General features: G+C 37.4%; 7 protein-coding genes and 1 long non-coding RNA gene across 10 annotated transcripts; 5 read left to right on the top strand and 3 right to left on the bottom strand.

Moving 5' to 3' along the window:
• Nucleotides 1-10,901: 10,901 nt before the first annotated feature.
• On the top strand, nucleotides 10,902-71,382 carry LOC143374580 (globin-1). The gene is made up of 4 exons (XM_076822829.1): nucleotides 10,902-11,351; nucleotides 20,281-21,191; nucleotides 63,389-63,620; nucleotides 70,006-71,382. The coding sequence occupies exons 2-4, from the start codon at nucleotides 21,031-21,033 to the stop codon at nucleotides 70,174-70,176; spliced, it is 564 nt and encodes a 187-aa protein (XP_076678944.1). The 5' UTR covers nucleotides 10,902-11,351; nucleotides 20,281-21,030; the 3' UTR covers nucleotides 70,177-71,382.
• A 16,519-nt stretch (nucleotides 71,383-87,901) lies between these two features.
• On the top strand, nucleotides 87,902-90,496 carry LOC143374573 (uncharacterized). The gene is made up of 5 exons (XM_076822820.1): nucleotides 87,902-88,283; nucleotides 88,350-88,621; nucleotides 89,785-89,924; nucleotides 89,990-90,111; nucleotides 90,200-90,496. The coding sequence occupies exons 1-5, from the start codon at nucleotides 88,194-88,196 to the stop codon at nucleotides 90,479-90,481; spliced, it is 906 nt and encodes a 301-aa protein (XP_076678935.1). The 5' UTR covers nucleotides 87,902-88,193; the 3' UTR covers nucleotides 90,482-90,496.
• A 1,721-nt stretch (nucleotides 90,497-92,217) lies between these two features.
• On the top strand, nucleotides 92,218-92,692 carry LOC143374588 (uncharacterized). The gene is made up of 2 exons (XR_013086692.1): nucleotides 92,218-92,375; nucleotides 92,447-92,692. It is a non-coding gene; the product is annotated as an uncharacterized LOC143374588 (long non-coding RNA).
• A 1,375-nt stretch (nucleotides 92,693-94,067) lies between these two features.
• LOC143374668 (breast cancer metastasis-suppressor 1-like protein) lies at nucleotides 94,068-96,002 on the top strand. The gene is made up of 3 exons (XM_076822960.1): nucleotides 94,068-94,199; nucleotides 94,592-94,809; nucleotides 94,887-96,002. The coding sequence occupies exons 2-3, from the start codon at nucleotides 94,592-94,594 to the stop codon at nucleotides 95,359-95,361; spliced, it is 693 nt and encodes a 230-aa protein (XP_076679075.1). The 5' UTR covers nucleotides 94,068-94,199; the 3' UTR covers nucleotides 95,362-96,002.
• Nucleotides 96,003-98,091: 2,089 nt separating this feature from the next.
• Nucleotides 98,092-100,319, top strand: LOC143374572 (targeting protein for Xklp2 homolog). Its single transcript, XM_076822819.1, has 6 exons — nucleotides 98,092-98,957; nucleotides 99,031-99,121; nucleotides 99,218-99,344; nucleotides 99,590-99,796; nucleotides 99,862-100,020; nucleotides 100,096-100,319. Exons 1-6 carry the CDS (start codon nucleotides 98,768-98,770, stop codon nucleotides 100,267-100,269), a joined length of 948 nt encoding a protein of 315 aa, XP_076678934.1. The 5' UTR covers nucleotides 98,092-98,767; the 3' UTR covers nucleotides 100,270-100,319.
• Nucleotides 100,320-101,680: 1,361 nt separating this feature from the next.
• Nucleotides 101,681-106,720, bottom strand: LOC143374534 (uncharacterized). The gene is made up of 6 exons (XM_076822713.1): nucleotides 106,430-106,720; nucleotides 105,627-105,993; nucleotides 105,259-105,552; nucleotides 104,547-104,897; nucleotides 102,037-102,249; nucleotides 101,681-101,950 (listed from the first exon to the last, which is right to left on the bottom strand). Exons 2-6 carry the CDS (start codon nucleotides 105,939-105,941, stop codon nucleotides 101,828-101,830), a joined length of 1,296 nt encoding a protein of 431 aa, XP_076678828.1. The 5' UTR covers nucleotides 105,942-105,993; nucleotides 106,430-106,720; the 3' UTR covers nucleotides 101,681-101,827.
• Nucleotides 106,721-112,204: 5,484 nt separating this feature from the next.
• On the bottom strand, nucleotides 112,205-114,372 carry LOC143374475 (uncharacterized). The gene is made up of 2 exons (XM_076822628.1): nucleotides 112,421-114,372; nucleotides 112,205-112,334 (listed from the first exon to the last, which is right to left on the bottom strand). Exon 1 carries the CDS (start codon nucleotides 113,750-113,752, stop codon nucleotides 112,601-112,603), a length of 1,152 nt encoding a protein of 383 aa, XP_076678743.1. The 5' UTR covers nucleotides 113,753-114,372; the 3' UTR covers nucleotides 112,205-112,334; nucleotides 112,421-112,600.
• An 883-nt stretch (nucleotides 114,373-115,255) lies between these two features.
• On the bottom strand, nucleotides 115,256-121,327 carry LOC143374533 (uncharacterized). 3 transcript variants are annotated; one of them, XM_076822710.1, is made up of 6 exons: nucleotides 121,170-121,327; nucleotides 120,372-120,738; nucleotides 120,004-120,297; nucleotides 119,334-119,684; nucleotides 115,826-116,038; nucleotides 115,256-115,739 (listed from the first exon to the last, which is right to left on the bottom strand). In XM_076822710.1, the coding sequence occupies exons 2-6, from the start codon at nucleotides 120,684-120,686 to the stop codon at nucleotides 115,611-115,613; spliced, it is 1,302 nt and encodes a 433-aa protein (XP_076678825.1). In that variant the 5' UTR covers nucleotides 120,687-120,738; nucleotides 121,170-121,327; the 3' UTR covers nucleotides 115,256-115,610. The 3 variants fall into 3 exon arrangements, with proteins under 3 accessions (XP_076678825.1, XP_076678827.1, XP_076678826.1); XM_076822712.1 differs by lacking the exon at nucleotides 121,170-121,327 and adding an exon at nucleotides 120,758-120,800 and having other exon boundaries at nucleotides 120,372-120,687; XM_076822711.1 differs by lacking the exon at nucleotides 121,170-121,327 and having other exon boundaries at nucleotides 120,372-120,867.
• Nucleotides 121,328-121,896: the final 569 nt, after the last annotated feature.

The raw sequence follows: 121,896 nt of genomic DNA on the forward strand, positions 1-121,896 counted from the left end.
AGTGACTGGAAGGTAGGGCCGAAAAGGAAAGAGGAGGAACGAAGTCTGGAAGTGTGCGTTTCGTGCTGGGCCTGCTATAGTCTGATTTTCGAGAGTTGAGGCCTGAGGCGGGTTCCTCGGACGGAGCGGGGTTAAGGAGGAACCAATGGTAAGCTACGCCGCACGCAATCCGTAGCGTACCATTGGTTCCTCCTTAACCACGCTCCGGCCGAGGGACCCGCCTCAGGCTTCAACTCTCGAAAATCAGACTATAGTGGACTCATCAGCAAGGGTTCCCTAGCAGACCCTACCTTAGACGCGGGTGTGTTAGAAGGTAATTCGAAACAGGTATGTATGTAGAGGTCTAGGAATTGGTAGTTGAGGGAGAATTTGCGAGAGAGCGGTATCGGTTGAGATCATAGATATATATAGACAGAGCGTAAGCTGAGGGGGGTGTGAGATTCGCGGTAAGGGGAGCGATACAGGCAAATCGGGTAACGCAGTGGTTATGCATGCCGAATGCTTCCGAAGCTAACCCGACGTGCCTGTATCTGACCTCTTGCCTTTTCCCCTCCAAGCCTATCGTTCCCCTCGCCGATAGTCCCAGCTTCTGCTCCGTCTATATAAGTCTATGGTTGAGATGCCCTCTTGTGGCGAGCACGGAGGTATCGCTACGATGTTTATGGGGTGAAAAGGGCCCTCAAACTTGGGGTTGGAAAATGTGTTCAGCTAAATTTCCTGGATACTAGTGGAGATGGAAGGAAATGTTGAATGTAACAAAATTATTTTTTACGAGTGATAATGTAGCCTGAACAAAATATTCACAGTCATAGGTGGCGCCACTGTAGCCTGTGACATCACTGTTTCATGAATATATCTTATAAAGGTGCGAATCCACGACGAGACTTTACATGAGACAAAAATCTCATTAACAAAATGTAAATAATGGAAATAGTGGCGAGAAAGGAGATTTTTGAAAATATATCCTGAAACTTGTCTTATGAGAGTCTAGTTTCATAAAACTAATGACGAAATATTTAAAAAATAACTTAATGAAATAATTGTCTCATCGTGGATTTGCAGCTTAACAATAATACATACCTACTTTTTTTCGCTCAAACTGGACCAATGTATGCAAGCAGACCATGTATAGAGTTATGTATGAATTTTTACGAACTAATTTGCGTTGCAATGTACCTCTTCATTAAAAATTTCGAGCTCAAGATTTGAGATGCCGCTCGTAAGTTTTGTTGCAATGACGCTTCCTCAATCAAAATTGCTATTTTGGTAACCCTGGTATCGTCGTTTTACACTTCTTAACCCCTCAACAACCGACCCATGAAACGAAAAGTTGATCGTAAGGCCCGGGCCCACGGAACGAAAACCTCCACTGTTTCCCGGTCGGTATATTAAATACGGCCTTAAGGGGTTACCTACCGTCAGGAGGTAGAAAAAGGAGAGATTCTTTGGGAATTTATTTCAGAAAGTACATACATATTTTTATGCAATGGTTTTTGTATTCAGATGAGGGACACTTTAACAGATTATTATATTATGTTTTGGTATAAAAATGTTTAGTTATTGCAAAATTACAGCTGATTTCCCGGAAGCTGTTTTTAGATCGGTGACCACGATTTCTTCAAAACCGCTTCACCAATCTTCCTGAAACTTTGTAGGTTTCTGTTAGATATTCAAATCTAGTCTTAACTCGAAGAATTTGTTTCTCCAATGCATAGTTTTTATTTTATGGGTGAAAAATAAGTGTTTTTTTCTACGAAAGTAACAAATCTGTCATTTTGTCCCAGATTAATATTTAATAAAACGGAACGATGAAAGACTAGATAAACTATTTTACTAACTAAATCTTCTTGGTTTTTTTATTTCAGATAACCCAGTTCCGAATAATGTTGGTCACCGGAAAGCATGTTTCTAAAAACCGCTTCCGGGAAATCAGTTGTAATTGTGCAATAACTGAATATTTTTATACCAAAACATAATATAATAACCTGTTAAAGCGTCCCTCATCTGAATACAAAACCCATTGCATAAAAATATGCACGTAGCTTCTGAAATAAATTCCCAAATAATCGATTCTTTTTCTACCTCCTGACGGTAGGTAATAACCCCATAAGGTCTGTACGAGATACGAAGGCGGGCGACCAGTGGAAAACGGAGGGTCCGTACGAGATACGGGGGTGGTCGTTGAGGGGTTAAGGGGTTATACCTACACTCCATGCTATATAAGAGCAGACCTACGCCGCTACCGATTTGCGACTGATCTGCGCAGCTCCCACGAATCTGACACACGCGATTGGTCGTAGCACTTTCCCTGCCGGTTTCTTTCCAATCAACAGTATATCCCTGCGCGGAACGAGTCCACTGTAAAGTGGAATGCAGTTTATGTAGTCAGGAGGCCGAAAAGAGGCGAATGTTTGTTAATTTTTTTTAAAAATGCGGAAGCATATATTTGTACAGAACTTAGTGCACTTAAAAGAGCAACAGTTACAAAATATTTGGTAATTTTCTTGTAGAAAAATATTTAGGATTATAATAAAAATACAACCGACATCCACGAAACCTTTTTAAAAAGTTGTTTTCGGGTAAACGCTGGCATTCGCAACCAGGTTATCTAAAATAAAAAAACAAAAGAGATTCAGTTAGTATATTAATGTATTCTCTGATAAGATATCTTTTTGTCCTCAAAATAATTATGTTTCGGTTTTTAATACGTAATTTATACAATTTTTAAAGTAGTGTTTTAGAAATAACCTTTTCATGTAAGAATCAATTTTCAATACATAAAATAGTTATCAATCCCATAATATCCTGCAATGATTTTCGTTCCTATTTTACGTTCGACTATTTTCATTCTATAAATGCAATTATTAATTGCTAATAGCTTCTAAGCTTGTAATTATATGCATTTTTTTTAAAACACGATCCAGTGTGTCTTGTCTAACATACGACATAGCTGTGACCGAAACTGGTTCACATATTTTACATTACAAACCTTTTTACTCTTTTTTAAACGATTTTATTCAGCTTCGATCCTCTGTTTGATTGTTTGTATTATGTATATTTGTTTGTCGTCAGACGCGATAACCCTTCCGCTATGCCCTGCTGCACTATAGCAAAGGCATGATCTAAAAAAAAAATTGTATAAATGCAAATAATAAAAAAATCTTTATCGTTCGTAATTTTCGTAAGTGCTGTTTTTCGGATAATTTACTTTCTCATATATTAGAACACAAAAGTGACGAATTTTATACACTAAAAATAAGTTTTCAAGTTTTGACCACGAAAATGGATATAGTTCTTCAATTGACATTTGTAGAATTCAAAATTTTCATTTCTGTAGTTTCGGCCATAAAATCGCAAAATTTCCGCACTGTGCGACGCGGCGGTATCCTTTACGCGTGAAACAAAAGCATCGCTAAGCTTTGGAATATTCCAAATTACCTTCACCTTGAAACCTAAAATTTCATGCCACGCTTTGTATTCTCGAAATTATCGCAAAACTGACACGGAACCATAGAAGGGGCATGCAAATGAGTAGATAAAGCGTTCCGCTCTAAAGTTTCGACATATTTTAACCACGATTGAAGCGATTGAATATTTGCTGAAAAAGTTTTGCAGATTCACGTTTTCTTATTCTGCAGATTCAGTCGAAAATGTAAAAATGGCGGTTCATCCATAAATGACATTAGTTAACAGGTCATTAACCCCTCTCATCTGCGGTGTTACAAATTAGATAACGTTGGTAGTTTATTAGATACTTCGGTATTCCAAATTACCAACACTATTCCAAACATGCTGCAATTCCTCTAATATATTCAGTGCATTGATTTGCGACAAAACTTCTCCAGTGCTGTATGCATTTCAAGGATACCCCAATTTAGTGACAGGACGCAGATTCTGTATAATTGGATTTGATGTCCATATAAGAACTCACGAGAATAAGATGGTATAGAAAAAGGTCCAGTGATGAATGTAGAAAGGTTTCTTCTTATCTAATAACCACAGCGTAGAGGGATTCAATTTGCGCCTTCTGTGAGCCGTTCCTATGGGCTTTGGCCTATTTACCGGCTAATTAGTTAAGTGGATTACAGCGCAAAATTATAAGAGTCGTGATGTAGCATTTAGCGGAAAATTTGTAAAAAAAAACTGCCTGCCTGAAGAGTAATGAATGTAGAAAGGTCTTCCAGGAAACCTTATTAAAAATTTATACATTAATAAAAGAAAAGAAGAAAAAGTAGTGACGCTGTATGCAACCTACAGAAATATGATAAATATTAATTACTTATTTCATAAATAAGAACGCACAAAATTCTGCAATTATGCATTTGCAGTTAGGTCTGAACTCGCATATTTCAGAGAAACGTTAGAAACGCAATAAGTACAACAAAGTTCAATACTTTTTTCAAATTTGTACGATAATCGCCTGTGGATTTGGCTTTCACAGAGGACTCTCAATTTTGCAACGAATCACAACGCACCAGGAATTAAAAAAAATACTCAGCGTTCGTGCTTGTAGAAGAGACATACGTCATTTACGCCGAGCCAGGTTAAACCTTTTATTTCGTCTGCATCGGTAAAGATAATGGTTCGTAAAATAATAAATATAATAGTACCAGCAATACTGGATAAATATAAACCCTGGCAAATTAAACATTTAATTTCCGCCAAAATAATTGATTTATTATTATTATCGACATCGATGCTCTGTTCACTGGAAATTTCCATTCCCCGTTAGGAAAATTAGTTCTGGGACATATGTTCAAATAATGATAAAAACCAAATGATATTAGTCTTTATAGATCACTGAAATAAAACGCGCAACTGAAGTTTTATATTAATTTGTTTGAGAACTTGTTCTGTATACAACGTAAACCAATTCATTCTCTAGTTTTCTAACATAAGCTGTACGGTCGAGTTTTGCGAAATTGGAGCATCTTGATTAAAGGAATAAATTGCAAACAGAAATCCCACTGTGTAACTAAAAAGTTGGCAAGATACCTTGCAGAACATGGCGCCGTAACTCTTTCCGAATATTCGATAAAAAGTTTGATAACTAAACGAAAGAGTAGCAAGTAAAATAAGTTCCAATGTTAAGCTATATAACTGCGCTCACAAATACAATCTGTGCGTTTGTAACATACGTGTGCGTGGGTGTGACCGAGCGGTAAGAACTTTGTGGAATTCGTCCCCAGACGCACGGATAACATGCCAATATCAAGAAATAACTGTACATGCGCCTTATCAGAAGGATAAGGGGTAGTTATTGGGATCATTAACACTCTACTCTCAAACAGGTACGGGACGGAGGCTAATGATTAATTATTTAGTTAAAACTAAATTATGAAATTGATATTAGGTATATGTTAAGGGGTTATACCTAGTCGGGAGGCCGAAAACAGGCGAATGTTTGTGAATTTTTTTTGTAAAAGCGGAAGCATATATTCGTACAGAACTTCTTGCATTTAAAAGAGCAACATTTAAAGAACATTTGGTAATTTTTTTGTGGAAAAATATTTACAGTTATAATAATATTACAAGCGACATCCAAGAAGCCTTTTTAAAAAGTTGCTTTGGTGTGAGCACTGCCATTAGGAAACAGTTTATCTAAAATCAAAAAACAAAAATGATTTCGTTAGTATTTTAATGTATCCTGTGATTCGCGGGGGGAGTTTCCGAAATATACATTTAAAACATAATGACGGCTATTTAAAGTTGAAGTCCTGATTTTGGTGCGAAAAAAAATTGGATTTAAAACTCAGGGCTTCAAATTTAAGTAGCCGCCATTTTGTTTTAAATTAATATTTCGGAAATTCCCTCCGCGAATCAGAGGATACATTAAAATACTAACGAAATCTTTTTTGTTTTTTGATTTTAGATAATCTGGTTCCGAATGACTACCATGGTGAGCACTACGCTCACCCCAAAGTAACTTTTTAAAAAGGCTTCTTGGATGTCGCTTGTGATTTTATTATAAACGTAAATATTTTTCTACAAAAAAAATACTAAACGTTCTTTAAACTTTGTCTTTTAAGTGCAAAAATTTCTGTGAATATATATGCTTCCGCGTTTTCAAAAAAAATTCACAAACATTCGCTTCTTTTCGGCCTCCTGACTAGGTATAGCCCATTGAACGAGTTTGTGAAAACAAGCCGAAGGATATTTAAAATGTATGTATCAATCAAGTGATCAATTATTACAATGCAATTACCTATGATGAAAATCAGTTTTTGTACGATATACAGATAACATTGTTTACAAGATTTATATATCTGAAATTATTTTCACTTAGAAACTAAAACACATTAAGAGGGTCTGGGTTAGGAATAACACTGACCGACCTAATTGTTCTCTCCCCCCCCCTCTCTCTCTCTCTCCTCCCTCTCTTTGGCGATTCTGCATGCTAAATCAAGACGAAAATCAAGAATGACGAAATTCCTTGTCAGGCTTCGTTTCCGAGTTATTAATTATGTATTGAGAATCACGCGTAAAAAGTGCCTGACTCGAAGGATAAGTCCTAAGCACTACTGCCGGCGCGTGTTAGCCAGGTCAGGCATGGCGAGTGCAGTGTCGTAGCCTCCTACAAAGACCAATTCATTTCATACATGAAGTGATGATATAAGACACAAACGTCGCGTGGTCTTTTTGTGTGAGTGTCAGTAACTGACACGATCAAGTCTGAACTGCTCAATTCCAAAACAGAGAAATGATATTTTTTAACACTGACACTGGTGGCACCGAACCGTCACCGAGCAGATATGTGTGCATCCACCTTTACGCTGCACGTTGTAGCGCTCGCTACAAAATCTAGATTTTATTGCGAGGGGCACTGGCAGTGGGGCTTCTTTTTACTATGATTATGTGTTTATGTCCTTGCCTACTTATCTAGTCTTCCCCACTCTGGGCCGCATACATATTCATCATCCAGGATTTTGATATTTTATAATAATTAGAGTTTCAATATAGCAGCCGTGCATGTATATGTATGTACGTACACATATACCAAAGATACACGCAAGAGGTTACAATGAACATACAGATTTATACAATTTTGAAATTCTACAGCTACAAATAACACACTTCGACAAAATTTGACTTTTTTCGGACTTGTAACATCCAATAGCCGTTTCTTATAGGTTTTCGTGCCCTGACAACGAATCCGCAAACCGTTTGTCGCCATCACCCTCAGTTTTTGAGAAATTCGATTTTAAAAAAAAAAACTGCAAATTTTCAAGTTTGAACGTCTTTTGTGTCAAAGCGGTAATACTTATTCGGTTGCTCGTTGCGTCAAATTATTCTATGAATCCTCCCAAATACAACGATATAAGCTATTATTGGATTATGAACATTTAAATATGTTTAAGCAACGATTAAAGGAAATGGACACCCGAAATGCACCCATTTTCGAAGATATCTTTCAATTTATTTGCAAAACTAAGGGTCTAGGTGAAAATCTGACTACTCCACGCGATACAACAGACATTTTTCCTTCGGAAAGCATCAACAGAAGTGGTAAGTCACACTTTGTTCTCTATACAGAAGCGAAATAGTTTGGCAAAACGTGCGCTGTCGACAGTGGTAGTCACGCGCGTTACGCGATTCTGTAACGCTGAGCGGCAGTGGCTCGCGCGCCGCCGTTAACTACTACTGTCGACGCCGCACGTTTTGCCAAACTATTTCGTTTCTGTATTGAAAACGAAGCGTGACTTACCACTTCTGTTGATGCTTTCCGATGGAAAAATATCTGCTGCATCATGTGGAATAGTCAGATTTTCTCCTAGACCCTTAGTTTTGGAAATAAATTGAAAGATATCTTCAAAAATGGGTGCATTTCGAGTGTCTTTTTCCCTTTGATCGAAGTTTAAACATATTTAAATGTTCATAATGCAATAATAACTTATATCGTTGTATTCGGGAGGGTTCATAGAATAATTTGACGCAACGAGCAACCGAATAAAAACTGAGGGTGATGGCGACAAACGGTTTGTGGGTTCGTTTTCAGGGCACGAAAACCTATAAGAAACGGGTATTGGATGTTGCAAGTCCATGTCGAATTGTGTAATTTAGTGGTACGAGTAGGTTCGAATAGTTATGCATTATGGATCAATTAAATTAGTAATTTATATGTAACTAGCTGAAATGCTCGGTATTAACCGGGTTAAGTTTCAAAGTAAAAGCGACAGTATTATAGACGGCTCGATTTAGCCTCACCCTTTTAGCATTTGAGTTGGTACGCCCTACACTCCCTACAGAACGACGCATTTTAGGAAGCATTGTGGAAACATAGAGTCCAAATATTGGCAAAAGTATCCAAACATAGACAAGAGTACCAAAATATGAGCAAAGGTACCCAAATATCGGCAAACGTACCAAAATATCAAATCTGTGTGAGTGTAAGAATTTGTGTAAACAAATTTCAGAAAAAAAAAATACAAACATATGCTGTGAACCAAAACTGCACTGAAATCCCGACCAGTTCCGATCAGAAAAATGCACACAGCTCGGCTTACAATGGTAGCAGCAACTAAAAGTTCGACTTGTTTGATCGGTTATAACACACAGATTTTAAAAAGTCTGCTTTTGTTTATATCGAGTAAGTCGGGGCGAACAAAATTAAAAAAGCACAACCCTTACATTACAGAGTGTAGAAGTGAGTATGGTTAACGAAACCTACACAGTGACCTCCGCTCGGATATGTAGCACATATGTGCCAAATTTGAACGAAATCCGTGCAGTGGTGCAAATTTGTGTCACCGTTAGGTCAAACCCATCACTCCTTCCTCAGTAGGTACTCTATCATCGTTCCATTATATCGCTTCTTCCCACAACCCTTACGACTCTTTCTGCTACACAACGATAAGCCAAATTCCTTGCACACGGCACGACCCCTCCACCAGCGAAGTCGCGTTGTTCCCGATCCTCATAACACCTCACAGTCAGTCGCTCGGTAGCTCTCAATCAAACAGTCAGTCAATCAGTCAGTCAGCCTATCCGTTCAAATATATCGTAACGCACATATTTTCTACTTAACTGTTGTGTTCACCCCTGGAACGCTGGCCTGGAACAAATACAAAACGTTTCTTTCGAGTGAATAACGAATTGTTCATTTTCCTTACGCTGCGACGTAAGATTACGAACAAACAAACAGGTAGAAAATGAATTTTGTATGTACAGATTTAGTCTTAAACATCTTTCGAGTAACCTTTCCAAGAATAGAGGTTAATCTGATGGAAGCTCCCTTTTTGAAATTAAAGCTGTTATATATGTTCGATTGCTTGTTGATTCTATGAACCCTCCCGAATACAACGATATAAGTTATTGGTGCGTTATGAACATTGAAATATGTTTAAACAACGATCAAAGGGAAAAGGACACCCGAAATGCACCCATTTTTGAAGATATCTTTCAATTTATTTCCAAAACTAAGGGTCTAGGAGAAAATCTGACTATTCCACGCGATGCAGCAGACATTTTTCCTTCGGAAAGCATTAACAGAAGTGGTAAGTCACGTTTTGTTTTCAATACAGAAGCGAAATAGTTTGGCAAAACGTGCGGCGCGGACAGTGGTAGTCACGCGCGTTAAACGATTGTGTTACGCTGAGCGGCAGCGGATCGCGCGCCGCCGTTGACTACCACTGTCGACGCCGCACGTTTTGCCAAACAATTTCGCTTCTGTATCGAAAACAAAACGTGACTTACCACTTCTCTTGATGATTTCCGAAGGAAAAATGTCCGTTGCATCGCGTGGAGTAGTCAGATTTTCTCCCAGACCCTTAGTTTTGAAAATATACAGCAAAATATCTACAAAAGTAGGGTACATTTCAGGTGTTCCTTTCCCTTTGATCGTTGTTTAAACATATTTAAATGTTCATAATGCAATAATAACTTATATCGTTGTATTCGGGAGGGTTCATAGAATAATTTCACGGAAGGAGCAACCGAATAACTATTACCGCTTTGACACAAAAGACGTTCAAACTTGAAAATTTGCAGTTTTTTTTCAAAATCGAATTTCTCAAAAACTGAGGGTGATGGCGACAAACGGTTTGCGGATTCGTTATCAGGGCGCGAAAACCTGTAAGAAACGGCTATTGAATGTTACAAGTCCAAAAAAAAGCCAAATTTTGTCGAACTGTGTTATAGCCTTTTTGTATACTGAATTCCACTTAATAGTAGACTCGTTCCGCGCAAAGATGACTCTGAGGAGGCTGCTGATTGGTAGGAAACCGGCAGATAAAACGCTACCACCAATCGCGTGCGCAGTCAGTAGTTGGAGCTGCGCAGATCGGTTGCAAATCGGTGGGGGCGTAGGTCTACTCTTATATGGAATGGTATATACAGTGTCTAGAGACCTCCAGCCTTAATGTAATGGAAGCATTCGACAACAAAAAGTATTAAACTATTAAATATGGTATGTCAATATATATATATATGCAAGTATTACAGAAAGGTTCAGCCTAATTGAGGTAAAAAAAAATTATCGGACAAAAAGGCGGAGTTTTGAAAAGAACCCAGCTATTTTACAAAACGACTGATGTTACATTACCTAACATTCACCGATCCAACGATACCCTCCACGATCCTTTGGTTTCCTGTTACCTCCACATCGAACCCTATCCAGGTGAAAAACCAAAGACACCCCGAACTGCACCCTTATTTGTCCCCGCCCCCAGTGGAAGCTAATGGGAAACAGTGGCGGACAGGAAAAGCTCGCTCGATCGGCGAAGGAAGATGCAAAATGCTGTATTAATTGGTCGCAGGTTGTATCGAGGAACGATCGACGGCGTGGAGGAGGGGGTTTCGTAGGGGAAGCCGAAAAGACAAGGGGGTGAGCGTGGCTGCGCATGTGCGAGCTCCTGAGCACTTGTTACTGGTGGCTCAGTCTCGGCTCGTCTGGGCTGAAAGCAACACACCCGCGTAAACCATCCCCCAGCGAGCGACTTGGAGCCCCGGGGAATGTTCTAAAGATAGAAAAGGGGAAGCGTGCCATCGGATCGCCGCCGAAAATCCCTACTGTCGACTCGCGGGGACCGGTTGCTGCCGCGGATGAACCGTTTCCGCGTCGGGAATCGCGCGCAACCGCGACCAACGGACGCAGAAGCACGCGGAAGGACGACGTCCAGCGAGACGGATGCGTCGTTGAGAATACGTGCGCGCCAACGGGTGTCTCTCGTCTCTACTCTCTCATCCTGCGGCCCGTGATGAAGAATACCGACCACCGTGCATCAGCGTTCCGCCGCGGCACAGGCCCGTGAACGAGGGGTGAAGCGTGGGCACAGCTCGTAAATCGAGCGAATCGATTCGACGGGCGATTCGAGCACGCGACGGCTCGAGGGTAGCCGCGATTCATGCACCAGGTGATTTCTCGGACGGTCTCGTGTTCTCTCACTGAACGGGGGATGGATGGAACGGTGGACAACTTCCCTGAAACTGCTCCCTTGCTTTCTGGTATTGTTATTGGAAGGCTGGTTTATCATTGGTCCTCCTCGATTCTCGGCGTGGGGTGATCGAGCTTTATGGGGTGGTGATTGATAATTTTGTACCAGTGTTTGTCACTGCGACGGGGTGCTGGGTTGGGTGTTGATTGTTTGTGTGATTCATTTTACTAATTCTGTTCGGTTACGTTTTTCGCTCTATTGTTTACTTGGCGCTTTTTTCCCCTCGGTCGAATATTGGATGGATGGAAATGGTGTTTTGTTTTTATTTCTCAATTTTTCACGTATGTCGTGTCGCTTTCGTGCTTTCATTCGCTCGTGCCATTTTTCTGATTGCCCTAGTCAAATCATTCTGTGAACGTCGAAGAACTGGAAACCGGACTTGATTCGACGAGACTTATATTTTTAAAGGCTGGTTTTTAAAAGTTTTTAGGTACCTATAACGCGAAAAATTTAGTTTCGCTATTTATTCAGATTTTTAGAATTTTTCCTGTCTTTTATCTATGCAAATTGGCATTTTTTTTTTAAAGTTACTTTCGTGTTTACTTTCATCATTTTCGCTGTTGTTAAGGTGTAAATCTTTTCTTTAACGCTGCGCAGGAAAAAAAGTTTTGCTCGACTACCTCAGCTGTTCTCTACAGTGTTTCTTTTCAATTAAGTGCTTCCCCATGGTTCAACTTCGAATCTCTTTAAAAACCTTGCATGCAAGCTATCGAGCAAATTATTGCAAACTTTCTAGGGCAAAGAAAAAATAATTTATTGCTGTCTTACATTTTGATGCGTTTTTATTGCTCTGTTTTTTAAAATATGTATTTCCGAATGTGTAGGTTGAAAAATTCAATGTTTCCAAAATACTAATAGTACACATCCTAAAATTACTGTTACTTATGCCATCAAAACCATAAATATAATCATACAAAACGGACTAATTGAAAAATTAATTAAATCAACAAATACTTCTTTGCAATCACAAAAGTAATTTTATACATATATTATTCTAAGCAAACTAACATATACTAAATAATTAATAAGAGACAGTTTCAAGGACCTCAGTAATTAACAAAGATTAAAAACACAATATTTCATTTGAGTTAATGTTATAATTCTCACTACTTATAATACACTAACAAATTTAGAAATCTAATACCTTTCACTTCAAAGCTATTATGTTACATAACACTAAAAACACGTTCCTCCCTTTTCGAATTAGAGGCGTGAAATGCCATTCTCATAAATTTTAGCACATTATAAACGACGAACTGTTACATAAAGCAGTAATTAAAAAGTTCCTCCATTAGGATTTAATAGGCTGTTACATCGCCTAGAAACGACGTAGCACTTTTTAAAAATATTCCTATTAGACAGATCAGTAGTCAAAAAATGGATCTTCGATCCAAGTACCCTACTCATCATATATTCGTCTCCATATCGTTTAACCTACTTAATTCTTCTCCAGTCAGTTTAAACATCGATTCGTTATTTCTGACTGTCGGTATATTTATGCCCTTTTTATTTCTGCTGTTACATCTAGTTTACTAAACTTTCTTGCGTGTTGTTCAACTCGCGACATCGAATATCAAGATTCACGTGCTATTTGCTGTCACGAAGTGCATGTAAATGGATGTTCTAACGCCAGGCGAGACTATCCGCTGGAATCATGGATAGCTTTTTTTTTTATTAATTAATTTGAACCTGTAGAAAAAGCATCTGATCGAATCAGAATTTTTAGAATATTTAAATGTTAGCAAATATGATAATGTCAAGTTTAGTAACAGCATACATTTAATAATAATAATTAAAATAATAATTAGTAAAATGACTGAATCAGAATAAAAAAGGACATTGTTCATTATAGCGTGTAGGGTGTTAAAAAAAAGATGACGTTTAGTACAAGTTAGTCGAATTCAAAAATGCTTAGTCAACAGAGACTCCAAAATAAACCGTGTTTGAGGTTTGAGGTGATTTTAGATTTTAATATTTAACTCGTTTTCTTCTCTCGTTATACTCTTTCCTTGCTGTCTCCAATAAATATTCTGAGTGTCCTCTTTCTGTTCTCGTATAAGCTTTATGTCCTCGTACCACAGTTATATACTGCTCTAACAATTCCTGCCTTGAACGTTCTACTTGCTGAAGCAAAGTAGTATTACGTTATAACAGAGTATTAATTATTAATTGCAACATTAACCGCGTATAATTGTTAATTACATTTATACATTTTATAATACACTAATATGGCCGTATATTGGAGAAATTATATTATGTTACTAATCGAAAGCTGCCGCTTAGTATAAAAAAAGTTAATTTTTTCAACCGACTTCTGTTACAAATTTTTTACACATCTCAGTAAATATTCTGAGAATTTTGTTCGACACTTTGTTTTTTATTTAACACGTACCTCTATGTAGAAATAAAGTGTACAAAGTACGTGCACTTTTTTAACATTCTCTTTCATTACACGTTGTTATAAAACTTTAATCCCGCACACTTTATGCTCCCTAAGCCTTTAAGTAGTCTTCTTGCGCTAATCTCCTTCTCCGCTTTTAATATCTTCACTTCGCTAGCATTCTGAAAAACTTTAATCTCGATGTTCCTCCAAGAAGCAAAGCATTATACATTCGCACGCGAATGTCCTTCCTTACTAAGCAGACGCAAACCTTGGAGTTAAAGAAAAACAGATTATTCATTCCTTGAACTTATTTATTTCCATCAGGAGACGAGCAATCTGTGTGAAATAGGCGAAAGAATTGTACCCAACTTGACAGTAGCGTACTCAATATTTAATCCTGGGCGGAGCCGAGTTGAACGTAGAAAAATATTTTTACTGCAAATTCACTGAAATTCATCAGGCGATTATTCAAATTTATTTCAAGAATAAAATGCATTTTTTTTTCTCTTTACAAAGCTCTTGAATTACTTCAGTCGCGGTTACATTAATCTCCTTTTTCTTTGGGGGACGCCAGGGCCCTTTGGCCCCCACTCTGAGTGCGTCACTGCAACTTGTATACCTTCGTTATGAGCGCACTACTTTCCCTCGGTATATGCGCGCCGGCCATCCTCGCCACGTGCACCTTTTCCTCCTCATGACAGAGTTTAGATATTTTGAACATTGCGGTGCACATATTTCATACCACTTTAACAGACTCACTTGTTATTAGAGGATAACTTCAATAATTTACAATAAGAATTTAACAGAACAGGATCTATTCTTCACTGTATTCGATTATAATTATGGATCGGACTTCCTTCATCGCATTATTCTCTTCAAATACTACCTACTTCAATTTCTTCAATTACTTTCATTATGAAGGGTGTTATACAAAATGGATCAAAATTTATAGGGAGGATAGCAAGCCCTAGGCTGACTAAATATGTAATACTTAATGAATATAGGTGAAAAATTAATCCTATCAGAATTGAAAAAAATCTTTGATGTCGGTGCTGTACTGTAACTGATTTGATTCTTTCTGTTTACCACAAGTGAGTTGCAAAAGAGCAATTATATTGCCGCATTTTTGCATTGGCGTTCACAAATGTTTATGCGCCTATCTTTCAATTCTATACACAGTTCACAACAGAGGGCTATGATTTTCCCATTTTTCTTCGATATACAAATCAATTAACTATGTATCCGTTTTTACTTTAGGGGTTTAGGCAGTCAGAAACTCATTTTTTTGTATTTTTCGAAAGTACCATCCTTCCCGAGTAAAATGCCGTTTGGTTTATGTTAAAATTCGCAAAATTGAGGATTTTACAGCCGAAAAGTTCGAGCGCGTCATAAACCGTTTCTGCGCGCACGCAGGTAGGCTAATTCCTCTTTCGAGACTATAAACGCGTTTTTCTCGGAATCATATTTCCTCTTCGTTTTGCAGTGATTGCGAAAAAACGGAGGTACAAGTCGATTTGAAAAAAATTCAGCATACGTGAAACATGTCTAGTTACGACCTGGACCTACGCGTAAGTCTGTGAAAACTTTTGTTTTGACAAAAAAAAAATAAAATTGCTCTTTTCCCTGGCGTAAAATCAAGTTTCTTTAAAAATTGCCGTTTTACAGTCGCCATTTTTATGATTTTTTTTTCTTTTTCAATAGGTTCAGGGCAGAATGGGGGTCAGGGCAAAGTATCAATTTCAGAGGATACTTCACAATTCAATTTCTTACGGCCAGAATCACTGCAAAATTACAGCGGCTCCAGAAAAAACACCTATATATCACGCAACTGTAGCGCTGTCATGCATATGTATATATTATTCGAATAATTATTTTTTTACTGTTTATAGTATGAACAAACATTACCCAAAAGTACTAGTCGCAATTTGTATTCATCTCCTTGTAATTAATTCGCAAAGAATACTTGATATTCTAGCGATCTGACTGCCTAGTCCCCTTAAGCCTTTTATTTCGCATTTGTTTCGGTTTTCACATCCGTTGCAGACATCAAAGAAAAAAATGTGTCAAGGGGAAGCACTTGTATCGAAAATCGCTTCTGACTCTGAAAAGATCGATTTTTCTGCCTATATTCACTAAGCCCTTTTTAATCGGCTCAGTAAACACTATCATGTAAGCCCTGAACCCTTTTTTGAAACACTAAATAGAACTGGCAGACTTAAAAAATTGTATCAGAATTAAATTTTTGTGCGAAAGGTGCACATATGACGAAGTAGGTACTGTTAGTTTTTTTTATGAAAAATATTGTTGTGCTAAATATACTCGTGTGTTACCTCATTGTCAGTGCCAGTAGCTGGGTATCTTATAGTAGCTTCGAGAGTTTCTTTATCAACGTGGAAAAACTAATTTTAATTCTTGCAAAACCAACTTGCACATTTGAGAAATATTAACAAGTAGATAATAAAGTACGTACTAATTTTTTAGGGTGTACGTGCCATTATTGTTACAGTCCCATTCAGGATATTAGTAACAATTACACACTGCATTCTTTAAAATTTTGAATTATTTATGGGGAAAATATAAAAAATACATTTCCTTCAATTTTCCCATTATTTACATACATTCGATATTACCTGAAGACATGCACATTTCGTTGGCTTGTTGGTAAAATTGCCAAAGTCAACTATTCGACCCTAAAATACTTGAGGATTAAGGGGACCTTCCGGTCTGAAAGTCGATTTTCTTTTTTATTCCATTTTTCGAATGTTCAACCTTTTAGGAATACGTGTTTAAAGGGATCTGTTGAAATTCGTAAAATTCCCGAAGTTATGGGCATTTGAGTAGCGGAAAATGCATGGGCAACAACCGGTCACTCGGCGCCCACGTAAAACTTTAAACGCGTTTTTCTCGAAACAGTGTTCCCAGTACGGTGGGACCTGTATTTCCAAAAGTTATTATTCGATTCGACTGAAACTTTTTTTAGTTTGAAGAATATACTTCTGGCTGGGGGGGAATACCAGAAAAAATACAAAATATTGATAATTTATGATTTTCAAAGGCGTTGAAACGATACAAAATATAAGGAAAAAGTATTTTCTAAAAAAAGGTTATTTTTGTATATTTTTTTCTGGTTTCCTCCTAGCCAGAAGTATATTCTTCAAAATAAAAGAAGTTTCAGTCGAATCAGATAATAACTTTTGGAGATACAGGTCCCACCGATTTGGATCAATTTTTTGACGTCGTGACTTTAACGACTCGCCAGTGCCGTCTGCAATGATTAATTATAAAACAAAAAATATATTTCTGTAGCTTAAGACATCCTTAATACAATGCAAAAAGTTCCATTAAATTATATAGAGTAGTTTTCCTTTAATTAATTCCTAAAAATCACCCATTTTTTGGGGCTCTAGACTGAAAGGTCCCCTTAATGCAAGCAATTATTTTTTAGGTTTCTTACAACAATAAATTAATAGAAGTACATATGGGGAAAGACTTGCATATTTAATTTGTAATAGCTTTCAATTATTACTTGATCTATTGTCATAGATTGAGAAACTTTAAATTTGCATTGAGAAATATGGACTTGATAGTTTAATACTGATCAGTATTTGGTAAAACTGTTTACCAACAACGCAATAAAAATATAAATATTGCAATTGTGTTACAGGCTTACAGATAATCAAGAACAAGATCAAATTAACGATAACGATTAAAGATATGACATATATAAATATTAAATTGAAAGTAAATACACAGAACGATAGATAATAAATAAATAGTAAAAAACCGTTGCTATTTAATTCTGATTTGTCCTTCGTTTTGAAACAAGTATATACTTACTACTTATTGTTCAAATAACAATTCATTTAACTTTATATTTTGTAATGCTGATAAGTACAACAAATTTCTCTGTACGTTCAACGTCATACCTTAATAATTATTTACACTGCATCTGACAAAATACGTCACTTCTCTTGTACTCAGTTTAATTAAACGACACTATAGTAATTACGGTAAACAAAGGAACCCCTTTATAACATGAAACACTTTTTAAAGAATAGCAATACCATTTATTCAATGCAACGAAAATAACGTGGCCTCTGCTTTTGTTTTGTTTAACTCGAGTTCCATTTGACGCTCCCATTTAATTGCCTCGTGATAAAATTTCTCTCTCTTTTATAGCTGGGACAGAGATAATGCATAAAGTATTATTAAATTGCCTTTCTATGCTTCTATTTTAGTTACATCTCAGAATCAAACAATTTCTTCATTACTCTCACAGTGAGTCTCATCGTCAGCAATAAAGATATTTTATTTATATTCGTTTGATTTTTTCTGTATTCTTTCTGGCTTCTCTGGTGATTTATGCAATAATTTAATTATCTAGATTTTATGTATAGCTATGATTAAGAAAGAGTAAGGTACCTAGCATTTTGTGATAAATTATACAGGTTGTTTAAGAGCGTGGGGTAACTTCTTCTGAAAAATAAATTGAAAATGTGAAATGAAATTTCAGAAATCGATTTTTAAAACTTGTTTGGTACACGTGCAATTGACCACGAATTGGCAGAATATAGGAGCAAAAATGGTACAGCTGTAAATAAAATCAACTATTTTGTAAAAAGAATTCGAAATTGTGGAATAACTTTGTTTCGAGAAAATTAATTTAAAAAATCCGTGAACTGTGCAATTTATTTTTCATCCACCATATTCCCTGGATTCGGCATCAACAGTTTTTCACCTTTTTCGATCACTATAAAACAGTTTATTTTTAAATGGGAAACACTTCATTAATTTCGAAGCCAAAAAAGTGTAATAACTTCTGTTTTCAATGCCGATGATTTTTATAAAAGAGGCATAACACAACTTCCACATAGGTGGGAAGCTGTCATAGATAATGATGGAAAATACATTGTTTGAAGTAAGTATAGGTAAACTGTTTTCAAAAAACAAATTTGTAGAACACGTACTCTAGCGGACAGAACTTATGCAGTAACCTAATCTGTTAAAATCTTCTATTTAAATAACAAGTGTGCCAATACTTCTTTGACTATTAAATTTTCGTGTTTCTTTCATAGCTGGTTGAGAGTTCTGAAAGAATACACTATTTCTGTATAATTAATGACACCCTCAGGCCCTTAAAGATATTTAAAAAAAAAAGATAAATGTGCCAATAATTTTTTGATGCTCTGTATATAAAATCCAAATACCACTGATCCTATGATCATGAAATTTGGTGGGTAGGTTCCTCTTAGTAGGTTCAAAAACTTCCTCCCCTTCACCGAATAAAGATAAAACCCGGGCAACGCCGGGAACTTTAAGGGGGAACCCCACCCAGAAACCACTAAAAAGTTTGAAATTTTTTGTTCGTATAAATAAAAATATTGGGCCTGGATTTTTTACATAGTTTTAAAGCAATCTTTATTTTGCTAGGAAAAATTTTTTTTTATGGAAATTTGTACAAAATGGCGGCGAACGAAATGTCTTCCCGGAGCACTGCAAAAGAATTGATCCACACTCCTGGGAATGACTGGATCATCTGAGAAGGAAATACAAAAGAGATATATAAACTGGAATATATTCTCTCCAATGTAGCATAGGATTATATTGATATTTCAATTATTCGACTTTTTACAAGCATTTCAGTGCAAATTTTTACGAAAAAAATTAAAGTCAATTCTTCAAACTGCTACAATTTCCAAAATAATTCGAATTTTGAGAAAATCCTACGCTACATGGAAGATAATATATTCCAGTTTATATATCTCTTTTGTATTTCCTTCTCAGATGATCCAGTCATTCCCAGAAGTGTGGGTCAATTATTTTGCAGTGCTCCGGGAAGACATTTTGTTCGCCGCCATTTTGTACAATTTTCCATAAAAAAAATTTTTTCTAGCAAAATAAAGATTGCTTTAAAACTATGTAAAAAATCCAGGCCCAATATCTTTATTTATACGAACAAAAAAATCCCAAACTTTTTAGTGGTTTCTGGGTCCCCCCAATATTTGCTACTGACTATTTAACATATGTTGTAATAAACTATCCATAAAATACAATATAAAACGCTGCACAGTGTTTGATGTTCCATAACCAGGGTATAATTCTTCCAATTCATTCACTATGTGGTACAAGTTTTCTCTCAAAAAACCTTAAAATTAGTTTGAACACCTACCACGTCGAGTGACACACTTTCGCCTAGGAAGGACATAAATAACGCCAGACGCGGGTGGATGAAGGAGGGTAACAAAATACCGTGGAAGAAGTCCCTCGTTTCTTGCGAACACGTTCGTCTACGTTGATAAAGCGCTTCTTCGAGTGCTTCCTTTCTTCCCCCTTCACTCAATCAGCGAACTCAAATCCTTCGATAACTCAAACCGTCCGCCGGCGTTGTCCACCGTTTCTGCGCCCTCCGAAGGACACGTTGTCACAGATATTGTTCTAACCAGGGTTCTTTTACGCTCGTTCCAGCGGAAAATTTCAACGGAACTTCATTCACGGATGGAGCAACGAGGATCTCCAAGGAGGTCACCAGCCGAGGGCTCAATGGATCACGGGAGCGAATCGATCTCATTGCGGGGGGCGTGGATGAGCATGGACTCAGTGAATTTATAAGTGAAGTAATAAACAAAGCATTTACAAGTGAACAGTGAACCTGCAAGGGAACCGAAGGTCGTCATCGAATCCTAACTAAGTCGCTGGCGCTGGCGATGAAGACACAAAGGATGACTGGATGCAAACCAGTCCACTAAACGTGCAAGTGCCAATGAGAACCTCCAGTGGAGTATCGGCGATCGAACTGACCATCGATCCTGTGTAATGTTCGTACAGTGGTAAAACCGTGAATACAACTGACCCAGTGTTTCCCGACAGCGTTGTTGTGTTCATTTGATGGGACACATTCGTGACGAGAGGCCATTTCTGCAAAGACATAGAGTGAAACGGTTTAATGGGAGTGCATTGATGACCTGGCCGGGAACAGTGATCTGGTAGCTGCTTAATTAAAGTTGTTCGCGCATTTTCGACCTGATTGGTTCCCCCAGGTGTCGGCGATTCTTCGTCGACGCGAGGCAGAGATTAACGAGGCTCAATTGGGGCGGCCCGGGTCTGAATTAGGTCCTGGGGGTACGTGGTTAATTGTTCGATCCCAACGTGCAATCGGGGCGGGTGTGTTGGTGCTTCTTTATTCCCGCGGAGACGAGGAAACGGATTGCCTGCGACATGGGCTGCGAACTTAGCAAATTGGCGACTGTGAAGTCGCAAAATCAAACTGCCACGGATCCACGGCTCCCGCTGACCGCCAGACAGAAATTTACGGTTATGGCCAGCTGGAAAGCTGTCTCCAGGGCGCTGGAGCCAACCGGTGTCTACATGCTTATAAGGTCTGTAACGTCGATAACATTCGCAACGCGCCGAAGGGAGGGTGCCAGGAAATGGCCGAATTTATGGTCCCCCGACAAGTGCAGTTTTATTAACAGGCGGTTATGGACCCCTACACATTTCCAGGAATTATAAAACTTTGTCTATACGAGACGCGGCGGGAGAGGTGTATGAAGGATAAATTGAATCGGTCATTTCGGAAACGGGACACAGTCCTCGGGAACTAATTTTACAGGAAATCAAACAGATGGTTAATGTTGAAGCAATCAAACTCTTGCGTAATGATTTTACAAACTGTTGAGGTGGTCAAATTTCATTTATTCTCGTTCGGACATATCCCCGCTTCGAAATAAATGATACCGGACAGAGAATTTGAGGAATTATTTATGAGCATAAAGTGTAGGGATGATGATGCAAAACATTTTATTTTAATTGGAACTGGAAAATCAATGCGATAGAACTCGATACAAACATACTCGAACTAATTATACTTACAAGGAGTGTATACCAGGTCTCCACCTCTGATTGCTTTGGTTTTTGGATATGTTTTAGAGGACAGAAAAATAAGAAGCAGGTGTATTTTTATTTTAGCCCGTTTGCATGTTTAGGGGGTGAGACCACCCCTCAAATTTCATGAGAATTGGTGGTGCCGCCTCCGATCGCTTTGGTTTTAGGTCAAAGCGATCGGAGACGAACAGCTGAAAATGTTATAACTTTAAGGGGTGGTTTCACCCCCCACCCCAACATGTAAACAGGCCAAAATGAAAAGATATTTGTTTCTTATCTTTCGGTCCTCTAAAACGTATCCGAAAACAAAGCAATCGGAGACGAACAGCTGAAAATCTTATAACTTTAAGGGGTGGTTTCACCCCCCCCCCTGTAAACAGGCCAAAATGAAAAGATATTTGTTCCTTATTTTTCGGTCCTCTAAAACGTATCCGAAAACAAAGCAATCGGTGACGAACAGCTGAAAACCTTATAACTTTAAGGGGTGATTTCACCCCCCAAACATGCAAACAGGCCAAAATAAAGACACCTGTTTCTTATTTTTCGGTCCTCTAAAACGTATCCAACAACCAAAGAAATCGGAGATGAACACCTGAAAATCTTATAACTTTGAGGGGTGGTTTCACCCCCTAAATATGAAAACGGTGCGCTATAAAAAACACGTATATCTTATTTTTCGATCGTCTAAAACATATCCAAAAACGAAAGCAATCGGAGATGAACACCTGAAAATCTTATAACTTTGAGGGGTGGTTTCACCCCCTAAATATGAAAACGAGCCGCTATATAGACAAACACGTATATCTTATTTCTCGGTCTTCTAAAACATATCCAAAAATCAAAGCAATCGGAGGCGGGCACATGGGATACCCTCCTTGTTAGTTTTCAAAAAAGTTAGATAAGAACTTGAATAAAATGAAAGATATAATCAGGGTCAGAAGTTCTATTCTAGACATTTTTCACGCTCTGTTGTAGACCAACCTGATAGAGCGTCATAAAGAATTGGAATCCATATATACCTACAAAATTCAAATACCATTGACTGACTGACTCACTCGCTAAGAAATCTTTTCAAAAACTCCCTCCCCTTCACCGGAAAAAGATATATAACCCGGGCAACGCCGGGTACTTTAAGCGAATAGGAAATACAATTTTAGTATATGCTTTGTATTTAATGAAATTTGAATGAAAATATGACAAATTGAATTTTTAATTAAAATATTGAAATTACCATAAAAAGTACTTATTCGTTAAAAATGTTAAAATTCAAAATTCGTTAAATTTTGTACTAATTATTCAACCAAGTCTCGGAGAACATGTATCAATCATATTTTATTGTAAATATTTATTCAGTGTCCTTTTCAGCGATAACTTAATTATTACAAACGACTTCTATAATTTTCCCACCATTTTGATGCTTCTACATTTTTAAATCCTGACTTTCTGATTCCAATTTCTTTCTCCATCCTTAATCCCGCGAAATCTTGCGAAAATTCTTCGTTCAATCGTCTGGCATCGTTATCTGACCCAATTTCTCCAGTGTCTCCTTATGCGTATCAAAAACAGCAGACCGTGGTCGACGTAATGTCTTGCTCCACTACGAGGATCGGGAATGCTATATATTTCTGGGGGTCAGACATATTGCGTTATCCCGCGTCACACGCCATTACGCGATTAGACGAGCGTTTAGGCTCTTCAAGGGCGCCATCAACGTCAGACGCGACTTTGGAAGGGATGATATTCGCCAGTGCTTATCCCGCTTTTCTCTTTCCCCGCCGTTCGAACATCATCCTTTTTATCTTCGCTTACAAGGGTGGTTTATGATCCTATTTGGATCGTCACGCTCCTGTTTGCCCCGGCTAAAATATGTGCCCCATGCTTCGACGAACGAAAAGAGGGACAAAACTACCCCCGGTGGTATAGATTTTAGATAAACCCATTTTTAACCTATTTTCGTGATCTAGTACGAATTCTCTACGTGCATAATTGAAATGAAAAATAATTTTTAATCTACTTTAGAGTTGCACTACAAATCCACTAGCAAGGAAAGTATCCCAGGTGTCCGCCTTCGGTTGCTTTGATTTTTGGATATGTGTTAGAGGACCAAAAAATAAGATATACGTGGTTCTCTATAGCGGCTCGTTTTCATATTTAGGGGGTGAAATCACCCCTCAAAGTTATAAGATTTTCAGGTGTTCGTCTCCGATTGCTTTGGTTTTTGGATATGTTTTAGAGGACCGAAAAATAAGAAAAGGTGTCTTTTTATTTTGGCCCGTTTGCATGTTTACGGGATGAAACCACCCCTCAAATTTTAAAGATTTTCAGGTGTTCGCCTCCGATTGCTTTGGTTTTTGGATATGTTTTAAAGGACCGAAAAATAAGAAACAGGTGTCCTTTTATTTTGGTCTGTTTGCATATTTAGGGGATAAAACTACCCCTCAAATTTAAAAGATTTTCAGGTGTTCGTCTCCGATTGCTTTGGTTTTTGGATATGTTTTAGAGGATCGAAAAATAAGAAACAGGTGTCCTCTTATTTTGGCCTGTCTGCATGTTCAGGGGGTAAAACCACCCCTCAAATTTAAAAGATTTTCAGGTGTTCGTCTCCGATTGCTTTGGTTTTTGGAAATGTTTTAGCGGACCGAAAAATAAGAAACAGGTGTCCTCTTATTTTGGCCTGTTTGCATGTCCAGGGGGTAAAACGACCCCTCAAATTTCATAAGAATAGGTGGTGCCCGCCTCCGATTTGGCCAAAAACCAAAGCAATTGGAGACAAACACCTGAAAATCATATAACTTTGAGGGGTGGTTTCACCCCCTAAACATGGAAGCAGGTCAAAATAAAAAGCCACCTGTTTCTTATTTTGCGGTCCTCTAAAACATTCAAAAACCAAAGCAATCGCAGACGAACACCTAAAAATCTTCTAACTTTGATGGGTGGTTTCACCCCCTAAATATGAAAACGGGCCGCTATAAAAAAAACCCGCATATCTTATTTTTCGGTCTCCTAAAACATATCCAATAATCAAAGCAATCGAAGACAGATAATTGTTAATTTATTTTAGAGTTCCCTCCGTATTTTGGTCTTTCGTGACTTAAAATGCAATACAGAAGAAACACGAAGGGGGTGCAAATTTGAGAAATACATATCTCAATGAATCCATTCGAGGAATTATTTATCTACTTTCTAGAAAGTTGCATTTATTATATACGTAACATATTAGTTCACTGAGAGACTAGATCTTTCCTTATGCAGCGCACGTAGCCACGCATTACATGTCAATTCTCCACTTCTCGTTGTCAGACACACGTTTCGCACTTAACTCACTTTTCTCAAATGTCACTTACCATTCACGCCTAACAGTCAATGCGCGTTTCTGCAAATATGGGTAGGCGTTGTTAAGATAATCAAGCTCAAAAAACATTCAGAGGCGTGGAATTTCTGCATAATCAGAAAAACTGTAATCTAGTGTGTTGACGAAAAAATCGCAGTGAAGTCCAGCCGCGTGAAGTTAGCGCATTCTTCGATGTGCGTTTGCAATACAAAGAAGAGAATCGAATGAATCGGCTATAGTATCAGTAACGAACCACCCTGTATATTGGATGACCTATTTTAGTCTATAAATGGGTATATATTGGAAAGTACGTTCAATCAAAAGGAATAAACGCATGGTTGAACGAATTCGAGGGGATCATTAGAATTTTACACAGAACGATTGTGAAGTGGAGGCTTCGAGAGCATTTCAAGATCACTTAGGTTCTTTTTAAGGGGAATCTACGCATTGTATAATGCTAACAGAAGGAATATAATGAGAAATGATTAATTATACCATAAAGTGGTAGTACACAAAAGAAGTTGAAAAAAATGTACTCTTATATATGTGTATAAATTACTGTAGTACTAGACTTTACTGGTCATATTTCTATTACTGACTCATTCTGGAAAGTTTTTTTCATCGCATGCAATATATGATGAAATTAAAAAATTAAATTTTGGTATTTTCGTTATCATCCATATTTTTAACTTTTTGCCCATCACATTGTCTCATATGAGTTTCTTAAGAAATATCAGTTGCAAGATATTTATCAATTTGTCTGATGAACTCGTGATTCTTAAATGGAATCATGGCAAATATCAAATCCATTTGATTATAGTTTTTCTATTAATAAAACCTGGAGGTTGGTATTTGTGGTTCAATAGAAATCATCGGGAGCTTCTATATCTATACCATTTAAAAAAAAAATTGGCAATATTGAAGAGGTTTTAATGCCTCCTTCCAATAATTTTTATTTGTCAAAATTGGTTTCATTCTAAATTCACAACTGGTCAAATATAATACTGGCGTTTTTGACGATTTCAAGTATTCAAATATTCGAATCATACTGATAATTCGAGTATTCAAATATTCGAATCATATTTGATAATTGGTGTATTATACTATATGAATAATATTTGATAATTCAAGAATCCAAATATTCCAATACAGCCCTAATTCGAATTCAATATTTATGTTTATTTGATACATATTTGAATATTCACTCTGCTTGAAGATTCAAGTATGGAAAAATGCGACAAATAATCCCAGCCCTACACGATATTACAAGTTTCGTCGGAGCAAGTAGAGAATGCCTGTCATAGGCAGACCAGGAATTCTTGAAAAGGAAGAAATTCTGTCGTACGACAATGTTGAAGCGCATACAAATATGAAATCAAAGACTTGGAACATCCTCTTTAAATATCAAAGTAAAATTATGGTAATGTAATACATTCTTAACTAACATCGAAAATTGTTTCTAACTCCAACACAGCTAAGTCTTCGAACTATGTTCATTAAGCAGTTTATGCTCAGTCTAGTGACTATTGGTTACCTTACAAATCCTGAAACCTTTTTTGAAAACACTACTTACGTCTACTTTTCAAACTAGAACTATTTGTATTCACGATAGAAATTAGAAAGAAAGAAAAATTTAATTATTAGGCACCAATAGGATTTAGTTATAACAGTAATAAAACGCAAAGTATTTAAGACTGACGCAGACGAGTAAAACTGTTAACAGTTGCCAATACTTCGACTTAATATTCTCATTGAATTCATTGTATTCATACTCGTACTCATTGATCTCGTCAAACTGTTTCTCAGGTATTATCCCATAAATAGATAAAACAGTAGATGTAACACAGCAATAAAATAATTGCTATTTAAATATAATATTCTTTGCAGGAGACATATTTTCATATAACCAATCATAATTTATTTTATGCAATGTAAGTGCCATGTAACAAATACTGACATACTCTTATGATTTACAGTAGAACCTTCAAATAATATAATTTCAATTTCAATTTTCGACCGTAAAAATTGTTCTAATTAGAAGATATGACTTCGGCGCACTGGTTCGGTCTGTTAAATCATATTTTCTAAGTAGAACCTTGAGTATCGAAATTAATAAGGAGACATAATCGTTCGGATAAGGGAATTTTCGGATAGTGGAACAGTCACGTTCCTTATGGTGATCGTTCCATATTTCAAAAAGAATAATACAAGAAACAATATCAAAAATGGAAAATAATATAAATGTACTATTTTCTTAACAGTGTATAAAGTACATATTTATTTTATTGCTAAATCGCTAATAGTAGAACCTTCAGATAATAGGTGTTCGTATACTGGAGGCTTTACTGTATTATGTTGAATATGATTTTTTTTGTTTATAACACAAAAATTAGACTTACACTCTATAACTTGCAAATCCCATTCGCAGACTGTCCCGACTAAGATTAAATATAGGTCCTTTTCATTATAAAAGCTGAATGAGATTTAAAACGCCAACAGCCATCAAACTTCCTAATTAAATCCTTCCATAAAAGCACCCGATATCATAGTTTCCCTCGTTTCCCCTTATCAGGTACCAAATGGCCAATTCCGTAGCATATGCATAATTCTGTCTTTTGCTATCTCATATAATCCTATCATGTTCTCGTTTCCACTTTTTGTTGGATAACAGATTCTGTGTAGTAGAACTATTTCAGCAGAAAGTATGTTCGCACATATTGAATGGATGGAATGAACCCCGGCGTTATGGAATTAATCTTCCAACGCTTTTTATGTAGGTTAATAAAAAGTGACTGTGGAAAGTTTGTGCTAGTAGAGGAATATTAAAACTAAAAGCGGTGCACGGTTATAACTTATAAATGTCAACGTACAAATTTCCCGAATAAAACGAAAAATGCATCAAAATTTGAAGAAGCTTCTGAAACTGGGTAAAAAAGTATTGTCTTCTACAATATTACATTACAATGATATCTATAGTAAGTAATAAGACTCTATGATTTATTGTGCTTTTTTTAATAATTTCAATTGTTACGTACAAAGTTGATTGTTTTATGTTAATGTTAAAAAAAAGTGTATCTATTACAGATTACTTCACAGAAAACAAAAATTTTCAAATCAAATTGCACCTTCTAAAATTTGTAAAAATTCGTTATATTTTTACATGTATATTTGAACGATATTATGTGTCCATTTTTCATAATATTATTAGTAATAAAGGGGTATATATTACCCTTTCGTTTATAATGGTGAGTATAACAATGCTGATTGCATATAATATCGAAACGTAATTAAAAATTGAACAATATATGCGAACGCAGAACAACCCTTAATTATCCAATCTGCATATGCATTTTACGTTATTAAGGGGTGCTTTAATCAATAAAATGCATAAATTCATTCACTCCCTTTACTCATAGTGTAAATCAATTTAATCCTGCTGTTTTCGTTGAATCTACTTACCTCTTGTACTGATTTTTATTTAATTATATTGTGGTTACAAAAGAAATGAAAAAAGCTTCTAACATCTCCTGGCTTGATCTTCTTATTAAATTTTCATTTTCAAAAATGCGTTTACACGAGTTATGATTTGTATTTACATGTATACAGGGCGAGTCACCTAACTCCGAATAATTTCTAAAGTATGCGTTCTACAAAAAAGTGTTTTATATAGAAATGGCACGGTATCGAAAGGAGCATATAATGCTGAAACGCTTTTCGAAAATAATCTATTCTTTTACGAGATGTCAAGGTGACCTTGAATTTTTTAAATAGAATGTGTAGCTTTGTTAATCAAAGTTTAAAAGTGCAGTGAATTTTCAATAAGAAAGTATTAAGCTTTATTTTTCCTAAACCTGATAATTAGGGAGATATTTGCAAAAACGTTGTTGATGATCTCACTACTCACCTTACAATTAGTTACACTAGGTTTAGAACAAATAAAGCTGAATTCTTTCTTATAGAAAATTCGTTGCCCCTTTAAATTGCACACTTTAGAACATTTTCGGGTTGGACAAGTTTTGACTCGCCCTGTATATAATTTTAGGCAAAAGAAAAACATAAAAAACACAAATCACACGAGTCGATATATGTGCTTTGATAGAAGCAAGGTTAAATTGTCGAGAGGGCTGGTTTCTGAACGTCATAAATTACGGAAATAGCGATATTAAATGAATCCTATGTAATTGGGTGTGTAAGCCCTGGTTTAATGGAGACAGGCATCAGCTTGTAATTACATATCGATCGAATATTTGACCTTTCCAGTATTCGATTTTGAAATTCGAGCAAGGGCTGTGGGGGGTATAATTCTGTCACGCGTTTGTCAGAGGGTTGACCATAATACGGGAGAAATAATTGTTTCATTTTCGGTTAAAATTGTTGCGATACAATAGTACATTCATAAAGCCAACGGGTGCAACTAATTCAGGTTTGAAGAATTACAACTTTCATTCATAATCCTATGCTAAGATGACGCCTGATTTTCACAACACTTTTCCACGTCCTCTATAATGTATTCGACAATTGACAGTTGAGCTGGCATCAAAGTATTATTATTTGATGGCAGCTAGGAATCTCTAATAGGCTCCTTCAACCCCTCCCCCTCCCAACAAACATCACTATTGCTTGGGAATACGTCCAATTATTTATTTAAGGGGGGACGATCACCTCAGACTTGCCAAACTAAATGGGAGAAACCGAGGTAAAGTGAAACACTGAAGTTTTAATAACACACAAAACGCACAAAAATAAAGGAAACAAGCATAGGTAACTTTTTACCATATTGTACTACACACGTTTGTTTTCCAAAAACCATAATACAAACGCTCTGCCGCTTTAGAATTTAATAAAATATTTGGCAAAAAAATCTTGAACAATTTTTTACTTTACCCCGGGAATGGGGTGAACATAAATTCTAAATACACTCGAGGCAACCCTAGCAGAGAAATAATTTAATTAACAGATTAAAAATATAATTGAATAAAATGCAATTATTAGCATTTTATAGGAATCAATTTTCTTCTCGGAAAAATGTAGGGAAAAGATTTCATATCCAGTAATTAATACAATTATCGATCAATTTCAAGGACTGACCCCTCTGATAATAATTAAATCGACCATCCATCCCGTTTTTTTTGCTCGACGACAGATACTAGATTCTAGCCCCAATTTTTTCTCTGTCAAATGCACGGCATTCCTCTTTATCTGCCGGATTCCCTCTGTTCATAGAGGAACAATAGGTTTGTAGATATCGGCGTATAATAACTGACCGTAATTGGCTTACGTAAGTCCCATGCAAGGTCCTTAGAAATAATGATTCTTTGAAGGCATCGGGGTTATTTGAAAACTAGAGTGGAAGATGCGCCACAAAGTGTCGTCGTAAAAATATTGGCAACCGTTTAATTTCTACGTAAATTTCGCAATTAACTAACCACGATTCCATGTTCGCGTCGTATTAGTAGCGTTATTTTAAAGCTACTTTAATCTTCGTTGCACAAAAATTGATGGAATTCTATGCACTTACTTTATTTTCCCGAAATTTATAATTATTCAGCGAAAGAATGTGGCATAATAACAGTTCCTGAATAGATTACTTTGTATATTAATTAAGCTTCTAAGGTTAAGCTTCTATATCAGATATTGATCCTGTTGGAATCTAAAATGCCTATTTTTTTTTAGAAAGTTATACTAATAACTTATTAATATTAAGTGAGATATGTAGATTAATATTAAGTGAGATGTGTAGAGAGATTGATATACAGTATGGGTCAAAATGGACCCTGTAGTCGACAGATGGAGAATGTGACTTCTAACCTAATGAATTGTTTTCCATTTTAATGAATTTAGTTAAGGGGTCATTCTGGTAATCACGCCGTAAAATTCGGGAACATTCAAGTTTTTTTTTCTCAGTCAATACAATGAATAACAACGTCAAACTTTTTTTCATTTATTAAGCTACTTGTAATGTATACGGAACAATTTTTTAAATACATTTTTAATTGTATTTTTTCAATGTTATCTAGAGTTCAAAATCGCGCCTTTGAAAAGAAATACCACTCTGGCGGGAGTGATTTCTGCTCACAGACTCACGTGAAACAAAAAAACCAAACTGATTCTTAATCAGTATGAGTACCGCAATCGCAGATGCCAGAATTAGCCACGTAAGTCAAAATTTAACAAAATTGCGCGCATTCAAACTTTAAATAACGATGGAAAATTTCGAAACTTGAAGTTTGAATGCGCGCAATTTTGTTAAATTTTGACTGACGTGGCTAATTCTGGCAACTGCGAAAGCGGTAGTCATAATGATTAAGAATCAGCTTGGTTTTTTTGTTTCAGATGAGGCTGTGAGCTTAAATCACTCCCGACAGGGAGGTACTTCTTTTCAAAGGCGCGATTTTGAACTCCAGATAACATTGAAAAAACACTATTAAAAGTGTATTTAAAAAATTGTTCCGTATACATTACAAGTAGCTTAATAACTGAAAACAAAATTTAAACATTGTTATTCATTTTATTCACTGAGAAAAAAGCCTAAATGTTGCCGAATTTTGCGGCGTGATTACCAGAATGACCCCTTAAATTAAATGTTTAGTTGTTCTTCACAACAGAGTGTAATTATTTAATATGCCTCATTTAACAACATATGATTGTACAATCATCGATATTCAGGGAAAGAGACCAAAGGTATAGATACCCCCGAAAATCAGAACAAATAATTTCTTCACGCCCTGTACGTATCGCACATAAAAGTCAGTCTTACATGCTAACCCATGATCAGTCTTTTAGAAACAGCAGTGCTATGTGATTGGCCACGAGATATAAAAGCTTAGGAACCTCCCCATACAGCACACTTCATGCCGGCAACGTTGCAGGATGGTTGCAGTAACCTTGCAGTGTTGCATGGTTGCAGCGCAATGTGGATATAACGTTGCAGCGACGTTGCGCGTGCAACAACGTTCCTGTAATATTTCTGCAACGTTACGGCAACGTTCCTGTAATATTTCTGCAACGTTACGGCAACGTTCCTGTAATATTTCTGCAACGTTACGGCAACGTTCCTGTAATATTTCTGCAACGTTACGGCAACGTTCCTGTAATATTTCTGCAACGTTACGGCAACGTTTCCACAATGTTGCTGCAACGTTGTCGCAACGTTGCTGCAACTACCATTTAAACTTAAAATATTTCCGTTGTATGTAATGATACGAGAAAATGTCTAAGGAAAAAAATGTTTGCTTCATAGAGACAATTATTCTGACGGAGACGATTTTTTTTTCGATTTCTCGAAATTTCAAGATCATCGATGGTTTTTTTTAATGCGATGACGTATTTTCATTACTGTAACATTATAACCAATAAAAAATACAAATCCAACCATGTATAATATGTTGTCCTTTTTGTCTAGCAATCAATTTTTTCCTGAGACATTTTCTCGTATCATTACAAACAACAGATATATTTTAAGTTTAAATGTTAGGTGACTCACCCTGTATATTTTAACGTGTAGAATGACACAGGGTGGAAGTTGTAGTACGTACCTACATAGCGTTACAAAACCCTAATGGAGTTTGTCAAAATAAGCCTTCGTTTTTGAATAATTTGAGTTTAAAGTTTTGCATGGTGGAGTATAAGTTCGAATACGTTAGCACTCTTATCAATCAATGGTTGTAGCTGCGGCGGTAAAGAGTTCGCCTACGACGCTACGGGTCGCCGGTTCGAATACCCTTGGGGGAAAAGAATTTTCTTTGGGAAAAAGAAACGCGCGGGCCTTTATACTTCTATAATTCTGCACACATATATATAATAATATACTGTTATTTATTATATTTTTCGCCCTACTGCCCGAAACTTTGCAGGAGGCGGACATAGAATTATTGCTGCACGCTTGCGACAACGTTGCGTGCAACATTACAATCCTGCACTGCAACCATTCTGCAACTTTGCTGCAACGAGAGTGTGCTGTATGGGTCGGTGTTGCAGAAAATAAAGGAACGACATGAATGAAAGAAAACTTATACCTGGATCTAAAAAGAACCCCCGACGGCCGTGCGAGTGCTAAATGCGTCTTTGTTTTTTGACGACGACTGTACGTGGCCCTACTGACCTACGTAACACAAACCACTGCTCACCGAGTTGCCATGTTTCAGGCGCTTCTGACCCGAATTTTGAAACATTAATAAGCAAAAAGCGAACTCTCCACTCTAATTTCGTTACTCTTGGTCTGTGCTCTATTCTGTCACGTAGAATCAGCCGTTACATTTTCTACCCCGTGTTCCCGAACACCCTGTATTTATTTTAAATATTCAGAGTATTGTTGCATACATTATAAGAGATTTCTTGCAATCTTGCACAGTTTTAATCCTATACTCGTCTGCAAGTGTAAAATCGATAACACGAGGGAAGGTTAGACCCCAAATCTCCATACCACGTCATCTAATATTAGATTTTACCTACAGTCGCTTAACCAATTTGACGCTTAAGATGAAATTTACGAACATTATTAAAACGATGATTAAGGCTGGCACATTTTGTACAGAGTATTATTTGATATTTCCTTATTTAAATGCATTCCTTGATTTTTATACATATGTATATTCTTGAAAGTTCATGATTTATAAGAAAACCAAATTCTGAACGGTTGAATAGTGAGGGACACGAAAAGATGATCCACATATTATTTCTTAAATGATTACAAAAGTAGAATAATTTAAAAAAAAATAATATTGCTTTGTATCTAGTGTTTACAGAATTTTAACACTTGTTATCATAATTTATTCGATTATTTTAATATTTCTTTAAATTGCCCACGTCCTAATTTTTTCAGGAGACTTGGAGAAATAATAATAGAAAGTCACAAAAAATAATTTATCCAAATCCTAACTGTAATATCTAAAAAAATTTAGATATTCTACCCAATGTGCAGCCTTAATTGAAAATTATTATTATGTCAGACTTTAAATACTAATTCCAAAAATTATAATAAATAAAAGTGTTTTAGAGAAAATACAAGGCGTAAAAGAAAACTATTACAAGCTAATAAGATATTTCGATCGTACCAAGGTCGTTCTGTTTCTTTACATGACAATATACGTTTTTAAATACACCAGTTTATAGTTTATTTCGTGATGAATAAAATAGTCACACAACTAATAAAAAAAGACAGAGAAAATACAGAGATGGAAAAAGATTCTTTTATCCGTTTGCAAACTGCTCCCCCGCTATATACGACGGGCAAGTAGAAACGTCCAGTACGCCATCAGACATTACATAGGTCAATAGTTCACCCCGTGGCGCGTTTAACGTTACACGTTAAACTGGGTTACAAATATACCACAAATAGATAGACTATTTCAATGTTGAACGTAACAATGATAATATTTGGACATTAATTGTCCAATTTTGTATCATAACTCTGGACATTGACAAAAGTCCAAGTGATGATGGCCCCTTCCTATGTTACTCAAAGAACGTGAATACGTACACGTCAGACTTGAGTGAAAATTATTTGCAATAAAAAATATAAAAAAATATTTGAAATAATAAATTATTTGAATTACTGTGTTACTTCTGTTGTAAAAATAATTTAGACAAAGTAACCTTGTTTTGTGCCAAAATCAAATAAATCATTTCAAAATGATTTTCTATTTTAGATAGCTGTTTTATACAAAATAATAGATGATCTTAACAACGTTCGATCTCAGGATTATTTTGGTTTCGAACACCTCGCCTGAAAGACAGTCGCATCAGAAATTATTTGCTGGATTATTTCAGGAGGTACTTATATTTCCATATCAAATGAAATGAAAGATCATTTAATTAGTAACCAAATGTTGATATAGTTCAGAGGAAAAGCATTTCCTTGTTTAAATAAACTAACCTACGAGTGTTTGAAAATAACTTTTAGTCGAATAAGATATACTTATCTGAATATATTATCTGAATAATTATTTCTAACACGTTTTATTCAAATAATTCCCAAACCTGGTATATATTATAACACAACTGATTTTTCATTTGGAAAAATTCGATAAGAATGATATTAAAAATTATACATCTCTCGTTATATTAGTTAAGTATTTGAGAGAATAATTACTCACAAATTTGGTTGTGTTTCTTTGGCACTATAAGTGAAGCACATCATGGATTTAGTGTGGAAACATTTGTATCTTCAATTTTTTCGTTGTTTTATATAATATCTCTGCATGAAGGACACTATGTACGGTTTAAGAAGACACGTGATACCGAAAATCATAACATACTTGTGACGAGAAATAAGTATCGACAATGTACATTAGAATTTTAAAGTGAATAGGTAAATGCACACTAACTCTTGCCATAATACTATGCTATGTATTGCTCGTTAGCATCACTACTTTCAGAAAATAGTTTTTGATAAAGTGTTCAAAATTTATTACAATACAGATTTATAAAACTCTATAGAAAAAATACACACACATACCCGACCAATTTTCAATACTATTTCACTCGATAAAGGAAAATTAGGTAAAAATTTAATTCTACTTTTTTGTTTAACAACACTTTTCAATTTACTTTTCATTCACTTATTATATTTTTCTTTGTGTTCAAAATATTCCAAGTGTTCTTCTTACTAACAGATATTCTCTAATAATTTAAGAGAAGAACACAAAAACTGACAGACATACTTCGATAATTGAAAAAAAAACATTTTTATTTGTTTTATAAGTTCCTACTTTTTTATCGAACTTTACATGTAGTGTAATAAAATCGCGTGCCAATAATTGTGGCACTGCTGAAACTATTTTTCTTTTAGAATTTGCGAAATTCATGCCATTTTTCAAATTTTAAAATATATTATGTTTTACCTCTGCAGTCAAGACGGTATGTTTTCTTCTCCATGACATTATTATATATAAATACTTATAATTAGTTACTTTGAAGTGAAATTCTCATTTGCCTAAATAATTTCTCTGCCTGGTACTAAGTAGTATAATTGTATTTTTCTGGAATAGACGCGCAATAAACATATCGCGAGAAGATGCCATGAATCGCAGACAGCCATTGTATATTCCTATTAGCCAGTGTGAGCTTATACTTTTGAGCGTATTCAGATTCATTTTTCATTTATGCATTCAGTCCATTGAGTCTCTACCCCTTGGACAATGAAACTATTTTTCGTCTTCGTGGAATAGAGGGCAATATAGCACCGTAAACCTTTAATCTGTGGAAACCATTCACAGTGAAACTATTAAAAAGAATATTTCATCAGACGCAATACAATGCTTTATTATTACTTTTTTAAAGTAAAAATCGATTTTACTAAGTAGTTTTTACTCGTATTCAGCAAAGTAACCCAAATACATAAAATACATAAAATATTAATACTGACTGTGCAAAATTCACCTTCTCCTTAAATATTTAAAAATATAGCACAACTGGAATTTTCTTCCATAAGAAGCAAAATTTATTTGTTGTAAAGTAGGGGGTAGATATATTTAATCCTTCCTTGAAAAAGTCTTCCTGCTCCAGAAATTTCATAACACAATGGAATAAATAGCCAACCAAAAGTTAGTCCCATGTCAAATCTTATACGACACTGAGTGGTCGACGAAATGAAATCTTTGTAAACGATGTCTGATGATAACCTTTGTATGGTACCCATTCATTATACTGTCATGGGTTCCACAGTTTGGGCATTCCATAGCAACCCAAAGACGGTCACACATACTTGCCAATCACTGTGCTTACATAAGCATCTTGATCGCGTAGGGATGCGCTTCAAGGCTTGTGAAAATGATTGAAGAATGATTGAATACGTTTAAGGATTTATCGGACGTACAATACTAGACAAAAGTATATAAAACTTGAAATACTTGAATATCTACGTCTTACGCATAGTAAATCTAGGTGTAAGGAACTCGAACGACAGTTGGAGTCTTATTTTTACTCCTAGGAAGGTATTTTTCACTTTACAAAAGCTTTCTCAAGCATTATTTACTAAACTTTTGCCAGTGAAAATGCCCTGAATGCACAATTTTCTCAAGTTATAATTTATTTCTTTAAAACGGTGCTGTGAAAACAATTGAAACTTGGCAGATATTTTCATCTATCCATATACTACATGTACAAAAAAATTGAAAACACGAGTCTGTTTTGGGAGCGCCAGTCGGCCACCCAACAAAGAACGTGAAGCCCAAGCCGAGCCACGCGAGCCCGAGCTGATCATTTCCACGGCGCAAAACTCAACGAGCCACGCGGCGTGGGAATTCACCCTAAGTCGCTCGCGTCAAACGCTTTTTACGTGTATTTTCAGCAATTAATAACTCGGAAACCAAGCCTCAAAAGCAATTTCGTCATTCTTGATTTTTTTCTTATTTTTTCCTGTAGAATCACCCCCTAAAAGGATGCTCACCTGTAGTCGAACACATTGTATAGCTACGTGTATTATGTGTATTCACGTTTCGAGAATTAAATAGAATTTTAATTTGTAGTCTGAAGGCTTTTCATTAGATACTTATTGTTAGCATTCTAAAATTTATCTAATATTTCTTACGTGTTTTTTGGGTCCACATAGTTTACCAGTAAATAGAAAACCTTTGCTTGATTAAATTATAATTATGTTCAAATGAATTTGACCACATATTAGGCCTCATTAGTGCACAGTCGTATGTTCATATTTGCAAACATCTTCATTTAAAATCTTGAACGAGTAAACTGCACGTCAATCAAGCCATTTCCACAGCTGTTTACATTGCATTTGAACCACTTGGTGACAAGCTTAACATCAAACCGAACGACTAAACAAACCAATTGCATTTCTCCTCTCAATCAAATTAGTTGCATATCACACACGGAGCTATTTGCATACTTGTATTATTATTATACGAGAAGTGTCTCATTCAGATTATATTTGATTATTCGAATTCCATTATCCATTATTCGCTGGCTCGCCGTGTGCATACTCCCTTTAGTCAGCACGAGCTAACGTCTTTCTCCCTTTACTTTCTATCTTTATCTATCTACTTGTTGCTAAATTGTGGGATTCCTGATATTGATACACTCTGAGCGTAACTAGAGCGTAGGGGATAAGCCTACAAAGGGCTACCCTGAAATAATTTATCGTGGACAGGAACCCGGTGGGATTCATCCCCTTCTCAGTATAATGATCGACCGCAGGGAGAAGTTGAAACGTTTAAAACAAACGTTAAGCAAAGATTACATTTTCATTCTGACATAGTCTGTTCCAAAGGAACTGTTTACACACACGATATTCGCGTGAAACGTGTGTAAAAATAAGTAAACTCGACAATTTGTAAAACCTGAACACTTCTTGCGAAACTGCTCATCCGAATTGGACTGAATTTATAACAGTTTACCAATTTTAGTTTGTCATTATTATCGTTTTATGAGTATACCGTACCAAATATGCATTTAAATTTGTATCAGTAACTTCATGTTCCTTTCCCTATTCAAATCACAGACATCTTATTTTTGCAAAACATTGAAAATTGTATATGCTTTATAAAATTCTGTTTCCATGTCTATACCACTCTTTTGAATTTTCGTAGCCCTCGCCTGCTGGATGCAGCGTCCATTTTGACCCATTTTAGACACCGAGTTATTTATTACGTATTACTCCCATTTCTCTAAGAAAATAAGAAGTTTTAAATCACATCAAAATCCAACTCTGGTGTACGAATGAAATTACACAGGTCAAAATTGTCCCCATATTCACCTGATATCCGCGGTAATATGAAAACTAAGGGTGTCTCCACCCTTACGACCGCTTCATTGCTGACATAAAAAATAGTTAAATTATTAGCATCCCTTGAACTACATTCGTGTAAAGTTTCAACTCGTTTTGAATTTTCGAATTGCCGAACACCCGTTGTCAGTACATATACACAAAATTTGACCCAAATCGATGACCCTTCTTAAGTGTTAAATTCTTATTGTAATGTCACATCTTTTTTTAACGAATTCATGATTTTAATGCTACTTTCCTTCTATATTTTTGTCAGACGTAATCTCGTGTCAACGTGAACATCTCTACCCCAATGAAAATTATCGAATATTTTATGGGGAATGTTCCATAGAGGCGAGACGAACGTTATGCAACTGATACTGGAAACTGCAACTCGTTTATCGATGCCAGTAATTAAATTCTTAGTTACCGGGGAATTTTCTATTCCCTGGTTATCGATGTTGCGATTATAGCTTTATCATAGTTTCAAACGCAGCATTCCTGAACCGCGGACATTTAATACCTAAACGGTTGCCCAGTCATTTCATTTTCATGAACAAACGTCCGAGATTCAAAAGTTCCTAAGTGAAACTCACGCGGTCGTTATTTTTCCGCTTCTCTCCGCCTGTTGACGGGCAATGGATTTCCTCGTATTGACATTTCCAGACTATTCACGTGACCAAGCACAAGAATAGGCGTACTCATGCTTGTTTCTGCACGAAACGACGCGAGTCTATCCCCTTTCTTCCCTTTCTGCCTGCTATTCCGCCCTCTCACTTTCAACCCATCACGACACTCTTTTAATTCTGTTTGGTCGTTTTTCTATTTTCTATTCTTTCTACTGTTTCATTTGCTATCCTTTGCTAATGAATTTTCTTACATTTCTATTAACAGGTCTCTGTTTCCCTTTTTCCTCTGCTTACCTACCTTTCTTCTCCATCTTCACTTCAACCTACACTGCAACCTCCTGTTGCTGCTGTTCTTTCACATTTTTTATATGTATTTAATAATACACAAATGCAAGTTTACTTATATAAGTAAAATAATCAATTTTAGTGATGAACTAAAAACCACTCTCATTCGAATCTCCGTTACTCTATTCAACTATTGAATAGCAGGGACATTATTTGATCTGTAAGAAAAGCCAGCAGATACATTTTTTAGTTCAAGTTTCTACCGCCGCGCCCGTGGCGTTCTCGTGGATCTATGGCGCACCAATGCACATTGGCATTATTAATGGGCAGGAGGAAAATTTTAAATCCTCATAGCTGTAACCATGGGCGTTCGCCGCGGGGAGGCAAGGGGGAGGGCAGTTTCTCCTCCGTGGCTTGAGAAAAAATCTATTTTTTTAACTGATGTTAATTACTGAAAAAGGTTATACTAAACAAGGAAACTGTATTTTAAATTTTCAATTTTATATTTTTAATTAAATTGGGGCTATAAAATGGGTTCAAACCATTGAGCTATAAAAATACCTGGAGAGTGGACAGAGCAATGGTGGCCGGTCCGAGAAAGAGGGAAGTAACGGGTGAACCCATAGACATATATAGACAGAGCGTAAGCTGAGGGGGGTGTAAGATTCGCGGTAAGGGGAGCGATACAGGCAAATCGGGTAACGCAGTGGTTATGCATGCCGAATGCTTCCGAAGCTAACCCGACGTGCCTGTATCTGACCTCTGCCTTTTCCCCTCCAAGCCTACCGTTCCCCTCGCCGATAGTCCCAGCTTCTGCTCCGTCTATATAAGTCTATGGTTGAGATGCCCTCTTGTGGCGAGCACGGAGGTATCACTACGATGTTTATGGGGTGAAAAGGGCCCTCCAACTTGGGGTTGGAAAATGTGTTCAGCTAAATTTCCTGGATACTAGTGGAGATGGAAGGAAATGTTGAATGTAACAAAATTATTTTTTACGAGTGATAATGTAGCCTGAACAAAATATTCACAGTCATAAGTGGCGCCACTGTAGCCTGTGACATTACTGTTTCATGAATATATCTTATAAAGGTGCGAATCCACGATGAGACTTTACATGAGACAAAAATCTCATTAACAAAATGTAAATAATGGAAATAGTGGCGAGAAAGGAGATTTTTGAAAATATATCACGAAACTTGTCTTATGAGAGTCTAGTTTCATAAAACTAATGACAAAATATTTAAAAAAATAACATAATGAAATAATTGTCTCATCGTGGATTTGCAGCTTAACAGTAACACATACCTACTTTTTTTCGCTCAAACTGGACCAATGTATGCAAGCAGACCATGTATAGTGTTATGTATGAATTTTTACGAACTAATTTGCGTTACCGACGCCCCTACCGATTTGCGACCGATCTGCGCAGTTCCCAGTATTACCCACGGCGTGAACCGCACGCGATTGGTCGTGGTGGTTTCCAGGGAATAAGTGGTATACCCCAAACGCGGGACCTGTCCGGTGTCAACGTAAACAACGTCCCGCACGAAAACAGAGAGAGAGTAGAGGGCCGTGCGACGGAGAGAAACATAGGCGGTTAAGTGGAGAGTTGGGCGTAGCAAAGCTTCCCGAGGGTCGTGCCTGCGCGAAACGAGTATGCTCTAATGTGGAATGCAGTGTAGTGCATGTGAGCGAAGTTATCTGCGCACACAAAATACATACATAACACAGATAGTACAGAGTGAGAGGGATAATAGGAAGAAGAAGGATAGGTTCACGCGTGATCTTCTATTTCCCACGGACCGCTGTGTCGCCTCTACTTCTTCCCACTGCTGTTCACTCTCCAGGTATTTTTATAGCTCAATGGTTCAAACAAGCAACTAATCGTCGCCTGCCAACTTGACTGTTTCTCAAAGTTACCTCCCCCCACCTTGGAAAAAAGTCTGATGATGCCCGTGGCTGTAAGTAGCTTTTTAGAGTCTCCTTACTGCAAATAATAAAGTCCCTACATAAAAGCTATATATAAAATTTGCATTTCAAAAATAACAAAGATGTAATACCTATCTGTATTAGGGTGGCCCTTATTCTCAACCTGGGATTTCTTTTGCTCTCACACCCTAATATGGTTCCATTTTATAAAAAATAGTCTCTGAAACAGATTATTTCAATCGGACAACAGGAAAGGGTGCCGACCAGGCCTTAAAGTTTAGCATTCATCAATGGTTTTATTTTGAAGAATTTTTCAAGAATGGTAAGCCCTATCGAAATTTTCTTCAAATAATACTGAAAGAGCATTCAATTTTCTACAATTATTGTATATACAATTTTTTCGTGCTTCCAACCATTTTTTAGATAATAGCGTTTGAATATAAAGAGATCGGCACTATGCGCATATATATAGTCACGGCGTACAGATTGGACGCGCGAGGTGCAGACCTCTCTATATTCAAACGCTATTATCTGAAAAACGGTCGGAAGCACGAAAAAATTATATATACAGTAATTGTAGAAAATTGAATGCTCTTTTAATATTATTTCAACAAAATTTCGATAGGGCTTACCATTTTTGAGAAATTCTTTAAATCCAAACTATTGATGAATTTTGAACTTTGCAACCTGGTCGGCACCCTTTCCTGTTGTCCGATTGCAATAAACTTTTTCAGGCACTGTTGTAGGAGTGAATGTTTCGGACAAGAGTTTAAAAGCCGCGCGCTCAGGCTGGCAACCGGCTCGTACGCCAAACCGACGCAAACCGACGCAAGCCGATGCGAACCGGTGCGAACCGTGGCAGGTCAGCGAGAACAACCGTTAACGACAGTCGCTGAGAATCGTTGTGAAAATCGGACGTAGTGCGTGAAGAGTGAATCAGATCGAGCGTGGCTTCTTTATATCAAACCATAATTCCTTATATCAATACATTTTTTGGCATTTATTATTTTAATAAATATCTTTATTAAATTCCTACACTATTTTTTTATCAAATGGCGCCGTTCTAGGGGGGCAGAGCAAAGAAATACAGAAAGAAAATTTCGACACGTATAAATAAGGGCCGCCCTAGTATTACGTCCTCAGTCCATCTATAAACTATCCTTATCCTTGACACTGGTATTACACCTATGTATAATAGTAGCCACCGCTTGTTTTACTTGATAGGGGACAATCCACACGAAATGATACAGCATAGTTTTTAGTATCGACTTGCAATGAATGTGCAGTTTTGGGTAATTAACGAATACATTGTGCCAATCAATACATGTGTAGCACGTTTGATATCGAAAGATTAAACATGGTTTATATCGAAAATGAATTGAGCAAGTACTTTGATATACAGGCTGTGGCCGAAATGATGATGGTACAAGGAGACAAGTAAGTCAAAAGTGCAGAATAAAGATTTCTCAGCAAGGCTTGGTTTGCGAGAAAATCGATTTTTTGAAATCACTAAGTACCCACGCATTTGAGTAGAAACAAGCAGAATTTATCAGTAAATACGAGACAACTACAAAGCAAATGAATCCTCGTGTATAAATAACTTTCTTTGAATAGCTGGAATCGATTTTTAGTCAAGTTGTAGTAGGCAACCCCGGCATTTAGGCAACGACCTATGGTGTGCGATGAGGCCCATAGGTGGCGTCCATTTATGAGGAGTTCGGAAGACAGGGACCGTGGAGAGTCAGCTAGCCGTGGTGGCAAACGCGACTGATCAGCACGCGGACGGCTCGGGTTCGATTCCCGGCGCCGTGGCTCTCTTTTTCCGACTCCTACAATTTCAGAAGTGGGATCCTGACCCCTTAGGCGTGCCTCTCCGACTCCTACAAAGTGTACGCTTGTGTACTCGATGGATCTTCAAACCTGATTTTCTAAAAAATAAAGCCTTGTCGGAAAAATGTTATTCCACGATTTTGAGTTATTTCTGCTCAAGGATTCATTTCGTCAGCAGTTGTACCATGTTTACTGTCGCATTCTGCTAATTCTTATTGCACTAGTGCCAACAAATGTTCAAAACCGATTTTCTCGAATTCCCCATACGAAGAAATATTATTCTTTACTTTTGACTTGCTTTAGCACAAGGAATCACCTCATTCCCGATTATACCACTCTTTCGGCCGCCACCTCTGCATACAATGCTGGAAATATGCGTTGATACCGGAGGAATGAACACCTTGTATAACAAAGTTCCGCCGCCTATGGACGAGATTACCCCTTACTGATAGTTTTAGAAGTTCATATAGATTTACGCTTTGAAATGTAAAGTGGCCACATGAATAATACACGTGCATTGTTAGCAAGTAATTGCTACAGAATAACTTCCAGAGGCAACTAATCTGTTGAACACTGTTGACCTCTAACCAACAAAAGGCAGGCCATCCAATAATAGTGTTGCTTCTAAAACCTAGTTGAACCGCTTCCTCTTGCGTTTTTTTTTTATATAGTACTCAACATTTACGAGAAAAGCACTGGCTAGTAATAACGTGAGCACACTGTACAGTGTTATAGCACTATCGAAGGTTTCCTATGAACACTTGTCCTCCCCTCCTTCACGTCTTAAGTAGGGAACACCATCCCGCGATCCCGGCTGTTTTTTGGATTCCAAAAATCCCAGGATTTGATATAACTAAGGTCGGTATCAGGTATATTAGCCGGTGAGTTTCGTGAGGGGTATTCTCCCACCACACAGTTTTCCTGCCTCGGTGCTCCTTTTCTGACTCGCTCTCGCCTTCGCAGAACAAGAGTGAGCCAGAAGTGGTGGGGATAGTGCCAAGCTTCTAGCGTGTAGGCCAAGCCGAGCTGTCAGCGTAGAAATACACACATCAGAATAGGTGTGCGCCAGCTCCGAAAAAATTCAGGAGCTTATTGGTCAGAACATTGATTCTTTCCCGATAGCTTTATCTCGTGTTGGTCTACGCATAACTTCGTAACGCACACATCTATTACGCTCTTAGACCATATATAGGGGAAAGGTGGAATAGTTGATCAGCGGGGATACTTGATCACGTCAGCTTTTTAATTAATATATTGGTAATTTGTGCCTGCTGTCACGTTATCGTGGTAATGTTTGCATTATCGCAACACTTCACGTTGCAGTTTTCTTTTGGGAGCATAGAATAATGTTGTTAGAAGCTTCGGTCTGATTTGCAGCCGAAAAGTGAATATTTCGGTCTGCTTGTTCTTCCTCCTTTTCGAGTAAATGTGGCATTTTCAACGATTTGAAATATATTAAGTAAAAGCAGCAATTTCTGGTCTATTGGTGCTATTTATTGATTAATTTAAATATTTAAGGTAAGTTTAATTTTTCAACTTTTTCAAATCGATTGCATTAAGGGATACTTGATGAGTGTGTGAGGTGGGATACTTGAACAGCTGAAAATGCCCCAAAAATTACCATAGAACGGCTAATGAAACAGAAAGATACGGCAAAGAAAGTGAGAAGGAAAATCTTTTCTTCATCATCATCTTAATCAGATGATATTTAAGTGAAATGTCTTAAGAATGCATTTATGTTGTTTTATATGTCATAGAGTTTAATTCTTCGGTTTTATTTGTTCAGTAATTCTTTCAAGTTTGTTATAGTTTACTTTCTTTCTATGACATTCCATTTATTTCGTGTTATTGACGAAGATAATAAATATTTTTTTAGAATTTTAATGCGGTATTACTCTTAAAGTTCACTGATCAAGTCTCCCTATCCTTTTGATCAAGTCTACCCTTCAGTGGGGGATATTTGTGCATAACATCACTGCCAGAAAATGTTGAAGTTCAGTCATTAAAATTGGTTATCAGCTCTCAAATATGTACAAGTATATTGAGAATACTCTAAGAATCACAACTTACATAATTAAATACAAACAAAGCAAACCATTATCATTATTTTAATAAAAAAGTAAAACTGTGATCAACTATCCCACCTTTCCCCTACCTATAGACACGGCCTGCTCTATATGAAGCCACGAGTCACAGTGAAGCAAAGATAACGGGCAAAAGTGACGTCACTTGTGGGCAAAAGATAATTCAAAATGGTGGATAGTACCTCATACCATATATACAAGTGAGGTTATATCTTTTTCTGTGAATAATTTTTGAATAATTATTAATAAAGGTGCAAACATGTTGTATAAAGAATTGCAAAGACAATGATTAAATCGCATTTTCGGAAATATTTATACATCGCTGTAACTTCCATCGTTACTTTGCCCACATGTGACGTCACGTAGATGATTTAATCTTTGCGTCAAGGCAGTTATCTGAAGCCGTGTCTATAAGTATATATGGTCTAAGATTACGCTAATATTAAATAACAGCCAAAAGGCTAGGTTCAGGTGGAGCCGAGCAGTGTTCCCGTTACTCCACCATAACCTGCGTGGGCCGTGCAACTCCAACTGACAAATCCACGATCGTCAGATGGTGGTAGCTGGTTTCTCCTCGATCGCTGTTCCCGGAAACGAATTCACCGGCCAATATACCTGATACCGACCTTAATCCCGAGAATTTCGGGATTTTTTAAAAAATGTGGATTACTTTATGAACAACTCAAAAATATATACATAAACAGAATAAATAAACATAATCATTTCATAATAATAAAGACAGTAGTAATAATAATAATGATTTATTTAAATAGTAATATTAAGTCGCATGTAATTAACTAAACTATTATGTATTGACAATCATAAATAAGAGATGAGTCTCTTTGAGGATGCTGGAATCCGTGGACGTCATGTAGAACTAGCATATCAGTGTTTGCAGTCTACTGCTCCCACAAGCGTTGAAGCAGGGTGAGCTTTTTAGCGGCCGGATATATCTTTTAATATATAAAGCAGAAAGCTTCTATACCTATGTTGGCGTGTTTGTCTGTCGCCTAAAAACTTTCGAACAATAAACTCTGGGATCACGAAATGTGCCTCAGCGCATTATGCCTGACTAAACCAGATGAATGTGACCATTTTCACAAAAAAAAACCAAAAAACTTATTTTTTTTTATAAAAGCAGAATCTAAATTTCGGGCGCAACCGAGTAGTAAAGCTGGTTGAAAATAAAATAAGTCAGCTAGGAGATGATACTTTAGCTAGAGGCTTTGCTATTTCTTCGTTCACATTTCCAAAAATCTTTATAAAGGTTTAATAATATTACCTACTTATTTCGACTTTATTATTCTCCATTGTTCTACTGTTTTTATTGTTGAAAATGATTTTAATTTATTTTTTAGACTAATGGTAGAAAATAAGTTTGTTTATATTAAACACAGATTTAGAACTTTGACATGTAATAAATCATTTGAATTATTGAAATTTTCTATCACCCGGGGGCAGTCCCGGAATCCCGAGATGTACTTTAAAAAATCCCGCAATCCCGGGGTAGTAAATAATGACCAGGACTGTATTCCCCAGTCTTAACCTATTTTACAAATCTCACTATTGTTCGGTGTACACATAATCCTTCGATACAATCGTTTTAATCTGTGAAATTGAAAATTACGTCACGAATGCTAGTGCATACTGAAATATACAGTTACTCATAAAAGTATCCGCCCACCTTATATGTAACATATTTTAAATATTAAAGCGACTTTAAAGTAAGCATTCGCAAATCTAATTCACATTAAAATAAACCTTGATTAATATAGGTTTTAGTTTGGGTGCATTCAATTGAAAAATTGTACCACAGTATTCTATAAAAAAAGTATTATTGTTCGTGGGGTGCGAAAGATAGTGCAAAAAATATTCGCCCATATTCAATATTTAATTCTTACAAACCTAATTATAATAAGTTAACCCTTCGTTGGCAATCTGGGTATGAGCCACCCATGAGCTGATGTTGACGCTCTGTACCTTCTATATGCAAAATGAATCCCTTTTCTCCAAAGCCAACTTATAAATTATTTTTTTAACAACAACTCTGTAGATTTTTAGCTTCTAATATTCAAATTTGTAAAAGTTACCATTTTTTGAAGATTTTCTTCGTTTTTTCTCGACATATGGTAATCTAGAATTTTTCCACAAAAACTGTGATCAAATTTCAATAAAAAAAACTATTGGAATACCATTCAGAGACCTTGAAAATGACCCATGATTTTTTTCATAACGATTGAATTCTTTACATGAGAATGGCAGTCGTTCAAAAATTACTCTGGGTGTATCAACGAAGGAATTAATATTCTTCTAATATTCCTGCGATGTTATTATAACAAGTTTTTTTAACTAATTTTCTGTGAAATTCGAGCTCTATCTTGTTCCACTCTTCTAGCAAAATTTATTTAAGCATTTCTTTGGTAGATGGTACTCACTAAAAATATATTAATCCAGGTTTATACTAATATAAATTATAACGGGTAATTCTGAATTTAATATTACTTAAATAAGTGAAATACGTTATACATATGGGGTGGGCGGATAGTTTAGCAACTGTAAATTGATCAAACAGATTAAATAATGAACTTTTAATATAAAATTCCAACTGATTGTGAGTTACCATGAACATTAACATACTTACAGTATGTATATTTTACGAAATACAGTTTTGTACTCGATGCATATTTCTGAACGCTGACAGGTTTTCATACAATGGCGATCCTTTCCCCTTTTCACTTTCATCCTCCTCAAAATGCACAGCCCCGATTTCACTCTATAAAACAAAAGCTGACAAATTCAATTTCAAACGATATTTCATAGCTGCCTCCACCGACGCACGCGTAACTAACAATATTTCGAACGCCCTCCCAAAAAACTTTTTGGAAAGTCAGAATCTATCTATACCATTATATAAAACTGTTCGTGCCATGTATGTACATATGCTTCAAAGCACAAAACTCAGAAACTACTGAACCGATTTCAATGAACCATGTACCAAGAGAATCTTTGTTTTAATGAGTCAGCCGGGCAGTTTTTAATAGGGGAAAAATTAGTAGAAAATTAATGATTGCAGAGTTTTACTCAGACAAGTTTAAAAATTAACATAGATTTTCAACAGAATTAACCAGAGTTGGGCATTAACTAAATCAAAAATTATTTAAATAACAGATCATTTGAAAAGTTACTTCAACTGTGATTATTTGACGAATACAGTTATGTTCTTTATTGAAATAAATAAAGTTAACCCGGGGCAATTTTATTCGACACATGACGAATAATTTTTTGCCCATCTCTGGACTTAACTTGACAAACACATTGTCGTATAGTAGAAGCTGGACAAAAATATTTTCGTAGATGCATCTAACCATATAATAATTATTTTAGACTAATATACAGATATTAATGATAGCACCTATAAATCATTCACGTGCCAGCAAAATTTCCGTACGTGCCACCTCTGGCACGCGTGCCATAGTTTCGCCAGACCTGGTACAGTCTCTCGAATAGTTCCAGAATCCACGCGCAGAGGAGGCTACACTTACTTTTAAAATTAAATGTTAAATTAAATGAGAACGGAAAATCTAATTTATAGCGTAGCGAAGCACGGGTATTTTGCTAGTACTTCATAATTTCACATTTCTTTATAAGAATTGATCGGTTATAACACAAGAGAGAGCGTCTGTATGGCACATTGCAGAAAAATCCCTGTAGGATGCAAGACGAATTAAAATATAACTCTCTAAATTCTTCTCCTCTCGTTACTTCTTTTGATCTAACCCAGGCCTTCCCAAGTAGGGGAAATGCACTCCTAAAACAGATGTTTCGGTTCTCCCTCCACCGGTGCGCCTTCAGCTAAGGTGGGACGACTCCTACAACCCTCTCTCCGAGGAGACAGTAACGTCGCTGGGAAGCATGTTGGGCGCTTTAGGGCGAAAGTACCAAATGTGTCAAATTTTTATAGAAAATTTCATAATGACTTAAAAATAGTAAGAAAAATTAAAATTTAAACTAGCTTAAATTTTAATTTTTCCTACTATTTTTAAGTCATTATGATATTTCCTATAAAAATTTAAACTAGCCTAAATTTTAATTTTCCTACTATTTTTAAGTCATTATGATATTTCCTATAAAAATCTAAACTAGCTTAAATTTTAATTTTTCCTACTATCTTTAAGTCATTATGAAATTTCCTATAAAAATTTAAACTAGCTTAAATTTTAATTTTTCCTACTATTTTTAAGTCATTATAAAATTTCCTATAAAAATTTAAATTAGCTTAAATTTTAATTTTTCCTACTATTTTTAAGTCATTATGAAATTTCCTATAAAAATTTAAACTAGCTTAAATTTTAATTTTTCCTACTATTTTTAAGTCATTATGAAATTTCCTATAAAAATTTAAACTAGCTTAAATTTTAATTTTTCCTACTATTTTTAAGTCATTATGAAATTTTCTATAAAAATTTAAACTAGCTTAAATTTTATTTTTTCCTACTATTTTTAAGTCATTATAAAATTTCCTATAAAAATTTAAATTAGCTTAAATTTTAATTTTTCCTACTATTTTTAAGTCATTATGAAATTTCCTATAAAAATTTAAACTAGCTTAAATTTTATTTTTTCCTACTATTTTTAAGTCATTATGAAATTTCCTATAAAAATTTAAACTAGCTTAAATTTTAATTTTTCCTACTATTTTTAAGTCATTATGAAATTTTCTATAAAAATTTAAACTAGCTTAAATTTTATTTTTTCCTACTATTTTTAAGTCATTATGAAATTTCCTATAAAAATTTAAACTAGCTTAAATTTTAATTTTTCCTAGTATTTTTAAGTCATTATGAAATTTCCTATAAAAATTTAAACTAGCTTAAATTTTAATTTTTCCTACTATCTTTAAGTCATTATGAAATTTCCTATAAAAATTTAAACTAGCTTAAATTTTAATTTTTCCTACTATTTTTAAGTCATTATAAAATTTCCTATAAAAATTTAAATTAGCTTAAATTTTAATTTTTCCTACTATTTTTAAGTCATTATGAAATTTCCTATAAAAATTTAAACTAGCTTAAATTTTAATTTTTCCTACTATTTTTAAGTCATTATGAAATTTCCTATAAAAATTTAAACTAGCTTAAATTTTAATTTTTCCTACTATTTTTAAGTCATTATGAAGTTTCCTATAAAAATTTAAACTAGCTTAAATTTTAATTTTTCCTACTATTTTTAAGTCATTATGAAATTTCCTATAAAAATTTAAACTAGCTTAAATTTTAATTTTTCCTACTATTTTTAAGTCATTATGAAATTTCCTATAAAAATTTAAACTAGCTTAAATTTTAATTTTTCCTACTATTTTTAAGTGATTATAAAATTTCCTATAAAAATTTGACATATTTGGTATTTTCGCCCTAAAGCGCCCAACATGCTTCCCAGCGACGTTACTGTCTCCTCGGAGAGAGGGTTGTAGGAGTCGTCCCACCTTAGCTGAAGGCGCACCGGTGGAGGGAGAACCGAAACATCTGTTTTAGTTGTGCATTTCCCCTACTTGGGAAGGCCTGATCTAATCGAAGCATTATTAATAATAAAAAATAAATACACACAAGACAAAAGCAAGTATTCAGCTCCCAACACATTGCCAGCATCATAGATATAAACCTCTACCTTTTAAGGGGAAAATTAATGTGCTCCAACAATGGCTGTCTCGAATAAAAGAGGAAATAGGGGGTGTTAAAAAGAAATGGGAGAACAGAGACGCATCGAGTATCCGTAACATTTCAATTAATTTCGTTTTGTAGGCAGATGATACCTGGGCGAGAAATGAGGCAATTTCACGAAATGATGGTGAATTGAGTCAGGATTGAAAATTAATTACGTTTACTCTGAGAAAACGCTTTCTGCAATTAAGGGTGTAATCTTCGCGTCGCTCCACTGGAAATTTGTTTATTCTCACCAAACGATCCTCCATTTCACGTAGTTCATTTCCATTATTCATAACTACTTAAGCATTTGTTTATAATGATTCGATGTAAGTATTTCGTTTCTGAGGGGGCGATTCGGTAAACATTTCATTTAGAGACATCAGTATTTTAATTCGTCAATATATATTTGTAGTATCTCTTAAGTATAATAATTTTGCATAAATTAATACAGTTTATTTCGTTGGTTATTTCGCCTTTTCGGATTTGCGTTGCCGAACGATAAATATTGAAAGCAACAATCGATGATAATGTATTTAAATGCAGGCAGACCGCGGACAACCGCTATAAGGCAGGTTAATCAAGCTTGATCTGGCTATACCTGACATCGTCGTCCGAGATGAGAGTGGATCAAAGGCGTTTGGTCCAGCCAGAGACTCTGGAATCAATAAACGGTCGTACGCGCGTGTTTGTTATGTTCGGGATATTGGTCACTTCCATCCTGCCGGCATTTTCGTTACTCAAAGTTTTTTTCACCCGTTACGTGTAACTTTTTCGCGCATACTTCAAATGAATTCGTAAAATCGGCTGGCTATTATTGTTGAAAGAAAATGGAACGGCATCGGTGCAATGCGGTAGAATACAGTCAACTGAAACATTAATTAACCAAAACGTCGATTATTTATAGATACAAATGCCTATCATTGGAGAAACTGCATTAACCCTTCTGGTAGGGTTTAATTCCACATTGCATATCGATGGCTTAGTGCACAAATATTGTATGTCCATTCCACTGTTGTCAATTCGTCATGGCTAAACAAGGCAGACCATAAATTATACGAACCTAATCCTCCAACATTTTTCTCCATACTCTTATTGGATAATTGTGTAGAAACAGGTTCTTGTATCGCTAAGTTGTCTATACTGGGCTAGCCAGCGGCAGTGGCCGCGATGGAAACACCGGTTCTCGTTCGATCACCGAAGTTAAGCATCGTGGGGCGCGTATCGGGAAAAGATGGGTGACCGTTTTTCTTCTGGTGCGTTGCTTGCTGCTGGCAACCTTACGGGGTAGGTTTGTTTCCCCGGTTGCGAACGTTTATAATTCGTGACCGTTATAGCCTACCCAATAGCAGAAATTCCTTACGGTGATCCCATCGAGTTAAGACGTGGTCTTTCGGAACCCACTATGCTTTCCGTTCCGCCCACCCTGTGGCCTGCACGGTGGTTTCCTAGGGAGGAATGATGCTCACTACACCTTGCCTGGTTTATATGCTGCTATAGAGGCGACTCTGAGGCGCGGCGCGTCAGTTGGACCTTTCTAAAACCGACACTAATCTGTCTCTATACTGGGCTCTATGCCTATGTTCTACAGGTAATTGAAATAATCGGTGTGTGGTAAGACCTTCAATGTTAAAAGCTGCGATTCCAGTAGGACCAGTTACTGCTGTGTCTTTTTCGATAACCTGCTTGATCCAGTGTCTGACAGTTTTTATTAAAAAACTTTTCCCAGTGCCACCTTCTCCACTCACATAAAGTCTGAGAATGTTATCGTTAGACGTCAGGGACTTAGTAACTTTAGGAAATATCCGCTTGTGGTGGTTCAATTCCGAAATCATTTCAGCAAAATCACCACAGTCAAATTTGTTTCCCGCGTCTTTAAAATCTTTCATGGCACCAACAGTTTCAACGGGGACACACTCTACTAGGTGATCGCCTTGATCATTTTCTTCTTCTTCTACAGTATTGAACACGTTCTTTTCAATTTCTTCCTTTATATGATCACGGGCTTCTTGAATAGCCGTTATTCGTTCGTGATATTGAACTGCATCTGTCAATTCTCATTGTATTTGAGTTGGGCAAAGAAAAGAGCAATAATGAACTAAATAAAGCTCTGTACAAATTGTTACTGTGAATCAGAAGCCTCGGTATTCCAATCTCAAGCTGTTTACTCGAGGAAACAGCGATACATTTTTATGGACAATTCTTAATAATCATTAAGAGCATATTTTTCTTACCTGATAAATTGTTATTGTTCAAAGTAACTGTCGTCACTATTCTTGTGTGACAGATCTTCTATTTTGGTCTTCTGGTTTGGAAATGTTTTGTCTCACAAGCATTTCGATTAATCGACGTTCCACTGCATAGATAAAATAGAAACTGTGGGTATAGTGCCTATCCGAGATATAGTGACTTACGTGTGAAGTCCCTCAGCGGGGCTTACCCGACACCCTGCTGGGTACTGGCCGCTAAACGTGCCCCCCTACTACCTCTTGCAGGACTGTATCTAGAGAAGACCAGGACAAAACCGGGGCCCTAACAGAAAATAAAACAGAAATTGAAGATGCGGTTTATTTTTTACTAAAATACATCAATTAAGCTTTGCTACTGGCTATTAAAAATTGTCTCTTATTAAATACAAATACATTTTAGTAAGGTATATGTACTGCATTAGAACAGTAGTGGAGAATTTATGAATAAATATAATAATTAATCAAAGCTTAATCCAGAACAGTCTACACGTTTATTTTGAGCTTGTTACATTTTCATTTCATTTCATCATTTATAAGTTGTACAAATAAATATATTAACAGTTAAATTACAAGAACATAGTTTTTCCTTTATAATTGAACTGAATTGCTACTACGAAGACGCAATTCCGAGCAAAGCGGTTTCTGCGCTTCACGGGCATCAACCCAGCTCCTAGGACCATCACCGGACCGCAGGACCACGCAACAAAACTATTGATGTTTTTTAATAAAGATAAACCGTATCTTCAATTTCTGTTTTATTTTCTGTTAGGGCCCCGGTTTTGTCCTGGTCTGATCTAAACACAGTCCTGCAAGAGGTAGTAGGGGGGCACGTTTAGCGGCCAGTACCCAGCAGAGTGTCGCGTAAGCCCCGCTGAGGGACTTCACACCTAAGGCACTATATCTCGGATAGGAACTATACTCGTATGTCAGTCACTTAAAAGTGGAACGTTTTCCAACAAATTGAGTCGAATACACCATACAAATTGGAGCAGATTGAAAAATGAAGAAGTTATTATAATTATTCAGTGCCAATAGTACTTGTAAAGTTTACTGGTTTCTGTTAAGGGGAGGTTCTGGTCTAGAGCCCCAAAAAATAGGTGATATTTAGGAATTAATTAAAGGAAAACTACTATATATAATTTAATGGGACTTGTTGCATTGTATTAAGGATGTCTTATGTTATAGAAATATATTTTTTGTTTTATAATTAATCAGTGCAAACAGCCCTGGGGAGTCGTTAAAGTTAAGGCGTCAAAAAATTGATCCAAATCGGTGGGACCTGTATCTCTAAAAGTTATTATCCGATTCGACTGAAACCTTTTTTATTTTGAAGATTAATCTTTTTTCTAGGGGGGGGGGGGAACTAAAAAAAAATTACAAAAATTACATTTTTTTTAGAAAATAACGACACTTCACGTTTGAAATCACTTTTCCCTGTATTTTTCGTCCTTTCAACGCCTTTAAAAATCATAAATTTTCAACTTTTTGTAATTTTTTTAGTCCCCCCCCCCTAGCCAAAAGAATAATCTTCAAAATAAAACAAGTTTCAGTCGAATCGGATAATAACTTTTGAAGATACAGGTCCCACCGTTTTGAGAACACTGTTTCGAGAAAAACGCATTTGAAGTTTTATGTGAGCGCCGAGTAGCCGGTTGTGACCCATGTATTTGCCGCGACTCAAATACCTACAACTTGGGGAATTTTACGAATTTCAACAAATCCTTTTAAACCCGTATTCCTAAAAGATTGAACATTCGAAAAATGATATAAAAAAAAATCGACATTTAGACCAGAACCTCCCCTTAAAGTTTTACGTGAGCGCCGAGTAGCCGGTTGTGACCCATGTATTTGCCGCGACTCAAATGCTTATAACTTCGGGAATTTTACGAATTTCAACAAATCCTTTCAAACCCGTTTTCCTAAAAGGTTGAACATTCGAAAAATGAAATAAAAGAAAAATCGACATTTAGACCAGAACCTCCCCTTAAGCGAAACAAAATAAGCTACATATACATTTATTTCAATGAGAAGGGAACCCTAATTACAAAACTGCTTTTCTGAGTTCAGCAGCAACACAGTGAGGTGTTCTTCGCGTTCATAACAAAGTATTAAAATCATGTAATGAATCCATATTCTACTGACAATAAAAAAAATCGTAAATTTTCCCAAGTCCCATTCTTAGTTTAAAAAATTCTAATAACAAAGTACCTGAAGAATTGCATAACGAATTCTATTAATTTTGAGCTAGGTTCTATACCTAATTTAAAAAAGCATACTGTAAAAAGTGTAAAACAAAGTCAAATGATTGTAGAATATCCGATTTCTTCAATTTGATAAAATACTACAAGTGTATAAAATTTTATTTTCATAAATGTATCATATTTTTTAGTGCACTAATTGACACAGTTTCAAGCCTGAGATTAAATATCGCAAATATTATCAAACGCGTTAACAATGGCTCACAAGAATTTACGAGCGACAGTGGATGTGTTTAGGACCCTACATTAAACGTTATTTTCATAAAACCACCGCCGCAGAACATTGTAATATCTATGGTATATCACCAGCTGTCGCCATAAAACTACCACTATATAACGCACAGCATGAATTCTTATAACGATAGATATAATATATACGTAGCGGGTACTCGCGCCTTCTTTAAGGGAGATGGTGGAGGAAGTGAATCGAAATGGAAGAGTTGTAAAAATATTTTTGAACATGTTACATGTTTAAAATTGCTGCTATATTAAACTGATCGCGTATCGAAGGACGCGCTGCAGTATTTTATAATTTGTCGCAGTTAAAATTTCCGTTAAGTGTCATCGTAACTGTATGACGGCTGGTACGTTATATTGACCCGTTATCGACAATTATCAGGAAATGCGATCACATTGCAGGCGTATGCCATATAATAGGCAATCCTGTCATCAATCACCTGTGACTGTGTCCAATCAGCTATCGCGTCCTGCTATCATTCATATTCCTCTTCTTCCCACACACTGGCATACTCCACTGCTTGCGATTAAACACGCGAGGAAGAAATGAATGCACGTGACCCAATACGGTTTTATCAAACGCAAAAGTGAAGAATGTTTTGCTGCAGACAAATAACCAGACTACTTGTTTGATCTTTTGAACCAAAAATTCGCTTAAAGCTGTGCACATGGTGTTTCTAAATTATGGGTAACTACTGAAGCAGTTAATAAAACTCATAAGAAGAAAAAAATATCGTACTAAAAGACAGGTTGACAGACTAATTTTCTTCAACGTGTATAATTTTTCACGTTGTTCGTAGTTTTGTGAAATTTGCAATTTCAGGTTGATGGTAGAAAGTAATCTTATTATTTATATCGTCACTTCAAAGCTTTCGCTATAGGTTTCTGGTAAAAATTCATTTTAATTGTTATGAAAGCGCTGGCGATTTGTTAAACTTAACAAAGGGATATTTATCGTTTATGTTAGCTAATCTTAGAATGAAGTAATAATGGTCATTTAAAAATAGTCTTTTATTCCGATCAGGATCAATATACTCATACATGCATGCGCTTTTCGCTAACAGAATGTCAGAAGAGAAGCTATTTTGGTGAATATAATAATTACTATAAAATATAAATGACGTAAAATCATGCGCAGGACATAGTTGTTTTGCTTTCGCGTGCCAGTACAGAGCTACAAAGAGGAGAAAGGGTAACTAATAATAGGAAAATTATTAAAATAACTATATAAAGTGCAAGCAGAGCATAGTGGTATATCTAAATTATTGCATATCAGAATGATTTTATAATAGAAATACACATGATCACAGCAACGAAGACAATACAAAGTACTAAAATTTAATATACTAATACTTTAATATTAAACTTTTATACCGGATCGATCACTAATAACAATAACTCTGTCCATCTGCAATATGTCTACTTTTCTAAACATTAGGAAAACGTTGAAGACACAAAGTTTCATGACATCGAGGGAAACAGACTTCGATAGTAATATTTTTATTGTGGGTAGAGGAATGAAGCAGATTTAAAACATAAACTTTATTTTTTTTATAATAACCTTCCATAGACTGGAATTTAAAAAAAAAAGGATTAGGGTATAAGTAACCCAAATCCAGTAGTTTCCGAAATATTCCAATTATATACACTTTTCTATTATCGATATTAAAAAACAAATAGTTGGTACATATGTATACATTTTCAAGAGCGAAACCAGCAACATTTATCTTGTTCCTTCATTTCAAACTCGTCCATTTTTACCACATAAATTAGCCTCTGCAGCACTAAGTGGATAACGCATAGTTTTAGCAAAAAACGAAGTAAGGCTTTGTAACTAGTAAAAAATATAAAAAGTAATAAATACCCATAATTTTTTTCACGAGGGTCGCTATAATTGAATTTTGTCTTGTAAAGCGTTGGCAGAGCAGGTCACGTGGAAAAGATAAATTCATTTAAGATGAAAGGAACATAATACAATAGTTATATACCACCGACTCGGTACCTATATGAGATGTAAGGAAAAGAAGTATCAGGCGCTTGGTCCCTTTCTCGTTTTATACAGAAAGATAAAATACGTGTACTTCTCCGTTGAAAATCCCTTAAATCCCATATTTACCTTCTCCTTTATTCCATTTATTCTCCTGCCGCAAACATATGAGTTTCGAAAAGACATCGTAAATACTGCTGTACTACAGCAACGAAAAGCATTGCTGCTTTAAACGATGCAAAATTATAGCAAATTATGCGATAAACTAATTAGCACCGAAAGATTCTACGAATGAAACTATGTAAAATAATTCTGACACATTGGTAAAATACATTATACATTGATTATACATATAATGTATTATAATAAAATTACCGCACCAAACCTGGCGATGCGGGACCTGGCGCCTCCGCACGTGGTTGAAGACTGCCCTAAGAATATACTTTGCGGGAAGGTGAATAGGCGCGGGAAATAGGCACCCGGCGACCCTGCAGGTGGTAAGGGACTCTCACGAGCCCCTGGATTGTGGCGAAGACCGGTGTGATCTAACCTACCGCTTCCAACCCAAATTCGACGCTCACTTCCCAAGCAGGAAGGACTGGGAGAGGAACGCGAGGGAACTGCCCTCTCCCGGAGGCTCATCTGGTACACTGATGGCTCCAGGATCAAAACCAAAACCAGAGCTGGAATATGGGAAGAGAGGCCCAGGGTGGAAAGATCCAGCGCCCTGGGCTCACACATATTGGTCTTTCAGACGGAGATGCAGACCATCCAGACCTGTGCCAAATTGAATCTGGATAGGCGCTACGAGGGCAAGCACATCTGTATCTACAGCGACAGTCGGGCTGCACTGAGATCCCTACGTCTGCTGCTAGACTGTGTATACGCACTGACGGAACTGGCAACAAACAACCGCGTCAGACTACTATGGATTACGCGGCACGCCGGAGTCCAAGGTAATGAAGGCGCGAACGACAGAGCTCGAGGAGCTACGTAGACCAGATCGGGACCCGCTTTGCACCGTAGGCGTCTCTGTGGGTACTGTGAAGGAGTGGACGAGGCACTGGATAAGACAGCAACTCGATCAGATGTGAGAACAAACCCAACACACGAGACACGCGAAGGCCCTGGTAAAGAAACCTTCCAGGAAGCTAGGGGCTACTTTGAGCCGTTCCGATAAATCGCAGTTCCGATTGGTCTGGGGATGGTCACAGAACACTGGCACGGAAGCACCTGCTGCGCCTTGAAGATCGTGCAGGGACCAAGGTGCCTGAAATGTGGAGAGGATAACGAAACTCCTCTCCGCTTAATGACGCAGTGCGAGGGCATTGCGAACCAGAAACAACTATTACTGGGGGTTGCCTCCCTTCGCACGATGAATCTGGAGGACGTAACCGTGGACATGCTCCTCGAGTTTAGACGAGAGGCCGGTCTAACGGGGTGCCCTTCCAATTAGGACTACTCGTACAGGCTCGGGCACCAATGGTCCAGCAGGACTCAGTGCCCGAGCATCGTCAAGTAATAATAAAATTACAAAATTTATTCAATACTAAGTATACATTGTACTTTTTATTTTTCTATAGAATTTGTTCTTTTTTTAATTATTCTTTCCATTACGAACTAAAAACTCCCATGTTATGTCGTGGTAAGATTAGGAAATATTAGTTAATTAATGAATACGTATTTCAACGTAGACATCATTTGTATTAAAAAGGAAAAAGTTTCAAAGAAAAGAATTACATTGATCATTACTCCGACATTACTGTTATTTTTACGCTTTATCTTAAAAATGTAACTTATACCTACTGTAATTTTTCAAAGTTTATATTGTAAGGATTCAGACAAAATACAAACAACACCATGTGGTTTTGTGAACTTTTTACTATAGGTTAATAATATATAATGTGTGCGCGTGTGTGTGTAATGTATAATTTATAATATACTAGCTTAAAGCACCCGGTGTTGCCCGGGTAAAACTTTGATTGTCACAAAGCGTCAAAGGGGTGAAATAACGGGGAAGGGGTGGGATGCGCAGATTTCATGGTAGTCGATATTTTCCGCAGGGTTCTAGAAAATAATTATGCAAAATTTGGTCCAGATTGGTTAAAAAAAAAAGGGATAAAATGTATCGTATACGTTATTCCTGGTCCTAGATCTCCTGTATATAAAATTTCAGTAAGATCCGTGGCGTAGTTGCGACGCGAATGAGTAACAAACATCCAAACACACTTTCATATTTATTATATTAGTAGGATATAGCAAAAAGTGCAAAAGCATACAGGGTCATCCGTTAAAACTGCAACCTACGCGCGCGCGAACAGACAAAAATGGCAACACCGCCTCACGGACGCATTCCACTACAACTATTGACTGGCTCGGCCCGGCGTTGGAGGGTTGCCAGCGAACGCTGGACAGCAGTGATGCCACAGTTTCGAAAATTTTAGGATGGTCTCTTTCAAATTAACGTCGCAAAGAGCTATTTGAAATTTCCTGGCCCGGGTTGAAGAATTTCGGGTCTTTTACGTATAACTTTTGAAATATAAAGGGTATCGCAATGCAATTTGCGCCGAAAGATGAGGAAAAATTATTCCCTCTTAATGATGGATAATTTAAAATATTTTACGTTTACTTAATTTTTCTTTTATCAATTTTTTAACCTATAATTGTTGTAAAAGCTTTTTCAAACTGTTTATTTAATACTGTATTTAATGCTCTTTTTAAAATTCATGGTGTTGATAAAAAATAGGCTAGTTGTTTCTGTATAATTACTTTCATAACTTGAGAAATTAAATTTTTATTCAATTATGTGTTAGTTCTGCAGTCCTCAGAATCTATTGTTCTGGTTTTCTTTTTTATAATTTTATCCTTAATGCAGTGCATGCATACATCGGACGTAACGGGTACCTAATAGGACGTGTCTTTGATTCTAGCGGTATTTGAATTTTTTTTCTAAAATTTTTGTGTCTGAATGTTTTAATCTTTTAGCTACTCAACGCCACGCCTCTACCGGCTTCCGTTAATGTCATTTTTTGGAACGATGCGCCATTATTGTGGCTTTATTGTGGCGTATAGCGCCGCGGTCTACCCTGTCGTAGCTAAAATTTTTTAAATTAAGACGAGTACGAAACCAGTCGACATTGTTTTCAAACCTCATTACAGTGATCTAGGGTGCGAGTGGTAAACCGATCATAAAAGCAGAGGGCGCGCCTCGATTACCTGAGTCGGGAAATTCGCAATAGCTCTTTGCGACGTTAATTTGAAAGAGACCATCCTAAAATTTTCGAAGCTCGGGCCTCACTGCTGTGCAGCGGTCGCTGGCAACCCTCCGAACACCGGGCCGGTGAATGGTTGTAGTGGAAAGCGTCCGTGAGGCGGTGTTGCCGTTTCGTCTGTTCGCGCGCGCTTAGGTTGCAGTTTTAACGGATGACCCTGTATAGATGTACAGGGCTATCCACTTAACTCAGAACGCGGGCGCGAGAACAGATGACTTGCGTGGCCTTTTTCAGACAATCGTCTCGACATTTGTCCTCAGGCCGAGGGGAAAACGACGCAACACCCCTAAGCAAGGCGTTGGTACGTCTAAAATCCAATTTATTCTTTAGGACAGGGACTAACTGCTTGGTCAATTCATTTATTCTCACGCGCGCGTTCTGAGTTAAGTGGATAATCCTACATATATATATAGACCTAACCCAGACCAATTTTAGGTGGATACAGAATTTAGAAGAAACAATTTCGTTAAATTATTAAATAATATTGTTATTTGTATCACTATAAATCAATCTGTTTCAAAGTTGGTTTTTGACTTCTGTATTTTTTTATGAGAAGTTAACTGATTAACTGATTAATTTGTCAGACCAATTTTATGTGGATACAGAATTTAGAAGAAACAATTTGTCAGTGAAGAATGTAATAAATTTCATGTGTATATATATATAAATGTTTCTTCTAAATTCTGTATCCACATAAAATTGGTCTGACAAATTAATCAGTTAATCAGTTAATAACTCATAAAAAATACAGAAGTAAAAAACCAACTTTGAAACAGATTGATTTATAGTGATACAAATAACAATATTTCCATCAGCGATATACAGAAATTTTCTTTAAAATAAGGACCAAAGCACAAACGTATATTTTTCTTCCACTGACTTTCAAGGAAATGATATAATTCAGTGAAATTGGATAGTGCCAAACCAACCTTCAAATTGGACCAATTTCAAACTCCCACTTTTGTCAATACATTGAAACATAGGTAAGAACGCCGTTACATGATGGCGAACGTAGAAAATATTCTCAAAAACATTGGTATGTGCTGGAAACAGCAATGCGACGATTCTCGCGTAACAAGTTTCGCAAAGATTTCAAAAGAGAGTAGGATAACCGTAAAAGCTTCAATCCCCTGAAGGCCAAGTTCAAGATTTACGACGCCCGAAGAATTCGAGGGGGATAAAGTTCCTTCCCTTGTTACTCGCAGAAAGTTGCATAAATGTCTTATTTTTGCATGACGTACAAAAAAATGTACCAAGCTCTGAAAGAACATTTTTGTACCTTTTGTAATAAAAAAAAAGGTGTCCTTACGAAGTTGAGTTTCAAATGAGATCACATTTTTTTTTTATTCTTAAAAGAACAAGGCTTAAACGTGAAAGAGATGATGCTAAACGCGGTAGAAGTAATTCCAGAAATGAGTTTATTTTACAGACAAAGAATTAATATTGGGAACAGTAAAACGGAATTATTAAGAAATATTTCTGTTAAAATATATGTACTGTATTTGAATTACTGCTTTATTAGAAAATATAACTACTCACTTACTATTTCTCCTTAAACCAAATTATCAAGAACAAAACAATTTAAAGCCCCACAAACAACAGAAATAATTACGGTGTACACGTTATATGGTTCACTCTGTATAATGTTATACTAGAGTTGAATTTGAATGAATTTTCAAATTCATTACAGAGAACAAAGGGACAGTTGTTTTTTTTTCAAATGCACGAATAAAATGATAAGTTCTTCATATAATCGTGGTCAAATGAAAACTTCAGATTATATATTATATATGCATATATTATTAAACGTTTTCATGTATTACAAATAGCTTCGAATACTATGGGCGAATTCCACTTACCCCCAAATCGCCCGTAACTTTCATTAAGCTGGGTTTTCCTGTACGCGACTAGACGCAACGTCAAGAATTTCAAAGTCGATTTTCTCGAAAATGAAGCGCGATATGAAAAAAAGTTACTCTTTCTTTTCGACTTATAACAGGTAAATAAGTCGATAAAAAGGAATAAAATTTTTTGATATTGCGCTTCATTTTCGAGAAAATCGACTTTGAAATTCTTGACGATGCGTCCAGTCGCGTATAAGTGGAATTCGCCCTATATATAGTAATACAATTCTATTTTGTTTTTTAAATATAAATCTGAATTCATTTTCATGTGTTCGTAGGTTGTTCGAGGAAAATGAAGAATTGTTAAATATGTTTACGCAATTTCGCGAGTTGAAGACGAAAGAGCAACAGTCCAATAGCATGGAATTAGCGAATCACGCAGAAAAGGTTATGTGCGCCCTCGACGAAGGCATTAAGGGACTCGACGACATGGACGTCTTCTTGACCTGCCTTCATCAAGTCGGCGCCACGCACACAAAGATTCCTGGCTTCAATCCACAATATTTTTGGGTAAGCTTTTTAAAACTTAACCCCAGTATCACTCACCTTAATTCCAGCATGGCTCTACTTAATATAAAATTCACAAAACAGCCTGCAACTCCCATAAACAAATCTAACGTAGAATTCTTTCGAATGTTGCATAACAAAACGTAAAATATACAATTTTTCAATAACAGAATACACGTTTTGGTGTAATATGATTAAATTAGGATACATCATTAATCATAACATAATCATTTATAAATTGTTTATCATCTATGATCATTATCATTTAACAGTTATGAACATATTTAGTTGATTAATGGTGCACTTATTATTTAACGTTATTATATCTTTAAAGTTACTCAGAAATTTGTAACTCCTTTAAGGGGGGAGCCTGGTGTAACTAAATGAAAATCGAGGCATTTTTCGGGAATTTTTTTTAAAGAAAGTATTTGATAGATCTTTCTGAAACTTTCAGGATATTGTATTAACAGGTTAAGGTATATAACAAAAAAAAATTATTAAAAAAGAGCGGCAAATAACAAAGTTATGCCCAGTCTGTTGGCGACGCAATTATTGCACTGCGGGCAACGTAGTGTCTTTTGGTTTCATCTGAAACCAAAAATCGAACAATTTTCTTTTAGTTTATGAGTGTACGCACAGAATGAAGAAATTTGAAACTTAAAAGATGCAAAATGAACAAATGGCGGCCTCTTGAATAAAAAGTTCACTGTTTCCAACGAAATTTTGCCTTAAATGTCTAAAAAAAGTTATTTATTTAAACAATATCATTATACTAATAACTTAGTACTGTGAAGCATATGTTCACAAATATCCGTGCACAAGGCCAAGTCGATTGGTTGAATATTTTTTGAGTTACATTGCCCGCAAAGTGTAAAACTGTCGTTTCAAGAAAAACGCATTTAAAGTTTTGTGATAGCCTGGCGCTCCGTAGCAAAACCGGCTATATCCGCTTTAATTTTTCGAATTTCGTTTTGCTGCTTTGGGAGCATATTATCGTGATGTTTAACTATTGATTTATGCAAAAAAAAAATCGATTTCTTCGATCCGCTACACCAGGCTCCCCCCTTAAGGTTTGTTTATCACAGACGTTTCCTTTTAAGTATGCCAGTATCACTCGCCCGTGACCCTTATAGCAATGGACGTGTTAATCTGTTAATTTCTCCCCAAAATAATAATTCAATGAAAGATATTCAAGATGCGCAAGATTGTCTTAAATTCCTTAAACACATAATTCAATAGTTACAGCCTTAAAATAAAACTGACGGCTATAATACCATGTTATTTATAATTATACCTTATTATATACAATCCTTATGGAAATAAATTACTAAAGGATCAATAAATTCACCTACTTTTATGTTAACAATAAGTAAAAATAAAATACTTGGATTTATCGTATGAACAAACTACCCTCCTGAAAACATTCTCCCGCAGTCAAACGTTCAGTATAAAATTCTCCTGTCAGTCTATCACTCCTGTTTAACGATTCTGTGTCGGCAATAGCACAAAAGATTCTTTGATTTTTCTGTCGGCTCGCCTACACCTCAAATGTCCGTTTCCATAGTTCTGCTGAACCCCACCCTCGCAATATCGCTCTAGACGATTTCGGGGATTGCCAGCGGCGGGGTGGGAACACATTCCTCTGTTATCCGGAGCAAGGGATGCCTATCCCTCGCAGCGACAAAACCGGAAAGATGCATAGTATGCAAGTTCCTGGTACGTTCACACTGAAAACGCCAGCGCCCAGACAATGAAGCATGCGAGTGTATACAGTCGCCAGGGATTTAACCCGACAGAGATTTTACTATCTTGAATTAGATCCGAGAAGTCTTACTGAACTACCAAAATGTGAAATGAAGGATTTTTTATTAAATACCGTGTCAAAGTCAAGGTGAACCTATAGGTATATCGCTTTAAGAGGAGAAGATAGAAGACAAAGAAGTGCACGAACGGTCTTTAACTGCTAGCCTCCTAACGCATAAATTGTAAGGCATAAAAAAACATTAAATTTTCAATTTAATCATTTTTAACCGATTTCAAAAAGGAGGAGGTTATAGATTCGACCCGTCTGTATTTTTTTTTATAGTATTATTTTTTTTTTTTAATGCTTGTCTTTGCATAACTCCTCAGCATATGGACCGATTTTGATAATCGTCTTTTTTTATTCGAAAGACACTGTATCAATATTGGCCCAATATTTTGCCAGTTCTGATTAATAATAAAGACTATTGTCATCTAATTATTATTATTTTATGTACGTACACGCATATCTGTTCATCATGCTGTGTCAATATATATAAAACTAAAAAGTAAAAAAAATAAAAAATTAAAACCGGCTTCAAAAAAATAAAAATGCACTGAAAAGTAAAAAAATTAAAAATTAAAAATTAAAACCGTCTTCAAAAAAATAAAAATGCAATAAATAGTAAAAAATAACTAAAAATTAAAAAATTAAAAACGTCTTCAAAAATATAAAAATGCACTAAAAAGTAAAAAATAAAAAAAATTAAAAAAATAAAACCGTCTTCAAAAAAATAAAAATGTACTAAAAAGTAGAAAATAATTTTTTCCCTCATTTAATCTACAACCCCTATACTTTTTAAGTCGGCGCCTTATCATTTGCACTGTGTAAATCTGGCGCCGATTTAAAAAATATGAGAGTCGTAGATTAAATAAGGGAAAAAATTATTTTTTACTTTTTAGTGCATATTTATTTTAAAATAGAAAAGCACGCATTAACCTTTATGGGGTGTTTTCGTACCAAAAAGTAGCAGAAAATACAAATTGTCTGATTCTTCTACTGCGAAAATCGGAATTTTAGGGACACCGAGGTTCCCTTGTGAGCTGGCAACTTTCAAAATTATACGATACGTCTACTAAGCAACTCAGTCATGTTTAATAACCTCTAGTTTACAAGAATATCGACTACATAAATAATACTCCTGGTCAATCAGTGTGTCATAACAAATCGTAACTTATACATAATTGGCAGCAAAAAGTAGAATGAATTACCCACATTTTCGCGAGAATCGATTTGCAGACCTATTTGACTAGACACTTTTTATCCATTTTTGTAAGTACTACATTTAATTCTTTTACCCCTTTTTGACCACTCGGGTGGACAGGCGGACCTGGCAACTACCAAAGCAAAAGGAAAAAGAAGAATAATCTAACGGCAACTAAAGTAATTTGAGAGCTTTGTAAAAAGAAAATAAATCTGGCTTTTATTCTTTAAATAAATTTTTATAATCACCTAATGAATTTTATTGAATTTGCATTAAAAATATTTTTATCCATCCAACTGGGCTCCCCCAACTGGGCTCCCCCATTAAATCCTGAGTGCGCCACTAGACCACTCTACATATCAAACAATTACAAACAGCAAATAGGTGATCCAACATTTAGCAAAATCGTGTGGAATGCATAATTCCAATAATGAGTGACTGATCCTGAAACTTTGCTTTAATATAATCGATCGAGTGCTCGAGAGTTTGATTCAATTAAGATTTTAAGAATCCAATTATAATATCCAAGTATCCAGATCGATTATACAGATTAAAAGATGCTTCTAACAAGTGTTGTAAGTCAAGGCGAATATTACTTGTCGCCAAACGAATTCTGAAAGTTGCCAGAAGCCGAAGAGTGTCTGAGCGTCTGGAGAGAGTTGTCTGAAGTCTGAAGTTGCTTCAAGAGTCCAGCCGTTGGAAGCACGAGTGCCTCCTGACTGATCACTGATTGGTTCTTCGCATACGTAATTGTTGACTGAGCAATCAGTTTGTTCAAAAGAAACGCTTTCTTCCTTTCATTAACACATACAATGAAATTTGCACTTGTTACGGAGCATAAGACAAGTCAGATTCTTTGCAACGAAGTTAAAACTTAATATAATATATTATGTCAAGCCGGTTTTTAAAAAGCAAAATTGGTTTTCATTGGATATTACACATCCCCCGCAGCATGCTCGCCGAACTTACTCGGGTGAAGCTCGTCGACATGCTCGCGATTGTCCACACACGATACGAACAAATTCAACGAGCCTCAGTTATGCTGACAAGGGAACATCCCGAACCCGGAATTCAAAAAATTCTGAAACTTTGTGAATATGTAGGGAATTTCCTCCTGATTACAACGCAATTTTTGTTTGCTGCCCAAATTCACTTTAAGGGGGTGTAATTGACCCCTGGAAATCCGTTAATTTTCCGAATTTGAATTATAACTCCTGAACTGTAAAATAACTTTTTTTACCAAATGATAGATCTAATTAACAGAAGTAATTTTTGTTTTGAAACTTTTTTTCTATCTCTTACAATTCGCGAGTTATGACACAAAATCGGAAAATAGCCGATTTTTCAGGGGTTTATTTCATCCCTTTCGTGTGAATTTGAGCAGTAAACAAAAATTGCGGTGTATCAGGAGGAAATCCCTTACATATTCACAAAGTTTCAGAATTTTTTGATTTTTCGGGTTCGGGATCTTCCCTTATACGCCACGGCTGCACAAGGTTTTCAACGCCTAGCTGTGAACAACCAGCCGACCGTCGAGCTGTTCCCTGCTCTGCACTGGGGCGCCACAAGGAACCCAGCCATATATACAGTACGCACTCGTTATAAGCACGTTTCTACCATACGTTGTACGCCCGGCGACTATCCCCACCATTTCTTGGAATCCTTCGGGCAAGAGTGAGAGAACCCAAGAACGAGCGAGAGGCTCTTTCGTTTCTTCTCGCTCGCTCTTGGGTTTTCTCACTCGCGGCATTGGCCGCGCGGAATAGTGTCCACAACGCGCCGTACGCCCGCCGCCAGTCCCGTTTGTCGGGCTTATAACGAGTGCGTACTGTACTTACGCTACGCGCCTACTCACTAACCCAGACCCCTAGCAACGGGACAGCTCGACGCTCGGCTGGTTGCTCGCAGCTAGGCGCTGAAAACGGCTCCTTGTGCAACACTGTGCTAAGCAATTTCCAGCGAGCAGAGCATCTCACGAGGCGAGCTATTCGCTCAAAAGTGTGTGAAAAATGAGCAGTTTTTAGGAATTTTTTCCTCCCAAAAAAAACATTCTACATAGTTCTGGCTTTGTACATTCGTTTACTAATACTTTACTAACACTTTCACGCTGTTACACTAAAAAGTGACAAATACAGTATTGTCTCGTTACGGGCTCGGGTTGGTGTACACGATACGGACTTTTCGCTATCCCCACCACTTCTGTCTCACTCTTGTCCGGCAAAGGCGAGAGCGAGCGAGAGGCAGTGAAAGCGGGCGAGGACGGTACGAGACAGACGACGCGTTGATATTTTGTCTCGCTCCGTCTTTCGGACGCCTGACACTCCGTCCTTTGCGTGCGCGACAGGCGTGCGCGATGGTCACAAGCGCTTACCGTGGGCACGAAAACCGCTTCGTAAAATCTTGACGCAGGCCCGGCTCACGGTAACTGTGATGCCAGATCGAGGACGGGTTCCCTCGAGAATTTCCCCCACCTCGCGCACACTACGCCGGAGCAGCGTGTTCGTGAGCTCTGCGCTTCGGAGTCTGACTCACGGACATGCAGCTCCGGCGTAGTGTGCGCGAGGTGGGGGAAATTCTCGAGGGAACGCGTTCCCGATCTGGCATCACAGCACGGTAAGCGCTTGCGACCATCGCACACGCTCGCCGCGCACGCAGTGTTCCACCCCCTCCCCCCTTCGGCCAGAAAGAGGCCCGTTTCACTCATTCACGGCACGGCACGGCACGGCACCGTTTATACGGTAAAAGGAACGAAGATCATATAGAGACCTTTCACACGTGCCGTCGCCACATAGAAAGTCTCTATATGATCTTCGTTCCTTTTCACACGTCACGACGGCCGTTCGCCGTCTATGCTGCGACGGCACGTGTGAAAGGTCTCTATATGATCTTCGTTCCTTTTACCGTATAAACGGTGCCATGCCGTGAATGTGTGAAACAGGCCTAAACGAGAAACGAACACTCGGAATTGGGGCTCCGTTCACGATATGGGCTCAACGCCGGTCCCGACCAGCGAGCCGATAACGAGACAATACTGTAGTTACTATGTTAGAGGTGTTCATGTGCGATCGCTTTAAAAAATTCCTCCTTCACGGTTACCATGATTGCGCCTGTTGTATTCATCTGAAATATAAAAATAAAAACTACTTTCATTCTATTCAGTAAACTTGCCTTTATCGTCCCTACTAGAATCATAAAAGTATCAGCAATATTTCCATGCTTTATAACAGATCAAAGTAAAAAATTTGGTTAAATATAACATTTTCTCCTTCAATGGGTGTCATTTATTTATTCTCGATTTTAATGAATACCTGAGATATTCCATTAAACTGACTAAAATGATTGAATGCTTTAAACTGTCACTAATTTCCTAAATTTCTTTTCAGAAAATCGAAAAGCCATTCCTAGAAGCCGTGGAGCGGACCTTGGAAGATCGGTATTCGGAGAACGTGGAGAACATCTACAAGCTGACGATCAAGTTCATCATTGAGACCCTGATCGACGGCTTCAATAAGGCCCAACATGACAAAGCACAAAGCGACACTGCTAAATCCTAGTCGTCTCGGTCATAAGGAGCCAAAAGGGTGTTCGGTGTTCGATCGAAAGTGTTCCTGATCGCTCAGTCCTTCAGGGCCCGATTTCCGAGTGGGAAGCGATCGATGCCCGTAGCACGTGCGGGCCCGCTAGGTCGCGCGATCGTTCGTTTATTCCGAAATATCTCCGTTTCTTCATGATCTGCGATGTAATCACGATGATCGAGCGTTCAGCAAAACGAGACAGAGAAAAAACTCTGCAACGCATTAACGTCGACTAACGTTCTTTTTTACAGGAGTGCAAATGATACTTCGTGGTTGGTTAGGTTTGAGATGCTTTCCCTTCGAGCAGGTCTCGGTTAAGGAGAATGATTCGTGAAAGATCGTTACGATTATTGTATTTCACACTACCCCGTTTCGTCTAGCAACAAACGACGAAACGAAACGTGGACACCTTTGACGGTCAAAGAATAGAACTGGCGCGATGTCGTATCGAGTTTATTACATTCTTGTCTACGAGCTCGCTTTCCTTACACAATTACGTTCACCGACAACAATCACAGAACCTCTCTTCGTAATAATTCACTGGAGACATCATAGGATTATTCATGACGTGGCGTAAAGTGGCAGGTTTATTGAAGCGGTATTAGGTTCGCTGTTCGCTTCAGGGCAATATCGAATATCAAACGATGCAAACGTAATACTTAGGTATCGCGGATCATGACTACTGCCAGCAATTATCGACGCATAAAAGCTTACGCAAACCCTTATGGAAGACACCGGGGAAATGTGTTTAAGATAGCCTGCCAGAATTGACAATTAAAGGTGGGTTCACACCAGCCGCCTAGCCAGCGACAGGCTACCGTCCGGCGGAACATTCTGCAATGGGTTTTACAATTTTACGTGCTGACGGTAGACCGTTAGAGGGAGCAATGTGAAAGTCACCATGTACGTAAACCCATTGATGAATGCTTCGGCTAGACGCATAGTGAGAACGTACCTTTATTCGATAAAATATGGAAGAAATCGTTGTTCATCTGTATCACTTTGTTAAATTTCGCCAAACGTATTTGAAGGAAACAGATAATGTGTAAATAAATGGTACAAAGAATTTTAAATCTTTCTTCAAACAGAATAATATTTGTTGCATTACGTAGTGAGTTTTATGTTATTAAATAAATTATTAAACTTTCGACTTTGTTAAGTTTCTTATTAAATTAGGTTTTTCTATTTCGTATCCATTAATTAATGTGAGCAACTGCTAGTCAACCAGCAAATACTTCTTACATCCCCTGTGAACATTTCGCAAAACTGTTTGTCGAACTTGGACCAAATTTCTAGAAACTACAAACGGACATGTGAAATGTGCAAAAAATATAATAAAAAAACAATCGATTACTCGTGCACGTATAGCAATTGAACAAACCCTTAACGATGCAACTGAACAACAATTTTTTAAAGAATTTGCAGGATAATTTAATTTCGAAACGTTTGAAGCCAGTTTAACCCGGCAGGAGGCGCACCCCAAATTGTAACACAGGTTGTCGCTACCGGGTGAAAAATACCCAAAATTGGAACGTAAAAAACCACGGTTTCAGAATATATTTTTATCTTTGTAATTTTTGTGTTAAAGTACAGTGTTTTAAGAATCGAACAAAATTTATGAAATATCCTAAAATCGTTATTAAAGTTCTTTAAAAAATTCTAACAAAAACTCAGTCTTCATAATTTCGCAACTAGCGCCTCTGTGGTAAATTTTAGCCAGTAGCGCCTCCCGCCGAGTTAAAAGCAGTAAGGTAAAAGCTTCTTTTGTAATTACCATTTCAACATTCTGTTAAATTTGCTTTCGCCTGCCCCGCTTTTAAATTCCAGCAATGAAGTGTAATGAAGATTCCATTGCGCGTATAATAATACTTCGTACAGAAAATGACTGCATATCGTGCTCACCTTGAATATAACTACCCGCCCTGAAATTAAAGTGCAGGCGCGCACATGCAACGGGCTCAAGTGCATTCGAAGCGATTCACATGCACTTCTGGCTTTCAGTACGGGCTCGATAATTGATACCAGAATAGTGGTTGCCTCGAACCAATCGAAGCTGGCTGTTGCTTTTATTCATGAGAACCTTGGATTACATAAGTCACGTAAAATAGCCGCCTGTTCGCACTAGAAAGTATTTTCTCTTCAAATGCACGAAAGTGTTCATTGTTCCAAAACGGGGTCGTGCAGTAGGTACCAACTTAAAAGATTTTTTCATTTACCTGCAGACGTAGAGCCTCAAAACACGTCTGGCGTGAGTTTCGTCGTGGAATCAAACGATGCGGAACGATTTTATTTTTGTACGTGCATTACTGGAATTATTTACCGCCTCGCACGAATATTTAATCAGTTACTACAGTTGGTGGCCAAATTATTATACTCAAACAAAAAGGTTTGAGATTTTGTAAGTTTAAATGATGGAATGGTGTATCTCTGTGAAATGGTCGCAAAAAATATTTAAAAAACGCATTTTAACGGTTGAAGTTTCTAGTTTTTGAATCAAGGACTAAATTCTTTTTTATCCATTATGATAATGTTTTATCAAGATGAAGCGCAGGGAACGAAGTTTCAGAAATGTTTGCCTAGTTTCAACGTATGCACGGGCCAAAAAAATTTTTTCCGGTAAATCCAAGGAAGAGCTCTTATACAGCAAACATTTCTCTTTAATTTCGTTTTTTGGGGGTTTTGATGTATGGTTTTTATTGACCGAGTTATTCGCGATCAAAGCAAAAAGGGTACTTTTCACTTTGAACACCTAGAACTTGCGAACTCATGATCGTAGACAAATTTTCATTAGTGTTTTGGAAAGCTAACAAAGTTTCCTTTCAGAACCTATAGTCACCACTGTAAGATTTTTTTAATCGTATGGTTTTTATTGACCGAGTTATTCGCGATCAAAGCAAAAAAGGTACTTTTCACTTTGAACACCTAGAACTTGCGAACTCATGATCGTAGACAAATTTTCATGAGTGTTTTGAAAAGCTAAGAAAGTTTCCTTTCAGAACCTATAGTCACCACTGTAAGATTTTTTTAATCGTATGATTTTTATTCACCGTGTTATTCGCGATCAAAGCAAAAAAGGTACTTTTCACTTTGAACACCTATAATATACGAAGTCATGATCGTAGACAAATTTTCATGAGTGTTTTGAAAAGCTAAGAAAGTTTCCTTTCAGAAGATTTAGTCGCCACTGTAAGATTTTTTTAATCGTATTAAATCCGTTTTAAAATGGTCCCAAAAATTGACGAAAATGTTTCGAGTGTAATAATTTGGCCACCCTCTGTGCTAGCTAGAAAATATTGCGCGATTGTTGACTAGGTATTAGGGGCTGGATATCGTGGCCAAAGTGAATTCGATGTTAACAGTTTTATCAATCGTGTAATTATGAAAATGACGCGCACTGGGTGGATTTCTGGACGATGCAATCAATATTTACAGTAACTTAGTTAAAAGAAAAAAGGGTACACTTCGTAAATCAGGAAGTATCTCATATTCAAGAAATCTGAAAGCGAAATTAGTGGCACAAAATTTTGTATCCACGCTTACGTACATAAAGTATTAAAATGAAAGAAACGGTTGATACTTTATTTATTATGCAGGGCGTCCCATAATGTGTGCGCCCATTTCAGGGATGGCTGAATTCAGCATTTAAAAATAATAAAAAAAGGTCCTATAAACATATATCATGTTCGACTTTCTTTACGAGTTATATTGCGTTTCGCGTTGTAAGAATTCTTTCCATAAACGAAGTTCAAATGTTCCACTAGAGTCTAGAGAATTGAAGAAGTTATCCAGCAAATCCGAGTAACACCTATCAATATCGAGAAAGCAACAATATTATTATTATTATTATTATTATTATTATTATTATTATTATTATTATTATTATTGTTGTTGTTGTTGTTGTTGTTCTTATTATTATTATTATTATTATTATTATTATTATTATTATTATTATTATTCGTCTTTATTACTTGAAAACATACAAAGAACAGTAATACATAAAGAACAGCGAAGTAAAAGGCGTGGTTGCAATACGATACTGTTAGAAGCCTAACCGTGACTAAATAACTAAAACTAAAACTAAAACTAGGAAAGAAAAATTAAGAGAAAAAAATATTATGGCGCATTAAGATAGAAAAGCATAAACGTAGATGGACAGACAGGGAAGAAACAAGGAAAAGAAGGAATATAGAAGTGACTTAGGAATAGTGTAGAAATATATATATTTATCGTGGAGCTTTACATTTAACATCAGGAAATGAATTTAGCCCTCGAATATCAGGTGGAAGGGAATTACAATAGTCAGCGCAAATAGGCAAAGGAGGATTCAAATTTAGATTTCGAGTGTGCCGGTATGGAAAGGAGACTTTGACGTCGAGTAGAAAGAGAATTAGGCCCGCGGTAAGAAAGATTGTTGCGAAGAATATTATGGAGATAAAGCTGGAGAAATATCAATGACAAAACGTCCACTGGCACGTATTAAGATGCGAGGCGATAATTCTCAACAATTATTGAAGAGGCAACCTTACACCCTAAAATTGTAACTCGTGAACAACTCTTTTCTGTTATTTACAAGTGTCGAGTCCATCGCTGAAGTAGGTCCCGCATAGGTATTACGGGACACCCTCTGTGGTGTACGTGGTACGTGCACACTTTTTGGACGAAAATTGCAACCCGCCCTTCGCTGTATCTGGCTACTCCATGCGGCCGTCGTTAATTCGTGTGTCGCGGAGCGTTTCAAAGTCGCCTCGTTACAAGGGAGCAATATTGGAAAGTGCCACAGCAGCCAACAAAGAAATCGATAACCTGTATTCTCACAAGGTACAGAATCCATTAGGCCGCTTATAAACGTGACAAGATGCAACGGCACGTACGCAAAAAAGAACATCAATAAGTGGTGTATTGATTTCGCCGGAAACTATGGCGATTATTCGAACCTTAAACTTGATTTTCTGTGGAATAAACCATGAACTGGAACTGGATAAAGTACCCTCAGAAATGGACCAATATATGTACCTAACAATATTTTGCGAGTACTGCGCGATGACTGCAAAATTAATGTAGATTAAATATGAGGTATTTTATGGTTGCTTAGGAGTTTATTATTCTTTATCAAAATTAGGCGTATTAAGTTCTTATGACTGTTTTTACGAAGAATTGTAGAAATTTATATTTTATTATTGTTGAAGTTTTATTTAAAAAAAACTGTCGAATGCAAAGCATAGTCAAAGCATCTACGGAAATGTTATTAAAAATTATACTCCTATAACATTTGAGTATCTATAAATACTGAGATAATTTTTGCAAGGAGATAATGGAAGGAATTTGAACCATTTAATTACGCTTCGAGTGAAAATACAATTTACAGTCTATGAATTTTTCATAAATACGAAGCTGCAAATTTCGTTATTCATTAACTGTGTAGGTAATTTAAATAATTATCATGTTAAAGAAATTCAAACAGTTATTTAGAAATGAGTATGCATACATAAGAGCATAATTTAGGGCTGACAAATATGCGTAATGAGTTAATGTTTAAAAAAGAAAAAAGCAGACAAATTTTGGAAAGGCATTGTGAGGGAGTTAAGGGGTTATATCTAGTCAGGCGGCCGAAAAGAGGCGAATGTTTGTGAATTTTTTTTGAAAAAGCGGGAGCATATATTCTTACAGAACTTTTTGCGCTTAAAAGAGCAACATTTAGAGAACATTTGGTAATTTTTTCGTAGAAAAATATTTACGTTTATAATAAAATAACAAGCGACATCCAAGAAGCATTTTTAAAAATTTGGTTTTGCGGTGAGCACTGCCATTCGGAACCAGATTAACTAAAATCAAAAAACAAAAAAGATTTCGTTAGTATATTAATGTATCCTCAGGTTTACGGACAGAATTTTCCGAAATATTAGTTTTAAAAAAATGGCGGCTATTTACAGTTGAAATCCTGATTTCTTTCGCGTGATTTTTGCACAAAAAAATGCTTCTTGGATGTCGGTTGTTATTTTATTATAAACTTAAATATTTTTCTACAAAAAAATTACCAAATGTTCTTTAAATGTTGCTCTTTTAAGCGCAAGAAGTTTTGTAAAAATATACGCTTCCGTTTCTCCAAAAAAAATTCACGAATATTCGCCTCTTTTCGGCCGCCTGACTAGGTATAACCCCTTAACGAGACACATTTCCAAACAAAAATCAACATCAATTATTTTATGACAGAAAACTCATTTTTAATGAATATTAATTAATTAAATTATATTTATTCAGGCTATCATGGAGACTGTATAAGAGAATGTGAATAATACGATCATGTTTTTTCATATATTCGGTAAATAGTAAATAGCATATCATACAGATGCCCATAAGTGTGCAGCTTTTACAAAAGGCATGAGAAATATTCTTCTGGATTCATCAAATGCATGACCATTGTCGTAGCCACGCGATTTTTATAGCGTAGGTATAACAAAAGAACGTGCACAATCTTTGACCGTCAAAAGGTGATTATATAGATTTTTACTCGCGACAAAGAAAGAAAACTATGCGAACACTAGGGTGTATGTATCCCTTTGCGCAATGTCAATTTCCTAGGAGGGTTCTTGGAACATAGAACTCCTTTATTTCTGTATCTTCCTCGCCGTATTTATCTATCTTTGTTTCTCTCTGAGGTCAATTTATTTGTACCAATTGTCGACGAGGATACCGAATTCCTATCATTTAACAGAATTACCAGGTTCATCTACAGACAATTACAGAACAGATGATTTGTACCATCATGGAAGTATTAAATCACAGAATCATTTGTAAACCTCTTACTAACGCAACATGTAAATACGTAGTAAGTAAGTAACAAAAACTTTATTTCCGTAAAATTATTTTATATATTCGACACTACGTCGTTCTTTGATTAGAGATTTCGTTACTTTCTTTTATCAGCTATCATAATAAATATATTATCATACAATTTTTCCAGGACTAAGGTGATTGTCCCAATTTCTGCTGATTTAAGAGATAACTCGTCGAAAAGAAGGTGTACAAAATTTTTTTGTGATCAAAATTTCAGGAGTAACTGATTAATTCTTTAATAATAAATCAACCAATTCAAAAACTATTTAAGAAAGATATTTCAAGATGTTTAACTATTAGTAATTTTTAATTAAATAGCGATGTATGTATTGCCCTAAGCTCGTGCAACACTCGCGTAAATGTTTAAATAATTTAGAATTATTTTCTTGCAACTATAGTACAAACGTGACGCATATAATAAGAAAAATACGAAATGAGCAGAAATGGGGACATGAGCAGAAATTGGGACAATCACCTTAACACGTTTATGTTTTCTGGAAAAAATGAAACTCCTTCCGACCTACGAAATTTATAATCTTCTTAGGTATCCTTGAAATTCCACAACCAAATTCTTCAATTCTCTATTGAACAGTAATATCACTGGTGAATAATTTTAACCCTTAACTGGTACACTGTTTTTGGCAAACGTGGCTGGTATACTGGGGTCGTGGCAGACCCCAAATAAAAAAGGACACAGAAATTTGTAAAGTCGACCCTGAATCAACCTCTATGAATATTTTGTTCTTAGGTAATGTGTAAAATAATAGAAACCTAGAAAGTTAAGCTATTATTATAAAATTAATTAGAAAAACAGTTTACAAGCTTAGGCAACCAAAAATTTTGCAGCGAACTTTGCGTGCCTGGGGTCACGAGCGACCCCAAGACACCAGTTAAGGGTTAAAAAAACATTCCTATACATCCACGAGATTCTTAATTTTAAATGAAGAAGAAGTAAATTCGATGAAATAAATCCAAATACAAATGTCAGCGGAATTTGTTTATCGGTATTTAATTGGGGAAGCATATTAGCAGCAGTAAGTTCTCTTTGAACTACCAGACAGGCCTACTTCTCGCATTAAAAGCACAACCACGACACGCAACGTGAACAGCGCATTATTAAATTTGCCCGTATAACGTTACTCATTATAAAGTTTCGAAAGTTATCACTGCTGGATCAGCGGGGGAAAAAAGCGACGAATACTTTGCCTCAGAGAGAAAATACGTGTTCAATGATAAGGAAGAAAATGAATATGTAACACGCCGTCACATTGTGCACGATTGCCCAACTGCAGCAGTATAAACTGCATTCGGATTTGTATCGCCATGCAATAAGCATTCAAATATTCTCAATGTGCACAGGTACATTGGGAGAAATGGGGGTGTTGTTGAAACTCGCTAGCCCGGCGAGAGTTTCTTTTATATTTTATATGAATCCCTCGTGTTAGCACCGAAATTCGCGAATTAAAAAAATTGATCGCAAAACATATTCCCGCATGACGATCGTGTACAATGTGAGCATACTCTTATTAACCAGAAATAAGGTTGACCGACAAGTTAGGTAAGAGACCAGCGCCTTCGCGGTTCAATCATCATGTTGCGTATAAACTTTATAGAGGAGATTCAATTGACAGTGTTTGTTATTGTTGTATTCCGCATGAAAGATGAGGGTTTCATTGAAAAACCGCTAGAAATTAGACACGAATTTTAGCGGTAGTAATAGTGGCTGAGGGAATGATGAAATGAGTGGAAGGTTTATAAAAAAAACAAACTTCATTAAGTTGTCTAATGGTTTGTCTCAGAAAACGATTCCTTGAAGCATAAAGAATGTAATATGGCATGTGAAAAGCTTTCCGAATATATGCAGCGTGTTTCGTTACCGCTGACACTGTTTTAACAATGGATTCAACATTGGAAAACAATAAGCCAAGCTTGCATAAACATATGACCTACTTAAGCTTCCTTCGAAGTTATAGCTGATTTTATGTTTCACCATTTTATGCACGTGTATCTTGGCAGTAACTACCCAACATAGACTGTACATCGTACATCAGACTATTTAAATAATATACAGCTGCTTTTAAATAAGTATGCCTTGTCACTAGGAAACGAAGGATAGAATTTTGATACGTATAGATCTTGTTAAGAGAACATCCTGAGGCAAACCTAAGATAATTTGAATTGTCCTAGAAATGGAATTAATTTAGTGGACCAGAAAAACTCGGGATTAACAATTGCGTCATATGTTTATATGAACGTTATATCTTCCTAGTGCTGAATTCATAGTTAAAGCGAATATCACCGATAATGAAACAACTAGTGTACGTTTTTTCAAATTTATTTTAAAGCGCGATGTCGCATCTACAATAGAACATCAAAGTGGAGGATGCCATTTAAGTGTCTCAGTACGTGCGTAACATTCATAAAAATAGATGAAAGTGTAAAATCGTTATGACACGTCACGTGCGAACATATGGTCTGCTATCACTATAATCGGAACAAAATCGATTCGCCCCAGGAGGCCTCTTTCACTGTACTATGTTTTGCCTCGAGCACAACTGTTACTTCACGTCAACTTACCGCTGCCCACTCGATTAACAGCGCGCATAAATTAACAGTGCGCTACACAACCGCGACGTTGCTCCAAGGTTGCAGCAATATTCCTATGCCCGCCCCGTCCAATATTGCACGGCAACGTTGGAGCAATATTGCGCTGCAACCATGCAACATCGCAAGGTTGCTGCAACGTTCCTGCAACGAAGTGTGCTCTATGGGTATAGGTATACCATGTAATAGTGGGGTTTATATGCATAGTTTAATAGAAGGGGTGGGAAACCAAGGTTTTTATGGGAGATCTTTGCTTGCGACCCAAAATAACTACATTGACACTGGATGACCTGCCAAATCTGATCTTAAATCTGCCAAATCTGATCTTAAATCTGCCAAATCTAATCATGACCATCTCGACATATAATGCAGCTCTCTTCAGTTTGAGCATGCATACTAGAAGACCTCACTACTATTCGACACACCTATATACCAAGCAATAGTGAAGTTGCTGGCAGAATTTAAATATATAGGACACGCTTGGTTCACCAGGTTTTGTTTCAGAATAAGAATTGTAAACCTCCCTATTACTATAGATATGCCTCTACCTACTATATAGTTTCCACAAAAAAGGAAGAGATAATGCTGAGCTTATACGGACCAGTTTAGAAGCCCACAGCAACCACAATTACGTGGTACAGTTTTTTGGCGTCGATACAAAAGCGACAGCCCAACCACTGTTTTGTGGTTGTAGTGGGCTTCTAAAGCGGTCCGCCTGAGCTCAGCCTAAAGAGGCAAAATAGCGAAACATGGTAGGGGTAGTTTCTGAGTGAGTGAGACGGTCAGCTGATATTGTTCATAAAGTTTCTTAGCGTCTTTCCTATTTTTATTTTCAAAATTGTTGTCATACCATTTCCTCTGATTACATAACCACACAGTGGTAGTCTACGTACATAGTCGCCGATGAATTTTATCTAAGTGAAATATTCCACAAATAAAATATAAGTCGCCTGCGTTTTAGAGCAGAAATTCGTACATTATTTCAGTAGAATTAATTTGCGCACCAATAGGGCGTTCATAAATTATGGGTACAAACTTTACATACTGGTAGAATTCATTGAAATAAATGTAGATGTTTAATTAATCGCTTTAAAGATATTGAATTTTATTTCGTAGAAATAAGTTGAATATTTACTTGACTGTAATTTAGTTTTTCAATTTCTACGAAGCTCGCTGAGAAAATGTGAAAAAAGCGTGCATTTGTTATAAAAAGCTTATTGCGTTTAATACAGTACGTGCAATCTTATAATTATTCACGTAGAAATTAAGAAGCTCAAAATTTTTTGAAAACATAGAAGAAGCTAACATTTACTTTCCGTAAGTTTTGTACCTATAATTTATAAACACCTTGTGTATTCATCGGAGGATTTTTTGAATCTCTCTATATTATGCACTTCTAAAATCATAATTTACAAATGCTCTGTATTCTGTAGGATTTTTTATACTACACTTCACTGTTTCACATCCACAAAATAATGTTATAAAAGTTGTATTCACCTTGAGAGGTGAATACATCTTGTATTCGTCGTGAAAGCGCATAAATTTTCTTTTTTCTTTTGTGACGAACCACGATGGCGCTGTATTAAATGTTGCATGAAATGAGTATTAAGAAAATCTGTATGAAATTGTTATTACACAGAATGATCGCGGATTTTTTAATGATTTGTAAGAAATCCGCCACAATGTGAAACTATGCGCACGGCACATTAGATGTGTATGGTAAGGAAGCATTTGCTCGATTCACGATAATTGGAAAATGTCCTCGGAGGTGGCTGCTTTCTTCTGAAACAAGCAACTCCCCGGTAAGTCACCGTAGAAACTGTATACGTTACACGCGACTTCGTATTGCGAAAGTGAAATTACGTGTGAAAACAAAATCAAGTGCCTACATCATTTCCAATTCACATTTACTTTCCGAGACTTGCGACATTGTGTTGCCACAGATGTGTTTATCAGCCCCCGTCGCTGGATGCTTAGTTTCGTATGAAAATTGTACAGAGTAAAAGAATTCTTACCGTAACCGTCTCGTGTGTAATAAATCCTAATCGTAAAGAAGAAAAAAAAACTGAGAATTTCGTATAAAAGAACAAAATGCACAAAACGAGCTGTACCTTCCTTTTGCGCAAAACACAGAAAGCACACGAGAATATATGTATATTGTATACATTAATTCATAATATACTTTACAGTTATGCGAATGTTGCATTATCTGTCTGTTTGTTCTATGCAGGTCCAAATGTACTATTGTATCCGATGGAGTATTATATATTTAAAAAATATATACGCACATATATGCATATACATATGTATATGTATGTATGTGCACAAAGGTACCGTATGTTTTTAATCTCCTTTCAGGCACGTATTTCGGTGCATATACTTAATCTTTAATGTCTAAAGCCGGATACGCATTTGTTACCGCACCGCGTTTCGTTACCGCGACCTGTTACCTAGCTGACCGGCCCACAGAGTCGTGGCACGTGTTCAAAGAGCAAAAATTTGTGTTTTGAAATGTACAGTAAACCCCCCTATAACGCGGTACTCTCATAACACAGTTTTCATATAACGCGGAGCAAAAATTGCGACAGTCCTCCTACCTATAACGCGATACAGTAAATCCTCGTTACCAGCCCGTTTCTACCATGCGTTAAGAGCTCGGCGACTATCCCCACCATTTCTTGGAATCCTTCGGGCGAGAGTGAGAAAACCCAATGAGCGAGCGAGAGGAAACGAAAGAGTCGACGGCAACTTCGTGTCAACTGTTTCGTTTCCTCTCGCTCGCTTATTGGGTTTTCTCACTCACGCCATTGGCCGCGCGGAGTAGCGTCCACTGTGGACGGTCCACACGCGTTAAGAACCCGCCGCCAGCCCCGTTCGTCGGGCTGGTAACGAGTATTTACTGTACTCTCATAATGCGGTTCCCATATAACGCGGTTCGAATTAATATGATTTGTACTATGTAATTCTGAGTTTCTTATAACGCGGTACAAATTAATCGCGGTATAGGAGGGTTGACTGTATTTCATTTCATGGAATCGATAGTAAACAGTCCTCCGACATAAGAACATCATATCTTAGTAACATAAATAACGGATTTAAGGTTAGTAATTACATTCAAAATCGAATGATCAAACGCAAGCTGCCACAGACTACACATAGGAAATATTTACCCACTGCGTTTTTGTTGTATTTATAAGTTTTTTTCTTTATTTTTTTTTTAAATAAGCAAAATATATCCTTCTTTCGTTTTATTAATTAAAAATTCTTGCAGTTAAAGATATGGATACGTACCAGTGGCTCAAATTTTTTTTTGTCGCATCTTTTTAAATTCTGGAGAGACTTAAAAAAAAAACATATCGGTTCCTTCACTTTTTTACTAAAATTAGTTATTTTTATGCCCTTTAATTTGGTATAAATTTTATCTGCTCCTGAGTGCTCCCACATAAGAAAAAGTACACATAATGAAACGAAAAATCTAGACAAATCTGTGCTAGAATATTTATCGTTAAAAGACACTGAGCTTTGAATTCCTTCGGATTCAACTGATAGTGATGAAGATGTATAATAAGAATGAATAATTTAAAATTTATTATCAATGCGAATTATATAAAAAAATAATTTTATTTTTTTAAAATTGTTTCATATGTTGGTTATTAATTTGTGTTTAAATGTATTTAAAATATACATATTTTATTTGTTTTACTTTTATTATGTTCAAAAATATATTTTAATGAATTATTTTATATTAAAAATTATTTTTTGTGTATAAATATGATTAACATATCAATTACATGTAAATAACTGTATATTAATGGAAAATTGATTTTTTTTCTATATACTCGTTACACCGTGCGGTCGTGGTAACAAATGTAAACCATGTTCTGTTACTGCATACTGTGACTCGTTACTTGTTTTGGCCGTTCCGATACAACTGGACCGCGATGAAGCAACGTTGGAATGTAATGGGTGCGGGTAATAGGAAACAGATTAAATTCAGAAACGGACCCTGCACCGACCCTCGTTACCACTAAAGGAAGTAACGCGGTTACGGGACACGGTGCGGTAACAAATGTGTACCCAGCTTAACAGGTCATACTATAGAGTCCAGTGAAATTAGGATCTGTCTACGGAATAATTCCCAGCGAGCAACATTTTCGCATGGGCCTTTATTTCGTCGTTTTAAACAATATGTCAAAAGTCCCCATCGATTCGACATCCGCTAAAAATTTTACAGAAGATTGAACGTAAAAAAAAAACTGTTTTCGCGAATATCTCATTAGCTATCAATTTTACGACAAAAACAGTTATTATAAAATTTGTAGCTTAAGTAATTCTGTACAAAAAAGGTTAGATGAGTTTTTTCGTAGAAGTAATCATTTTCATGTATGACGGCTTAAAAAGCTTCACCCCTCGTAATGTTGACAAGGGAAGTTCCCGAACCCGGAAATTCACAAAATTATGAAACTTTGTGGATATGTAGAGGACGTCCTCCTGATTACAACGCAATTTTATTTGCTGCCCAAATTCACTCCAGAAGGGTGCAATAATTGACCCCTGAAAAATTTTCGATTTTGCTTCATTACTCACGAACTGTAGAAGATAGAGAAAACGTTTTCAGGAAAAAGTTACTTCTTTTAATTAGGACTATCATTTGGTAACTTATAGTCCCTACAGTTCTTACAGTTTGCGAGTTGTCACACAAAATCGGAAAATTTTCAGAGGTCAATTTTATTGCACCCTCTTGAGGTGAATTTGGACAGCAATCAAAATTACATTGTATTCGGGAGGACGTCCTCTACATATTCACAAAGTTTCATAATTTTTTTAATGTCGGTGTTCGGGATCTTCCCTTGTCAAATGTATAAGGGTTGAAACTTGTTAACCCGTCATACATGAAAATGTTTACTCCTACGAAAAAACTCATTCAACCTTTTTTGTAGAGAATTTCCTAAGCTATAAATTTCATAATAACTATTTTTGTCGTAAAATTGTTAGTTAACCAGATATTCGCGAAAAACAGATCGTTTTTATTCAACCCTCTGTACAATTTTTAGCGGATGTCGGATCGATGGACACTTTTGACATATTATTCAAAACGACGAAATAAAGGCCCATGCCTAAATTTAGCTTACTGGGAATTATTCCGTAGATTGGCCATATTTCCGTCTAATTTCACTGGACTAATAAGCAAATTTTGCTTGAAGAAGGCTTTTTGCATGAAAACAACAATGCTTACCCAGATAGCAAACTATGTCTGTTATGTTTGGTTGATTCTTATAGAACTATCTCCGGCTCTATCAGAAACAACCAATCGAAGTCATTTTCTGGCACCAGCGCAGAACCAGCGCGAGATACCGAATTCGCTATTACAATACACACGTTCTCAATCATTCTCATGTAAACGCGTCGTTCACATTTGGATTCATATAAACTACGCATAATGAATGGAATACAGCGCGCCTGCTGGCCATCGCAGGTATCATACATTTTAAATTCCCTGAAATGAAACAGTAACGAATCATTTGGAAGTGGTTCCAGGTACAGTGAGCAAAATAATCACGCGCAACATGACTGATACACGGATTGGGAAAAGGAAAAATATCAGCACATACAAGTATTTCTTCGCGTTAGGTAAGTGCCTAATGATTCAGTGAAATATATCAATGTTCAGCAATGTTTATGGTAATGAATTTTGTTAAGCTTTCTTTACCATACTAAATAAGGGTAGTCGCATAATTTTTACGATATACTTACACAGAGTGGTCATACCAATGGTGTTACATATTCCATTTGAACTTCCATTTAATTGAAAGCAAAAATAAGCACATTATCGACAAAAATATTTCAAAATTTCGAAATGACACCAACGTTTTCAGCAAACTGGTTGCGTGCCTTGATTACCTGAATTAAAAAAAAAGTTTATCCCATAATTGTCCCATAGTTTTTTAGAAAATTTTCACCGTATAAATACTTTTTACATTGACTGCATATTGACTTGAAAATTAGAGGTCCGTATGTTTGACTTTCTATTGGCGCTTATGCTCTTTATACATATTATTTTAAATGCGATTTCTTTAAAAATTATGGTTATTTATCAATATCACAGTAGCTTCTTAGAGGTTGCTACTCATTATTTATTTACGTAAATATTATTTCACTAAAGAAGGATAAAGTTAAATCTAGACACTCATTTGAAATTAGAGGATTACTACTCGTTACATGAATTGCATGATATCAGTTTCATTTTAAAAAGAAGATGGCTTGACGCACTTAGAGGTCAAGTTGTAAATTGTGTATTCTCCTACTTTATTTCCATGTTGTATGTATGCTGGTGATGTAGACGTTCGGCAGCTTGATTCTTGACCTTCGCGTAACGGCGGACAGGTCACCGGAGATCCGTGCGTTGTTGACTGTTTACATTCGTAGCTGTAACGCCGGGATTATCTTACATTTGGAAACAAATCGGCGGGTGTATATTACGGGTCGCGAGGGACTCGGCCATCGGATTTTATGGTCCGTCATGCGAGGGTCAGGGCTCCCCCAAACCAACGCGAATATCCGCTCCGCGTCGCGGATTAGATAAGGCAGCAGTTTTTTTATACGTGGTGGCTTATGGGAAGTGTTATCTGATCCGCGGCGGATCCGCTCCGCGCGGCGAAATTCGCGTTGGTTTGGGGGAGCCTTTAAACAGATTACTACCATATATTCTCTATTTTCTTCAAGTACCCTGCTGAAGTCCTTTTTCCAAAATCTGAATTTGCTACAATTCCGTTTATCAGTTAGTCGCAATTTATGAACTTTGACTCCATTTTCTTGTAAAAATCGCAACAAGATTTTCAGTAGACAACCACTCTATACATAGACTTAAAATTGTTTCTTGTACGATGGGGCGCAATACAAAATATAACAGAAGCATAAATTATTATTCTCTGAAAAATTGCTAACATAATTTATGTTTTGATACTACTCTAACAAAAATATTCATAATTCGAAAAATGGCCGTAGAGTGCTCGTATTATTCTGCACAAAACCGTAACTGCTTCGCATGCTTAACCAATTACAGTCATAATACTTCTTATTGCACAGCCTCGTCTCTATTGCAAATACAATTTCTATGCTATTTATTGCTATGTATTGCTTAGAAAGCAATTGCTTAAAGAAAAAAGGAATAGCTTATTTTCATATGAATAAAAATCATAAGGAAATGCTGGCTTTGCTAGGCTTTGGTAGCTGCGACTGCCGGTAACGTTCTCACTCTCTCCCGAGCTACCCCTGCTCGGCTCTCGTCCTGCGTTCCAACATTAAATATTGGTTATTAAAATTATTGATTATTACAATTAACATTAAAATTATAAAAATGGTTTATTTTGAATTCGAAATAAATTAGTAATTATAGGTACTTTAGTGAAATGATATTTAAAATAAAAGTTTATAAGGAGAATAAAAAGATTTATAAAAAAAAAAGTACGGTGAATATGAAAAAGAAAAGGGATATGAAAAAAACTTAATACCTAATTTAATTTGGTGTGGTACAACTCAAAACAGTTATCGACACATAGGCCTACATCACATCTTTTTCCCGAATTTTGCACATACACCAAATCGCCTTTGCCCCTTACATTTTTTATTTGTCGTTGAAACTCTTCTCAAGAAGTGTCTATTCGGCGACATACTGTATTATTTGAAGGACGTCTTCCTGCCCCACTAGGTCAGTCTTGGGATGCATATTTTACGAACAAATTTTCTACTAACTGTATTCTATAATGGAGTTGATTTATGTATTGCTTCGTCATTTCCTTATATATAATATATGAATTTAAAACGGCTGCATTTAATTATTTATCGTTTACAGAGGTTCATGTATTATTTAGGTATTCATACGCTTTCTCTCTGATACATACTGATGAAGTAATTGGTCCTTTAGAGGGCCGAGATTTTCTCATTGAAATTGTAAATTTTATTTACTTAAAATTTATGCATATATACCACCAAAATGGCCGACAAAGGTGGCCACTATAGTGGCCAGCCCGGCCCTCCAAATGTTAAGCAAATGTTAGCATGGGGTACAGTAGTTTTTCACGGATTCCTTAATATCTCTTAGGCCCGATTGATGTTAACTTGGATTTTACTTACAAAGGTTACCCGCACAAATACCTAAAAACCAATCTCAGGGTTTTGCCCTAATTAATCCCTAAAGAGGTGAAACGGGGTAAACTGTATTTTCACGGATTCCTCAAACTCTTCCTTACTTCTTATTTCTTATATCCCGTAGAGAATCCAAACTTACAAGATTGCTACAAGAGTCACTAGGTGGTCGTACAAAAGCCTCGATCATCGCTACTGTATCCCCTGGTAGTATTAATCTTGAAGAGACGCTGTGGGCATTAGATTACGCACACGGTGCAAAAAATGTTACTAATCGTCCAGAAATAAATCAGAAGCTTACAAAGACAGAATTTCCTAATCAACATACAGAAGAAATTGAACGATTGCGAAAAGATTTATTGGCAGCGCGTGAAAAGAGTGGTGTTTATCTTGCAGACGAAAATTACAATGAAATGCAGGCAACAATTTCGCAGCAGACTAAAGGAATAGAAGAGATGATTAATCATATAAAAGCACTGAAAGAAACTATGCAAGAGCGAGAGGTACATTTCTTGTTAATTATTTTTATCAGTGTAACTGTTCATTAATTTTAATGTTATTGGTTTCAGAAAATACTTTCGGAACTTGAATTAGAAAATATTGCTCAAAGGGAAGAGTTGCACGAAGCTAAGGCGATACTATATACTACTACCGATACTCTAAAATCAATAAATTATCGATTAAAAGTGACATCGCAAGAACGTGATGAACAGAAGTACCTAGTAGAGAAGCATGTTTCTACAGAGAACGTTTTATCGTCGCACGGCCATGCTCTGTTAAATGTTGCAGATACAGCAACTACAGATTCCCTGAAATTACGTGAAAAAATTGACCGCAAAACGTAAGATAACTGTATATGTACACCATCAGATTATTTGTCCAGGCATTGATTACTATTGGTTTACCCTATTCTGTTACTTCTCTGGATTATCTGGAGAGTTTGTCTAAATCAGGGGTGCACAGGGAGCCGTTTTTAGCGCCTAGCTGCGAGCAACCCGCCTGTCCCGTTGCTAAGGTTCGATTCGGTGAGGAGAACTGCAGCTGTGTATATAGCTGGGTTCAAGTCATACTAAATGCACGGACACTATTGCAGTTCGCCTAACAGATTCTAATCTTAGCAACGGGACAGGCGGGTTGCTCGCAGCTAGGCGCTAAAAACGGCTCCCTGCGCACCCCTGGTCTAAATAATCAAACAGTCATATTCCCTGATAACAATCTGCCTGCAGTCTGCCAGCAGATGGACAGCAGGCTCTGACAAGGCAGAGTCTGCCGGCAGATGGACGGCAGATCCTGACAAGGCAGGGCCTGCCGGCAGAACCGTAGCTGAATGCGGACATAGACTGCACCGGATCTGCCGGCAGACCTGGTTATCAGGGTTAGCTTTTAAGTCGATACTATTTAAAGTTCGCGAATATCTTTTTCGAATAGTGTTCCGACGTTACGTCAGGCGTACAAAAGCTTCGCATCAGGTGACCGAGGGTACCTGATATAGCTAGCATCGGTACATCGTAGTATGCGCAATAGATACAACGATTCGAGGCACATTCAACTAACTACTATATTCTTTAATATATTCTCGGGCTCCTATGAAATCTAGAATTACGATACTAATGTAACGTTGGAATACTCTTCGTTTGGAATACGTATTACGTAGTATCGATTCATGGGACTGATGTGCGGTCTCCCTTAAGGGTCCTCCAGACGCTGATGCATGTTTCAGTGAAACGTTGATACATGCATCATGATGCAGGTTTCATGATACATGTTGCTACGTCTGTAGATCGGTTTCCGTGTTTCAGCATCAGAAGCGGAACTGGTATCTTGCTCATCAGCTAGGCACCTGACCAAGATGCAAGAGTCATGAAACCTGCATCATGATGCATCAGTGTTTCACTGCAACATGTATCGGAGTCTGGATGTCCCTTTAATTTAGAGATAGTAATCAGTACTTTCTTCATATGTCTTATATTCATAGAGTGAACTCAAAAATACTACCTTTTATAGCAAAGCAGAAGAAACGTTCAAAGTTATTGGAGAACAGTTCGAACGTAATTTTCGTGAGTGCAAGCAAGGCATTGAAAAGGAGACTTCTTCACACGGAGAAGCATTGAAGCAGTTTTGCGGATCCATGAAAAATGATATCGGTAATATAATCTAGTATAAAATATAAATTCTTACCAATATTGATTTACATTTCTATCACCATTAGGTGCACTTGCGAGCCAAAGTGAGTGCGCGAGTATCGGCACTGGGATGCCACAAATGCCAAATAATCTGGATGATAAATATTCAATAATGGCAAATAATTTAGCAACAAGTATACATGAATGTGTATGTATATAATATAATATGAAATCCGCAAAAATAGTTTTTCATTCTTATGCCGCTTTAAATATTAATATGTCTCGAAATATTCCAGTACCACAGGTATCATAATTCGATAAAACACGAAATCGAAAGTGCCCATGGCACAATGAAACAGAAAGATGAAATATTGAATACTATGTATATAAAATTGGCTGAAGATATCGACAATTTAATTAAAATTGGAGTAGCTAAGAAACTGCAAACTGTACGGAATGATTTGCATGAAAAATTAAAACACGCTTCAACTCGAACGACCGAAATGGTAGAATCTGCGTGTAAACGTCAACTGGAAGCTTGCGACCGTATGAAACTGACATTAATAAGATTAAAGTAGCTGCCGAAGAGCTTAGTGAAAAGCAAGACTGCGCACAGAAACAACGTTTTTTTGCAAAGCTATCGCCAAAGATATCTCTACTTATAATTTGAATATTGTATTGGTCTTTAATATTGCACGTATTTAACGCGTACTATTTTTGAGAAACTGGATGAAGTATCCTGCTCAGTTGAAGAGTCTAACTGAGAGTGAAAGGGAACATTATGTTACTGCGGCTAACGAATGTGAAAATATTAATGAAATTTGTAAGAAAAATAGCTCGACAAATTGCTACGGATAATGCGCAATCAGCAAAATGAGAAATAACTTAAAGATGATTTAACGACAGTGTTTTGAAAAAAGTTGAAGCCACTGTTGCTGTTGGAACAGAGAAGGTGATATCTACACTTAATTTGCTAAGTTTAAGCGTTTGAAGTCTATTTTGCGGTAAGAAGAATTTTTCTACATATCAAAAGGTTCATGTTATGTTATGCTTCGATTATAGAATGAAGAGGCATCAAATGGAACCGAAAGATTTGGAAGAAACCACCTTTTATGCCAATCTCAACGAAAAACAGTTTAGTAAGTCCAAAAGGACTATGCCTTCATACAGCATTACGGGCTCAAGAGAGGAAGCGTTTCGAAAATATCATAAAAGAGAAAGAAACGCAGAAGGAACACGCCAGACAAGTGGTAAGTTGGATGTATTATATTTTAATGGCGTTTTATTTTTCAAGTCAAAAGATCATATTGTAATAAAGTAAAAATTACAGGAGTTCGCTACCTTGAAGAAGCGGGAGGAAAAAGAAATAGCACGACTAAGAAAACAAACTGTTCACTAAGCACAACCAATTCGCAAATACAAAATGTGTGTGCCAAAAACTGGAAAGCGACCATTGACTGATTCTATGAGTTGGGTATAGGACAAAAATAGAAGCTTCTGTAAAATGCGATTGAATATCCCCCACTGCTAAACATGCGTAATTTCCTAAATCGTTGCTCTAACGTGTTACGCACACATCTACCCCAAGAAACCCTTAAAAACCTGTGTACACATTCGTCAGCCAGTGTCAGTATCAGCCAGTTAGTAATCCAACACCAGTTTAATCTCAATCCTACAGCAATTCATTCTCAGTTTCATTCTAAGCTAATAGTTCTTTGGACTTACTAAACTCTTTTTCGTTAAGATTGGCATAAAAGGTGGTTTTTTCCAAATTTTTCGGTTCCATTTGATGCCTCTTCATTCTATTATTGAAGCATAACATAATATGAACCTGTTGATATGTAGAAAAATTCTTCTTACCGCAAAATAGACTTCAAACGCTTAAACTTAGCAAATTAAGTGTAGATATCACCTTCTCTGTTCCAACAGTAACAGTGGCTTCAACTTTTTTTTTCAAAACATTGTTGTTAAATCATCTTTAAGTTATTTCTCATTTTGCTGATTGCGCATTACCCATAGGCATGTGTCAAGCGATTCTTTCTTACAAAAATCATTAATATTTTCACATTCCTTAGTCGCAGTAACATAATGTTTCCTTTCACGCTCACTTAGACGCCTCAACTCAGCAGATACTTCATCCAGTTTCTAAAAAATAGTGCGCGTTAAGTACTTGTGATACTAAAAACCAATACAATATTCAAATTATAAGTAGAGATACCTTTGTCGATACCTTTGCAAACAAACGTTGTTTTTGTGCGAAGTCTTGCTTTTCACAAAGCTCTTCGGCAGCTACTTTAATCTTATTAATGTCGGGAAGATTCTGAAGGGAAGATTCTGCTAGACGAATTAGAGTCGCGTATAAATACAAGCTACAGTGCATCGAAACAGTATCAGGATCTGATTAAATGCACTCTTTAAGAAATGCAACAGTCAATGGCGGTGGATAAGAATGAACAGCTTTCCGTAATCAATGTAAATTTAATGATACTTTAAACCTAATTATTACTTTGAAAGTATTTATGACTGAAATTTTATCTTTATAGGATATGCGTGGCGCAATTGCAAATGTAAGCGAAGAACAAGTGACAGTCGTGAAAGATCGAGCAACGAAGACTTCTGATACTTTTGAGAAAATGTCTAGTGAATTCGAAAATCGAATTGCAGAATCAAATGCATGGAGTAATAAGGTTGATGAAAAATTAGATGCAACAGCGTCCGAAATTGACAGATTTCTTGATGAAGATGTACAACGCGACGTACCGACAGATATATAACATGCAAACTAGACAACCAAAGGAGGATAAAGGTTACATCGTTGTGCCTATCAGAAAAGAATTTTCCTATCCTCGAATTCTTCAGAGGTTTAGAGAAGTGAGGCAACTCGTTGAAACAGCAGAATACGAAGTAGACAAAACATATGTATATCAATAGGATACATACTAATTGTAAGACAATTATGTCAATTCTTTTATATATATCTGTACTTATATAATCGTTGTGTCACTGATTCATCACCGCCTAGCCCAAACTGCTGACCCTAAAAACATGACATTCGAAGAGTATATTCCTTTTACGACATAGGTGCTGGAAAAGAAGGGACTTTTTGGAATTCCATTTCTAAGAGGGTGAAAAGGGGTAAAGTGTGTATTTTCACGGATTCCTTAATATCTCTTAGACCCGATTGATGTCAACTTGGATTTTACTTACAAAGGTTACCCACACAAATGCCTAAAGACCAATTTCAGGATTTTGGCCTAATCAACCCCTAAGGGGGTGCAACGGAGTAAAATGTATTTTCACGGATTCCTCAAACTCTTTTAGGCCCGATTTTTACTTCCAAAGATTACCCACATAAATGCCTAAAAACCAATTTCAGGATTCTGCCCTAATCAACCCCTAAGAGAGTGGTGAAAAGGGGTGAATTGAGTTTTTGTTGAGTCCTTAATATCTCTTAGGCCCAAAGCGAAGCGCGAGGGTATTTTGCTAGTAGATATACACATATATATAGAATAAAGACGTAAAAGAAAATTTAATGATCCAGGAACAAACTTATAACTTAAGACTTAATGACTAAACATATATATGTTTCAGGCAATTGTTTTAACTTTGTGATACGTCTGTGGCGTCTCTACCACCACGTTCTTTTTCTGCGATACTGTTCTTTTCCTATGTTTCTAACTTTCACATTTCTAAATTCTCTTACTATTTACAACTTCCTGCTTATTCTTCTACAGTTCGTTTCGTGAGGGTTTCGCCTGGGCCTGGCGTTCGTCAAGAACATGTGGCGATCAGGCCCGCGCGAGCCCAAGTGGAATCGTTTTTCGCGTAGCTTTCTCTTTTAGTGATCTCGGCATTTCTTCAGTTTTCTGTCTTGCTCTTTTTCTATTTCTTGCCTTCACTTAAAACTAATTTAAAATATTGGGCAGTAAAATTCAATGCAGTAGGTAGAGGTTAATAGTTTGTATTTGAATTTTTTACATTGAATACAATTTCTACAATTATTTACATTTTTTATGCGCGTCACGTAGTAAATTCGATATAACGTAGTAAACCTACCACTGACCTACACTAATTTCATAGCAAAACGATAGCAATAAAAGCATATGCATTCATCGTTCGAAACACTCACTGCGTAATGCGCATGCGCAACAGATGTCCACATGTTCGGGCGGTCAGTTGACAGTTGACCAGATACAAATGGTTATATGCACGGAAAACTTGACAGACGATATTTTTTTTTTTTGCTACATTAAATATTTTATGATTTTTTTAAAAATAACATAAAATTACTTCACAGTGAGTATGCACATTACTACTGCATAAGCAGTAGAATTATTGGTATACTTGAATGATATACTTTAAAATTTCGGAAGAAACTTCCCGACCTTCTAATTATAAGAAAATCCAATACGTACAGAACACATGTTCCTTACATAATGTCTTGACTTAGGATTCATAAATATTTAGTACGATAATTCATTATTTCCTTTCGGCGTTATTTAAGTATTTTCAACATACCGTAAATGTTGTATTTGAGGTTATATTAACATAACCCCAACTTATACAGTGAAATTAATTATACAATGAAGAAATATCGAGTGAATCTTCATCCTGTTTTAGAAATCCTTTGTTTTTTAATTCAAAACTCTTGCTATGCAAGTGCATAAGTGAGCTTTACACCTACACAGATGCCAAGCATTAAAGATGAATCGGAGGCGGAAGGTGAAGAAATGTCACATGACAGTAACGATAGTAATCAAAGTTCTGCATCGTGCGAAAGCAGTGCAGAACATAGCGACAGTGATGACTCTTCAGAAATGGATGAGGATGAATGCGAAAGGCGACGCAATGAATGCATGGAAAACCTAATAGATTTAGAACGACAATTTACTTTGCTCAAAGAGCAGTAAGTAATCACACTGTTGTGAAAATTTTGTAGGAAATAAGTATGCTTTCCTATGAGAAATTTACACAAAATTTCAGACTTTACCGTGAAAGGATTACTCAAGTAGACACAAAAGAAGGAGAAGTTCGGGTTGGAAAATCTGAGGAATATTTGGTGCCCTTGGAACGTTTGAAAGAGAATATGAAAACAAAAGCAGAAGTAGCTGGGATATTAAAACAATACAGATTACAGAATATACAGAACAAATTCCTAGCTGAAGAGCAAGCCGCGTTGCAAAATTTTGAAAGCGAAAAGGAATTAATCTGGAATTGTATTCGCAACGACTTACAGGAAAAGATTCGTAGACTAGAGGAAGATAGAAATAATGTTGATATTCATGCCGATTTGTGGCTAAATTCAACTGGTAAGAGACGCAGAAATCACACTGAAAGGAGAAGGGCTGTTTCTGTTGCTGGGCCTTATATAGTTTACATGCTTAGTGATGCGGATATTCTTGAAGATTGGGCATTAATAAAGAAAAGCCTGAGCAGCCGAAAAGCTGAAATAATCTAATATTAAGTGTAATAACGACCAAATTTTAATGATGTTAATATATCGCCGTTTTATAAAAATGGGATGTTTGAACAACTTAAAGGCGAACATAACCCTTATTTTGCGACATTGGCGCTTTTCGTACATTTATAGTACTTGTATAGGGTGCCTTCCAGTATACCACCTTGATCTCTAGAAAACCAGTTTGAATGATATTCAAATATGTGTGACTTATGGAGAAATTCCACAACAATACAATATTTATGCCTTTAAGAAAACGATTTACGAACTGATCGATATCAAGTGATTGTGGATAGAGTTATTCCAAGTTTAGGAATACAAGTTGTAGTCTATGCGTGAAAATTACTTACTTTTAAATCTAAAGATTAGATTACGCAATCATCGCCTGCAAAATTAATCACATTGAATTTATATATAACAGATTCTGTGAAATAAATTTCTTAAAAATGTTCGAAGTTATGAGCATAGTTTCTCAGTTTTAAATCTATAGAAGTCTTCGATTTAAAATTTATTTACAAAACCATATTTAGAAAAAATTGATTTAACTTTTAATGATGTTACATCATTACTCGTGTACAAATTGTATCATAATAATGAAATATGTATATTTCTTATTTTTTAATAAACTTTCAACAAAAGACTTATTTGCGAATGTGAATTTTATATCCCTTGATAGGCTTAACCCTATCAGTCGAAATGATCTTATCCATGCCGTTGTCCCTCTCATCCTTATCCTCTCCTGATGGAAGGAGCCTTTTTGTTCTTTCCTTCCTTATTATAAAAAGAGGTGTCATTGGTCAACAGTGGGTTTGTAAAATTCAAGTATAAATGCCACCATTCAGATGGGTACGAGACCTGTCGTTATTGTTTTTAGACCTCATTGAAGTAATATGGGATGCGAGTAGTTGAAGCAGCCAACCGTAATAGCGGGGCGTACGGCTCGCTTACCTGAAGCGAGGCGCACCGCTGTCTTTAACAGCTCATTGCGACGTTAAATTTAAAAACTCCATCTTAAAATGGAACGTCATTTAATCTTTTTGTCAAAAGATGGAAAATGCATGATCGGGTCCCAATCTCCCAATCACTGTGGTGGTCAGCCACTAACGAGGGAAGTTAGACAATCCGAAAATTCAGATAATTATGCAACTTTGTGTGCAACTAGAGTAGTTCATCCGTAACACAAACCTATTTTCTGTTGGTGCCATAGTGCGGGTTTAGGGGGTGAAATCACCCTCTGAAAGAAATGCAGAAATTTCTTTTGCGTGGAATATCTCGAGAACGGTGAGAGATATCGAAAAGAAGTTTAAACAAAAGTTGCATCATTTTTTATATCTACAAAACTGCATAAAAATAATTATCGAAAAAACCATACTTTTCAAGTTACCCCTACCACCAATTCTTAATTCGATATTGTTGCAACCCAACCGACGATCAGGCGTTGCAACCATCGCGCATTCCGATTGCCACGAGCGAACATTTATTCGATTAAAACAAAAGTCGATTCTTTGCTTAGTTCAATAAATGTATTATTAATTATAAAAAAAATCACATTTCTATCTATTGAACCTGCGCCACAACCCATCTTCAAAAACACCTATTTCTAAGGTCGCCACACTGTTGGTCCCCCTTAAGTCGTTAGTACAATCTTTGTATTTATAAGTCGCTGTATGTTTTGTCAATCGTGGTTTTATTTAATAAATTGTTCAAGTGTTTTGGATATCGTGTAGTTTCTTTAATTGTGTTCGTGCTCTCAAAAATTTGCCGGTAATTCACTACGGCTTTCACTGAAACGTGGCTGAAAAAATACATTAGTAGACATGAAATGAAGACTCTAAGCTATTTAATTTATGTGAAACTACTCTGCTTAATTTAAGCACTTTAATTTTTTTCATTCGCGAATTAATTTAATGACCTTGAAATTACAATGCAATGCTCGAGTACGAAGTAATTATACTTTTAAAGAAGAAATGAATTCTGCCCCTGCATAAAAATAAACAGATAAAATATTAAAATCTTATTCAGCACATTAAAAGCACCGAATTTTTGCCATTCATCAGGCATTCCTGCCTGGAATTTTCAAACATTAATAACTAAAGAGCAAAGCCTCCACCGCATTTTTTTTACATTTTATTTTCCTTTTATTTTGTGGCTTAGAATTTCCCATATTTCATTTTCTATTATCTGTTGTCGAACATCCTGTATTATAAGCTTGCATTTACTGCCATATAAGTATCTACATATATAGTGAATTTTTTTAAACTCATTCGCTAGTGTTGGATGATCTATAAGTTTGATTTCATTGAAACGAATTTGATCTTTTTACTGAACTTATTATGAATTTCCTGTGATTCTTTACCACGAAATGTAAGATCACTGAACTTATTATATTTGAATCATTGTCATCATCGCATATGTGGCTTTTGTATCAGAACTGGGGAATACAATCTCGGGCTACGGTATCCCGGGATTCCACGATCCCGGCTATTTTTTAGATTCCAATAATCCCGAAATTTGATATAAGTAATCCCGCAAATTTCGGGATTTTTAAAAAACGTAAATTACTTTATGAACACCTGAAAAATATAAAAATAAATAAACATAGTCATTTCATAATAATAAGAACAATAATAATAACAATAATGATTTATTTAAATAATAATATTAAACCGCATATAACTTAAACTAAACTATATTTATTTTTACAATGATATTCTCACTTTTCGCTATTTCGAAATCGCAGCGAGTTGCAAATCGCTACTTGTCTGAACACGTAAAGTCGAAACATTGTAGATCTGTGCTTTAGGTACTTTGCGGTTTCTTCGTTCGCATTTCCAAAAATCTTCATAATGTTTTACTGATATTATCTACTTATCGAGACTTTATTATTCTCCATTATTCTACTGTTTTTATTGTTAAAAATGATTTTAATCTCGTGTTTCAGACTAATGATAGAAAGTAAGTTTGTTTGCTTTAAATAAAGATTTAGAATTTTAACACATAATAAATCATTTTGTTTACTGAAATTTTCTATTACCCAATCCCGGGATTAGTCCCGGAATCCCGAGATAGATTTTAAAAAATCCCGGGGTACTAAATAATGACCGGGATTGTATTCCCTAACGAGAACTCAGAACACAAACGCGGCTCGACCTGTTCATACGTAAACAAGCGAGTTACCGTTGCTAAATATCGATGACAGTCTCGAGGAAAAGAGTTTAGCTAGTCAATAGGCATTGGACCAGTTAATTTGGCGAGGAAATTTCAGACAATTGATTTCCATTGAAATCTCAGAAGCTACGTCGATATATCAAGAATCTTCAACCGATTCAAACGGATTGCGTCCCCGGAGGACCGAAGTTTTAGTTAGATGTGTTATCAGCCACATGATTGATGGCAAACGCTAATTATGTACGAGCAATCAGCGAGATCAGAGACGTGCACAACGAATAATTTGAAACCACCATCGAAAAAATTATGGCAAAAAATGAATGTCCAGCCAGAACGCAGGAAGCCAGACAAAAAGCAATGGCACGGGATCGAGTCTCCACGATTCGTTGCATTTTCCAATTTACCCGAAACTGGGGACTTCTTCTTCGGTAAGTGATCATGTACTTGGAAAGAACTAAGGAAATCCGTCAATTTTCCACGGACAATTTCCATTTCTTTCAGATAAGGTGGCCGTAATCGTGAGCACACCGAAACCTGACTTCGACAATGGGAAGCTTCTCAATCCTTTTCACAAAGAAAATACATTGGTCGCGTAAGAATCGTGAATTTATTTGAACATGGATGCGATAGCAATCTTTTGAACAGAGAATGTTTTTATCATAAAATTTATTTATTCATATGATTTCAGGTCTTCTAATAATGATCCTCTGTCCGGTATAAAGTACGTACCATCCGAGGAAGCGCCCTATATGTGGCACCACGGAAGCGAGAAGTGTAGGGAAGAATATGTGGTCCAGGATGGTAGCTACACAACGGTATTTAATTGTTATATTCACGACCAACTTAATTAAGGGTGTTTGGTTTATGAATCTGTGATAAACGTTTCAGGAGAAGCAGGGTAAAAAGGAAAATTGTGCATTTGCCTTCAAATTACAACCAATGCATAGACAGGAAGATAAACAAGAGCGCGTCAACAAAGCACGAAAAATTGTAATTGTAACTTTAATGCAAGTTTAATGTAATTGGTAAACAAATTCTGACTCGTTAATTTTATTTATAGATCCTGGAGAAAGAAAAGAAGACGAAGGTGTTTCGAGCGAATCCTGCTCCCAAGTTTTTAGAAGCCCGATCAGGGCCCACTAATACTAATAAACATAATGATAATGATAATAGAACTAGAGATAGAAATGATAAGATAAAGAGCAATGCTAATGAGAAGGCTCAAAGTACAAAGAGACCTAAAAACCCCGTAAAGAAGAATGCCGAGGTAATTCAATCAGAAACTCGATACATACTTAGTTCTTAAGTTTACTATAGTTACTTATAATTCAGATTTGGAAGAGACCACCTTTTATGCCAATCTCCGCGAAAAGGAGTTTAGTAACTCCAAAAGGACCATGCCTTCATACAGCATTACGGGCTCAAGAGAGGAAGCGTTTCGAAAATATCATAAAAGAGAAAGAAACGCAGAGGGAACACGCCAGACAAGTGGTAAGTTGGGTGTATTTTAATGGCGTTTCATTTTTCAAGTCAAAAGATCATATTGTAATAAAGTAAAAATTACAGGAGCTCGCTATCTTGAAGAAGCGGGAAGAAAAAGAAATAGCACGACTAAGAAAACAAACTGTTCACAAAGCACAACCAATTCGCATGTACAAAATGTGTGTGTCAAAAACTGGAAAGCGACCATTGACTGATCCTATGAGTCCACCATCGTTCAAACGTCGTTGTCGTGCCTAGGTATTGGAAATTATAGCTTAGGAGCGCAGTCAGGGGTTTAGGTAGATGAAAGATTTTATCAAGGTATACTAGATCATTTATATTTATGTTGCCTACAAATATTTGAATAGTCAATAAACAGACATTGGTACCAACACTCAACTGGAAGTAACTTCCTTTTCCTGTGCCTTCGTCAGAGTTTTCTCAGACTTCGAGAAGGACACTTCTTGCATTGACGAGTTTTAATTAATTTACTTATCTACGGGAATAGGACAAAAATAAAAGCTTGCGCACTGAGCAAAGTGCCCGTAAAATACGATTAAATATCCTCCACTGCTAAATATATGTAGTTTCCTAAATCGTTGCCCCAACGTGTTACTCACACATCTACCCCAAGAAACCCTTAAAAACCTGTGTACATATTCGTCAGCCAGAGTCAGTATCAGCCAATTAGTAATCCAACACCAGTTTAATCTCAATCCTACAGCAATTCATTCTCAGTTTCATTCTAAGCTAATAGTTCTATATTTTACTTCTTCCTTTCCACTTTCAAATTTTCAAAGCTTGATGTTGTTGCTTGATTTACAGTAATCTGGGGTGCGAGTGGTAAACCGACCATAATAGCGGAGCGAGCGGCTGGCTTACCTGAAACGGGGAACCCCGATTCATTACCAGTTTATCGTGATGTTAATTTTAAAGAGTCCATCCTAGAAGAGCTTATTTTGTAAATAACATTTCAAGGAATTATTTCTGTTTATGTATAAAAAAAGGCAGAAGACCAACATCGTACGTTAGGCAGCTGCAGCGGTTTTCGGTATCAGCTTCAGCAACAACATCGAGCTTTGAAAATGGGTTGTAAATTCAGCGGTGATGAGAATTGAATTGAACCAAGACTTCCCCGCTTACAAAGCAACCGCTATTCGCAACTACCCAACAGACTTCCTTCTAAACACTTTTAGTTTCTCGATACATAACTATTATTAATTGTTTATAAAAATGTGCATTGACGCGGAATATTCCATAGCAGGGTTGACTAACTGGTGGGTCGCGAGCCACGGGGGGGCACCCCCGCCTTGCTGCCACGCTGAAAGGCCCCCTCCATACCTCCCAGGCCCTCCCGATCGCAGTCAAAAAGAGAAGGAAGGAAGGAGGAATCGACTGCGATCGTCAGAGTTTGGTCGGTATGGAGGGGGGCCGTTCAACGTGGCAGCAAGGCGGAGGTGCCCCCAGTGGCTCGCGAGCCACCAGTTAGTCAACCCTGTTCTATAGAATATCATCAACCGACCTCTAGACTCATTCTTTAAAATTTCACATTCGTCTGCAAACAGACGTTCTAATAATTTCGTAGACGTTCAGATCAAAAACAGACGTAAAATGGACGCCTTTAAGACGTTGTGTGTTATCTGGGTAGTAATCAGCAATAAAACTGAAATTCTAGAATATTCAAAATTATGTTCGATAGTTTGTTTCTTGTATTTACAAAGTCCAATACATAAAACTTTATACATATATTTCTCTTTGTGACTCTATTTGATATCTTTACATATGTATAGATAACGAAACACTGTGTGATTTCGAATCACTCTAAACTCAAACAACTATTAACATGTTGTTCCAAAGATTGCATACTTCTAAAGCTGCAATCGCACTTCGGGCACAAAAAGGTGGACATCAGAGGAGGTTCTATATCCCGTAACGTACCCTGGAAATTCGATTTTTATGATAAATGTTGATGCTCAATAATTGAATTCTATGGTTGCAAATCGTACTGGCAGTATAAGAACTTACTTCAGCTGCAGATCCGGACAAACCATTCATCAAATAATCAGCAGTCAACCCACTAATTTGTTCCTGTAATTGTATATTGAACACTATTTGTTTCTGCAAATCATCATTCAGTTTCTCCTTCTCTGCCAGCAATGATTCTTTCATCTTCCTTTCCTGCTTGAAATCTTCTTCATAGAGATTTAACTGCATCCGTAACAATTTGATATTCTCCGCCTGCATTAGAAATACCAGTATCAGGCAACAAGTTTTAGTAACTCTTACATGTAGTTCTATGTATATTTCTAACTCTGTTATATTAAAGCCTTTCTTCTGTATACTCTTTTTGGGATTAGTTAGCCGGGCGAAACCAATACTTTGTTTCTTATTAAGCATACGCTAACTTATGCACTACACCAAGCCCATCCAACTTTTGCTCTTGTGTTCGAAGAGCTACCGCGGGTGGTTGCAAGCGAAACCAAGAGCGACGGTTGTGTCCCACCATGGGGACCTTTCGCTCTTAAGGGGCGCGAGGGGCCTGGTGCCTTCAACAGCGAAGAGCAACTCCCTGGACAGGTCCGCACTACACTCACACTAGCTCAAATGTACGCTTAATAGATAAGGGCTATTTGCTGGCTTTCAGGTTCGCGGCAAAGGCTGGTAACGTCAACGACTCCCGAGGCGTCGAAATAATACTATGTACAGTCCTGTTAGCGTCGCGGGTGTTCGCATTTATGTTCTGTCCGATTTCGGGAATGTTAGGTTATCGATTCGTCGCAAAACCGTCAGTTGGTCGCGGTCGCGGGTGCTGGTACTGCTTATGCGTGTCGTCTCGAAGCATCGACTTTTAGCTTCTATGTGACGATCAAAACTCTCCTCTACACTCTCAAGATGCTCAAGAGACGCGCCTGGAGCTGTCGTTTGCGCCCACGGACGCGCCGTCCGTTCTCCCCACTTCTCGGTAAAAAATCTCGTAGCGGGGTACCCTGTTAATGTAGACACCGTGGGTCCGTTACAACTATGTGTTACACAGATAAACGCTCCGATTCCGCTACTCCAGCTGCTCCCCATTCCTTTGTCCAACTCGCTTAACCTTAAACGGACCCAAACTTTGGGCGCAAATAAGCGCCCGCGCCTGAAAATGGAATAGTTGGGCTGCAGAGTTGCCATGGATCGTCCTGACAATCTTGTGGGGCAGGATGATCCATAGCATCCCTGGTTGGGTATGCCTGCTCTAACTCTCATGCAAGGTTCCAACCTCCCTGACTAAATGATCTTACATTACATTAAATTTTTCCTTTTCGGACGTCCGAACTTATCCATTGCTGCAAAAGTTTCTTTCAATCATTCAAATTTTTCTTCTCTGTTTGAAGATACTATTTCAAGTAATGTTTTGTCTTCTTCGAAGCTTTCCTTTTCTTTAGCAAGTGACATTACTTCTTGCTCTAGTAATCGAATGCATTCAATGTTCTGCTTCTCTAATTCTGCTGCTTTTTTAACGAATTCGGAAGTCAATATATTTTTCGACGGATTTTCTTCGGGTTTTTCGGTTGGAGTTTCCAGTTCATACAGAATTGAATTGCAATCCAACATGGCTTTCTGAAACTGATTTTGTACAGTTATCGCCTTTTCTTTGTCATCGACACTCAACTACCCCTTTGATGGGCATCTATTTGAGACCCGTTTACAACCTCGAAAGCGTTCAAGGTCAAGTGAGTTCGACAACGGAATGGGAAGCAGCCGAAGTAGTGGGGCGGAGCGTTTATGTGTGTAATAATATAGTTGTAACGGCCATACGGTCTCTAAAGTACAGTAAATACTCGTATTAAACTCGACGAACAGGGCTGGCAGCGGGCGTACGACGCGTTACGGACACCATTCCGTGCGACCAATGCCGCGAGTGAGAAAACCCAAGAGCGAGCAGAAAGGAACGAAACAGTTGACACGAAGTTACCGTCGACTATTTCGTTCCCTCTCGCTCTTTCTCGGGTTCTCTCACTCTCGACCAAAGGATTCCAAGAAATGGTGGGGATAGTCACCAGACGCACTACGCAAGGTAAAAACGGGGCTATAACGAGGATTTACTGTAATAGAGTTCCCGACCACGAGATCTTTTACCGAGAAGTGAGGACTGCGGACAGGCGGGCGCGCCCGTGGACGCAAACGACTGCCCAAAGGCGCGTCTCTTGAGCATTTTTACATAAATCCGTGCTTTCGGATAGTCAAGTGCAATCCAATTCTCCGTATTTTGTACAGGATTTGTTCAATGCTCCATCAACTGCTAATATATCTCTAAGTTCTTTCAAGTATTTTTCTATATTGGTACAATGATCGACTTGCTTATCAAAGGAAGACGTTAATTCTTGTACCTTTTCGTTATACCACTGTATCTTTTCTCGACGCTACTGGCGGAATTGTGGGGGATTTACTGAACGTTTAATGCAAACTTATACAGGGGTAGTTGCCTACAAATATGTATACATTTGAATACTCGACTGGCAAACTGATTTTTATACACTTATTAAAACACTTACATGTAATTCTTGTTCAAGTCCGATAGATTCCTTCAGAGAATCAATTTCCTTATCTTTTATTAAACACTTTTCACATTCCGCGCAGTTATTCGAATCATTGGACTTTGACATCACGGCTTGTACTTCTAGTTGTTTTATATTCAGGGTTTGTTCTTGTATCGTAGATGTGGCTTGTTGTAACTGGGAGATCATTAAGTTTGAGATGCACAGCAGTTTCTGAACTTCAGAAGATACTTTTTCAAAGTTGATTTCAGAACTATTTAACTCGTTCGTTAATGAGGATAATTTTTCTTGGAGTTCAGTTACTGGACCAGACGTTCCTTCTTCTTTCTTCACGCTCGTACTAAGAGCCTATACGAAATCAATAGAATTAATAAGACAGTGATAGTAATAAAACAGAAAAAATGAACACTTTGTGATTCGCCCGCAGCACTCAGCCGTCGCATCCGTTAATACGATTCAGTTGGTGCATGTTACTGACTCGTTACTGTTTCGTATTCATGCTTTTTACGTTATGTTCGTAAAGAGCACGAATTTCACGATGAAATAGGTTCAACTGGTTTATTTTTAATGGTTGTTTTCACATCAGCCTGTATTTGCATTGGAAAAATTATGACTAAATATGTATTAGTTTCAATTTAGTTAAAGCAGAAAGTGATACAGCTTAATGTGGCCCACAGGCCGCAATGTGTTAGACTTAATGTTCGCACACCTCGTATTCGATTTTCGTATCACTAGGGTGTTCAGTGGAAAGTTTGATTTTCAATTCTGTATTTTCCTTTTTCAGGTAATTTATAAAATTTCTGGTTTCAAGAAACTTTTTCTTATGATTCTGATGTACGTTCATGATCTGTTCTTGCCAGCTGGCTAGGGTGTTAAATTGTTGTTTCATAGCTATGTTGTTCTGTTTCAACGTTTCCTTTAGCTTTGCATTTTCCTGTAATAATTCATTCAACTTCTGCTCTATTTCCGCTGAATCCAACGATGCTATCATAGAATTGTAATCCTGCAGTGAAAGTCCAATTTTTATTTCATAATCTAATTAGTACATTAATTTTCAAGCAGATAAGTGATACGTACAAGAGACATGCTTTTTTGTTGAATATCAGCATATGATGCAAGCGAAGATGCTTTAATGGAATCCAATGAATCTTTACCTAGTACCACAAATGACAGAGTATCATCTGTATCGACAACACTGAAGTTGGCCAGTGCTGCATCTGAATATATAGGTGTATTATCATCTAATATGAATCTGGCTTTCCCATTATTCAGGGAGAAACCAAGACTCTGTAAATGAGTTTCAGGTTCAATAGAGATTTTAGAGTTAACGTCCAATGACTTCTCCACATCTTGTCCTACTAGGGAAAACTCTTTTTCTGGATCAGAGTCCATGCTTGAAAATTAATTCAAGTTGATCTCACTTTAATCTCTGTGTCCGATGACTCTGCAAGATAAACATTTACTGTAATTTTAATGTAGCAATTACTTCATTTAAAATTTGATACTGTTGATAATCACTAATTTCTGGCATCCTTGTACCGTGTTTTCTATGAAAACGTAAGTATACATAAATGAGAAAAATGAAAAAACATCTGTTACTATTTGTTCCAATCTACGTGTCTGCAGCAGTCAAGAAAAGGTTACAATTGTACGCAAAAAGCGTCAGATTAATAGTTAAGCGATTGAGTTGTTGTTGCCAAATAAAAAGAATTTACAGAATATGTTTAAAGAATTACGTCATAAATCACTGATTTGGAGGAAGCATTTATCACCTCCTCTAATTGAATTAAGATAAGCCTTGTAATTATTAAAGAAATAAACCGATTTGAGAATCTGAAATAATACTATTCGCCCTACTTTCAGTTGGAATTTAGACTTACCTAAAAAGTTATCTCGTAAACGTGACAGAAGTTGCCCAGAAATGACAGTTTATCAATATTTTGTCTTCAGTTTGTTCATGATTCATAATTGCGCGAATGATGATGGCGCTACAGTCCAATTATTCGCTGTTGCAGAATCAATGAATCTCGATTATCCGTAGTGAAAGTTGCGATACTTTTCGGTGTTTACTATTCTCAACATATCAACTACTATTGCGTTTGATTTGGGCAATTGGCTCTTTGTTTGACGTTCCTCCGCTCCACTCGAGTATTGACACTCAATGTATTATTTTGTTAACACGATCAACACCATCTAGGCGGATTGGTGTACAAATAAATTAATGTAGGCGGGAAATTTGAAACGTGGGTTCCTGTTGATTTTTTGTCTCCGCAGCCAAGTACTGTGTATGTATGTAAGTACAAACAGGGAACATATCCGCCACACTTACTGAATCACTGAAAATATTCATGTTGTTAATTGGGCAAATAAATAGAGATCTGTTACTTAAGAACGTATTTAATTGTAGGATAAACTTTTAACAGTAATGCAAGAACGCACACTTCGCTTGTTGCGCTATATATTTAGTACACACGTCTCAAACGATTGTAGCAGATCGAGATTCGATTGTGGGATAGCTTACCGTGGTTAGTCTTTTTTTGTCGCTAACATTCTACAGTATTTCATGAATATGGTTTAGGGCACTGCCGAGCCACACGTTTCCGTCTAGAACTCTTCTATTTCGTGAGGGAAACATCACTGCGTCGCTTAGAGCATATATACATGGAGGTCTCATTGAGAGCTTGAAACTGTCGCCAACATGGTGCGAGAGAGAAAGACATGTGCAAACGAGAAAGGTATAGAGGTCCTAATCCACCGTAATGCGCATGCACCGATAACGCCGGCGACGATCCGCGGTTACTATGATTATCGTTGTTTACGCTCGTACTTACCTTTTGAAAAACGGTTACATGTATCGAGTTGAAATTAAAGAATGCCATATTTATATTGCGTGTTGTGCGGTAACCGAGATAAATCGGCTTCCTATTACTCGTAAGTAAATATATGTAATATTTAATATATTAAATTAATTAAAGTATGTCGTGCACACAAGGCTAACCATGGTAAACTATCCCACAATCGAATCTCGATCGGCCACAATCGTTTGAGCCGTGTGTACACCGGAAGGGCAGCTCCCTCTACATAAAAACGGAAATGACAACGAGTGTCTGAAAACATTCTTGCAACACGTCGTAGGCTTTCCTTAAATTGTTGTTTTCTACGTTAGGCGAGACACAGGAGGAATTCTGTATTGTACTTATTTTGTTCACATTTTACCTCTGACGCTATAACCTGTATAACCCGCTTGGTTCCGCCACAAAATTGTAGACAACCGCTGATAGGATAGGGTTGCCGGAAGAAGAAGAAAATGGAAAGGGCGTTTCGTCCTGGATCCGCCAGAGAACTCATCGGTAAGACTGTTTTCTTTTTTTTTTGGAAATGTGTTTATTGCACATGGTAATACAGTGGAGGTGAATACAGTCAAGGCCGCAAAAATATATTTTAAAAAAGGCCAATCGGTTAAAAAGAAGAGGTCTGGGTTAGGACAGAAGGGGCCGCAAAGCACGCAGACCAGCGGCTTCCTAAACATCTCCGCTGAATGCAGCTTGCTCGTATGCGACGAGAATTCACTGCTTGTCGTTAAGGTGATATGAGGTATCTAAGTTTACGAACCTTATGACTAACTTCTGAACTAGTAGTTGTAGGTCAGTGGCTCCACAGTAAGGGACTTAGCATAGGGGAGAAAAAACCTTACTAAAAGTAATGGGGAAAACCCCTGGATCGATCTGGGTACTGTGAGAGATAGGGGCTTAAAAACTATACGTAATAAATAAGAGTATGAAGGGAGAAGTATTTACAAAAGGGCGAGGGGTCCCGGGTGGACTCGTGGACCCGTCGACGTTACAGCGTGTACGTATCACAGTCGGAGTGGGGGGTGATGTAGCAACGACACGTAGAAGAGCACCATCTAGAGTTGCCCGCCATCTAGAAGAGCCCGTATTGGAGTATCATATACGAGAGGTGTAATGGGAGCTTGCGCTCAAGTCCGGCCAGTTAATAATTAAGGGGCCGGAACACACAGCACGGTTAAAGAGTAATGACTAAATAAGGTCCCACCAGCACGGTCTTTTTGGTGCGCTGACACTACAGCGCCCAGCATCAGACTCTGTGCATCATTGTGGGCGACCACACAGGAGGATTAATCTGCGTTCCTGGAGGTCCCGCATGTGAGCGCTGTCAACAGACAGCCACCAATACTTCTCGAAATTGAGCCGGTGGAAATCATCGCAATTCCTCTTGGGGAGAGCGGTTGAAAATTTAGATTTAGAGCAGTTGACTAGGAAATCGGGGTATGAGATCGCCTGTCTTTTGTTTGCCTTGTTGCGGCGCCAGTGGTAGATATCTGGCACGTTACAGGCATCCTGAATCATACCCGCGCTGTTACATAAAGTGAATAATGCTTGAGGCGAGGTGTCGCCCATCAGTAGTTGCCTCTGGGACACCATTCGGTCTTGGGAAGCCAGGGGTTTTATTTAGTCATTTTCTATTGTGGGGAGGGTACTAAATAGTCCCGGGTAAGTCTAAGCATGTAAGCATCTATTCTAGGTTCTATGATGTTGGCTCTATGATAAAGGGTACGATTATGATAAAGGGTACGATTATCTACGTAGTCCTACCAAACGGAGACCTGGGTACGGTACAGGCACAGGCAGGACCGTAAGGCCTTACGCTCTAAGAACCTAATTTTTTCGGCGGTGGTATGATTGTGGTTCCAGAGCACTGGAGCCGCATAGATCACGACGGGGCGTTACATATAAACGGGGCGTTACATATAAAGAATTATCTCAGCTCTATCGGTGAGATGCTTGTTGTAAAACAATCTGCTATTTGCCCTGAAGGCCCTCTAAGCCTTCTCTAGTTGTAGGTCGATATATATGTTTCCCCGGAGTAGATAGTCGAGGTGCATGCCTAGGTATTTAACCACTTTACGGTGTGGGATGAGCTCCTTATTATAAGTGCCGGGTATGGTAGCTGAAATTTGAAAGTGTTTTGCACCTGCTTTGGTTTAGAGGACAGGCTAGCCACCGGTTTACGAAATAAAATGGTTTCGCATTTCTGCGGTTTGAGCCTGAGATTCCAGGCGCTGTAATATCTGTTAACGTTGTCGACCAGCGTATCGAGTTTATTCTGTAGACACTCCACCCGGTTGTGGGCCACGTAGATGGCAACGTCGTCGGCGAAGGCCAGGAGGCTCGCATTCCCCCGCTCGTTGAACCCGAAAAGGCTCAGGAGGTCACTAAGAAATACGCTGAATAGTATGGGGAGTTTACAGTGCCCTGCTGTAGACCCTCGGAAATGAAAAACTCGGAGTGGGGGAGCAACGCGCCGTCCCAGGTGTAAAAGCCCTGTCAGTGATCATGTCCCAAACAAGAGCGACAAGCCAGTGAGGGAAAGCCTTTCTCTGTAGGCGGTAGATCAGATTCAGCCATATGGATTTGAATGCCTTCTCGATGTCTAGGAAGGCCGCCCCGACCAGCTGGCTGGTCTCCACCTTCGAACTCACGTCGTAGAGTGACGGTGCCGAAACCGGAATTGGTGGTCCGAGATGATTTTATTGTCGTTGCAAAAAGACACTAATTTATTCTTAATGATCGCCTCATAGACTTTGCTCAAGCTGGGCGTGAAGCTAATGGGCCGGTAACTGGACGGGTCAGTGGGGTTTTTGCCCTTCTTCAAGATGGGCAACACTTTCGCATTTTTTCAAAGGGTGGGAAAGAAACTGTGGTTGATAGCGTTGTTGAACACAATGGTCAGATTAATTGTTATCCGTACGGGGAAGTGCTTGAGAACTATCGACGGAATGTCGTCGAACCCACTAGACGTTTTATTCAGTAACCCCCTGAGTATTAAAGCCACCGCTGGGGGGCTGCAGAAGGGTTGCAGAGGACCGTTCACAGGGGCCGGGTCGATGGCCGAATTTTGGGCACTAAAGGTAGTGATGGTGGCGCCGCGGGCCCTCCGATCAGTAAAGTCCTGCACGAGCGACCCCACTGAGGTGGAAACTAGTTCTTTCAGTCGCGTGTTAGAATTTAAGTATCGGAGGGAGTTGATGGATTCGTAAAAAGATCCCATTATTCTGAGTTTGTCAGCAGGGGCGGTGAAGACGAAGGAGTCATCCACCAGACACGCATTAGTGAGGTCCCGGCGTACATGTAGCTCGTCAATGCCCAGGCATCCCTTAGATCGGAAAATGGAATTTATTTTGGAGAAAAACTTGTCGAGGCAGCGGAAATAAATCTTTTTTATTACATTAGCCCAGTAGGACTCTATGGCATTTTTAAATTCACGCTGCAGAGAAGAAGTTATTACCCTAAGAGTAACACTTTAGCTTCTTGGGTGAGGCGGAGTCTGGCATGTGGGTCAGAGATATTAAGACCGTGTAGTAACGCAACAACTGTTTTCTTGCGCTTTTGCATTTTTATGATGTTGTGGTTGAGGTATCTATGGGTGTAGCTATTGTGGTAAATTTGGGCACGGAACGGTAGATTAGATAGCATTGATGATTAGTTGGAAGTGGTCCTCAATTTCGACAGTGGACAAGTTCCTGTCCAACGCGATCTTATCGAGGTAGACACTCGCTAGCTGCCGGGAAAATTTTGTCCAGTTGGTGGATTTGATATTATAGCGGCTATCATTGCGGATCTCGAAAGAGAGCAATATGGCGACATGATCACTCGTAAAGGGCGGTCCGGGCCTTCCCGCCGATGCCATCCACGTGAGTCAACCTGGCGTCAGCTGGGCAGACGTCCAGGAACGTATGTGCCAGCTTGAATGTAGGGAACGTGGGCGGTATTATATTTAATTTAAATTCTCAGCCATGGGCCAATTCCCTGCGATGCAGGTGTCCTCTCTGATTGTTCGCGCGGTCACCTCACCCACGCCTTCAGTCTGGCATTGAGGTCTCCCGCAACCACGTAAAAAGTATCGTTACGATCCAGATTAAGGCCTCGAAATAGTTTGTCAAGCTCGTCCATGAAGAGGCACCTGGAGTCGTCGCTTCTGGCATATACGCTAGCTAGTACAAACGTGTTATTATTGCTGGTGGGGGCCTTGATTATTATGTGTTCAATTATTTCGTTCTGTGGGACAGACAGGAGAGGTATACTCCAAGTCATTTTAGAAGGAACCCATTTCGCGCATGTAGAATGAGCTCTTCGACTGTCGCGAGGTCTCTGTTCCCCCACTTTACCACCCAGGCTTCCCTCTCTCCTTGCATCGTTCCGATTCTCTTTCATACACCGGGTAACCAAATAAAACGTGAATTCTACTAAATTCGTGCAATATTACAAATTTATTTATTAGGCGAATTATACTGAAATGTTTACAGTATTAATATTATGAAATATAACAACAAAGTATGACATATAAAAATAAATTTTATTTTACACAATTTATAAAATATTTATAAAACAATTTATAAAACATATATACATTTATAAAACATTGGTATATTTTTTATAAAACTCTGGACAAAGAAAGATTATTATCAATATTTACAATGACAAGAAAGCTCAATTTCCGGGGATGAAGTACAAAGAAATGATAAAATTAGTGGGAAATACTTGCGGTGTGAGATATCGTAACGTCGTCGACACTTTAAAAGAATTTAAAACGATGGGGACCGTGACTTCACCTTCGAAGAAACGGGTAAGGCCCGATATAATGCAGAAGATGTCGGAAGACGAAATTGGAGCAATAAGGAAGCATGTGCACGCCTTTTCGGAACGAAGAGAACTACCGACAGTTCCGAGAGGAACTCTGAGTGGTCCTTCCTCAAAAAAGTTTCTGAAAGAAGTACAGAAGTACATAAATATATGTACATAAGAAAGATAGATTGAAAGATTAGATTGTTCCCATGAAATGCAGCTTACCGGACTAATGAGCAGTTTCTCCCTTGATGTTTCAATCTGAATCCGACTCCAATTCCAAATTCGGTTCACGTTCCGATTCCAAATACGGATCTGCCTCGAATTCTGAATGTGCACCTTCGTCGTGGCCTGGGTCGTCTTCATCGAATGAAGAATCATACGCGTTATCCTGCATATCGTCGATTACTTGGTCCAGGTCATATAATTTATCTTCCACCTTTGTCGTGTGGCGGATAAATTTGCCCACATTTCGGGTGTTGCTTTTTCCACTCCTTGTACTAGTAGCCGCTTTACATCGGCAAGGTGGAATGTCTTGTTATTGGCTTTTACGTGGCCTTTTACTACCGCCCACGCGAGCTCAATTGGATTCAAGTCGCAATGGTAAGGCGGTAGTCGGAGAATAGTTCTCCCCGTTGTCTTTGCGAATTCATCGATCACATATTTATCGTAATTGGGCTTAATTCTGCGAACCTCGTCCAATAACTGCCACTTCAGTGCGTTATCTGGCATTCGTATTCCCTTGCTGGTAAGCCACTCTCTTATCTGCGTTTTCTTCCAGCTCGTTACGGGACAGCGCTCCTGTTTCGCAGAGTGGTACGGCGCGTTATCCATCACAATAACGGCGTTTGGTTTTAAATATGGTACAATGTGCTTAAACCACTCGAAAAAGTGTGCCGCATTCATCTCGTCGTGGTAATCAGCGCTCTTGGTCTTCGATTCAAAACACAGCAAGCCATTTTCGACAAAACCATCCTCCGATCCAATATGGAGTACGATGAGGCGTTTTCCCTTCGCAGTTGGAGTAGATGGGCCCCTTTCCCTGGCGTTCGATGCCGAAGCTATGGTGTTGTCCACCCACACTCGCTGCTGTGTGTCGCCTGCATTTACCCATGTCTCGTCCAAATAATAAATGGGCCTTCCCGCTGCTCTGAATTCTCGAATTTTTGTAATGAACGTTCGGCGCCAACGAATTATATCTTCCCGCTCGATAAGGGCACTATTGCGTTGTCTTTGTACGTACTTGAAGTTCATTTTCTTCAAGAGGCGTTGTAACGTACTCTGCGATAAAATTGGTAAATTTTCGTCTCTTTGGATCGCCGCCAAAACTCTCGGAACTGTCGGTAGTTCTCTTCGTTCCCAAAAGGCGTGCACATGCTTCCTTATTGCTCCAATTTCGTCTTCCGACATCTTCTGCATTATATCGGGCCTTACCCGTTTCTTCGAAGGTGAAGTCACGGTCCCCGTCGTTTTAAATTCTTTTAAAGTTTCGACGACGGTACGATATCCCACACCGCAAGTATTTCCCACTAATTTTATTATTTCTTTGTATTTCATCTCCGGAAATTGAGCTTTCTTGTCATTGTAAATATTGATAATAATCTTTCTTTCTTTGTCCAGAGTGAACTATCTGTAAGAGAAACGTTTCCCATTAAATTAAAGTATACATTTTTCAAGCCTTTCAGGTTCATATTTATCCTTATAATATTTCAGTTGCTTATAATACTTCAGTTGCTTATAATACTTCAGTTACATATAATACTTCAGTTACATATAATATTTCAGTTACTTATAATATTTCAGTTGCTTACCTTTCCTTTTTTATTTTTTTGGATGGGGAACCGCGAAGTTGATTCCATTTTGCGTAATATTGTATCTGTCGCACATTTTTTGTCACATCTTCTTGAACCGACATTTGCAATAAAAAAGAGACAATCAAATCCGACAAAAAGTCGAAACACGCGGTATATACGAAAGTGGCGCCACGTCAATGCTTTCGGCGCAGAACGGACGCGCAGCCGAAAGACCATTGGTGGTGGCATAGCCAATGGGCGCCAACATGCGCAGAACCGGTCTAAACTCGTCGGTCGGCAGGTTCCTTCTAAAATGACTTGGAGGAGTATAGACCTCCTCAATAGGGAAACACATTTTTCAACCAGAATCGCGGTACCGCCGCCTTATACTGCGTTCGGTCAGTCCCGACGCACGAGGTTATAATCCTTAACACTAAGCTTATGCGTAGGGTTGAGTTTAGTCTAGGAAACGAGGTTAACAACATCCTGATTGTGGTCACGGAGAGATATTGCGAGAGGTCGAGTCTACTAGCTGGGGCCTCGTCAGTGAGGCTGGCTATCCTCCTCGTCGGTAAAGGCTTACCTGGCGGAACCTGCCTTAGACGCTGGGATGTCAGAACTAGGACGGAACGGGTATATATACGGTCGAGAGGGCGAGCGAAAACTGGCGAGGAAGCTCGAGGGTTTCGTGGCCCTCTGGTGGAGCGTCGGTCATGCCGCTACGAAGCCGCCACAAAAAATTGTAGTGATCTGACTTAAGGCTGTCAATGACAGCCTGTCATTCCAATGGGCGGCTGGCGACTGCGCCACTAGTGCAAGAGAGAAGAATGTATCTGTTTCTCCCTTGCACTAGTGGCGCAGTCGCCAGCCGCAGTCACCAGCCACTCATTGGAACGGCAGCCTTTACCTGACCGTCTATAATAGTGGGACGCCACGGAAAAGAAAGGGTCACCACCTTCAAAGAAGGAAAGAAGAGCGTTTCGTCCCGGGCTCGCCAGTGGACTCATCAGTAAGGCTAGAGCACTAAACCCTGGTTTCTAGAGGTTTGTGTGGTATGTTATCTGCCTGTATGTTGGCTCGCGCGCAAGTTTATAATTTATATAATTAATGTTTGTAGTGCAATTATTTTATTGAGAATATAATTTATCCTAAAGCTGAATAGTCGTGTTTTTGTTAAGTTCTTAAAATGATGCTCATTCCTGTAATTGGACATCCGCCACAAATAGATGCCACATTTTTTCAAATTTAAGAATTATATAGCATTCCACCTAAGAGTAGACCTACTGCTCCACCGATTTGCGACCCATCTGCGCAGTTCCCACAGATTTGATGCATGCGATTGGTCGTAGCGCTTTCTTTGCCGATTTCCTACCAATCAACAGCACTTATATCCCTGCGCGGAACGAGTCTACTCTTTAGATGGAATTCAGTATAGTAAACAAATGACTATTCAAAGCGACAAACTTTATCGTCAAAAAAATGTGTCACAATAAATTAACCCTCGTTGAGTTTCCTGAAGATGTATGTAAATTTCATGTATTCAAATTGTTTTTTCAGTCTTATTTAGTTCTTACATGATTTTTTAACAAGATTGTATATGTTTTTTCTTGGGCACTTATTTTTCAATTATTGTATACATAATTATATATTCGGCAAAGAATAATGTCGATAAGTATACTTCTAAAGTTAAGATCACAGTTTGAATACAAAAAGGTGGACATCAGGGGAGGTTTTAAGTCCGCTACCGTGGCCTGAAAATTCGATTTTTATGATAAATGTTAATGCTCAATAATTGGGTTTCATGTTTGTACATCATGCTGGCAGTATAAGAACTTACTTCAGCTTCAGATACGGCCAAACCATGAGTAAAATATTCAGCAATCAACCGAGTCATTTTTTTCTGCAATTGTTGATTGAACGCTGTTTGTTTCTGCAAATCATTATTCAGTTTCTCCTTTTCTCCCAGCAATGATTCTTTCATCTTCCTTTCCTGCTTTAAATCTTCTTCATGTAGGTTTAACTGCATCCGTAATAATGTGATATTGTTCGTCTGTATTAGAAATACCAGTATCAGGCAACAAGTTTTATTTACTAACTCCTACTTACATTCTAGGTATCTTTGTAGCTCTGTTATATTAAATTCTTTCTTCTGTATACTCTTGTAGGGATTAGTTAGCCGAGCGAAGTAAATACTTCGTTTCTTATTAAACTATTTATTACACTACCTTATACACTATACTCACCAGCTCAAATTTAAGATTAACTGCTACGCTTAATTGTTAACCCTTAGTATCATAGTGTTACATGAATTGAAAAAATCGTGCTCGCCATTTGGTGTCTTTTTCATGAACTTTAAATCGTTACTTTACTATTACCATATGTAACAAGTATCTTTCTACTGTGATCACTGTCTCGTATTGTTGATTACAACTCTTAGTTTCGCGAGGACCACTGAAAGTACCTGGTAAATGTTATTTTGCTGGTAAAGAGTGCGTAAATGCTAAAGTGTGCATAAACCGATAAGAATTTTTCTGAGCATGATAAGAAAATCACGATACTAAGGGTTAAGGGCGATTTGCTGCCTTGTAATTTCGCGGCAACGGCTGGTAACGTAAGCGATTCGTGTGGTGACAAGAAAACTACTATGTACTGTCTTGTAAGCGTGCCTGGTGGTCGTATTTATGTTCTGTCCGATTTCGGGAATGTGTGGTTCTCGATTCTTCACGAAACCGTCAGTTGGTCGCGGTCCCAGGTACTGGTTCTGTTTACGCGTGTCGTATCGAAGTTTCTAGACGAATCGCGTACCTCTATAACAGGGATGCTCAAGAGACGCGCTGTGGAGCAGTCGTTTGCGCCTACGGATGCGCTCGTCCGTTCTCAGTCCCCACTTCTCGGTAAAAGGTCTCGTAGAGGGGTACACTGTTAATGTAGATTACCGTGGGTTTGTTACAACTGTGTATTACACACACACGCACGCACGCACGCACGTACGCACGCACGCACACACACGTTCTGCAACCATTACTCCAGCTGCTCCCCATTCCGTTGTCGAACTTGCTTGACCTTCAAAGCATTCGAGCTCGTGACGCAGTCAGCGCCCGCGAAAGTTGGATAGGCCGGATGTAGTCAGTCAGGTTGGGACCTTACATGAGAGTGTAGACTAGGCATGCCTAACTATCGCTTTGGCAGACGACCATGTGTACCCCGTCAGCAACCTCGGCCGCGGTCAAGGTCAAGCGAGTTCGACAACGGTTTGTGTGTGTGCAATACACAGACTTATATTATACGTTTTCGTTGGGTCTTGTAGATCTATCGGGAGTATGCGGGTAGTTGTAACGGACATACGGTTTCGGAAGTAGAGTTCCCCACCACGAGATCATTTACCGAGATGTGGGGATTGGGAAGCAGCTATGCCAGGGAATAATTCACCGGAGTGTCTCCGGAGTGGAGGGGGAGTCAACCTTGGCGTCGATTGGTTTGGAGCCAACACCTATCTTGGCGTCGATTGGTTTGGAGCCAACACCTATCTTGGCGTCGATTGGTTCGACGTCACGGCGTCATGACGCGCATGCGTGGCGTGTTCCCCTTCCACTACGGAGACACTCCGGTGAACTATTCCCTGGCATTGCTGCTGGGAGGGGGCGGGCCCGTCCCTGGGCGCAAACGACTGCCCCAGGACACGTCTCTTGGACATCCCTGCTTTACATAAATCCGTGCTTTCGGATATTTAACTGTAAACCAGTTCTTCCTCATTTTTACAGGATTTGTTCAATGCTATATCACCTTCTAATATGTATGTCTGTAAGTTGTTTCAAGTGTAAGTATGCATGAAAGGGGGCCGCAACTCTAATTTTGTTGACTTTCAGATATGTTGTAGAGAGAGGATCCTGAGTAATATATACTTTGTCTGAAGCATGGGGCGATCGTGGTTTCAGAATTATGAAGGATTAAAAGACAATGTTAAGTTCCAAAGGGTTTACATCCCTCGGTTTTTCCTCAGGTGCCTACCCGAGGTCTCTCGGGCCGGATAGAATTTTACTACCGGTTTCTTTTGTCCAAAACCGCAAAATCTCGAACTTTGAGGCTATTTTTCGAGGTGATCCCGTCTGATTTCGAATTTAAATATGATATCAATCGATTCGTCTTGGCAAGATCTTTTCAATGGTGTATAGCAATTGCTGTACGCTTGTAGGTCAGTAACCCCCTCTGGAACTTAATATTGTCCTTTCTGTATATATAGGGTGACTCTAACTTTAGGGACTTCCCGGAACATGCAATATGCTGGTGCAAAAACACATCGAAAAGTCTTTTTCTGTTTTGGGATCTTAGGCTTCGTTCTCGAGATATTAACAGTTGAATATTAGCGGGCGAACTTACGGGCCGCACAGTTTAAAGCCAACTCAGCTGAGCATGCAGTAGCGTATGCTGGACGCCTCGCAGGTGGCGCGTATAGATACAGGTTCACAGCCATACGCGTGCCTCGTGCGTGTGCGTGCTGGGGATCTTTGCTCGCACTCAGCTGTTTCGGCTTTAAACTGCGCGGTCCGGAAGTTTGACCCCTAATATTCAACTGTTAATATCTCGAGAACAAAGCCTCGGATCCCAAAACGGTAGAGGACTTTTCGATGTCTTCCTATATCAGCATATTGCATGTTCCAGGAAGTCACTAAGTTCTAGGACAACCTGAATGTAGATTTTGTAAGATGTATCCTTACTAGATTCGGTATTAATACTGATGAGCTCACTATGTTACAAATATTATAGACGTGATATTCTAGTATATATCACGAGGTGTCGGTATTGAGATTTGGTGCTATATTCGAGTGACGGGAGGCCCCACGGGGGATCCACAGGTAACTGTATGTATCCCCAAACCTATACTGATACCTCAGTTCATTTTTTAATAAACAATGTAAACAATGAATCAGTACCCGAGGTGAGGTCAATACAAGAAACCACTTGTAATGCCACCCTCTTTTTATCATAACTCTTGAACCACGATTGTCCCACGGTTGGGACAAAGTGCATATTACTCGGGATTATGCCCTCTATAGCATGTCTGAATTTCCACAAAATTGGTGTTGTGGCTCCCTTTTTATGCATAACTAGCTTTTCAAATATTTTTTTATATTGGTACAATGATTGACTTGCTTATCAAAGGAAGTCGTTAATTCTTGTACCTCTTCGTTATACCACTGTATTGTTTCTTGACGCTACTGGCGGGATTTTGGGGGATTTATTGAACTTTTAAAGCAGAATTATCCAGGGGTAGTTGCTTACAAATATGTATACAGTTGAATACTTGACTGGCACACAGCTTTCTATACACTTATTAAAACACTTACATGTAATTTTTGTTCAAGTACGATAGATTCCTTCAGGGAATCAATTTCCTTATCTTTTGTCAAACACTTTTCACATTCCGCGCAACTATTCGAATCATAGAACTTTGACAGCACAGACTGCGTTTCTAGTTGATTTATATTGAGCCTTTGTTCTTGTATCGTAGATGTGGCTTGTTGTAACTGGGAGATCATTAAGTTCGACATGCGGCGCAGTTTCTGAACTTCAGAAGATAATTTTTTACAGTTCATTTCGGAAGTATTTAACTCGTTCGTTAATGAAGATAATTTTTCTCGAAGCTCAGTTACTGGACCATATGTGCCTTCTTCATTCTCCGCACTCATACTGAGAGTCTGTACAAAATCAATACAATTAATAAGACAGTGATAGTAATAAAATAAACAAAAATTAACCGCTTGCGATCGGCCAACGGCACTCAGCCGTCGCATCCGTTAATACAATTCAATTGGTGCACGTTACTAACTCGTTACGGTTTCGTATTCATGCTTTTTACCATGTTTGTAAACAGCACGAATTTTACGACAAAACAGGTTCAAGCGGTTTATTTTTAATGTTTGATTTTACATCTCCGTTTATTTGCATCAGAAAAAATGTGACTAAATGTAGCACCGCCGGTTGAGAAACACTGTGTTTGACTTAATATTCACACACCTCGTATTCGATTTTCGTATCATTGGGGTGCTTAGTGGAAAGTTTGATTTTTAATTCTGTGTTTTCCTTTTTAAGGTAGTTTATCAAATCGCTGGTTTCAAGAACCTTTTTCTTATGATTCTCATGTATGCTCATGATCTGTTCTTGCCAGCTGGCTAGGGTGTTAAATTGTTGTTTCATAGCTATATTGTTCTGTTTCAATGTTTCCTTCAGGTTTGCATTTTCGTGTAATAATTCATTCAACTTCTGCTCTATTTCCGCTGAACCCAATGATGCTATCATAGAATTGTAGTCCTACAGTGAAAGTCCAATTTTTATTTCATAATCTAATCAGTACATTAACTTTCAAGCAGATAAGAGATACGTACAAGAGACATGCTTTTTTGTTGAATATGAGCATACGATGCAAGCGAAGATGCTTTAATGGAATCCAATGAATCTTTACCTAGTACCACAAATGACAGAGTATCATTTGTATCAACAACACTAAAGTTTGTCAGCGCTGCATCTGAATATATAGGTGTATTATCATCTAATATGAATCTGGCTTTCCCATTATTCATGAAAAAACCAAGACTTTGTAAATGAGTTTCAGCTTCAATAGACATTTTAGTGTTAATATCTAATGACATCTCTAAACCTTGTCGTACTAGGGAAAACTCTTTTTTTTTATTCGAGTCCATGCTTGAAAATTAATTCAAGTTAATCTCAGTTTAATCTCTGTGTCCGATGACTCTGCAAGATAAACATTTACTGTAATTTTAATGTAACAATTACTTCATTTAAAATTTGACGCTATTGATAATGACTAATTTATGGTATCCCTGTATCGTGTTTTCTACACAAACATAAGTATACATAAATGAGAAAAATAAAAATACATCTGTTACTATTTGTTTCAATTTACGCAAGGAAAGATTTGAATCTCATACAAATGGCATCAGATCAATAGTTAAGAGATCGAGTTGCTGTCAAATAAAAAGAATTTACATAATACGTTTAAAAATTTATGCCATAAATCAGTGCATTGCAACAAGCATGTAGCATCTCCGCTAATAGAATTAAGCCTACGCCCATCTACGCTTTGCAATTATTAAAGAAAGAAACCGATTTGTGTGTCTGAAATAATACTGTTCGTCCTTCTTTCGGTTGGAATTTAGACTTACCTATACCCTATAAACAGTTAACCAGAAGTTGACCAGTAATGACAGTTCATCCATTTCCTGATTGTGCGAATGATGATGGCGCTACACTCCAATCATTCACTGTTGCTGCCTGCTGGATGTGCATGGATGTGTCTGGACATGGCTAGACCATGAAGTTACTTCATGGTCACGGTGTAATAGACAGGTATTCCGACTCCTGTCCAGAATGTGTGACTTTTTCGTCCTAGTTCTTCTGGCGACCGGCAGATTTCATGGCTGCTTTACATATATATACAGGCCTGGTATGGAATTCCTACTCGTAGTGGAAGGGGAATACGCCACGCATGCGCGGATTGTACGATTGTTGACTATAATTAGGCGATGCATTGTCTTAGGGTCGTCTCGTACAAAACATTAATCCATTGTGAACGTCTTTTTTCACAACTATCCAGCCACTTGTGTATACAATAATTTTATCAGAAAATTCAGAATATAGTCTTAAACCCTGCACACTTTTATGTGTTTCTAATACTTCGTAATTATGTAATTCTAATACTTCGTCGGACTGTTCAAAACCCATGAATTCTGCTTTAAATATTTGTAAATTGTCATTGGAAACGACAATATTACAATAAACTTACCGCGGCATGGCATAGATGACGCCACTAGTGGCCCCTACGAAGATAGCTGAAACCATTGAACTATATATATATATATCTGGAATGTGGGTATTAGGAGCCGGGCCGCC

Source organism: Andrena cerasifolii, chromosome 11 (genome assembly GCF_050908995.1).
Source record: "Andrena cerasifolii isolate SP2316 chromosome 11, iyAndCera1_principal, whole genome shotgun sequence".
In the NCBI taxonomy this organism is placed as follows: Eukaryota; Metazoa; Arthropoda; class Insecta; order Hymenoptera; family Andrenidae; genus Andrena; species Andrena cerasifolii.

Coding starts and splice junctions, on each gene's coding strand:
- LOC143374580 (XM_076822829.1), top strand. CDS start 21,031: ATGGGCTGCGAACTTAGCAAATTGGCGACTGTGAAGTCGCAAAATCAA. Junction 21,192..63,388: donor GGTGTCTACATGCTTATAAG/GTCTGTAACGTC, acceptor ATGTGTTCGTAG/GTTGTTCGAGGAAAATGAAG. Junction 63,621..70,005: donor TCAATCCACAATATTTTTGG/GTAAGCTTTTTA, acceptor ATTTCTTTTCAG/AAAATCGAAAAGCCATTCCT.
- LOC143374573 (XM_076822820.1), top strand. CDS start 88,194: ATGCAGGCAACAATTTCGCAGCAGACTAAAGGAATAGAAGAGATGATT. Junction 88,622..89,784: donor GAAAAAATTGACCGCAAAAC/GTAAGATAACTG, acceptor TACCTTTTATAG/CAAAGCAGAAGAAACGTTCA. Junction 89,925..89,989: donor ATCCATGAAAAATGATATCG/GTAATATAATCT, acceptor TATCACCATTAG/GTGCACTTGCGAGCCAAAGT.
- LOC143374668 (XM_076822960.1), top strand. CDS start 94,592: ATGCCAAGCATTAAAGATGAATCGGAGGCGGAAGGTGAAGAAATGTCA. Junction 94,810..94,886: donor TTTACTTTGCTCAAAGAGCA/GTAAGTAATCAC, acceptor ACAAAATTTCAG/ACTTTACCGTGAAAGGATTA.
- LOC143374572 (XM_076822819.1), top strand. CDS start 98,768: ATGTACGAGCAATCAGCGAGATCAGAGACGTGCACAACGAATAATTTG. Junction 99,122..99,217: donor AAAGAAAATACATTGGTCGC/GTAAGAATCGTG, acceptor ATATGATTTCAG/GTCTTCTAATAATGATCCTC. Junction 99,797..99,861: donor CCGTAAAGAAGAATGCCGAG/GTAATTCAATCA, acceptor CTTATAATTCAG/ATTTGGAAGAGACCACCTTT.
- LOC143374534 (XM_076822713.1), bottom strand. CDS start 105,941: ATGGACTCTGATCCAGAAAAAGAGTTTTCCCTAGTAGGACAAGATGTG. Junction 105,553..105,626: donor AACAAAAAAGCATGTCTCTT/GTACGTATCACT, acceptor CTTTCACTGCAG/GATTACAATTCTATGATAGC. Junction 104,898..105,258: donor ATACGAAAATCGAATACGAG/GTGTGCGAACAT, acceptor GATTTCGTATAG/GCTCTTAGTACGAGCGTGAA.
- LOC143374475 (XM_076822628.1), bottom strand. CDS start 113,752: ATGAAATACAAAGAAATAATAAAATTAGTGGGAAATACTTGCGGTGTG.
- LOC143374533 (XM_076822710.1), bottom strand. CDS start 120,686: ATGGACTCGAATAAAAAAAAAGAGTTTTCCCTAGTACGACAAGGTTTA. Junction 120,298..120,371: donor AACAAAAAAGCATGTCTCTT/GTACGTATCTCT, acceptor CTTTCACTGTAG/GACTACAATTCTATGATAGC. Junction 119,685..120,003: donor ATACGAAAATCGAATACGAG/GTGTGTGAATAT, acceptor GATTTTGTACAG/ACTCTCAGTATGAGTGCGGA.